The sequence below is a fragment of the Pinus tabuliformis genome, chromosome 5_1 (assembly GCF_031772625.1).
Source record: "Pinus tabuliformis cultivar Carrire ecotype Pingquan chromosome 5_1, CPIR1, whole genome shotgun sequence".
NCBI lineage: Eukaryota > Viridiplantae > Streptophyta > Pinopsida > Pinales > Pinaceae > Pinus > Pinus tabuliformis.
In genome coordinates this window covers 259,284,962-259,429,140 of record NC_142305.1, presented here as the reverse complement: position 1 = coordinate 259,429,140, position 144,179 = coordinate 259,284,962, and positions in this window count along the sequence as shown.

The following is a 144,179-nucleotide window of genomic DNA, read 5'->3' as shown; positions in this document are numbered from 1 at the left end:
GTGCACTAATGTACCCCTCATCCCCAGTTGAAACAACTAAGTTGACTTGGCTTGGAATGTGTGCTGACCGATCAAGAGAATGGCAGGGACTACATCTTTCACACAAGCTAGTGCAAAATGTTAGACTCGATTTCCACGGAACAAAATCCATACAGAGAGTTGGAGTTCTACCAGTGCATCGCCAATGTTGTAGTTGCTACAACCACCCTCCAAAATTTTGGCTCGCATGCAAATTTGAGAGCCTACGTTGGATCCTGCGATCAATCGTCCTTGGTAACTTGTTGGTAAGCTGATGATCTTAAACTTCCCCTCCTTGATCTTAAGAGTTATTCCTGCTCTCATCTTTATGCAACGTGTGTCATCTTTGGGCATAGAGATTGTTGTTTGTCATGTAAAGAGAATGTTGTTTTGCTTCAAGGGAAAACATGCACGCGTGAGTTGCTATCATCACATAGACATGTTTCAGACTCACTTTACGCACTCGTCACGAAGGTTGTTGCATCAAACAAAGTATGCTTTATACATTCTGGATGGTCTATGCTGCATCACTAAGTGTTTGTGTGCGATCACAATAAAGTCTTATCGATGTTTACATACATTTCACTGATCTCACACTTAGCCATTTTCCTGAGCAACCTAGCCTTATATAGCTTCCTAAAACTGGGCACTTTACTTCTACAACCCTCAAGCTTCCTCCCTTGCTTGCTGAAACCCCAAGTGCGTAGAGACCCCAACATCCCTTGTCATCCAAAATTGCGCAGTGACTTCATCCGATGTCCTTTCTCAGTTGGAACCCGCAACCATTAGAAACTGCGAAATATTGTCCCTTAGTGGCTCAGTGTGCCTTGCAACCCGAAACTGTGTAGATGTGTCCTCTCGGAACCCATCTCGTAGCAGTGCCTTGCATCTAGAAATTGCACAGTATTTCCTCCCAGCTGCCCAGCTGCACTGCACTCAGAAATTGCGTAGAGGTGTCCTCCCAGGACCCCCATCCCTCAATAGTGTCATGTGCCTCAAAAATGCGTAGTGTTGTCTAAGTTTCCTTGTCTATCTTGCATGCAGAAACTGCGCAGATTGGCCTCCTAGGGCCTCATTCCGGCAACAAGCACTACCTGCTGAAACAACACTGATCTATCTCTTAGTGACAACATGAAAAGGTGACACGCTGATATCACTACCATGGAGTTGAGGAGAAGGACCAAGAAGACTAAGTGATGGTAAAGGTCAGGACCACATGCAAACTCCATCAGATGCATGATCATCTCGAGGGTGAGTATTGTAAGTAAATAACACCTTTCGAAGTACACCTCTTAGTTGAGTTTGTAACACTGCTTGTGAGTGTCATATCATCATGCCTTCAGTAACATGCATGTGTGCAAACACAAAATTCATTTCATGTGTTTCCTCTACATGTCTTGCTTCCTTTTTTCTTGTTTGACCAATTATCATCTTCAACATGTTGACTGCTATGTCATGCTTACGACCTTGTTCTAGTGATGTTAAGGTTTGTGTATGTGTTTGGTTCGCTACGTAAACATCTATCGCATTCACACATGATGTTGTAAGCACTATCACGCAAGTGTCATCATGGTCATCTGAAGGTCTATCGGAAGTGTCACACTTGTCGCTTTCACTATTATATAGTCTCGTAGTGAGTCACACTGAGACATGTTGTTTTGTCGGTTTGAGGTGTCTTGTTGTTGAGTCATGTTGAGTGTGTTCGCAAGGTCATGTATACATGAGTTCACTCGCTCACACAATTAGCCATTATTCTAAAAATCTGTCAATCAGACCACCCTCCATAAGTCGAACCTCCATTGAGCTGCATTGTGCAGTCTCAGTCCTTAGTGATCAAGCACTATTGCGCAGCACTGCGCAGAGGTTGAGGTTGCCCTCTAGGCAGTCTGCACTGTGCAATTATGGAATCAACTCGACTGACTGTCATCCAAAACAAAGCAGAAGTTACCCAAGAAGCTATCTCAGTCTACTCTTCCTACAAGCCTATACATCAAGCCTCCTGCTGGTCAACCAGAGAATTTGAGTTGCGCAGTGACCTAGGGCTGCACTCCCAAAAATTGCGCATAAGCTGCTAGTCGACTTGCTTGCATTGCCTGAAGAAATTGCGCAGACAAGAGGGACATGCACCTGCTTCCTGTCACTGCACTATCTCTGGAAATTGTGTAGTTTTGTTAGTCAGTCCCCCTATTGGCTTGCCTGCCACTCCTCTAGAAAATTGCGTAGTTTTCTTGGACAATTTGCCTGCTGCCTGACACCCCGCTTAGCCTGGAAACTACACAGACATGTCTTGCATGAATGCCTCACAGATTTGCGCAGTTTTGGCTAGCCAGATCCCGCAGCGCACTCCTGTCCTCCTCTGGAAATTTGCATAGTTTTCACTGCTAGTACCTCCTGTTGCCTACACTGCCTTCCCTGGAAAAACTACACAATTCTGGCTCCTAGCTGAGCCAGATCTTGCAGATGTGACTGCTGTCCTAGACTTCTCAACCCAACCTCTCATTGACCTCTGCGTAGTTTTTTCCGATAGTGCCTCGGAGCCTTGCATCCCGGCTTGACATGTGCTCTGCGCTATTTCAGAGCCGTCCTCTCTCCTGGTCATCTGCACTTGGAAACAAAAGGAAATGCACCATGGTAGACTAGGGGATTTCTGGATTTGATATCGTCTCATCATGAGTGATTGCAGGGACTGGTACATCGATAAGACATGGTGCGATGACAAATGGGATGAACAAGGATCACATGATAGAAGGCTTGCTCGCGGTTGGACAAACACACGAAGCGTACTAAGTAACAAGCGAGGGAGACTCATGCATATACCTGAACCATCAAGCGAACACCAAGACCATTGAAGACTCCGCACACCTTGCCATGCAGAGGTGAAGCTATGGTACACCACCAACGCACTCATCACTCAACAACACAACAACTCGACACAAACAACACAACTAGCATGTGCATGCCAACAATGTCATGTCAAGTTGTGTCAGGAGTTGTTTTGGCCACATCACTATTTTGGGTCATCACTGTGTAATAAATGTAATGTAACGTGGAAGTGCAAGAGACCCATGGATGAACTCAAAGAGTCATGTAAGTCGAACACTGATGAGGGAAGTCAAACAATCACAAGGGTCAGTTTCACCCTTGGTGTAGGAATTTACAAGATAAGTTCCTCAGACAGAACACCAAAGGACACTGCTCACAAATAGATCGCAGATCAATACACCAGTACTTTTGACGTGGTTAAAACCCTCAAAGAGGGAAACAGTCCACGACCTGAGCCAACGCAGCCACTTCAGGCATTTTATTAATAAAAGAATGAAAATTTACATAAGCTTCTCTCATGCACGGTTAACCTACAAATGACCCTCCATGCTCTTTAAATAGAGATCATGGACCAATCGGGTGTCAAGCCATAGATCAAGTGTCGGTAATACCGAGGAGAGAATGAACCGTCAAATCACTACATATCGTGACCGTCGGATTGTAAGTTACAAAATGTACATAGTAAAGAAACACACTTTACCTAACTATATACCTAACTCTATACTAGACCAAGTTGTACTTAACTATTTCCTATGTGTCAGAATATCCTAACATCCTTGGGATAGGATTGAAGGATTTACAAATATGACACAATAGGAGAAGGAAGGAGGCACTAGAGCCTATCCCCCCTTAGTGAAAACTTCCTGAACTCCAACCATAAATCGAAGTTTAGTGAACTTCGCCTCTGTGAGAGCCTTTGTAAAGATGTCTGCAACTTGATCATCTGTTGAACAATATTGCACTTCAAGAACATGGTCGTGAATGAGTTTTCTGATGAAGTGCATGTTCAGTTCAATGTGTTTGCTGCGCTGATGTTGGACTGGATCTTTGCATAGCTGAATGGCACTTTGATTATCACACCAAGGTGTAGTCGGATGCTGCTGCTGAAATCCAAACTCTTATAGGATCTGACGAAGCCACAAGGCTTCCTTACTAGCTTCTATGGCACCACGATACTTTGCTTCTGCTGAAGAAAGAGAAATGGCACCTTGTTTCTTGCAAGCCTATGTAATAGGTCCTGAACCAAGAGTGAACACATAACCTGCAGTAGACATCCGATCATCAGGGTCACAAGCCCAATCGGAATCAGTGAAACCAACCGATAGAGGAGCTGCTTCGGCACTGTAATGAATCCCAAATTGAACTGTACCTCAAACATAACGAAGTATTCTTTTAGCTGCTTTCCAATGACTTTCATGTGGGTTTTTCATAAACCGAGCAACAAGGCCAACGACAAAGGAAAGGTCAGGACGAGTATGGGTTAGATACAAAAGTTTTCCTACAAGTTGACGGTACAAGGTAGCATCAACTTTAGGAGAAGTACAAGTGACTGAAAGTTTGACTCCAGACTGAAAGGGAGAAGGGGCTGGCTTACAGTCTTCCATGTGAAAATGGTGTAGAATATCACAGGCATACTTGGACTGAGAAAGGGAAATACCTTGGATTGCAAGAATTGAAGACCGAGAAAATAATGTAAGTGTCCTTAGTCTGTCATTTCAAACTTCCTTTTAAGGCTAGACTTCACATGGTTTATAAGGTTGGGATCACTACCAGTCAGGATAAGATCATCAACATAAAGAACAAGAATGATAAGAGACTTGCCCACTTTCTTGGCGTAGACAGTATTGTCAGAATGACACCTAGAGAAGCCAGATTCTAAAAGAAAGTTATCCATTTTGGCGTACCAAGCTTGAGGAGCTTGCTTGAGACCATAAAGGGATTTATTAAGTCGACATACAAGGCTAGAGTCTGTTTGTATAAATCCAATAGGTTGTTCCATATAGATTTCTTCATGCAAGTCCCCATGCAAGAAGGCTGATTTAACATCAATCTGACAGACTTCCCATTTGAAAGAGGCAGCAAGGGAAAGAACAAGGTGGATAGAGTTTATTTTGGCAACAGGGGAGAAGGTTTCAGTATAGTCAACACCTTCAACTTGTGAAAAACCCTTAGCAACAAGACAAGCTTTATGTTTATCAACTTTCCCATCTGGTCCATACTTGGTTCTGTAAACCCATTTGCATCTAACAAGTTTTCGTCCCATTGGTAGAGGAACAAGATCCCATGTATCATTTGCCAATAATGAATGATATTCTTCATTCATAGCTACTTCCCAATCTGGATGGCCTGAAGCTTCTGCAAAGGTGTCAGGATCATAATTCACTGAAGCTTGAGCCAGTAAAGAAGAGGCTCTCTAGAACTGAGAACGTGTACGTCGCTGATCTGTAGGATCATCGGCAAGATCACCTGCTGCATCCCCAGTAGCACAGACCCATTTTAGAAGCTGAGGAGCTGAAGGAGGATCCTGAGAAGGTGGGGGAGGATTTTCATCCTCGCTTTCATCATCTGAAGAAGAAATATTTTCAAAAGTAGAAGAGATAGGAAGAGGTGGCACATCCGCCGAACTAGGCTCGCAGGCCGATATATTTTCAGAAAAACTTTACATCTCTTCTAATGATAACATTTTTGGACTTAAGTGGAATAAGTCTATATCCTTTGACATCTTCAGAATATCCAACAAAAATACATTTTTCACTCTTAGGTTCTAAAGCTTTATGTTTCTCATTTCGAATATGGGCCCATGCTTCACTTCCAAAAACACGAAAGTGACTTACATCTAGTTTGATTGAGCTCCATGCTTCTTCTGGAGTGATATTCTTTAAAACCTTAGTAGGAGTGCGATTTATTATGTAATTTGCACAGTTAATTGCTTCTGCCCAATAATTAAGACTAAGTCCTTTAGATTGAAGCATACAATTAGCCATTTCCTTTAAGGTGTGATTCTTCCTTTCAGCTACACCATTTTGTTGTGGAGTATATGGAACAGTGTGTTGCATTTGAATTCCATTCTCAGTGCAAAAGTTGATGAATGTGTTTTTAACATATTCTCTGCCATTATCAGATCTTAGCTTAAGAATTTGATGTCTAGATTGTTTTTCAAAAAAGGCCTTAAAGGCCAAGAGCATGTTAAATAATTCACTCTTGAGTTTTAAGAAGTATACCCAAGTGCGTCTGGAGAAATCATCAATGAAAGTTAAGAAATACTTGTAGCCAGAGAATGAAGCAACTGGAAGTGGACCACATAAATCACTATGCATGAGCTGTAAAGGGGCTGAGGCATGCCAAGAGGCACGTTTTTCAAAACTGTCCCGATGATGTTTTCCGAGTACACATCCGGAATAAACACCATCTCTGCAAGATACCATTGGAAGACCTGTCACCATATTTTCTTTACATAGATTTTGAAGAGAGTGATAGTTTAAGTGACCAAATCGCTCATGCCAAAGTTTGCTCACTTCATCATTATGAGCAACAAATACCGAGGGAAGATTTGATGATCCAAAGTTGTGAAACTTATACAACCTTGTAGAATCATCAGCAATGCTAGTAGCTAAAATCTGTCTAGGATCTCTTAGGTCCTTAATTACAACATCGTGAGGTGAAAATTCAACGATTTTACCTTCACCTGAATGAGTTATCTGATATACAGGTAGAAGGTTGCAGGATAAGGTTGGAACACATAATACATCATTAAACTAACCATTGTCTAGATGAACAGTTCCAGTCCCTACAACACTAAGAGATCTATCATCACCAACATATATATTTTTGGTGTTACAATCATTTAAAGAAGAAAACATGGCTTTGTTTTTGGCCATGTGATAAGAAGCTCCAGAATCAATGAGCCACTCATGAGAATGAGAAGAAGAAGATACATTTAGTGCATAGCCAGACCGAGATGCTTGACAACCACATGCAGAAAGTGCCATTCCTGAAGATGAAGTTGAAGTTGAAGATTTCTCCAAATGGATGTTATGCTTCTTCATTGCTGCTTCCAAGGCTTCCATCTTCTTAAAGCATTTGGATTCTAAGTGGCCATCTCGATTACAAAAGTTTCAATGTCTATCAGTCTTCTTCCCTTTGTTTTTATTTGTCTTATCATTTTGTTGAAATGATTTTTCATTTTGAGGCTGAAATTGCTTAGGACCCTTGTTTGGTTTAGGACCATTCTTTTTAGGATACAAATTCTTAGGATTCTTTGGATTTGGTTGTTGCTGGGCGGCTAACACTTTCTTAGAAGAGTTTCCAAGATGAAGAAGACCAAGGTGTAAGAGTTTTTCTTGTTCTCTTATTAAAGAATCACGAAAGGAATCAAAGGAAGGGGACTTGTAGGTTTGTCCTTGAGAAATGAAGGCTTCTCTTGTAGAATGGAAGGTGGAAACAAACACAGAATACGCTGGTCCCAACTTAGTAAGAATGGAGTAGATAAGGCTACTATCTTCTTTCTTAAACTTAACACCTTCCAAGAGAAGTCTAAGGGTCTTGAACTTGGACAAAAAATCTTCAATGCAAGAAAAATTATTGGGGTCCAATGTAAGAAATTCATTTTCAAGTTGATGGGCTTTAAGTTCATTTTTAATTCCAAAGACTTTAGTAATCTGTTTCATTGCTTCATCAGGAGTATCAAGTTCTGCAATTTGGAATCTAAGATTTGGAGAAATAGACATCCCTATCAACCCACATGCTTGGTCTTGTCTATTTTCCCATTTAGCTGCCTTGTCTTCATCTTTCAGTTTGGTCTCTTGGCCTGTGGATATTCTGTAAAGACCTTTACTTCTAAGTAAATCCACAATGTAGGACCACCATTGGAAGTAGTTGGTGCTGTCAATAATAACTTGGCATGGAATTTCCATTTAAAAAAAACTGAAGCTATAGATGCTGAAACTAAGTGTTGCAATAGAAAGATCTCGAAAAACTACGCTGTTTCAAAAAAAACGGTTCTGAAAACGGCTTCTGGATGAAGAAGTTATGGCTTTTTGAAGAAAATTTGATGAATTCGCCGACGAAGTGCGGGAATGTGCGGAAATGAAAAATCCGCCCTCACAAAATGGAGACTTGAACTCAAGACCTCTACTCTCATAAATTAGCTTTGGACCAAGTGAACTATACAAAAAGTTTGAGAGAGAGAGAGAAGGGGGGTTGATGCTTTGGGTTGCGTGCGCGCGTGATGTTCTATCATCACATAGACATGTTTCACACTCACTTCACTCACTCTTGTCACGAAGTTTGTTGCATCAAACAAATTATGTTTTATACATTTTGCATCAAACAAAGTAGTGTTGTTCAAGTTTCTTTGTCTGTCTTGCGTGCATAAATTGCGTAGATGGGCCTCCTAGGGCCTCATTTCGGCAGTAGTCACTACCCGCTGAAACAACGCTGATTTATCTCTCAGTGACAACATGAAAAGGCGACACACTGATATCCCTGCCAAGGAGTTGAGGAGAAGGACCAAGAAGAATAAGTGATGGTAAAGGTGAGGACCACATGCAAACTCTGTAAGATGCATGATCATCTTGAGGGTAAGTATGGTAAGTAAAGAACACCTTTTGAAGTACACCTCTTAATTGAGTTTGTAGGATTGCTTGTTAGTGTCATATCATCAAGTCGTCTGAAGGTTTATTCGAAGTGTCACAATTGTCGCTTTCACGATTCGACAGTTCCGTAGTTAGTTGCACTTAGACAAGTTCTCTTGTTGGTTTGAGGTGTCTTGTTGTATAGTCATGTTGAGTGTGTGTTCACAAGGTCATGTATACACGAGTTCACACGCTCACACACTTGGCCATTTTTTTGAAATCTGTCAACTGAACCACCCTCTATCAGACGAACCTCCACTGAGATGCACTGCGTAGTCTCAATTCTTAGTGATCAAGCACTATTGCCCAGAACTGCGCAGAGCTTGAGGCTGCCCTCCAGGCAGTTTGCATTGTGCAATTCTGGAATCAACTCGACTACCTGTCACCCAGAACAATGAAAAAGTTGCCCAAGAAGCTATCTCAGTTTGCGCTTCCTACAAGCCTATCCATCAAGCCTCCCGCTGGTCAACCAGAGAATTTGACTTGGGCAATGACCCAGGGCTGCACTCCCAAAAATTGCATGGAAGTTGCCAGCTTGCCTACTTGCATTGCATGAAGAAATATCGCTGAAAAGAGGGACAAGCAACTGTTGCTTGTCACTGCATTGTCTCTAGAAATTGCATGGTTTTGTCACTGAACCCCCCTACCAGAGTGCCTGCCACTCCTGAAAATTGCACAATGTTCTTGGACAGTTTGCCTATTGCTGAACACCCCGCTCAGCCCAAAAACTATGCACACATGTCCTGCATGATTACCTCCCAGATATGCGCAGTTTTGACCAACAAGCCCTTGTACCCTACTCTCAGCTTCTTCTAGAAATCTGCATAGTTTTCACTGCCAGTACCTCCTGTTGCTTGCACTGCCTTACTCAGAAAAACTGTGCAATTTTGCCTCCAAGTTGAGCCAAATCCCGAAGATGTCACTACTGTCCCAGACTGCTCAACTCAGCCTCTTAGTGACCTTTGCGTAGTTTTTCTCGACAGTGCCCTGGAGCCTTGCATCCTAGCATGACATGTGCTCTACTCTGTTTCAGAGCCTTGTCCTCTCTCTCAGTTACCTGCACTCGGAAGAGAGGCAATGCACCATGGTAAACTAGGCGATTTTTGGATTTGATGTCATCTCGTTATGAGTGATTGGAGAAACATGTACATGGATAAGACATGATGCGACGACAAATGAGATGAACAAGGAGCACATGCTATAAGGCTTGCTCGTGGTTGGACAAATACATGAAGCATACCAAGTAGCAAGCGAAGGAGACAAATGCACATGCATGAACCATCAAATGGAAACTAAGACCATTGAAGACTCCACGCACCTTGCCATGCAGAGGTGAAGCTATGGTACACCATGAGCACACTCATCACTCAGCAGCACGTCAACTCGACACGAACAACACAACCAACATGTGCATACCAGTAGTGTTATGTTGAGTTGTGTCACGAGTCGCCTCGGCCACATCACTACTTTGGGTCATAACTGTGCAATCAGTGTAATGTAACGTGGAAGTCTAAGAGACCCACAAATGAAGTCAAAGTCATGTAATTCGAAAAATCACAAGGGTTAGTTTCACCCTTGGCTATATATACCCCTCATTTCTACATGCAAAGGACTTTTCAACTTAGCTCCTCCCACATAGCCTTGAGAGCTTGTAGTCCTTTTCTTTAAGGAGCGAGCAATTGCTCCAACGCCCCGCTATTGGGCTTAGTGATGTATGGTGTACGGATGTGTCTTGGAACTTTCACTTAATTCAGAATCCCATTAACAGGCCAACACGTTTTCACATGTGTTGTATTCGTTTGTAAGGCTATTTTTTGGACGCTTGTAATACATGTGTTTTAACCTGTACTAAGATAGTTGAACTATTTCGGTTGTTTTAGTGCAGACGGTGTTGGAAATGTGTTGTATCATTTGTTAATGTTGTCTTGCCCGTGTGGACTATCTCGTTGGACACTCGAAAAATTCATTCTTGTAAACTTGTTATAACAATCGTCGCACTCGTGTGGACTATTCCGCTGGTTGTTGTACGCGCTATCTGTTCACTTTGTGTTTGCGTATGCTGGATCCATGTGGACTACTCTGCAGGAAGCTGCACATGTCTTGTCATGTTGTGTGTCTCTAACAGAGTTGGGACTATTCCCTTTCGACTTGAGACTCACTCTCACCCTCTCCCTCTGTAGTGAAAGAACTTAGACATAAGTTACACTAAGAACTCACTAGGCATACAAGCCTCGTTGTTTGAAGACTAAGTATACCACTCTCATATGCTAACAAGCAAGAGATAAGGCATATCTTTAAGATAATGACAATTAGACCATCGTACCAAATGGGACTCCTGCACCAAACAGTGTGAGGTTTAGTTGGGATTTCATACCAGGGAGATCCCCTGAATGTTGGCGGGTCCAGTACTGTCAACATTTCTGACGTTAGGAGGCCCATATGACAAGATGAGTCCTCATAATCTGTTTTAAATCTTCACACATCTATCATAGAGTTTGTTTTAGTTCATCCTCTAAAATGTTTGTCCAACATACATATATTTGATGTCGAGAGGAGTTCTGGGATGACTTGTCAGAAATTACGTATGATGGTGAAGGTGAAGTGTCTTGGCTTGAGCACTTTGATGACTTCCATGCGCTCATGGAGAACGTGGAAGGTTTTAATGAAACAAAGGTCTATACACTTCTCGCACACACACTTCGCGACTACCCATTGCTATGGTGTAGCATATTGTCTCATAACTCCGTGCACTCATTCAAGCAGTTCAATGATATAATAGATCTATTTTTCACCTTTTTGATCTTGAAGCACTTGATAAGAAAATGTTAAAACAACAGAAGACCCCGCATGAATCTCTAGTGCAATTTTGGGGTCGCTTCCATCGTCTCTCTTTTGAAGCTTCGAAAATTCAAATGAAATTCCAATATCTTATTGAAAGATACAAGTATGTCTTTTACACATCACTTTGTCCAAAAATGAAGAAAAAGTTCAAACCTCGCTCAACATACTTCGGTGATGGAGCTGTGCAATCACAAGCAGATACAATTGTTGTCACAAGTGACTGTTTGCCTTCCCCTCATCAAACAACTCCACCCCCACAGAGTGATGTGGGAGAGCATGCACATAAGTCTGTTCAACTGTCACATCCTCCCACACTCACTACTCAATTTCTGCGTAGATTTGGTTGGGGAGCCCATGGGTTGTCATATGTACTTGTTACCTCAACCACTGTCCCCGCATTCTGCTGATTATCTTGATTGTACTGTCTTGTGTTCTTCCGTTCCAGAATCTACACTTGTTGTGAACGAGGATCAAGCTATTGACGGAGTTGATGTTGCACAACCAACCTGCATTATCATTTACGAAGAGTGTGACTGAGAATATGAGCATGAATCCGCGGTGAAGGATGACCTCCTCTTGTCCGCGTCTCCTCCATTTTTTCCTGACATCTTTGATGATTTTGTTATCTTTGATTTTCCTTGTGTAAATCCATCCACGGATGCATCTACTTCCGATCATTCACAGAACACACCTGATGTTAGTCCATAATTTGATAATGGAGAGGACAAATTTTTCATTGAGAATTGATTTGACTTTTCATCTACTTGTTCTGGACACGTAGAGGGTGAACATTCTTATTTCTCATCTACCCCTATGTACGATCCATCAAATCATGAGGATGCCAACAAACATCCTGAATTTTCTGATAATAGTTGCCGTGATCTTTGTACTTCATTTGATCACGATATTGATTCACTCCCTGTTAATCTTTCTAAGCCACAAGTCTCCGATGATCTATCTATTGACAAAGTGGAAATCCTGTAAGGTGTTGAGGCACTTCAGACTAAACTGATGGTTATGTGAGGCCCTCAGTGCCCTGAGGTTAGTTCCACTTCTGATCAGAATTTTTTAAACACCCAAGGCTCATCATGACTCTCTGCTTCACATTGAATATCAATATAAGACAAAGTTCACTTCCTCCACTCGAATCACATGATCTCATCACTCAGGCCTTGGGGAATCTTACACAACGAGCACGCTTGCAAAGCACAAGTTGTTTGTCTTTCTCATGTTCACTTGTATGTCATAGTCCAAAGAGTGTATGTTTACCGTCTACATGCAGTGCATCTCAATACCATGGTACGTCTGCAAAATGTTTGTTTTGTGTATTCACTCTTTTACTTTTTGTGGATGTTTATAACTCAGAGCGTGTTGGTCTTCATTGATCTATATTTCATGTTCATTGGTTTAGATGTATATATTTCTTGTTTATCATGCCTACGCCAACATTGGCCAACCAATGCGCTGGTGGTTGCATTGGAAATATCACTTCACGTGAGTAGGCCCAGGCACTATTTAGCATAGGAGTAGTAGTGTTTGCTTTCTTGCTTTGCGTTGCTATCTAATTTGCATGTTTGTTTGCCTGCTTACTTGGTTTGGTTTGCTTGCTTGCTTGTTTTTCTTATTTGTTCACTTTCTCTTTACTTTTGCTTTTTGTTGTTTGCTTTCTTGGCTTGCTTGTATTTGTAGGTTAGCCTTACATGAAACCGTGTTTGGATCTCGAGACAAGCCAGACAAATCTAAAAGGACTTGTACAACTATCAACATCTGGTTATCTGTTGTCCTCTCTCTTTATGAAGAGCTTGTTGTCTTCAGTTGTTGATGCCTTGATGGAAAATACATTATGTTTAGAGTGAGTCTTGGTGAAAACACAATGCTTGCACAATTAACTAGTATTGCCTACTTTAATCGATTCTTTTGGGTTAACCCTTGTTAGCTCAATGAAGTAGAGTAATGTGAGCGGGAAAACCTTAACAAGTATGGGTATATATAACATACTTATTTGAAGGAAAAATCTATTTTGCTCTCAATAAGTCAGGATCCCTCTTCTGCCTCTGAAATAAATAAGTGTCTATGCACAGTTCTTGAAAAAATGAGAAAATGAGAAAATGAAAATGAATAAGGTGAAAAAAGCGAAAGCCTTCTGCACAGAGAGGCGATGCAAGTAACTCTGTTGGGTACTAAACAGGTTCGTTGGCAACGAAGTGATGATTGTGTTTCTGCGTGACTTCGTCGGGGTACTGTTCAGGCCTATTGGGAGCAGAGCAACACCAGAGATGAAACTTAAACTCTGACATTTATATCATTTGTGCACTAATGTACCCCTCATCCCCAGTTGAAACAACTAAGTTGACTTGGCTTGGAATGTGTGCTGACTGATCAAGAGAATGGCAGGGACTACATCTTTCACACAAGCTAGTGCAGAATGTTAGACTCGATTTCCACGGAACAAAATCCATACAGAGAGTTGGAGTTCTACCAGTGCGCAATGTTGTAGTTGCTACAACCGCCCTCGAAAATTCTGGCTCGCATGCAAATTTGAGAGCCTACGTTGGATCCTGCGATTAATCATCCTTGGTCACTTGTTGGTAAGCTGATGATCTCAAACTTCCCCTCCTTGATCTTAAGAGTTATTCATGCTCTCATCTTTATGCAACGTGTGTCATCTTTGGTCATAGGGATTGTTGTTTGTCATGTAAAGAGAATGTTGTTTTGCTTCAAGGGAAAACATGCGTGCGCGAGTTGCTATCATCACATAGACATGTTTCACACTCACTTCATGCACTCGTCACGAAGTTTGTTTCATCAAACAAAGTATGCTTTGTACATTTTGGATGGTCTATGCTGCATCACTAAGTGTTTGTGTGCTATCACAATAAAGTCTTATCGATGTTTACATACATTTCACTGATCTCACACTTAGCCATTTTCCTAAGCAACCTAGCCTTATCTAGCTTCCTAAAACTGGGCACTTTACTTCTACAACCCTCAAGTTTCCTCCCTTGCCTGCTGAAACCCCAAGCGCGTAGAGACCCCAACATCCCTTGTCATCCAAAATTGCGCAGTGACTTCATCCAGTGTCCTTCCTCAGTTGGAACCCGCTGTGGAGTGATAAAAAGGTGTCTTTTGAACTCCTAATTACCTTCACATTAATTATCAACCCAGGGATGACTTTTTATTTCAAGAGTGTACTCAGTCTGAGGCGGCTATTTACTCAAGAGTAATGTTTTGCAGTATAGTGCTTAAAATACGAAAGTAAATGAAAGCTGGAAACAAAATCTAGTTGGAACAACAAGAAACTAAAATGTTCTAAACTAAATCATTCACTCAAACAACCATCAATCGAGGATACAGTAGCAATAACTCATTCCTCTAGAAATTGATGCAATTAAAATCAAACTGGAACAAGACAATCAATCTGGGAACGAGGAAGCAATAACCAATGTTCTCTACAGTTGACAGTCCTGGTTTAAAGCAATCAAAAGGAAATTGAACTTGAACTAAAGTTGTTATTGAAAGTAAACTAGGAAAACTCTTTAAAAGCAAACTAGTGCAATTAATCAATAGAAATGAACAACAAAGTAAATGGGTGCATGTCTACAACTTAACTACTTCAAAAGGCTAAATCACACCAAGCATTGTATCAGTCAAGGGTGCGGAAGCGATAACCCATCCCTCTAGAAACTGATGGAAAGGAAATTAGAGCATGGACCATAGGTCTGGGAGCTAGGCAGCGACTGCTGAGGCTCACTACAGCCTTAGACCTTCTCTCACACCAAAGCAGCAAATGCAAGTAAATGGAACGGCAGAAAGTAAAATGGAACAGCAACCAAATATGAATGTACAACAATCCAAATCAAGCACGCAACACACTTATCATTAAAAGGGACAGTAATCTGAGCTTCGATACAATATGCATGAATCACAGTTATAAAGTAACAGCAATCCCAAATAAACAACAGTCACAATTTAAGAATACATCATACAGTTGTACCGAATTAGGAACATACAACGCGGTTAATTTGTAATCGAATGTCAATCTGTAAGGAACAGCAATGTTATATCAATTATCAAATGGAATAGAAATGCGATACAAGGTTAAAATGATAACATAGCATTCCTGTTGAAAATAACAATAGTATCCAATCAAATATATATAACAACGTTGATATGTAAAACAGTAAAGTGCATCAGATTACTGAATAGAGTAAAAGAAAAGAGATCAAACCACACATGAAGCGTAAAGATATAATACAGCAGCAGCAGCGTACTCCACCAGAGGTTGGGCCCTTAGCCGCCAGCGGATGCTGCTGGGTTACTTCAGGATCAAAGATGAATTGGCAACTAGATTTATATTAAAATATCAAAGCAGAGTTACAGCGGATTACAAAAATAAATCTATCAATCTCTCAGCCATTATCCATTCTCTCTGCCATCCTCAATTCTGAATCTTTAATTCATCCTCAATTCCATCATTCGAATCCCTCTGAAATCACCCTGAAGTCCTCCCCATCTCTGATCTCTGTTTTCATTTAAATAGAGAGATCAGAGAGAAGTTACAATAAAGATAAGTACAACATGATTTATTTTACAAAATTGGATTGATTCTAACCAGTTGATCAACAAGAAAATATATTTCCTTTCATCTCTCAACAAAAAGCAAGACGAATTTGGCTTTGCAACTGAGATTTGGAGGACGACCGCAACAACAAATATGAGAAAATCGTGCTCAAAGAACCCTGCGTTTCTCTCAGTACAAGCCGAATTTGGGCAAACCATTCTTTGTTAAAGTTAATTGGGTCCGTTGTGGACAAAACCCATGTTCCGGATTTTCCAGATTCTTCTCCATTTGCTCAGAATCTCAACCGAAAAACTGTCACTCCTTATTCCAACACATTTCTGAGTTGGCGCTTTTAAAAATCAAATATTCAATCTGAAAATTATCTTGGAGGCTAAAAATGGTAAATAATGTTATAACCAACTTATTAAAACTATCATTGATAAAATAATTCATAATCATGAATTTATTAGAAATAAAGGAGAATAGATAATATTCATTCATAAGAGCATAAATCATTTATAAAATGGATTTAAATGATAAATTATAACAAATGATATGATGAAGAATAGTGGAAATGGGTGGGATAAGTGTTTAAAAGTGATAATAATAATGGCATATTAACGGCCCAACATACCCCCACACTCAATATGTTGCATGTCCTCATGCAACGAAAACTGAATATATTGCATGTCCTCATGCAACCCAAAGACAAAAACCCATGTGTTAACCAAGCAATAAAAAAATATGTTCATCTCAGCGCATGCAATGGATAGAACAAATGAATTCTTCCTCAATTAATGAATATTCAATTTTAGGAATCTTGATGAAGGCATAACAATTAAGTTGCATCAAAATATAATATAAATAACAACAACCTTTATTAACCATTTTCCCAAAAACTACAACCCAACTTTTGTTGAAATTTGGCAAGTAAATTTATAATATATGAATGCCTTTATGATCCAAAAATCGGACTGTTTTGATGCACGGATCATGAGATATAAACAAAATGGCTGTAGGTGAGAGTGCATGATTTACGAAATTTTTATGAACCAATTTTTCTTGAAATTGTGTGGGTTTGTATTAATGATACATATGTGTTTTCCAAAAATTACAAGAATTGAGTTCATAGTTTTAAAAATATGTGGAAATCAATTTCTACACTGAAATTGTATGCCTTAAATGAGAAAGAAAATAGAAAACATCCATCATGCGTAGCAATTCCTCCCCCTCTCTGAAAAATTAGCATGGCCTCATGCAATGATAGAAAACAAACAGAGGCGGTTGCTACCAGCTGTTGAATTCTATGCTTGGTGTAAAACAACATGGAAGAAGGGATGTGTTGAGAAGGAATAAGAATAGTAATGGATGATAAAGAATATGAATGACGTGGTTATAAGAAAGAAATGAATAAAAGCAACACTCCCCCAAACTGAAAGATGATATGTCGCTGAAAAATGGGAAGTGGTACAGATGTGGAGTGAAGGATGATAAATAATGCTCAAAATGGATTTTTATGAAATTCTCCTAAATTTGTAATAAATCAGAAAATTATGCGATTTTACCTCAAGTTTTACCTCCAAAAGAAAAATGTGGAATGACATATAGGTACTGGCATTTGTTGAAGCTGATGTAGGCAGAAAAGGTGGAATCTAGGCAAGCACATCATGTCTGAACAATTGTTCACGTTCGCGAGTTGCTCGAGCCTCTTCTGGTAGTTGCAATAGTGTGGTCATGCTGCGAATAGAATTCTCCATACTTGTTGTTTTCCTGTAAACAAAGCACTATTTTGCATACAATGTTCTTGAATCCATAGTGTTAGTTTTGAATAGAAATAGATAAGATGCATGCAAAACTTTCAATTAGAAAAACTTATGTATACATGCAATACTAATATGTTGTCAAATCAACAAGGTATGGCAAAGTGCAGTAATCATATTGCATGGAATCCCATAATGCATACATTCACCCCTCCAATTGGAAAATGAATTCCATGACCATAAAGCATATGAGAGGTGTTGTGCTGATGGCAAGGCAAGGGAATGAACAATACGGCAGTAGAGTACACATATCAATGATAGGACGGTGAAAGTTATGGTTATATTGAGAGCAAAGTGTGTAAAGATAGTTATGAATAAGAGATAGGATGCTTTGGATTGATGATAGTTTATGCAAAACGAAAAAGGACAACAATATGCTAAAAAGATGCTTTGCTGACGGTATTCAAGCTGAAAATGATGTGATTGGTCATAAAACAATTTCTCATGCATAAAGGTTCAAAACAGGGAAAAAGTTAAGGAAATAACTTCTCTGATAAAAAAACAATGTAAACTTTGAAACGGGAACTATAAACTCAAAACGGGAACTCTGGCCAAAAAACCCCAAAAAAACATCAAAAACAGTGCTAAAAACGAAAAGTGTGTATACTGGAACGATGTTTTTTTTTTAGGTGTCAATTTTGAACGTGTTTTAAAAATGGCAGTGACTATGAAATTTACTACGAAATTTTCGTGCAAAATATAGCTTCAAAACGAAAGTGATGATACTGGAATAATGATTTTTTTTTTTAGGGTCAATTTTCAAACTTTTTAAAGAATGCTAATAAAACCAATTTTTTATGTCTCAAACAAAGTTAATTTTTAAGGAAAAAACACATCAATCTTTCTGGTAGAGTATCATTTTTCTTTCCTAAGTATAAATTTAACATGTTTTCAACCACACCATGCTAGATACAAAAGAAATTGAAATTTTTTCAACTATAAAATTAAAAAACCATGACATTATGAACAAATTATATCACTGAATGAAATCAAAAGTCTTTATTTGTATACTGAATAAAACAAACATTATATCTCTAATTTGATATTGCATTGTAGATATTTAAACAATAAAATTTATCATACTTAAGACATAATCCAACAACATAAAAATGCTTCATAACTTCTCATTTAACAACATATGGAAAACATTAATTTTATTTGAAGATATGATGCATACATCAGTTATATAATCTGTCTTAAACAATTATTCAAAATCACTCATATTTTCTTGCACACCATCACAATTCGCATCTTCAGATGAGTGACTGGATGCTGACGAAGATGTTCCATATTCTTCTCTTTCATCAACTAGTGCCTCATCTGAGTCCACATGCATGCCCAACATTCCAGGTTTCAAAAGTCTTCTAGATCTACGACTGGTTTCAGCAGACTCCCATGTCAACACTATTCCTTCTAGTAACAACCTTTTCAGAATCTCTGTCGTCTTGAAGCGAAGAGTTCATCTCTTTGTTAAATTGAAGTCATAAACAAGTATGTCAACATCCTCCAATTGTAATATGTCTGTGCGGCGGCGATTTATATTTGTACCCTTTCTTTTTCTTTTTCCACCATTTTTTTTGTCAACTACCATCTCTGGCTTATACACACCATTGAATGGGTGTGTATTTGTGGCATACCAATGTACTTCAACACTTGTAACATCCTCATTTTCTGTAAAGACCTTTATAACTTTAGCAACCCAAAATGGATAGCCTTTGGGATCTCCATCTGCTAGCACTGCAATCATGCAAACCTCCTTAATATCATGTACTGAACCCCTATAAAGGTATTCCATGGCTTCACGTTGTGCACGAGATCTTCTGGAACCAATATACATCTCTCTTTCCATTGCCTGTGAAGAATTAATAATACCTTGAGTTTGTTGTTGTTCAACAATGTTTACTTCCTCTTGTTCATTCGACACATTTTGTGGCCAAATAAATGGATGTGGGAGAAAACCTATCTAGAATGTGAGGCCTATGCTTTGCCACTTTTCCTTTAGTTATGTGAATGTAAATACAAAGAAAGATACGCACACCATGGATTTTTCTTTGGCACCATGGTGTAAATAACAACTAAAGATTATTTTCCTCCTTTTTTATGCTCTCAAATACCATTTCTAGATGTTCTAGTCAACTATGGAAGGCTTAAAATGCTAAATAATGGAATCCCTTTCTTCCTATTGGCCCTATATTTAACATAGCTTAATAATATATTAAAATTAGGTTATTTGCATGCTTCACCCTCAACTTTGAAGTCCACACATGGCTAGCCATAAATGTGTGGCTAATGAGGCATAACACACCATCTAGTTACGTCATGGTTGTCAAAATGCTGGTGCTTTTTACATGGTTAGAAATGTCTTTATTTTCATAATAATGTTTAGGAGTTGTGAGCTATAATAAAAAAATATTAACCCAAAAAAGTGTTGGTTGATTGAAATGTCTAAATAACTATATAAAGTTCTAAACCCCAAATCTCACTCAAAATTTATAAATATAAATAAAAAATTATATAATAATTACTCCATTCCAAACCATACCATATACATATACAAAATAGTTAAAATTAATAAATATAAATAAAAAATATATATAATAATTACTCCATTCCAAACCATACCATATACATATACAAAATAGTTAATTTCATTGAAGGAATCTTTTTCATGGCTGGACATCCAATACAACTCATTTATAAACTTACCTCATGGTTTGGCTCCCTATTCTACTTCGATTTTTGTATATACTCTAATTGGACAGATAATTAATATTAGTTTTCTCACATACACCAGTGACATTTATTATTATTTACTTATCTTCAATAACTTTAATGATTAAGGCCTTTAAAGGAGGAGAAACACTTTACCGGATATTTTTTAGATTATATATTCTGTAATAAAGCATCCAATGAGAGGAAGCATATAATAGAGCATAGGAGAAAAGCACCATAATATCATAGTTTTGCAATAAGCTTTATGGATTTAGATTTTAACAATCCACCATTATTTTATCAAGAAAAAGGGCATGACACTGCATAAACTTACTTTATTTCCAACCAGGTGTTCTCCTTTGTCAATATCGTGTTTTCTTTTGACCTTATTGGTGCATTTCCAATCTTATATCATAGTAGCAGAACAATCTGTGGTGCGTGCTGCAGCTTTTTAAAAAAATTAAAAAGAGAAATTTCGCAATCAAGCATAACCTGAATATCTAGAAGTAGTTGATCAAGATTGTGCAGTTATATATCTAGGTTTATGACTAAGTATCAAGGCCTCGTCGAAGCTCATATCAAGATCAAGATATGATCGAATAGAAGGGCTGAGAAGTTGTCAGATTTCACAGTTAGTCCTTCGAGTTTTGATAGTTTGCTATGAAGGATTTGGGTGCCTCATTGAGAGCTTGAATCACGGTGTGTATATTTAGAAAACAAATCAGCAATGCACAGTTCTTTTGAGAGCAAGGATGTTAAAAATTCTAATCAGTTTACATGAAAGAATACTATTTTATATTATATTAAATTAAGGATAATTACTGCGTGGCAGCGCCACCCCCGGGCCGCCCCGCCCCGCCCGACCAGCGGCGGGTCGATTCCAACCTAATCGACCCGTTTTATAATTTAAATATGAATGAGGGATGTTTTCAACCTACTCCCCATTATCCATACGAGTGCAGTCAACGTTAATCACCATTTCTGTAGGTTACCTCATCTGGGACTACCGGAATGTCCAAACGTATGGCCCTCTTCACCCAAATCCCATTGCTGAAAGGCCTCTCGGCATTCCTCAGCTGCAAATTTTGTGGGTCATAAATATTTTTAAATTGCATTATATTGTGATATTTTTAAGTAAATGTATTTAATCTGTTCCATTTCTTTGAATTATAAGAAGTTCCACCCTTTTTCACCTATTAAATTATTATAATTTATAAATAGACGTGCTACATATATATTTATGAGTACGGTAATTTTTCATCCTTTCCCGGACGGTTTTACAAGCACCAGTGGTTACATTCAGACTTTATAAATTGAAGGGCACCATTTTCATGAGCTTCTTCATCTTCGTTTACGTTGTTTTTACTGTGGGATGTTCTAGAACGCCTTTCTGTCAGTTTTGCTCGATCGATTTCGGCATTTCTGTGATATGATTCAGCGATCCGTGGGTGGTTATGAATCATACGTTTGAGGGCCAAAAAAGAGAAAGAGAAGCTTGACCGCGTAAGGATAGAGTAGTTACGATGCCGCAGCATTTAGCATCCACCTGCAGATTCACTACCTCATGTTACTGAGACATTTTTATTAATAAGACGGTGCTAATCAGTAGGAAGTAACAAAGGAGATTTCGCTCTGCTAGATTTCCAAAGATCGATTGACCAGCAGATTCATAAGGATACAGTCTAGCCGATTTACAAGAGCGAGTTGGCAACTAGATTGGTAAAGTCAACCACGTTAGTTTTTAATAATTGTATTTTTTTGAAATATTATGGTCTGGCTTTTAACTGTCTATCCAATGGGAAGAAGAACATCCGACATAGTCCAAAGAGGTTGACTTACAATTAGATTGACCCAAATAAAATGACCTAAGTTGCTTTATTCATGGTTAAGACTTGGATTTCAAAAAATATTCATTTTCGTAGACCTTATGCTAACAAGAAGGAAATGCGGGTGCTAGCAAGTCTCAGTCATTTAGTTTGGGTCTTATTTACAACTTGCAAGTGTGACGCAGCTATTCTATCTTTCGATATCCAACGAGCTAGCACAAAGACACATCGGGAATGTGGTCGATGGCGCTTTAATTCCAGCCAACGATAATGTGCGTACCTAGAGCATCAATTAATCCAAGCCAACGAAACGCTGGTGACTTGGAAGATATGTATCAATGCCAATTTTATATAGTTTTTTAAAGTTCTAAATATATTTTTTAACAGTGGCCTGAAGCTTAGATTAATAGTTCTCAACAAGCTTCTTAATCAATAAAAAATTTATAATTTAAAAGGTTTATATATAAGGCATTTACATATACATTATTAATAACGTTAATTAACCTTATATAAAAATTTACCAAAAGACTAAAAAGAGTCTTATAATCTTCATTTACATTTACATGGGAAAAGAAATAAAATTTGCACATGGTGAAACTGTCAGTCCTAATTTCCCATATTTTTTTTTATGGAGGATTCAACTCAAATTGTGACATGGAGTTTGCAATATTTTCAACTTTGCAATTTGGGTATTTCAAAACTGTATAGTGACTTATTTTTTTTTTTACGAAAATGTGACCGAATTATTGTTTCATGGTCTACGTAGTTAATCTTTCCATCATATTTTTTGAATATATCTATATATATACTAAAACCTGCCCATCCTTTGAAAAGAAAAACAAGAATGTGGACACTCAAAACCGAGAACAAACTGAAAGTTGATGTTACTGCAATTCCAGAGCATGTCCACAACGTGGGACTATTAATAGTAAACTATATATCAAATTCATCTTTGTGTTATGAATGGGATTCCAGAGCAAGTAGTTAATCTTTCCATCATATTTTTTGAATATATCTATATATATACTAAAACCTCCCCATCCTTTGAAAAGAAAAACAAGAATGTGGACACTCAAAACCGAGAACAAACTGAAAGTTGATGTTACTGCAATTCCAGAGCATGTCCACAACGTGGGACTATTAATAGTAAACTATATATCAAATTCATCTTTGTGTTATGAATGGGATTCCAGAGCAAGTCGATTCCGGGAATCGACCTGCTCTGGAATTCATGAAAAGTAAACTATATATCAAATTCATCTTTGTGTTATGTTATGGTAAGTATTAATGTACTCGTTCATTAATGAATTATGGAACTAAACCTATGGCATTTCATTAATCCTCGTTTATCAATTATGGTTGTATCAATGCCAATTTTATATAGTTTTCTAAAGTTTTAAATATTTTTTTTAACAGTGGCCTGAAGCTTAGATTAATCAGTCTCAACAAGCTTCTTAATCAATAAAAAATATATAATTTAGAAGGTTTATATATAAGGCATTTACATATACATTATTAATAACTTTAATTAACCTTATATAAAAATTTACCAAAAGACTAATAATTGGAACCGGAAAAGAGTTTTATAATCTTAATTTACATTTACATGGGAAAAGAAATAAAATTTGCACATCGTGAAACTGTCAGTCCTAATTTCCCATATTTTTTTTTATGGAGGATTCAACTCAAATTGTGACATGGAGATTGCAATACTCTCAACTTTGCAATTTGGGTATTTCAAAACTGTATAGTGACTTTTTTTTTTTTTACGAAAATGTGACCGAATTATTGTTTCATGGTCTACCTAGTTAATCTTTCCATCATATTTTTTGAATATATCTATATATATACTAAAACCTCCTCATCCTTTGAAAAGAAAAACAAGAATGTGGAAACTCAAAACCGAGAACAAACTGAAAGTTGATGTTACTACAATTCCAGAGAATGTCCACAACGTGGGATTATTAATAGTAAACTATATATCAAATTCATCTTTGTGTTATGAATGGGATTCCAGAGCAGGTCGATTCCGGGAATCGACCTGCTCTGGAATTCATGAAAAGTAAACTATATATCAAATTCATCTTTGTGTTATGTTATGGTAAGTATTAATGTACTCGTTCATTAATGAATTATGGAACTAAACCTATAGCATTTCATTAATCCTCATTTACCAATTATGGTTGTATCAATGCCAATTTTATATAGTTTTTTAAAGTTTTAAATATTTTTTTTTAACAGTGGCCTGAAGCTTAGATTAATCAGTCTCAACAAGCTTCTTAATCAATAAAAAATTTATAATTTAAAAGGTTTATATATAAGGCATTTACATATACATTATTAATAACGTTAATTAACCTTATATAAAAATTTACCAAAAGACTAATAATTGGAACCGGAAAAGAGTCTTATAATCTTCATTTACATTTACATGGGAAAAGAAATAAAATTTGCACATGGTGAAACTGTCAGTCCTAATTTCCCATATTTCTTTTATGGAGGATTCAACTCAAATTGTGAAATGGAGATTGCAATATTTTCAACTTTGCAATTTGGGTATTTCAAAACTGTATAGTGACTTATTTTTTTTTTACGAAAATGTGACCGAATTATTGTTTCATGGTCTACTTAGTTAATCTTTCCATCATATTTTTTGAATATATATATATATATATATATATATATATATATATATATATATATATACTAAAACCTCCCCATCCTTTGAAAATAAAAACAAGAATGTGGACACTCAAAACCGAGAACAAACTGAAAGTTGATGTTACTGCAATTCCAGAGCATGTTAATAGTAAACTATATATCAAATTCATCTTTGTGTTATGAATGGGATTCCAGAGCAGGGAATCGACCTGCTCTGGAATTCATGAAAAGTAAACTATATATCAAATTCATCTTTGTGTTATGTTATGGTAAGTATTAATGTACTCGTTCATTAATGAATTATGGAACTAAACCTATGGCATTTCATTAATCCTCGTTTACCAATTATGGTTGTATCAATGCCAATTTTATATAGTTTTTTAAAGTTTTAAATATTTTTTTTTAACAGTGGCCTGAAGCTTAGATTAATCAGTGTCAACAAGCTTCTTAATCAATAAAAAAATTATAATTCAAAAGGTTTATATATAAGGCATTTACATATACATTATTAATAACGTTAATTAACCTTATATAAAAATTTACCAAAAGAATAATAATTGGAACCGGAAAAGAGTCTTATAATCTTCATTTACATTTACATGGGAAAAGAAATAAAATTTGCACATGGTGAAACTGTCAGTCCTAATTTCCTATATTTTTTTTTATGGAGGATTCAACTCAAATTGTGACATGGAGATTGCAATATTCTCAACTCTGGAATTTGGGTATTTCAAAACTGTATAGTGACTTATTTTATTTTTTACGAAAATGTGACCGAATTATTGTTTCATGGTCTACGTAGTTAATCTTTCCATCATATTTTTTGAATATATCTATATATATACTAAAACCTCCCCATCCTTTGAAAAGAAAAACAAGAATGTGGACACTCAAAACCAAGAACAAACTGAAAGTTGATGTTACTGCAATTCCAGAGCATGTCCACAACGTGGGATTATTAATAATAAACTATATATCAAATTCATCTTTGTTTTATGAATGGGATTCCAGAATCGACCTTCTCTGGAATTCATGAAAAGTAAACTATATATCAAATTCATCTTTGTGTTATGTTATGGTAAGTATTAATGTACTCGTTCATTAATGAATTATGGAACTAAACCTATAGCATTTCATTAATCCTCGTTTACCAATTATGGTTGTATCAATGCCAATTTTATATAGTTTTTTAAAGTTTTAAATATTTTTTTTAACAGTGGCTTGAAGCTTAGATTAATCAGTCTCAACAAGCTTCTTAATCAATAAAAAATTTATAATTTAAAAGGTTTATATATAAGGCATTTACATATACATTATTAATAACGTTAATTAACCTTATATAAAAATTTACCAAAAGACTAATAATTGGAACCCGAAAAGAGTTTCATAATTTTCATTTACTTTTACATGGGAAAATAAATAAAATTTGCACATGGTGAAACTGTCAGTCCTAATTTCCCATATTTTTTTTTATGGAGGATTCAAGTCAAATTGTGACATGGAGATTGCAATACTCTCAACTTTGCAATTTGGGTATTTCAAAACTGTATAGTGACTTATTTTTTTTTTACGAAAATGTGACCGAATTATTGTTTCATGGTCTACCTAGTTAATCTTTCCATCATATTTTTTGAATATATCTATATATATACTATAACCTCCCCATCCTTTGAAAAGAAAAACAAGAATGTGGACACTCAAAACCGATTGTGTTATGTTATGGTAAGTATTAATGTACTCGTTCATTAATGAATTATGGAACTAAACCTATAGCATTTCATTAATCCTCGTTTACCAATTATGGTTGTATCAATGCCAATTTTATATAGTTTTTTAAAGTTTTAAATAATTTTTTTAATAGTGGCCTGAAGCTTAGGTTAATCAGTCTCAACAAGCTTCATAATCAATAAAAAATTTATAATTTAAAAGGTTTATATATAAGGCATTTACATATACATTATTAATAACGTTAATTAACCTTATATAAAAATTTACCAAAAGACTAATAATTGGAACCGGAAAAGAGTCTTATAATCTTCATTTACATTTACATGCGAAAAGAAATAAAATTTGCACATGGTGAAACTGTCAGTCCTAATTTCCCATATTTTTTTATGGAGGATTCAACTCAAATTGTGACATGGAGATTGCAATATTCTCAACTTTGCAATTTGGGTATTTCAAAACTGTATAGTGACTTCTTTTTTTTTTACGAAAATGTGACCGAATTATTGTTTCATGGTCTACGTAGTTAATCTTTCCATCATATTTTTTGAATATATCTATATATATACTAAAACCTCCCCATCCTTTGAAAAGAAAAACAAGAATGTGGACACTCAAAACCGAGAACAAACTGAAAGTTGATGTTACTGCAATTCCAGAGCATGTCCACAACGTTGGATTATTAATAGTAAACTATATATCAAATTCATCTTTGTGTTATGAATGGGATTCCAGAGCAGATCGATTCCGGGAATCGACCTGCTCTGGAATTCATGAAAAGTAAACTATATATCAAATTCATCTTTGTGTTATGTTATGGTAACTATTAATGTACTCGTTCATTAATGAATTATGGAACTAAACCTGTAGCATTTCATTAATCTTCGTTTACCAATTATGGTTGTATCAATGCCAATTTTATATAGTTTTTTAAAGTTTTAAATATTTTTTTAACAGTGGCCTGAAGCTTAGATTAATCAGTCTCAACAAGCTTCTTAATCAATAAAAATTTTATAATTTAAAAGGTTTATATATAAGGCATTTACATATACATTATTAATAACGTTAATTAACCTTATATAAAAATTTACCAAAAGACTAATAATTGGAACCGGAAAAGAGTCTTATAATCTTCATTTACATTTACATGGGAAAAGAAATAAAATTTGCACATGGTGAAACTGTCAGTCCTAATTTCCCATATTTTTTTATGGAGGATTCAACTCAAATTGTGACATGGAGATTGCAATATTCTCAACTTTGCAATTTGGGTATTTCAAAACTGTATAGTGACTTATTTTTTTTTTACGAAAATGTGACCGAATTATTGTTTCATGGTCTACGTAGTTAATCTTTCCATCATATTTTTTGAATATATCTATATATATACTAAAACCTCCCCATCCTTTGAAAAGAAAAACAAGAATGTGGACACTCAAAACCGAGAACAAACTGAAAGTTGATGTTACTGCAATTCCAGAGCATGTCCACAAAGTGGGATTATTAATAGTAAACTATATATCAAATTCATCTTTGTGTTATGAATGGGATTCCAGAGCAGGTCGATTCCGTGAATCGACCTGCTCTGGAATTCATGAAAAGTAAACTATATATCAATTTCATCTTTGTGTTATGTTATGGTAAGTATTAATGTACTCGTTCATTAATGAATTATGGAACTAAACCTATAGCATTTCATTAATCCTCGTTTACCAATTATGGTTGTATCAATGCCAATTTTATATAGTTTTTTAAAGTTTTAAATATTTTTTTTAACAGTGGCCTGAAGCTTAGATTAATTAGTCTCAACAAGCTTCTTAATCAATAAAAAATTTATAATTTAAAAGGTTTATATATAAGACATTTACATATACATTATTAATAACGTAAATTAACCTTATATAAAAATTTACGAAAAGACTAATAATTGGAACCAGAAAAGAGTCTTATAATCTTCATTTACATTTTCATGGGAAAAGAAATAAAATTTGCACATGGTGAAACTGCCAGTCCTAATTTCCCATATTTTTTTATGGAGGATTCAACTCAAATTGTGACATGGAGATTGCAATATTCTCACCTTTGCAATTTGGGTATTTCAAAACTTTATAGTGACTTATTTTTTTTTTACCAGAATGTGACCGAATTATTGTTTCATGGTCTACGTAGTAAATCTTTCCATCATATTTTTTGAATATATCTATATATATACTAAAACCTCCCCATCCTTTGAAAATAAAAACAAGAATGTGGACACTTTTTCTGAATATATCTATATATATACTAAAACCTCCCCATCCTTTGAAAAGAAAAACAAGAATGTGGACACTCAAAACCGAGAACAAACTGAAAGTTGATGTTACTGCAATTCCAGAGCATGTCCACAACTTGGGATTATTAATAGTAAACTATATATCAAATTCATCTTTGTGTTATGAATGGGATTCCAGAACAGGTCGATTCCGGGAATCGACCTGCTCTGGAATTCATGAAAAGTAAACTATATATCAAATTCATCTTTGTGTTATGTTATGGTAAGTATTAATGTACTCGTTCATTAATGAATTATGGAACTAAACCTATAACATTTCATTAATCGTCGTTTACCAATTATGGTTGTTTTGGTTAGAGTGAGAGTCCTCGCATATGGCTGTGAGCATGGTGTAACGTGATAAAAGCAAAATAATTTGAGCATGGTATAACGTGATAAAAGAAAAATACTTTGCCCATTTGGTCCACCTAAAACGATGAAATGACTTGAATATAGTTGTTTGTTACGTCAATTTATAATGATGAATTGAATAGAATGTATTCACATGATAATTGTTTTTGGTTTTATATATGGGGGTCAATTTAATTAACAATATGTCATAATAGAAATAGTAGGTTTTGTAAAATTAACTACAGTTTTTTGGTTGTGAAATAATATTTAAAAATGTTTTTAATTAGTTATGAATTTGTCTTTTTGAAATATAAGGAAATAGGTTAATGTATAAAATAATTAATATATTTTTCAAATAGTTTGACATTTTTTTTGTTATTGTAATAATAAGAGATTTTTTTTGTTATTGTAATAATAAGAATTTTTGTGATGATTTGTATATTATTATTAATATTTTATTAGACAATTTGTCACAATAAATCTACTAAAATATATTAGAAAATCTGAAATCTACGCCATGATGGTTTGTTTCTCTTTAGATTTAGGAATATGTTAATTATTATTGATTGTATATGCATGGAAATTATAATTATGTGGAAAATAAATAATAGTAAAATTAAACTTGTATATCAAAAAATTAACAAAATATATACCTTGGGAATCATTTTCGAGAGAGAACCCAACTGGAAGGCGAGACCGCCATACACTCTTTCTTTGAATGGAAAAAGGATGAAAGTATGAAAAAGTGAGGCATGTGGCTCGTGGGCTACTATAGTGCACAAGTCCTCTATGTTTCCTTCCTTTTTATCCACTCTCAACTACTCTACTCATATATGGCACAAAATGCACTTGAATAGAATCAAACGTCTTTTCCTCCTAGTGATTCAGTTATAACACATCTTGATAGCCTACTAGTGGTTAAGTCTGACTCATTGAACTCTTCACTTTCAATGAGTAGGGTGTAGGGGGTGGGGGGGTAAGGGGGTAGGGCGCGGGTAGGGTGTAGGGGGGGGATGGGGGGGGTAAGGGTAATGGGGTAGGGCACGGGTAGGGTGTAGGGGGGGGGGTAGGGGCAGAAGGGGGTGGGTAGGGGGATTGGGTGGGTGGGGGGTGGGGGTAGGGGTAGGGGCAGAAGGTGGGGGGGTTGGGGTAGGGCGCGGGGATGGGGTAGGCCATGGGGGTAGGGGTGGTGAAGGCTAGGGGGGGCGCGCGGTGTGGGTAGCAGTGGGCGCAGTGGGGAGGGGTGGCCGCGGGGAGGGGTTGGGGGGGTAGGGTGTTTCGGGGGATGGGGGGGCGGGGGTTAGGGGGGGAGGGGGTTTTGGGGGCGGGGGGCGAGGGGGGATGGGGCGCGGGAGTGTGGAGGGACGATAGGGGGTAGGGTGAGGGAAGGGGAGGGGGGGCCGGGGAGGGGGTTGTGGGGGGCGCGTGGGTAGGGGCTCGCCCATACTTGCCTAAATGTCCACTTAGCCTCATTATCCCTCACCTGACCTCTCGCTCACCCATCGACCCGCCTGCCCGTTAGAGGTGGAAAAGACCCATTAGAAGAGGAAATTGCGCAAAAGGAAGTAGAAAATATTGTGGAAGATGACAATGATGAAACTCTAAAGGACGAAGAGTTTGGATTACGTGACATTGTTGATTAAATTTAAGTTATACCTGGAAATCAAGCTTTGCAATGTTTTGACTCTGACATTTCATGAAAAGAATAATCAATGAATTAAAGTTGTTATGTGTTCAATATTTGTAATTTGTGATTTTCGCATTGATTTTTAAGTTAATTAATATTTTTTGAAAAAAAAGTTGTTATTATTATTTTTTTGACATGAAATTCATAAAAAAAACTATTATTTGATCATTTTTAGTTAATATTTTTGTATAAAAATTGTGATTTTGACATGTTAATTCTAGCAAAAAATTATCAAAACGTTTAGTTTTTTTGTTATATTTATGTTAAAAATGGTTATTTTTATGTCCATTGTTAAAAAATGTTGTTTTTTAGAAACAATTATTTCATGTGGATTGAAAAATTAATTAAGGATGTATAAATATGCAGGTTATCTAAAATTCAAACTATCGACTTTCTAATTTAAAAACGCAAAACAACAAAAACCCCCCTAAAAAAAAATTAAAAATTAAGATAGAGAACAAGAAAATATGAATAAAATGACAACTTCAAAAACTGTCAAATTTAGAAAATAATTTTTTACATTTCACACTAGAAAATTAAAAGTCAAAAAATAGGTGTTTTAAAAAAAGGGTGTGATACAGAATACTCACTTTTTAAAATCAGCATGAAAATCACTACGATTCTAAAACTTGATTTCATCCTTGAACATGAAAAAAATTAAAGTTCCAAAAACCATGTTCTAAAAAAAACATGTGTATTCTGCGTCACCACTTTTGAAAATCGGGTCATTTTTTTGCTATCTCTACGAAACGGGTAACAGTATCAGTTCCCGTTTCAAAGTTTACATTGTTAAAAGAAAAAAAATAAGAAAAGGGTATTATAATAATAATTGATGATAAGATATAACTTCAATACCATAAGCAGAGCCGCTGCTGCCAGCAGGCGTCCATAGCCTTGGCAGGGTTGCTTTTTAACCCATATGAGCCAGGATCCTCAATTTATAAATGGAGAGTTACAGTGCTGTTCTATAGAAGAGATCAGTGTGCTGGCGTGGTAACCAGATAATCACACTGCCATTCGCTGGGATGTAGCAAAAGTGATCAGGCCGACTCGTGATGAGACCTCCTGTTCCAAGGATAATTTGGCTATCCAATGGATCATAACCCTGGTGTGGTGGCCATAATGGGAATGTCACTCTGTTATAGCCTTATGAACATGGTAGGCTGGCTCGTAATGAGACCACCTATCCTCCATCTGCGAACAATTTTTTTTTATTATTACACATTTTGATGATAAAAAGAGGGAGGCTCAATACTCCTTAAGAGTAGGGATGGTGGAAGAAGTTGAACATGTCAATAGAAAAAAAATATACCCATAATCTCATTTATTACAGACAGAGAAGATTATAACCAGGAAGGGTGGAACCAGCATGGTATTAAGATGATCAATCAATATCATGTTCAACAGAAAACAATGTAGTAAAGTGATATATAAATAATTGTGTCCCTTCTGAAAAGAATCTATCATCAAGGAGCTGTCTTGTTAAAGATTATAATGTGAATGATATTAACTTTGCTTCAAAAGAATCCATAATTCTTGTCCTCATAAAAGTAGTGTATTTCATGCCATAAAAGGGAATTAGTAAAATGTGGTCAGATGAATTATGAATAATATCACAAGAGGAAGAAAAGGGTTGCTCTCAAACATACTCCCAAAGTGTTGCTTTTTTGAATGAACAACAAAAACACTCAAAAAAAGTGTTATTCCTTGTAGGGAACAACAAAGGAAATGCACACCAAAAAGCAAAAATACACACAAAAAAAGTGTGAGAATGCGAATGCCGTTCCTTTGGAAAAAGGAACAACAAAAACTAAAAGTGTCGTTCCTTTAGAAAATGAACAACAAAAATGAAAAGTGTCGTTCCTTTGGAAAATGAACAACAAAAATCAAAAGTGTCGTTCCTTTGGAAAAGGAACAGCAAAAACGCAAGTGTCGTTCCTTTGGAAAAGGAACAGCAAAAATGAAAAGTGCAGAAGTGCTGTTCCATTAGAAAAGGAACAGCAAAACGTGAAAGTGCAGAAATGCTGTTCCATTCGGAAAGGAACAACAAAACGTGAAAGTGCAGAAGTGCTGTTCCATTCGAAAAGGAACAACAAAACGTGAGAGTGCAGAAGTGCTGTTCCATTCGGAAAGGAACAACAAAACGTGAGAGTGCAGAAGTGCTGTTCCATTTGGAAAGGAACAACAAAATGTGAAAGTGCAGAAGTGCTGTTCTATTTAGAAAGGAACAACAAAACGTGAAAGTGCAAAAGTGTTGTTCCATTCGGAAAGGAACAACAAAACGTGAAAGTGCAGAAGTGCTGTTCCATTCGAAAAGGAACAGCAAAATGAGTCGTGGAAAAGGAACGACAAAATGAACCATGAAAAAGGAACAGCAAAATGAATTGCTGACCAAAAAGGTGCTGTTCCTTTGGAAAAGGAACAGTAAAACGAAATTGCTGTCCCTTTGAAAAAGGAACAACAGAAATGACAAAAGTGCACACAAACGCTGTCCCTTCAGAAAAGGAACAGCAAAATGCACAAGCATGAAATGCAAGCACGCAAAGAATGAATTAGCTGTTCACTGTATTGAAGCTGAGGATGGGTCACAGTTTGAATGAAGCAACACCTGAAACACAAAATATAAAAGAAATTAGAAAAGAAACAACATTTTATTTAAAAACAATATGTAAATTAAGTTACAACAACTATGATATTATGTAAAAAAAAATGATCTTTTTGAAAATTGTTTGGCAGTAGTGACAAGACATGAATCTTCAAATCGAAATCAATTCTTCATTTCTTCTATTATGAATCCGTTGGGTAATGACTTGGATGAAATTCCTTTGTTTCATTAAAATTTCTTTCAAAAATCACTCGTCCATAAATTGACCTTCTTTATTTTCCCAAGACCTGCAAAAAACGAGTGTCTACCTGCAATAAAACATTAAATCATGGAGAAAGAGAGGTGATCGGGCTCCCCTAATCCAAGAATTATGCAAAAAAAATAACAAGTAGTTACTCTGTATAACAAATTCATTGAGAAAATAACAAAGTAAAATTTATTTGTCACCTGCGGGAGAGCAGTGGTCGACCATACTATCCAGCAGTGTTTTAATCACAACTTCTTTGTTTTTCATCGAAATTGAGTGATTCCAAAGCGAAATGAGAGCTAATTCAAAGGTTTATCTCTAGTAGCAACAGGTTTTAGAAATTCAATGATATGATATGTCAATTTTAGTTAGAACAACCTGCATAACAGAGTCATTTTTGATTACCCAACTCAGACCAACGATTGATATTTCAAGCATATATTCTTCGTTTGATGTCGGATTCAAATGATTCAAATTGGAAATGAAAGTAGATTCATTTATTTATCTCCAATAGAAACAGGTTTTGAAGACAAGAAGAATTGATAGGTAAAATATTGTAAGGAACAGTCGAAAAGACATAGTTTTAAGGGTGCTGATTTATGATAAGCAGTCAGTATTTTGAGCATAACTTCCCCATACGATATCGAAAATGAGTGATTCAAATTGAATTGTAAACTATATTCATAGGGGAATCTACCATAGAAACAGGTTTTAAAAATTCATTCATTTAAGCCTCCAAAAACTGACTGTCCCAACTCTGTTCCTAAGCTGCCTGCTAGACACCCTGTCAATGTTTCGGTTCTAACTTTTTCGTTTCAAATCCAAATTGAGTGATTCAAATTGGATTGGAAAGTAGACATCAAGGGATACTTAGGATAGAAACAGGTTTTAAAAATATTCACTTTTGGTCCCTCAAAACATGACTGTCCCGACTGTTTTTCCAGAAATTTCATCAAGCCCGCAAGCCAAAAAATGATATTCAAGCATTTTTTCAAATTGGTGATAAAAATGAAAATGAGTGTTTGTAGAACTTATTATTTCTATTATGATTCATCTACATACACAAATATATTGAAATATTTATCACCGATGTTGATTTCGATAGCATGTTGCAACAAAAGAAACAACTAGTTTTACAAAAAAAAAAAAAATGTGTTTGTTTTATTTCTTTATTTATTTTATTTTCTCCACTATCCTACTCTTTTTTGAGAATTGAATATGTTTATGTATAAGAGTATTTCCAGTGGAACCATGTTAGAAATAAGGCCTCATGTATGCACATACCCAAATTGGAAAAATGCATGTTGATAAAAATTAGGGTATGAGAAGCCAACTTCCCTTGAAAAGATGGTTTCAAAATTTTTTGAAGTATGGAGTGATGATGCAAACACGTGATGGAGTGAAACCAATCTTCAATATATCCGTTACTTTCTTGATTTCCCATCATACCATGAAGTTCTTGAGCTTTTAAAATGGTTTGTTGGTGCAACCTACAAGAAACCTCATTTTCTTCCATAGCTTCTACAATTTTTGAATTTAAAACATTCTGAATCTCATTGTAAATTTTCTTTGATAGCGCATGTGAGATAGAATGGGTGGGAAGGGTGGGTAAATTTGGCAGTTCAACACTGTAAGCATGTTGTACTGGTTTATTGCGGTGAAGGTGTGGAATTAGTTGAGCAGGAAATTCAAAAAATGTTGGGCAGTTTCTTACCATAACAGAAGATGTTCTTCATGTGTTCCTTCGAAGCTCCTCCTTCCAATGTTCCTGTCAATTAGTTAGTGAAATGGGTGGTGCTTACATCACCACTTGAGTGAAATTATGTGATTTATTTTCCAAGATTTCTATTTTTTTCCTAGTCATTCACACAAAAATTCAAACATCTATTTCTATACAAGAAAGCAACAACAAATCTGTTAGGAAAGCGGACAGTGGAGCAGGGCTTTTACATGCTCCGTACGCAGGTTCTTACCTTCCGTTTTTAAGATCCAACTCTTCCCTAACAGGCACTCATCAGATTCACACTACTCTTTAGAAATGGCTACACTCTCCCCGGCAACGGCGCCAAAATGTGGAGCGATAAAAAGGTGTCTTTTGAACTCCTAATTACCTTCACATTAATTATCAACCCAGGGACGACTTTTTATTTCAAGAGTGTACTCAGTCTGAGGCGGCTATTTACTCAAGAGTAATGTTTTGCAGTATAGTGCTTAAAATACGAAAGTAAATGAAAGCTGGAAACAAAATCTAATTGGAACAGCAAGAAACTGAAATGTTCTAAACTAAATCATTCACTCAAACAACCATCAATCGAGGATACAGTAGCAATAACTCATTCCTCTAGAAATTGATGCAATTAAAATCAAACTGGAACAAGACAATCAATCTGGGAACGAGGAAGCAATAACCAATGTTCTCTACAGTTGACAGTCCTGCTTTAAAGCAATCAAAAGGAAATTGAACTTGAACTAAAGTTGCCATTGAAAGTAAACTAGGAAAACTCTTTAAAAGCAAACTAGTGCAATTAATCAATAGAAATGAACAACAAAGTAAATGGGTGCATGTCTACAACTTAACTACTTCAAAAGGCTAAATCACACCAAGCATTGTATCAGTCAAGGGTGCGGAAGCGATAACCCATCCCTCTAGAAACTGATGGAAAGGAAATTAGAGCATGGACCATAGGTCTGGGAGCTAGGCAGCGACTGCTGAGACTCACTATAGCCTTAGAACTTCTCTCACACCAAAGCAACAAATGCAAGTAAATGGAACGACAGAAAGTAAAATGGAACAACAACCAAATATGAATGTACAACAATCCAAATCAAGCACGCAACACACTTATCATTAAAAGGGACAGTAATCTGAGCTTCGATACAATATGCATGAATCACAGTTATAAAGTAACAACAATTGTAACGGGACAACAATCCCAAATAAACAACAGTCACAATTTAAGAATACATCATACAGTTGTACCGAATTAGGAACATACAGCGCGGTTAATTTGTAATCGAATGTCAATCTGTAAGGAACAACAATGTTATATCAATTATTAAACAGAATAGAAATGCGATACAAGGTTAAAATGATAACATAACATTCCTGTTGAAAATAACAATAGTATCCAATCAAATATATATAACAACATTGATATGTAAAACAGTAAAGTGCATCAGATTACTGAATAGAGTAAAAGAAAAGAGATCAAACCACACATGAAGCGTAAAGATATAATACAGCAACAACAGCGTACTCCACTAGAGGCTGGGCCCTTAGCCGCCAGCGGATGCTGCTCGGTTACTTCAGGATCAAAGATGAATTGGCAACTAGATTTCGATTAAAATATCAAAGCAGAGTTACAGCGGATTACAAAAAGAAATCTCTCAATCTCTCAGCCATTATCCATTCTCTCTGCCATCCTCAATTCTGAATCTTTAATTCATCCTCAATTCCATCATTCGAATCCCTCTGAAATCACCCTGAAGTCACCCTGAAATCACCCTGAAGTCCCCCATCTCTGATCTCTGTTTTCATTTAAATAGAAAGATCAGAAAGAAGTTACAATAAAGATAAGTACAACATGATTTCTTTTACAAAATTGTATTGATTCTAACCAGTTGATCAACAAGAAAATATATTTCCTTTCATCTCTCAACAAAAAGCAAGACGAATTTGGCTTTGCAACTGAGATTTGGAGGACGGCCACAACAACAAATCTAAGAAAATCGTGCTCAAAGAACCCTGCGTTTCTCTCTGTTGGACACCTAATCCTAAAGGGTTAGCGTGGAAGTTGAATGGACAAAGCAGTCCAAGAGACCTTGGGATCTGAATCCCAAGAGTCACCTATTGTACTATAAATGTGTATCTTATGTTAATAAAAATATGAACTCACTGATTTATCTTTCAGAAATTGTTTGCTGTGCATGTGAGTTTAACATGGTATCAGAGCCATGATGTGTGGCCTGTGTAGTTTTGTGCAACTGGTCTGAGCACTAGCCTTTGTCATTCTGACTTGAGCACAGGTCCCAATTCCTAAAATAGATGTAACTCCTGCCTCTGCGAGCGCTCTGTCCTCTGCGTGATTCCCTGCACCTCATTGAATCTCTGCGCATCCGTTTTCTGTTGCCTCATAAAACCTCTGTCCATAACTGCGCCCTAACGTTTGTCTCAGGTCTGCGCCTTTCTGCATTAAGAAATTCACAACGTCTAAACGATTTTCTGAGATTGCTGCATGGAGAGCAGTTACGCCATATTTATTAGGAGCATTTATATCTGCACCATATTTTAACAAAGCCCGTAATAATTCAATATCTGATCTCTGTGCAGCCATGCACAGAAATCTGCCCTCGTCCGCTGCACAGAAATCTGCCCTCGTCTCCATTGTTCAGACGTGCCCCTTTATCGCATAGAACCTGAGCAATATCATCGCTCCTTCCGCGTATCGCTTCCCACAGCGGAACTCTTCCCTCTAGATCTCTGCTGTTCACGTTCGCTCCATGCTCCAATAATGTCTCTACACATTTAGTATAGCCCTCCGCTGCTGCGATGTGCAATGCAGTTCGACCGTTGTTATCTAGTTCATTTGGATTCCTTCCAGACTCAAGTAAATACTTCATGAGTTTCTCATTTCCCTTCACGGCAACATAAGGAAGAGTTGCATTTTTTTCATGGACAATGCAATTGATGGAATTGTGATCTGTCGCTGGCGTTGTGAAAGAGCATAGAAGCACCCATTGGAGACCAACGATTGTTCGAAGGCAGTCTTCGCACCTGATAGCTCGTATTGTTGCCGCAGGAACGCCTGTCGCCTATCTGACTGGTCATATGGTGGGTACCGCCTTTTTTTGTAGGTATTTGCAAATGTAATAGACTGTGGGTGTGGGTGTCGTGTCTTCCAACTGTATTCGAAGGATTTTGTTGGAAAGGTTAGGTATAACCTCGGCTCTAGTAAGTTAGATTTCTTGGAAATCATAAACACAGTCTGCAGCTTGTCTGCACTATTGTAAAGATTAGTGAGGCAATCAAGTCTCTTTGTTTGTTTCAACACTGAAAGCAATTTGAGAATAGAACCAGTTGGTAACGTGAGAACGCTGAAGAGAATATCGACAAAACGGTTGCGGCTCTTGCAATTTACCTGACCGCGTTATGTTTTTTCTATTGTCCTATGTCCAATGCACTAATTTTGACTGAATTTGAAGGTATCCTCACAGCTAGTTTTGCAAAGAGTTCGGTGAAACAGTACCGAAATTTAATGTTGAGACAACTTGCTATTCGAAACCTAAAGCTAATTCTTGGACCATTTCGTGCCCGAATGAGTTTGGAGTTTCATGCAGGGCCATTGCGGTTTGTTTTATCCATTTTGTGCCGAAGGATGCAATGATTCATCTCAACGTGGAGAGATCTCCGAGTCTGCGCCTTCTATCTTGCTGTTTCTGCCACTTTTCTGCATGGCCTGTTATTTTGCTATTGCAGTAGTCATTGTGGGTAGTGAAATGCTGTTTTAAGTATTGAATTTTAGTTGCATCGGAGTTCCTTCTGTTATTCTTTTTTGGATCAGAAAAAGGATTGCTGATGTTTGGCTGATCATCCGTATTTCTGAGCTGAATTATGGAGTTTATGGGTTTTGGTCTATAAGTGCCAGGAGATCCACTGGACAAGTCTGTTGTTTTGCGACCATTAGAGCTTGCACCTGTTCAGCATCTTGCACGTGAGTTCATGGTGAAAACCAGGCGCAGAAAGGGTATGAGTGAGGATGTGAGTATCAACAAATTTTTCGATGATCCTATGTTACTTGAGATGGCAAGGCAAGACGCCGATTTCCAGCAGATCTTGTAGGTTACTCTGCTGCAGAACTTGGGCAGAGTCTCTGTATTGGTAAACACATCCACTGTAGATCATCCATAATACTGATAAACTGCTGCTTTGATCATCTGTGATAAGTTTGCATGCGCAGCTCGGAGCATTGAAAGGAGACTTAACGAAACCAGCCATAGAAACGCCATTTCCAGAGAAAACAATAAAAACCACACTCCCATAATAGACATATGGTAAATCCTTTTTGAAGCCATCACTCATATGGATTAAGTTCCCTTAAAGACGGTGGTAGTCTATTAAAGTTTGTTGAAATGTTTTGAATGGTGGCATATAATGCTCATATAATGAGATTTTTGGATGGTGGTAAAAGAAAAAAAAAATAAAAAAAAAATCCATGTTCTATCTTAATGAAAAATTATCAATTCATTTTATGGACAGAATAGCATGTGGGGTTTTTGATATTTGAACTAATTTGGAGATTGGAGATTATTGAGAGCTTCTTTGTCTTAACATTGTATTAGAGTTTGGAGTGTGTTGAGATCTTCATTTTTTGAGGATGGCTCTAATTGGTGCAATATTAGAGTCATTAGACAATCTAATACTTTCTACTATGGATAATACAATCAAAATCAGCAAGGATTTTCTCACTGATATTCACAGTTGTTTACAAAATGCACAAGAGAAGATAGAATTTTTGCAGCTCGAAACTCAGCTACAGCAGGAAGAATTACAACAGTGGAGTCACCATTCTGAACCTGTTTTTGTTCAGAACATTGAGACAACCACCCATCAGCAGCATGTTAATAATGTTACCGTTCATTCAAACAAAGTAGCAATTGTACATGCAGATGCAGAAACTCAGTCTGCACTTCCCAAGCCCATCATCAGACCTTGGGAACAACTTGTCCACAACAAGCACAAAACTGGTCTTGGATATGACAAGGACTTGTCCTTTCATATTCCAGACTATGCCAAGCCCATTCAGTTTCAGAGTGCTGGATTCATTTATGACAGTTCACTTGCTCCTCATGACAGTTCAGCTTCAGCTGTCCCTCTTCTACAACAACAACAACAACAACAAAAACAACAGATCGTGAAATGCCAACACTGTGATCGAGTTGGCCATCTGAAAGATCACTGTTTTGATCTTCATCCATGTGAGCACTGTCATAAAACCAGCCATTCTTCACACAGATGCTTCAGAAACAAACGTCCTGCAAGAACAAAGATTCATCTTGGATGGATCGCTTCTTGGCAACGGGCATCAACAGCCAAGAAGATATTCCAAACACATGTCAGAACTTGTTCCAGAATATTGAAAAGTCTTGCAGTTGAGTTTTCTCCATCTTCTCACCTTGTATCTGACAGGGGGGGAAATGATGGTCATCTACAAGCTTCAAAGTCACATAAAGCGAGCCTGAGCCACAACCTGCCACACAAGTTTCAGAGTTGCAGCTAGAGACAAAGATGCCCATGAACAGATTGAGAACACTTCCTCTAGCAGAAGACTCCAGCTTCTTGCCAGTTTTGGAAGAGTTCCAGGAATTGCATTAAGCATTCCAGAGTTGTTGGTTATCCTTAAACCATCACAGGTTGAGACTTACCTTTTCAGGTTGAAGTTTTACCTTTTATGCGGGGTGAGACCTCCCTTTTATGGTTGAAGGTTTCCCTCTTTCAAACAATAGGATCACTTCCTCTAGCAGAAAACTTCAGTTTCTTGCTAGTTTTGGAAGAGTTCCAGGAACTGCACTAAGCGTTCCAGTGTTGGTGGTCATCCTTAAACCACCGCCCTTTATACCAACATTTCATAGAGCACATTCAGCCTAGTGCTGCCATGTATTTTTTGCACATGTTGTATTACAACTCTCTTCTTGGACTCATACATAACCCTTCGGATTAAGGGGGGGAATGTTGGACACCTAATCCTAAAGGGTTAGCGTGGAAGTTGAATGGACAAAGCAGTCCAAGAGACCTTGGGATCTGAATCCCAAGAGTCACCTATTGTACTATAAATGTGTATCTTATGTTAATAAAAATATGAACTCATTGATTTATCTTTCAGACATTGTTTGCTGTCCATGTCAGTTTAACACTCTCAGTACAAGCCGAATTTGGGCAAACTGTTCTTTTGTCAAAGTTAATTGGGTCCGTTGTGGACAAAACCCATGTTCCAGATTTTCCAGATTCTTCTCCATTTGCTCAGAATCTCAACTGCAAAACTGTCACTCCTTATTCCAGCGCATTTCTGAGTTGGCGCTTTTAAAAATCAAATCTTCAATCTGAAAATTATCTTGGAGGCTAAAAATGGTAAATAATGTTATAACCAACTTATTAAAACTATCATTGATAAAATAATTCATAATCATGAATTTATTAAAAATAAAGGAGAATAGATAATATTCATTCATAAGAGCATAAATCATTTATAAAATGGATTTAAATGATAAATTATAACAAATGATATGATGAAGAATAGTGGAAATGGGTGGGATAAGTGTTTAAAAGTGATAATAATAATGACATATTAATGGCCCAACACCTGCAACCATCAGAAACTGTGCAATATTGTCCCTTAGTGGCTCAATGTGCCTTGCAACCTGAAACTGCGTAGATGTATCCTCTCGGAACCCATCTCGCAGCAGTGCCTTGCATCTAGAAATTGCACAATATTTCCTCCCAGCTGCCCAGATGTACTGCACTCAGAAATTGCGTAGAGGTGTCCTCCCAGGATCCCCATCCCTCAACAGTGTCCTGTGCCTCAAAAATGCATAGTGTCGTCTAAGCTGCCTTGTCTATCTTGCATGCAGAAACTGTGCAGATTGGCCTCCTAGGGCCTCATTCCAACAACAAGCACTACCTGTTGAAACAACACTGATCTATCTCTCAGTGACAACATGAAAAGGTGACACGCTGATATCACTACCAAGGAGTTGAGGAGAAGGACCAAGAAGACTAAGTGATGGTAAAGGTCAGGACCACATGCAAACTCCATCAAATGCATGATCATCTTGAGGGTAAGTATGGTAAGTAAAGAACACCTTTTGATGTACACCTCTTAGTTGAGTTTGTAACACTGCTTGTGAGTGTCATATCATCATGCCTTCAGTAACATGCATGTGTGCAAACAAAAAAGTCATTTCATGTGTTTCCTCTACATGTCTTGCTTCCTTTTTGCTTGTTTCACCAATTATCGTCTTCAACATGTTGACTACTATGTCATGCTTATGACCTTGTTCTGGTGATGTTAAGGTTTGTGTATGTGTTGGGTTTGCTACGTAAACATCTATCGCATTCACACACGATGTTGTAAGCACTGTCACGCAAGTGTCGTCATGGTCATCTGAAGGTCTATTGGAAGTGTCACACTTGTCTCTTTCACTATTATATAGTCTCGTAGTGAGTCACACCGAGACATGTTGCTTTGTTTGTTTGAGGTGTCTTGTCATCGAGTCATGTTGAGTTTGTTTGCAACGTCATGTATACACAAGTTCACTCGCTCACACAATTAGCCATTGTTCTAAAAATCTGTCAATCGGACCACCCTCCATAAGTCGAACCTCCATTGAGCTGCATTGTGCAGTCTCAGTCCTTAGTGATCAAGCATTATTGCCCAGAACTGCGCAGAGGTTGAGGTTACCCTCCAGGCAGTCTGCACTGTGCAATTATGGAATCAACTCGGCTGACTGTCATCCAAAACAACGTAGAAGTTACCCAAGAAGCTATCTCAGTCTACTCTTCCTACAAGCCTATACATCAAGCCTCCTGTTGGTCAACCAGATAATTTGAGTTTCGCAGTGACCTAGGGTTGCACTCCCAAAAATTGTGCATATGCTGCTAGTCGGCTTGCTTGCATTTCCTGAAGAAATTGTGCAGACAAGAGGAACATGCACTTGCTTCCTGTCACTGCACTATCTCTAGAAATTACGCAGTTTTTTCAGTCAGTCCCCCTATTGGCCTGCTTGCCACTCCTCTAGAAAATTGCGTAGTTTTCTTGGACAATTTGCCTGCTGCCCGACACCCGGCTTAGCCTAGATACTCCACAGACATGTCTTGCATGAATGCCTCACAGATTTGCGTAGTTTTGGCTAGCCAGATCCTGCAGCCCGCTCCTGTCCTCCTCCGAAAATTTGCGTAGTTTTTACTGCTAGTACCTCCCGTTGCCTGCACTGCCTTCCCTGGAAAAACTGCACAATTCTGGCTCCTAGCTGAGCCAGATCTTGCAGATGTGACTACTGTCTTAGACTGCTCAACCCAACCTCTCATTGACCTCTGAATAATTTTTTTTGACAGTGCCTCGGAGCCTTGCATCCCAGCTTGACATGTGCTCTGCGCTGTTTCAGAGGCTTGTCCTCTCTCCTGGTCATCTGCAATTGGAAACAAAAGGAAATGCACCATGGTAGACTGGGGGATTTTTGGATTTGATATCGTCTCATCATGAGTGATTGCAAGGACTGGTACATCGATAAGACATGGTGCGATGACAAATGGGATGAACAAGGATCACATGCTAGAAGGCTTGATCATTTTTGGACAAACACACGAAGCGTACTAAGTAACAAGCAAGGGGGACACATGCACATACATGAACCATCAAGTGAACACCAAGACCATTGAAGACTTCGTGCACCTTGCCATGCGGAGGTGAAGCTATGGTACACCACCAACACACTCATCACTCAACAACACAACTCGACACGAACAACACAACTAGCATGTGCATGCCAACAATGTCATGTCAAGTTGTGTCAGGAGTTGTTTCGGCCACATCACTACTTTGGGTCATCACTGTGTAATCAATGTAATGTAACGTGGAAGTGCAAGAGACCCATGGATGAAGTCAAAGAGTCATGTAAGTCGAACAGTGATGAGGGAAGTCAAACAATCACAAGGGTCAGTTTCACCCTTGGCTATATATATCCATCATTTGTACATGCAAAGGAATTTTCACTTTGGCTCCTCCCACATAGCCTTGAGAGTCTATAGTCTTTTCTCTTGGAGGAGCGAGCAGTGGCTCTAACGCCCCGTTATTGAGGTTAGTGATGTATGGTGTACGAATGTGTCTTGGAAATTTCTCTTAATTCAAAATCCTGTTAACATGCCATCACATTTTCACACATGTATTGTGTTAAAGTCCTATAATAATAGGAATCATAATTTTGAATTGGCTATGGTTAGTCTTGTAATATTGTACATATTTTTGCTTTCTGCAAAATGTGTTCCATATTAAAAAATTTAAAAATGTAAAGAGGGTATGTCCTAAAAGAATAATCAAAGGACAAAACGAATAAGAAAAGATAAAAAAAAGTGAAAAATATGAACCCCAAACAAAAATAAAATAGACTATGAAAGTGTGCAAATTCAAGTGACACTACTTTTTACTTTGTAAAATAATGGTTATGTGCAGTTTGTCATAAATGTTATAGCCCATGATTGTCAAATAGCTTAATCTTGACTAAATTCATACTTTAAATTTCATGTTGATAAATAAAGAATAAAGATCTAGCCAAACTGTTTAACCTTGGCAGATCAGTAGTTAGGTAGAGAAATAAAAATGTGCTCATCAGCATAATCTGAGCCATTGGAAGTTATAAGGTTAGACTTAGATAGTTTTCTTGTCAAAAGAAAAGGAAAGAAAGGGTCTGCGACCTCAAATGCACCAAATAAAGTGAAGAACAATGTCAGGATAAATAAAGAATAGGTAGAAGAAAGGTTGCAGATATACAAGGTTGTTAAATCATAAGCACATTTATCATGCTTAATCCTATGTTTCAGTGTGCAGAAGCATTTATAAGAGTGAAAGGACGTTCGCAAGATTATTTGATTAACTTCCCCTCATTTCATTTCACACCCACATACACACTTACTAATTTCCCCATTATCCCTTCATTTCTTATTAAGTATTCTTTTACCCCTCATTTTGACCTTTACCCCTTGGTTTCACACTTTCCCCTAGTGATTACCCTCCGAAGGTCACCTTTCTACCAAAAAACCCCTTTTCCTTAGTGTGAAACCCATTCCCCTTTGCAAAAATCATTTCCCCTTTATTAATTTCTTTATTTTCCCTTCAAAACCAATAAAAAACCCATTTTCCTAAGTTTTACCTCCCCATATTATTTAATTAATTCTATGAATTCATATTTTCCCAAAAAACCCTTTTAACCTACCACCTTGGGTGCGGTTAAGAAAACCCTGCCACAATAAACCTGGTCCCACTCCATCAACCCACGCTTATATTTAATCCCCCCTTTGTTTGTTAATTAATTACAATTAGTTGTAATTAACCTCCCGGGCCCCGCAAATCCTAGTCCCAATCCCCTCTGTGTAGTTTGACCACGTGACAGCCATCTGATCTTCCACCCCAGATTCGATGGCACACATCCATATCGTGCTCATTCCCTCTCCGACCTTTACTAGCCCGAGAGCACGCAATATTCACGGTTTTTCTCGGGTCCTATTCTGCGACGTGGCAGCCCTAGGCGAGATCGCGTGCTCTCAACGAAATATCGCCTGCCAGCCAAAAGTGGTGCGATGGACGCTAAAACCGCCTCCCCGTCAAAATCCAAAACCATCCACTGTTCATTTATGGATTCTGTGCCAAATTCTAACCGTCGCCGGTTAAAAGGTCGAAGATTAGATCATCTTGAAATTATTCAATTGCAGTCCATTTTTATCATATTAGTGACGTCTAGATCAAAAATAATAAAGATCATTCTAAAAACTAGTAAAAATACATTTTTACTTCTTTTTAGTTGACACAAGTTAAAACCCTGTACCAGGATGATCCACAGGGAAGAGCCGGGATAACTCAGTTGGTAGGGCAGAGGAGTGAAAATCCTCGTGTTTGCACTGTGAATTCTGCTCAAGTCTTCCTGCACCACCCTGAGCCTCTGTGACCGAAATTCACCGCTGTCTATCGCCCGAAGAAGCTCTAGACACCCAATTTGAGCATCCAGTGCATAGCTAAAGCAACCGTACCCTCTAAAGTCACTATTAAAACCAGTTTGCAGCCTATACCACCAATTTCCAGGTATTTTTGAGAAAAAAGCAGAACGACCCTCTCAATTTGGAAACATACAGTCAATTTAAAGATTAATTAATTGAATTAGTTGATACAATTGCATAATTGAACAGTAGTTCACTTAAAAACCCAAAGCCTTTCTTTTGCAAAGTGTGAAAACCCTCTCACTATACCAGAATTCTCAAACCTCACTTCTACAACCTATACAAGCCTAATTCACACATTTCCTCCTAAAAATCGCTTCCCAGACCTCTCTGGATGTGAGACCTGTGTCAACCCCTTACCTGGACATCGACCATTTGGCACTAGCAAACTAGGATTTTTAGATAAATGATACTGCTACCGCAGCCTACCTTCTGAAGCTCCACTGCTGGAGTAATGACGTTTCCCTAACCATACCGATGACATCCACCTTTAGGAATCCAATTTACCCAAATATCTATTCCCAAAAGTTCACCCGTTCCCTGATATCTTACATTTTTGTCATGCCTGCTATATTTCTTTCCAAAGGGCTATTGTTGCCCCTAACCAGCTGTTGTTATTCACCATTACTCCAGAGTCCGTCAATCAAATTCTGCAAGTAAAATCTAGCCCTAATGATACCCCACTATCCATTGGAGTCCCATTGTACCTATATATCACACTAGACCTGGTTAAGATAAGACAAATCTTCTAGACTTTCATCATTGAAGACTGCCATATTCCTACAAATACTCCACCTTATGTTGCTACCATTTTTTCAGAGACATGCAGGCATATAATCACCATGCTCTCTTGCATCCTAGGATATACCACAAATGAGCATGTGGATGAGGTCATCCTGGCATTCTTGTCCATTTTTACCCCAGGAAAGCCTCCTGCTATCATGTACAATTATGCTTAGTTCATTGCAGACAGGATGCATGAACAATTCACAAGACTGTGCACTGAAAGAGTTTTCAAGTACTTTTAAGTGTTATTTCACATGTTTTTGTATTACTAGGTAGATAAGTTCCTTGTAAGCATCTATAAGTTGGATACCAAGGGAAAAGAGATATCAGTGGCCTACTGGACACCCTTGATTCATAGATTCATTTGTCTACTCAATCATGAACATGCTAACTAGTAACACTCAACCTAGAATCAACCTAGAAATCAAGAGGGTGTTACAGTTGGCTAAGAACAACAAGGTGGGAGACCGGTACCTGTAACAGAACCACACTGAAATAAGGGTTTATTGCTGCCAACTAGCCCCTTATAAGCTGCCTAAATACCTCCCTATGAGGATATGTGCACTTGAGTATTTTAGACAAATCATAAACTCTAATGAGGTCACCTTCCTATCCGCTAGGAAAAAGACCCATTTTAAAATGAAAATCCAATTTGGCCCATTCATTTGCAATAACAGAGAGGTTGGACCAAAGGTTGACAAGATACTACAATAGATGAAATTCAGCAACAACTTCATGTGGCAGTATGACCCTCATGGGGTCATAAACAAACTAAGACTCAAGGTCAAATTGGGACTTTTCATCCACCACCCAAGACCTGACATTGAACAGTTTGCCAACCAATCTGAGTGGTTGGAAAATACATTAATTGACATGGATAACACAGTTGTGGATGTTGAAAACACACTCATTGATCTAGGAAAGCGAATTGACCAGAGTTCTTTCCTACAGGTTGTAGAACTAGGGGAACCAATGAATATTCCTCCTGTATTACAGACCCCAACCAATGAGAAGAACATTCCAAAGAGGAACAGGGAAGAGGGTTCCAGTTTTGCCATGGATACTACAAATGAAATTTTTGAGCTTAGAAAAAGGCCCAAGTTGAATCCTGTGTCTGAACAGGAAGAAAACATTGAATCAGTGGAAATAACTGACACTGAAACAATGGGGTAGAGAAGCAAAGACACATTTGTTTCAGGTGAAACACATTAGCCATCAACCTCCAACACTCAAATGATTGAGAGACAACAAACTGTTGAGGTATCTTCCGTTGTCAAGCCAGCTGACAAAGACAGGTACAAGGAAATAAAAATGAGAAATGAGAAGTTGAAGGCAGAGACATATGCCCAATACTTCAAACATACACCAGCCAACTAGAGCAGGTTGATGTCAACCTTTGACATCAAAGCAGGGAAGATGCAAGTCTCATTTTCGCAGCCCACTGTTTAGCATCCAAAGATCTCAGCTGATTACAAGAACACTGATTTTGAGGTATTGGTCAGGGATGTTCATCCCATCGACCAGATAGAGTTTCATAAGTAGGCTGGAGAGATGATTTACTCCACCCTAACAGGAAAAGCCCTGGCTGAACACAGGCTGCATTGTTCACTCGATAATGTAACAACCCAGTATAAATTGGTGAAGGCCCCTTCATAGGTCAAAGACAACAGGATCAAGTCATTGGAGGACTTGGTCATTGAGTTGGGCCATGATCCAAGTGACATCAAGGCTGCTGAAAAGATGATCAAAAAGAAAAATGAGGATATAGTAGCTCTCAAGAAACAATTAAAGATGCCTCATTTAGAACACCCATAGACAAAAGAGGTCCTGGAGAGCCAAACCAATCATGAAGATATGATGGACCTAGTGCTGCAACTGAATGATCAATTAAAGGAGATGGACAAAGAATTGGATAGCTTGATACAGTTGAACAAGCTACTCTTGAGATTGCCACTGAAAATGTCATCCCAACAGTTACTACTGCAGTGCCTTCTACTTTGGTAGCATCCTTAGCTCCCATAACTCCGATGGCCACAACACTACCAACATCTACACCAACTACATCAGAAACAAGGTCAACAACAACAAGGTGTACATATGATGAGGCAAACAGGTTGGTCAACACAATGGAAGAAATGTCTATTCAGACTACTGAAATGAACAAACTCAAGGAGAAGGTGACTAGCCTGGAAACAGATTAGAAACTTGCCAAAATCATGCACAAAGAAGAACAACAAAAGTCTACAAGGATGAATGAAGGAATAAAAGGCCTGGAGAAGGAACTAACATTGAATGAACCCCTAGGTCAGGCTAAAGAACAACTGCGGACCAATATCATTGACTTTGTTAATGATATTTGGCCATCCATCCAGGTTATTTTTGAACAGATTGATTTAATAAAGCAGGTTACAGAAGCCATACAAAGAGTCAAAGCAGAACTTGGAGACATGCCAGAGGAAGCTGTAAGAATCATGCACTTCCTCAACTCCATGAACTAGTATGAGTTGCAGGAATTAGAGATACTTGTATAATTTTGGAAGTTAAAAGAGTCCTCACCAAGATGAATTTGATGTTGAACCTAGAGGATAAGTGCCAAACCATGCAACTGGCCATTGAAAAATTCATGGTTAAATTTGAAATTTTGAGGCAAAATGGTTTACCAAATCACTTGGTTATAAACGACAAGTTAATGACACAAGAGGACTATAATAAGAAGATCAGAGAAGTGGCCAGAGATCAGGTGAATACTTCATCCATGAAGGGCATACCTACTGGAAAAGTATTATATCAAAATTTTGAAAATTTGTTTTACCTCCAGCACGAGGTAAAACACCTTTTTGTCAATAAGCCTACTTTTTCCAAGTATACAGAGGCAAATGAGATATACAGAAATATGCTCAATATCTAATTACCAGACGTTGAGACATGGGAGAAACTAAATGATTTACTGTAGAAATACACAGTAAAAATATAAAATGTACAGTAAAAGTAAAAGGGCACAATAAAAGGATATTGACAGGTCAACCAGGTGAAAGTGTATCAAATGAAAGTGGATCAGATGAAAGGTCAGAGTAAATAGAGCATTCAGCGTGAAGACCAAACTTAAAGGGAAAAAGATCAAAGCTAGCAGAACCTAAATAATAGGGACATCAAACAACAGTTCAATAGTTGTCTCTATCTTCTTGCATGAAGATATTTCTTTCTCCTAGATTAGTTCCCAAGACAGTTTGGGATATTTTGTAAATTATTTTTGAATAAATACTTCACAATTCGAAGTATTGAGTGTGGATTGCTATACATTTTTAGAGTTATTTTGATCTTAAACGTAAGGGTTATTATACCAATTTCCAAGTCAACATACTGGAGCAAGTAATAAAAAGATTGCATTACAAGATTCATGAGATGAGCTATTGCAATGAAGTATTTTCTTTGTCTTATTTTGTTACTTTCTTATGTGTTTCATAAACTTAAATGTTATCTAAATTTGAATGAATTAACTAGAAATTTAACTCAAAATTTGTTTAAGTACACTCTATTTTGCACACTTAATCATTTCTATGTTTTCCTCTGATATCTAGATTTGAGAACCCTTAATTTCTCTCCATCCTGGTTGACCTCTTTCATTCTCTTCATAATCCAGCCTAAGGAACCCTTAATTGCTCCCTGGATCCGATTGGAAACCACTTCACCATCCAACTTTTGAAATCTATAGTAACTCATCTATCTTGCACTGTAGACACTATTTTTAGAACTTGATCCAATCTTGTTTGTCTAACATTTGACCCCATATCCCAATGGTAAAAGCAACCCTCCGTTAGTCTAAGTAAGTGATCCCACCACTCAAATCCAAATCAAAACCCAAGTGCAAAAATAACTAGCCTAAAATCAATTAACTAAAACAAAGTTAAATCATAAAGAGAGAGCCCTCTCTGAGCATTAGGAAGGATAGATCCTAATCTCCAAATTAGGTTTGTGGTTACCTCTGTCATTTCTTTCTTCAATAACTTCTAAAGAAATTTTGGAGTGATAACATATTGTATTCGTTTGTAAGACTATTCTTTGGACGCTTCTAATGCATGTTTCTTTAACTTGTACTAGGATAGTTGAACTATTTTGGTTGTTTTAGTGCATACGTTGTTGGAAATGTGTTGTATCAGTTGTTAACCCTGTCTCTCCCATGTGGACTATCCCGCAGGACACTCAATAGATTCATTCTTGTAAACTTGTTATAACAATTGTCGCACTCATGTGGACTATTTCATTGGGTGTTGTACATGCTATCTATTCACTTTGTGTTTGTGGCTACTGCATTCGTGTGGACTACTCCATTGGAAGTTGCACATGTCCTGCTGCGTTGTGTGTCTCTAACAAAGTTGGGACTATTCCCTTTCGACTTGAGACTCACTCTAACCCTCTCCCTTTGCAGTAAAAGAACTTAGACACAAGTTACATTGTTAGGTCCCTATAATACTAGTGATTACCCCATTACTATTGTAGTTGTATCCCTTATTAATATTTTTGTGCCCCTATTGTCCCCATATTGTTATTACTGTGCCCCATAGAATCCCTCTATTGTTATTTTTGTGACTTTATATTATTATTGTTAGGTCGGCTGAATTATATTGTGACTCCTTAGACTCCTATATATAGAAAGGAGGTTTTGTCATTTGAAGCATCCAAGAATTGTTCATTTATCTAATGTAAAGGAAGTTTCCCCCTCGAAGAGGCTGAATTCTAAGGTGTTGATCTATCCATTCTATCTTTTTTTGAGCTGGTTTCATAACATTTGGTATCAGAGGTTTGGATTCTAGGGTTTTGTTGCTCCAAATATGTGATCGTGGAATTTTCGCTCTAACGTTTTTTCTGTGATGTTTCAGAAGCTAAAAAAAAAACCCATTTGAGAAGAAATCGCACTGAACCTTGGTTCCGAATTTCAGAGCTTTTCACACTATATTTGCAGAGATATGATTTGAGGAAGTTGGTCTTTTTGCAGACTCTTGAATTACATTCCAAACAGGTGACCTAGGGAAAATAGTCATAACTTTCTCTCTGAGCATCGGATTGAAATTTCGTAAAAAGGTACAAAAATAGGATGGACTGTAGTTTTGTGTATATATTTTTCAGAGAAAAAGGTCGAAAAAATGACTCATGGAACATCGTATAAGTTTGCTCTACTGAACTAGTCTATAATCAGGTCACTGTGGGAGATTTGGCATAACTCTTCCTTGGAGAATCCAATTTGGATCAGACTGGTGGCATTGGAAAGAGGACACAGAGGACTACTGCAGGTCATAGTTTCAGCACTAGATAATTCGAAATTACAGAGATACATCAGAGGCAATATCGAGCTCCTACAAAGTGAAAAAAGGTGTGTAGATTCTTTTTTTAATTTTTCTTAAGCTTGGTTTGAAAAATTATTTTGAAGAATTCAAAGGGCATAGAAGAGAATTATTATCGGTAACTGATGCCCCGAGGAAATAAAATGCAAACACCTAGTAAGCAACTTGAAAGCCCTAGCATGACTCATGAAGAAGAAGAATAAATGCTACATGATATATCAAAATTACAAGACCAAGTGCAACAAATGTCACTCTCACAAAAGCTAATAAAAGTTAAGATAAATGGCGTGGAATCTAAGATAAAAGGCATGGAAGCTAAGATGAATGGCATGGAAGCTAAGATGGATGATTTGAAGACAGACATAGAATATTTGAAGACATGCATAGAATATTTGAAGACAGATTTGACAAAGTTTCTACAAGAAATGCTTACTAATGTTGAAAGGGTAGTAAAGGAAACTCATGATGAGAACAAAAGAAATGTTAATCATGATTTCATAGACTCTAATGTTGGACCGAAGACTCACCATATTCCAAAAATCGATATGAGGAAGTTTGAGGGCAAGGATCCTGCAACATGGATATTACAAATGGAGCAATTTTTCGATCTCAATAATGTGCAAAACACACAAAAGGTACGTATTGCAACTTTATATTTGGAACCAAATTAGTTTGTATGGTATCAATGGCTTTGCTCTCATAAACAAATTATCACTTGGGCAATTTTTATGGAAGAATTGACAGCACATTATGAGGATACAAAGAGCAACAATTTTTTTAGCCAATTGATAAGTCTCAAACAAAAGGGTTCAATAATGGAGCACATTGAGGAGTTCTTAAAATTGAACATAAGGGTAAAAAATATTCCAGAGGAGCATAGGATTGATGTGTTCATAGGGACTTTAAAGGATAATATCCAACATGATGTTTACCTTTGGGAACCTGATTCATTAGAGAAGGCATTCAGGTTAGCAAGAAAAATGGAAAGAAAAATTATGGCAACCAGGAAGCATACCACTCACAACTATAAAGATGGAAGTGTTGTTGCCACTAGTCTTCCACAACCTATAAGGTTGACACCACAACAATTGGAAGAAAAAAAGCAAAAGGGCTTTGTTACAGTTATGATAGCAAATACACTAAAGGTCATAAGTGTGCTGAGAAGAAATTATTCTACATTGATTGTGAAGAGGAAGAAGAAAAGGAGCAAGAAAGGTCAAAAGAAGAGGATATACTCCAGGAAAAAAGCCTAGATAAAGAAGAAATGAATCTAACCATATCTTGTAATGCATTGGCTGGAATTACCACTCGTCAAACCATCAAGATAGAATGACAAATCAAGAAGAAAAAGGTAATAGTGTTGATTGATTCAGGAAGTACCCACAATTTTATTCATTGTAAGATAGCAAAAGAATTGAATTGCTTCCTATATCTAGCACCAAAGTGTCAAGTGATGGTTGTAAATGGAGGAACAATAAATTGCTCTTGAAAGTGCCATAATATCAAGGTATCCATAGGAGAATATGTATTGAATAGCCCAATGCTTTCCATTCCAATGGGAGGTGCTGATGTTGTACTAGGAGTGCAATGGCTACAATCCTTGGGTACAATAGCTTTTAATTTTCAAGAACTTTTCATCAAATTTTCTATGGAAGGGAAGGAAGTTGAATTAAGGGGTATTGCAGGGAAACCGAGAAAGATAATTAGCTCTAACGGTATGACAAAGTTTCTAAGAAAGGAACAAAGAGGTGTAATTGCACAATTATGTTCGCTAGATGTTTCCACATTGGAATCATCTATTTCTCCAGATCTCAAAAGAGTCTTGGACAATCATTCCAAGGTATTTGAGACTCCCAAAGGTCTCCCACCTATTCGTGATCATGATCATGCTATCCATTTGATTCCAGGAAGTGTTTCTCCAAACATGAGGCCGTACAGATATTTCTATGCCCAAAAGAGTGAAATTGAACATATGGTTGCAGAAATGCTAGAGGCGGGTATAATTCAACCTAGTCAAAGTTCTTTCTCTGCTCCAGTAGTATTGGTGCAAAAGAAGGATGGATCATGGCTCATGTGTCTGGATTATAAGGAGCTCAACAAGCTCACTATTAAAGATAAGTTTCCCATTCCTGTCATTGATGAATTACTGGATGAATTGCATGGATCAATTTACTTCACCAAGTTGGATTTTCATTCAGGATATCATCAAATCAGAATGAAGACTGAAGTCATTCTGAAAACATCATTTAGAACTCATGAGGGTCATTATGAATTTTCGGTCATGCCTTTTGGTCTTACCAATGCACCTTCTACATTTCAAGGTTTGATGAATTCCATTTTTAAACCCTTCCTTAGAAAATTTGTGTTAGTATTTTTTGATGATACACTAATCTACAGCAAGTCTTGGAAAGATCATGTTGAACATGTTGACAAGGTGCTACAACTATTGGAGGAGAAACAATTATATGAAAAAAGATCCAAATGCTTCTTTGGAGTACAAGAGGTGGAATATCTGGGTCATATTGTATCTCATGAAGGAATTAAGGTAGACTCTAGCAAAATTAAAGCCATTAAGGAAGGGAAAATCCCTACATCCATAAAGCATCTGCGAGGATTTCTCGGGTTGACACGGTATTATCGGAAGTTTGTTAAGAATTATGGGAGAATAGCAGCACCTCCAACAACATTATTGAAGAAAGATGCATTTTCATGGAATCCAGAAGCAAAAAAGGCCTTCGAACATCCTAAAGAGGAAATGTGCCAAGCACCGGTCTTAGCTAAACCGGACTTCACAAAAACCTTTATTGTGGAATGTGACTATTCAGGAAATGGAATTGGTGCTATTTTAATGCAAGATGAAAGACCCATTGCTTTTGAAAGTTGTCCAATCAAGGGAAAGTTTTTACACAAAGCTATTTATGAGAAGGAAATGTTGGCAATACACCATGCACTTAAGAAATGGCGACCCTACCTAATGGGAAGACACTTCAAGGTAAAAAAAGATCATGATAGCCTTAAACACTTTTTAGAACAAAGATTATCCTCTGAAGAGAAACAAAAGTGGGTCACAAAGATGTTGGGTTATGAATTTGAAATCATCTAGAAAAAAGGGAAGCAAAATGTGGCGGTAAATGCACTCTCAAGAAAGGATGAGGATGTGGAAGCATTGTTGTACGCCATTTCTATTATCCAACCAGATTGGATAAATGAAGCAAGGAAGGAATGGAAGAATGATGAAGAAGTGTGGGCACTTATTCGAAAGTTACAACAAGATTCCAGTACATCTGATACATTTCACTGGCAAAATGATTCGTTATGGTACAAAGATTGCTTATACCTTTGTAAGAATTCCCAACTAAAAAAAAATATTCTTATGGAATTGCACACTTCTCCCTTAGGAGGGCACTCAGGATTTTTAAAAACTTACCATAGGGTTAAGAAGGAATTTTTTTGGGATGGCCTTTAATCGGATATTCAAAAGTTTGTGGTGGAATGTTTGGTTTGCCAACAAAATAAAGTTGAAACAATTAAGACACCAGGTTTATTACAAACTTTATCCATTCCAAGCCAATGTTGGGAGGAGGTTTCAATGGATTTTATCACAGGTTTACCCGAGTCTGAGGGAAAGAGTGTCATCATGGTGGTAGTTGACAGACTTACCAAGTATGCACACTTTTGTGCATTATCACATCCATTTAAAGCCAGTACAATTTCTACTACATTTATGGAAACAATTCAAAAGCTACATGGAAACTCAAAGATTATTGTAAGTGACAGAGATCCCATTTTCACTGGAAATTTTTGGACAGAGTTATTTTCTTGTCTTGGTACTCAGTTAGCTCATAGCTCATCTTATCATCCTCAATCTGATGGGCAAACTGAGATAGTAAACAAATGTTTGGAAGGATATCTTCTTTGCTTTGTATCTGATAAACAAACACAATGGGTCAAATGGTTGCCTCTGGCTGAATGGTGGTATAACACTTCCTTCCATACAGCAAAAAAAATGACCCCATTTATGGCAATTTATGGATATCAACCACCATCCATCACATCATATCTAAGAGAAAATTTGAAATTTCAAGCAGTGGAACATCACATCAAAGATCAAAAACAAGTCCTCCAACTCTTAAAGGATAACCTCGTGTTGGCACAGAATAGAATGAAACAACAGGAAGATCAACATCGCAGCGAAAGAAGTTTTGATGTAGGTGATTGGGTATTCCTACGGCTACAACCATATAAGCAAATTTCCCTCAAGCAAGCTAAGAAGGATAATAAATTATCAAAAAAGTATTATGGTCCGTACAAGGTGTTGCAAAAGATTGGTACTATGGCTTACAAATTGGAGCTTCCTGCAACTTCTTGATTGCACCCAGTTTTCCATGTTTCATGTTTAAAGAAGGTTATAGGTGACAAGCTCCTAGTTCAAACAATATTGCCAGAACTTGACGAGGAAGGAAAAATTATATTGGAACCGGAAGCAGTCATAGAAACAAGAACTCGACAGCTACGAAATCGATCAATTTCGGAGTATCTTATTAAGTGGAAGAACTTATCCATTGAAGATTCCACATGGGAGGATGAAAATTTTATACAAAAGCATCCATAACTACTCAAGCATTGAGGACAACACTTTTTTGAAGGAGAGGGGCATGTTAGGTCCCTATAATACTAGTGATTACCCCATTACTATTGTAGTTGTATCCCTTATTAATATTGTTGTGCCCATATTGTCCTCATATTGTTATTACTGTGCCCCATAGAATCCCTCTATTGTTATTTTGTGGCTTTATATATTATTGTTAGGTTGGCTGGGTTATATTGTGACTCCTTAGACTCCTATATACAGAAAGGAGGTTTTTTCATTTGAAGCATCCAAGAATTTTTCATTTATGTAATGTAAAGGAGGTTGCCCCCTCGAAGAGGCTGAATTCTAAGGCGTTGATCTATCCATTCTATCTTTTTTTGAGCTAGTTTCATAACATACACTAAGCACTCATCAGGCACACGAACCTCGCTATTTGAAGACGAAGTATACCACTCTCATGTGTTGACAAGCAAGAGCTAAGGCATATCTTTAAGATAATGGCAACTGGGCCATCGTTCCAGATGAGACTCCTACACCAAATGGTGTGAGGTCTAGTTGGGACTTCATACCAGGAAGATCTTCTGAATGTTGGCGGGTCCAGTGCCATCAACAAGATCTAAAACTTCTCTAAACCAACATCTAGCCCGACCTAAGGGGGTATAATGGGAAATAGTCTTAGAAGAGCAATATGTCAAGTAAGGATATCAATCCCTACTCTTTATCGAGTCTGCAAAGCCTCAAACACAATGCAAGAATGAGACCAATTTGAAGATCGTCTCAAGCCGAAAGGGTTGAGCTCCAAAATTTGAAAATATAAAACCCACCTAAAATTATTTATTCATACCAAAGTGCTCAAAAAAACTTCAAGCAATCTTAAACCGATCGTTGAGGGTATAATACGAGAAGCCTCTTTCCATCTAACTAGGGGAGACATGAACCATGATACATTGCAGATTTTTGGAAGCATGTTTCACACCATTTGAGGGAGACATTGTTAAAAGTATAATGAATAGCATTGTTTTTTCAAAAGTATAATTTGGATGGTCATATGGAGGAAGTAAATTTTTATTTGTGTGTTTTAAGTATTGAAGGGGACATCATAAAAGTGTAATGAATAACATTATTGGTCAAAAGAGTGTAGTTTGGATGGTCATATGGAAGAAGTAAGTTCTTTTTTATTTAACGACTTTAATTACATGGTTAAAAAATAAGATAATATATTGTAAATGATTAACTATCATTATTTACATGTTTTAATTATTTAAAAGAATAAAATGATATATCATAAATGTTTAACCATAATTACTGAAACAAAGTTATTTGATTTCTTTCTATGATATTTTGATTAGAAAAAATTATTATTATTCTATTAAATGACCATGACTCTGATTTTCAAATGGACTTTGTATTATTTAGTTAGAAGACTAATATTATTCTTTTGAGTAAGGCTTTGGATTACATAATTAGTAATAAGGTTGAGACACTACAAAGGCTTAGGTAGAAACATAGCCCTCAAAGCTACATCAAAGCTTGCATTCATCAGCTCTTTTAAGTTGCTGGAATCTCCAATAATGGCATTTATGCAAAATCTATCTTTAAAGATATGCATTGAATTCTTCTGAAGGTTCATAAGTGAAGCCTTGGAATTGCAACATAGGTATTAAGTCATGTTATATTTTTCTATATTAATTTTTCACGAATAAATATAATCTAATTACAACATGGGTATTAGGTCATGTTATACTTTTATATATTTTAGGGATAAAAATAATTTAAATGCAATATGGTTGTTAGGTCATGTTATATTTTTCTATATTAATTTTTCAAGAATAAAAACAATTTAGGCTAGTTAGGGATGAATTAGGGATGAACCACCCTTCTATTTACCAATGATTAAAGAATTTTGATTTTCTAGATTAAGACAAGTGATTGGGTTATAGATATAAACAAAGAAGGTGCTTTAAGTTTTTGGATCCATGGATTTTTTTTTGGATTGTTGGAATTTCTAATTATTATTATTATTTTTAATACTGATTTCTTCTTATTTTTCAAATTATTCTAAATAAAGTAATATCAGAAAATCTCTCTATATTAAAAAAATGATTCTTTGGATGGAGAATAATAATAAGTATAGATGAAGATGTTGCTGTATTCTTACCTCTATTGCAAATAACTTCAAAATGATTTATATTATAACTTTTCTTTAATCTAATTTATTTCATTTTTTTTAATGAAATCGATATGAAGATTTATATTAAAAAAGAGATTTGGGATCCGACTTGGGATCAATGTAATTAGTTGTAATGGAAAATCTTAATCGACACTGTTTTGTGACTTTTATTTGAGTTGATTTATTTAGCCATCCTAATGGGTAAGGTCTTGGACGATTCGGTGTCTCCAAACCCAAATTCTTAACTAAATATTCAAATATTAAATTTTCCTGTGATCCAATGTCAAACATTGTATCTATCTTTGTGTGCTTAGAAGTTATCCTTTTGTTAAATAATTCAACTCTTTTATCCTCATTCGAAGGATTTATGTTTGGTGAAGATGTAATAGTATTCAAACTTGAACTAGTGTAAGAAATTTTACCTGTTGAAAGTATGGTAGTTATCCTCCTTTCATCACCTGAATCAGAACCTAGATCTTGCTGGACTGCTGCAATTGCTTTCTTTTCATCCTTCTCTTTAAGGAACTTTTTGGGCTTAAGTTCTGGATGAAGTTTCCAACACAGATTCATCATGACTGATTCTCTGGCAATGAGAACAAGTTGGTCTTTCCTTCTGAGCTATCACTGATTTCTTTGTCTTCAAATTGTTCTTCCCTTTACTGTCATTGGAATATTTGATTTCCAACTCTTTGTATGCTTGCAGTGAAAACTTGAATGGTCTGCTACCTGATTCAATATGTATGGCTTGGATTCACACTTCATCAAAATCATTAGAATTAAACATCAATAATGTATTCAAAAAATATGAATGTAAACTACCGATTTGTTTTAATAAAGTTTCACGTGTATCCAATGAAATACCAAGTGCCAATACTTTCTTTCTGAACTCCCAAGTAAACTCCTGAACACTCTGCCCTTTACCTTGCCTCAAATGCTGCCAATCAATAACAACTTGCTGCATGTATCCTAAAGGATAATTGTTTCCTAAGAGCTTTTAAAAACTTATATCATGAAGAGATGAATTTTCGTTTTCTCTTTACATCTATTTGAGTTTTACTTTCCCACCAGATTAAAGATGTTCCCCCCATTCTAAGTGTAGCTAACTGAATTTTCGTTTTATCGGCAGAGATGTTTTGAATACAACAATACACTTCTAACTGCTTAATCTAGTTATATAACTTTTCAGGATTCATTTCACCATCATAAATAGGTAACTCAAATTTTACATCAAGTTTTAAAAGAGATGTTTTCTTAGGTTTCTTTTCTATTTCAGATTTTGCACTTGAAGAAGAAGAAGAAGAAGAAGAAGAAGAAGAAGAAGAAGAATAATAATAAGATGATGATGGAGATGATAGAGGTGAAGGTGGTTTATCAGCCTTGCCTTTACCTTTGTCCTTCTTTGATGTCTTTGAAGAAGAAGCTGCATCTCTCACCTTATTATCTTTGTAAAGTTCTCCCAACATCTGCTGCATAGTCAAGAATGCTTGCTAAAACTGTTCATCACTCATCTTAGTTTCAGGATTTTCAGATCCTATCATGGTTGATTTATGAACCACTCTTCACTTTCCAATCTCTGGATCAATCTGCTCGAGGATTACTTCTCCACGTTGCGACTTTGACCTGGTTAACATTCATTCACAAATTCTACAAACGCAACCTACTCCGAAATGATATGAAATGATCATATGTTAAAACTGAAGTAGAATTGATTATGCCAACAGTGAAATGAATGTTAACTTATAGTGCTGAAACCGTGAGAAATGCTTGAGAAGAAATACTTTATGATAGGTGAAAAAACATAAGCAAGATGCAAAACAAAATTGAAAACAACAAATACACAATGATACTAGACAACAAGATTGATTACAGAGGTCGTCCCTAATGGACTATGTCTCCAGGTCCGCTTTCAAGATGGGCGACTGCTTTATTAGGATTGAATCCGAGGAGGTCAATTACACAGAAAATTAACCAAACTGAATGTGCACACAAGAACTTCTAGTCACTGTCATAAGAAATCTCTTTGAACCATCTTTCCAACACTTGTCATGATTACCAATTCTGACTCCAGATGCTCCTATTACACTTAAAACAAAACAACCTATATTCTCCAGAACATGCACATAAAACTCAAAACCACTCCTCCCCTATTCATGAGTAAAAGGATGAATTTATAGGCTCAGTAGGTGTTATAGACATTTTTGTGCCTTACAGCATAGAGCATGAAATGTCAATAATATAAGGGATTCAAAGTCCCTAAACATGTTGTTCCTACCCCTAGAGGAACAAGGTCAGCAAACCACAGCACTTCAGATCAGTTCTCCACTGAAAAACACTCAAAAACAGGTCAATTTTGGATCAAAGCAGCTGCTCCACTAAGCATCTGCGCTGAATGTCAAAAGCTCTATGGTGTACCTGCGCTGCATAGCAAGTGCAACAAAGGCTACCTGCGCTGGGCGTACTTTGACATGTGGAGGAATCTTTTCTCAATGTGCCAGTGCCCAGGAAGCTTCCAAAATGACACTTGGATCAGAAGATTCGCCTAATGATGAGTTAAAGAGCTTCTAAAACTCCAAGTGGAAGGTAGAAACTCCGAGTGGACTCAAGGACTGAAGAACAACTGGAGTTGAAGAGGACAACAAGTCACACATCAAGCTGACTTATCTTCACTCCAAAAATCTATATAAGGATCTCATCCCATGGGATCTAGAGGCCGGAATTTAGTGCGAAGAATTGCTGTTGGTTTACAGTTGTGAGCATTGGGTGATTGCTTCAGGGAGGTGAAGAAGAGATTTCTCTCCGTCGGGAAGGTGATGCTGGATTGGACCTTTCATGGTTGTATCACCGTCTGAACCTTACTTCCATATATTAATAAAGCATTTGAGGTTCTTCTATTCGCATGTGTTTCAATGATGTATTGTCTTACTTGCGTATTTGATTTATGCTAATCCTTGAATCAGTTATGAATGCATGCTTCTTGTAGTTTCCTTTCTTTGTCTTGTTTGCAGGATCTCGTGTAGCTGGGCCCGTGAAAAGACTTGGAGCTGGGAGCAAGCGGCAAATAGAGGAGATTGGATCGACCATTTGCGCAAGACATCGGTAAGTGGATCTCTTCCTTTTATCTCTTGCATGTCATAAAGAAGTAACTTTAGATAGCTTTGCTTTCAGCTGTTGCTAAGGAACTGTCACCCTTAGAGTGGGTTAGGGTCATTCCGAGTTGGATACTTTCCCCCACAACAGACTGGCGACTCCGCTGGGGAGCGTGTCTTGTTGGTAGCTTGTGTTTCTTACTATTCATTTCTTAAACAAAGGGAGTACCGAATCGAACTGCATTCGAGTCCTTCGAATGCAAAGTAGAGGGTAGCTACTCTAGCCCAGTGCTGGGCATGTTTATGATTTGAAGAGCTGATCCACAAGGACTCTTTTTAGCTCTTTGAGATAGGGTCATCTTCCTTTAATCATCCTCTAGTGTATACTTGACTGATAGCCTCTGATTTGGCCAAAAACCATTGATTTTTGAGCAAACTGTGACCCGGAATCTGAGAGAGACGAGAGTTGTCTCTTCAGTGCAGCTGCAGCAAAGGCTACCTGCGCTGCATGTCAGATTGACAGTGCAGCACCTGCGCTGATCCAGTTTTTCCTTGTGCAACTGGGATTCCCCACTGTCTGTTGCCCAGTTTTCAGTATTGTTTTTGCAGCCTGTTGTCAACCTGTATACCCAGCTGAAACTACCTTTCTTTGCCTTCATTCTGCCTCAGTTGTATGAAGAAACCGTGATTGCTCTTATTGTATTTCTTGCTTTCATTCACAGTTTCCCGTAGCGAAAGTGAACTAGTCTTGCTATGACCTCTTGGATCTAGACCTATGAGAAAGTGTCGTTGTGATTCTAAGATCTAGTTTATTGCTGTTCATAGCTGCTTGAGCATTTGCTTTCGTTATATGGTTCGAATTTCAGTATTTCTTGTGTTGAAACGAGTGAATCTTAAGGTGTTCTTTTGATTATTGGACAAAAACTTGTTTGCCTTCGCTTGAAATTGAATTCGAAATTATACAACAGCTTTCTTTTTGTAATACATCAACATTAAGGAAGAAGAAAAGAAATACTTGCATTGTGCATGTGCATTTTGACAGCTTGCATGTTGATTTAGGGAAAGTGCATCAGTGTGTGCTCTATGATCTGTTTGAAAAGATGATGTCTTTCTTTTCCTTCAGTAGTTAAGATTTTCATAAGTCGAAAGAATTGAAAAAGCTTGCTTATCATTCTTAGACTGCATTTAGGAGTTGTATCATACATCACGTGGTGATCCATAAAGGCAAACTGCTAAGCAAGATCAACCTAAAAAGAACTGAATTTATCTAACAACGCTTTGAAACATAACGAAACACAGTAGAGGTCTAGGTAGAGATGTGAACTGGCGTCGTTAAACATAGTGACTGTCGATCTCTACGAAGGTGGGTGATTCCTCCCGAGGGACGATAGCACTAATACGGACTTGTGCCCCCGCGTACCGTCGCGTATATTGGGGGACCCCTATAGTAACAAAGCCTTTATCCCTAGGAAGCCGTGTCATCCACCCTACTGATCGCGATGCAGTGAACACAACATTCACGAAGATCAACCACTCGTACCGTAAAACGTATTCTATGGTTTCGCGAAAGGTTTGGCACACCCTCTACCTAGAACTCCAGAGTAGTTTCTTTTGGCCTTTTTCAAACTCTATAACTGAAAAAGTCCATTCGAGCATTTGTCACTTCGGGCTCGTTAATACATCGAAGGAGACTAGAGTCATCTTTAGCTTTTTCTCGACTCTTAAAAAGTGAAAAAGCAAGTTGTGTCTAAAAGCGTCGTCATATAAAATTCATTCTAAGCGGAACATAATCACCCCTTATTCCTACGTTGATCTTTAGGTTGAGAACATGGAACACACCAACCAAGGGATTCCACATGATGGGACCCCTAGCCCTTTCTCCTCTTGGGGAGAAGTTGGTGCGCCCCACATGGCCACATTGTCGCTTCCAGGACTGACAACTGGCCTGCCAGTTTGGCTATTCTCAACCGCTGTAGTTCAGACCACCACGGTTCCTTAACAGTCGAGTCAACAGTTAGACCAGTCTAGAGCTACCCTACAGCCTTCCACTTCTTATGAGCCTTCCTCCGATCCTTCTTCTTCGAAAGGTCAAGCCGCCAAAAGCGCAGCTCCCATAGAAAAGAAGAAGGAAAAGAAGAAGAAAGAAAAGAAGCAGAAGGAGCCAAAGGCGCCTGGGGGCAAGCAAAAGGTATCTAACGAAAATCCACACACAGCACGGACCGGGCCCAAATCGCCATGTGTCATATGTAGAGGAGACCACCTCCACCGTGATTGTCCCAGTATTCCCCGGATACTAAAGGACTAGTCCCCTCGTTTACACAGTTCGGAAGCGTCAACCTCTGACAACCAGGTTGAATGCTTACCGTCGACCAACGAAAGTGAAGGTTCTAGACGACGAAGGGGAATGAGATTCCCCTGCGAACTGTGTGAAGGCAATCACACCCTCCGCCGTTGTCCCTTTTTAGACGAATCAAAGAGAGTTTTGGAAGATCAACCGGTTGCACCGTTGCTACTTCCTCCTGGATATCAAAAACTCGCGCCAAGTCCTTCGTTGGTTGAAAATACAGCTGCCCCGCTCATAGGGCCAGCTGAAGTGTCAGTCATTGAAAGTGAACCTACTGAATCCGGACCGGACGAAAGTCCAAAGGTCGAAACGGCAGTTGACCCGGTTCTCCCTTAAGAAGTTTCATCTTCAAATACCACAGTCGCTGAGGATTCATCTTCAGCTGACACCCCTACCGAAGAGAGTAAGGATGACACCGTCCAGATTCTTTTCATCAACACCGATTCTGATGAACATCAGGGCAATGTGCCCACTCCTTTATCGCAGGAAGGAGCATCGTTAGGGTCATACCCGGCCGTATATTCGGTCCCACCACCAAGCAACCTGGTTGTGTCCTTTGATTGGAACCAACTAGGCAGACCCCGGTTACCAGCCAGTATACCATTTAGAATTATAGTCCAAATATACAAAATGGTGATGGATGGAACTATCATTGATGAAGGGGCATCTGTGAGTATCCTGTCCTCTATTGCTTGGAAAGCGCTGGGTTTCCCGGCGCTTTTGCCTGAGACAAGAAATCTCTCGGGTTTTGACAAAGGAACCAGTCGACCATTAGGGATTCTACCTAATGTGCCTATTACACTGAAAGGGAAGGCTGTCAAGATGAATTTCATGGTCGTCCAAGGACCCTTGGATTATAACCTACTCCTTGGACGAGACTACATATATTGCATGGAAGCAATAGTCTCCTCACTCTTTCGAATAATGTGTTTTCCATACGAAGGAAGAATGGTCAAGCTCGTAGACCAACTTTCATTTCCGGGATCACACATCGCAAATAGTCACATACCTATCCTGAATGGTCTATTTGATCAAGAAAGGTCTCTACCTCCGGTTCTTCTTCCTGATGAGTGCGAGTGATTCAGGAAAGTAGGGCCGGAACCCAGGGGGCATGCATCCTGGTCTGCTCTGGAGGCAGAAGAAACCTTGGGTGTAAAGTAGAATTTCCGCGGGAGAATATGACTAGTCCGTACCCCGTCCCCCCCTTCATCTTCGTAAAACAGAAGGGCCGGCAAGAGCTCTCATGCAGAAGAAGGGGCAGTTAGGAATGGGGTTGTTCTGGAAAAAGATTCTTTTGTTAAAGTTATGTGGGAGGACGGGGGCCCGTTACTCACCTTTGTCTAAATAAGTAGGCTCTGCCAAAGAAGGGGATCCGTTTGCGGCAGCAAGTAGTAACCATCTTTGGGTAAAAGGCAAGCCTCACCCATTAAAACAAATGTTTTAGAGGATAAGTAGGGGCAGCCTCCAAAGAAAGAGATTCTATTGCTGCAACAAATTGTAACCATCTTTGTGTAACCTAATGATAGACATCGCCGAAGAAAGTTTCTGTTTGAAAGGATTAGCAGAACAATCTTTGGGTAACCTGAAAGAGGTAAGCCTCACCTGTTGAAAACAAAGGTTTTTGACGGAAAAGTAGGGGCGACCTTGAAATTAGACTTACACCTGGGGGCATGCAAACCTCTTGGAATGCAAGCACGGGTGACTATTTTGTTTTTTAGTTTTTTAGGTCCTCCCTTTAAACCTGTAGGTCTAACCCGTTAAACTTGTAGGATTAGCCGATACCCAGCTTGCATGAAGAGAGGATATGGAGCAATACGTAGGGAGATGAAGCTCTTTAAAAAATAGCGATCTTCCATGAGACCTTCCTGCTTTATGACTGGTAATAACGAGCAGTTTTGGCAAAGTTCATGCTCGTTAAAAAATAAATGCAAGATCCGAGCAGTTTTAATGCGGAAATTCATGCTCGTTAAAAAATAAACATAAGCATGTGAGCAAGCTTTCCCCAGAGTTCAAGCTCATCCAGAAAAAATGAACCGGTAAATAACCATTTGAGACCGTAAATTCATTAGCCATAAAAGCCTTGGTCGTGTTTGTGCACCGTCACCTCCACTTTTCATTTGGCCGATCATTCACATCCACTTGATTGTTTACCTATTTTGAGGAATAGCTGCGAAGAGTGATCCCACCTAGCCATCCTTGTAATACTGTCGTGATTGGAAAATTCCAACCTGTACCTGGAATCTGCTGCTATCCTTGTTTATCACTCGTTCCTCAAAATACGAATCTTCTTTGAGCTCTTTTCACTGACTCGTAAAAAATGAAAAGTTTGCCGAGTTTTGGCCTTCCAGCTCGTTAAAAGGACCGGAAGAGCTATCACTCCTCTAGATTTTAATCTTTTTGGACCTGAGGGATTATTGCACAAAAAGATCGAGCGCTTGTCTAGTTCGGCTCGATAAAGCTATCGAACATTCATCCCTTCTGTATTGTTTTATACTTTTTTGGACTTAAGGGATTAGATGACGAAAAAGGACCCCTGCAGTCCACTTTATGTACCCTTTTCAGACTCTCTAAAAATGAAAAGGACCGAGTTGTCTTTGTCCCTGAGCTCGTTAAAAATATTAGATAGCGACAAACTTGTCTTTAGACGAGAACGAGTTTCCCTATCGCTAGGCTCGTTAAAACATAGCGATGGGTTTGCCCGAAGGGCAAGTTATAGAACAAGCATATGTTATCCTCCTCAAGCTTGACAAAAATAAAGAGGTACTGGTCAGAAATGACTGGGGAAAAATTGGGAGAACCTCAAAGCTTAATGGTAGCAAGTCGCTCTTGAACATGACACTTTTGCCTCCGTAAATATCGGGTTGGGTTATTATCATTCACCGGTCCCTTCACCATGGTCTCGCCATACCATCCATACATGGGGTAATGCTACCGATCCATCACATCAGTGTCGTTATATGTTCAAGAGATGTCATTCAGAAAGTGTCAACCGGGTCCCATCCACTACCGTACATCATCTTTCATCCTTCCATGACCGCCACCCTGAATCATATTTCACAGATCGTTTTCACCATCATCACTAGCTCCGTTCCGTGTCACTGATGTGGGATTCATTAAGGCCCTCCTTTGACGGATCACTTCTTGTCAACATCAGCTCATTATCCAAGAAGTTGGTCTAGGAACACCCCCTCAGTACTTTGAAGCTTGCATGCCTCAATGGCAAGTTTCTCACTCCCGGCGATAGGTATACGTTAATGACCTTCGACCAGGAGACTTTGCGTGGTGTTCGACGTCAGATCCTATATTCATGCCACGTGAATTGTGCTGTGGTACCTTGAGGGTCATCATCATTATCGGTGATTCCTCTTGCGCTTGTTAACAATTTACATTATTGACTAGTAATCAAGCGATGTCTTTCCATGTTCGACTTCAAGAAATTCTCACATGGATCGACTTGTACTAGAGTGAAGATCGGACAAGTTTGAAGACCCCGGATCTAGTTTCATCCATCCGGGCTGCGATATATATTCAGGAGATAAAAACATAGACATGTGCAGCAAATGATCATCCTACTAAAAGGATGATAATTAAAAGCAGAGAATTATCAGTCTATTATCAGACGATCGTCTGTTTATGTACAACAAATGTATTTATAAAGCTGAGCATGGTAAATGCCCGCATCAGCTAGATCATGAAAAGAAAGTATGAAAAGATAATGTATTGTATTGTATTTTGTTACAGGTCGCCTCCCGACGATTGAATGAACTTCGGATCCTCCTAATAAAGAATTTCACCCGATAAACGACCTCATACTTTAGGGGGCAATTGTTATAGACATTTTTGTGCCTTACAACATAGAGCATGAAATGTCAATAATCTAAGGGATCCAAAGTCCCTAAACATGTTGTTCCTACCCCTAGACGAACAAGGTCAGCAAACCACAGCACTTCAGATCAGTTCTCCACTGAAAAACACTCAAAAACAGGTCAATTTTGGATCAAAGCAGCTGCTCCACTAAGCATCTGCGCTGAATGTCAAAATCTCTATGGTGTACCTGCGCTGCATAGCAAGTGCAACAAAGGCTACCTGCGCTGGGCGTACTTTGACATGTGGAGGAATCTTTTCTCAATGTGCCAGTGCCCAGGAAGCTTCCAAAATGACACTTGGATCAGAAGATTCGCCTAATGATGAGTTAAAGAGCTTCTAAAACTCCAAGTGGAAGGTAGAAACTCTGAGTGGACTCAAGGACTGAAGAACAACTGTTGTTGAAGAGGACAACAAGTCACACATCAAGCTGACTTATCTTCACTCCAAAACTCTATATAAGGATCTCATCCCATGGGATCTAGAGGCCGGAATTTGGTGCGAAGAATTTCTGTTGGTTTACAATTGCGAGCATTGGGTGATTGCTTCAGGGAGGTGAAGAAGAGATTTCTCTCCGTCGGGAAGGTGATGCTGGATTGGACCTTTCATGGTTGTATCACCGCCTGAACCTTACTTCCTTATATTAATAAAGCATTTGAGGTTCTTCTATTCGCATGTGTTTCAATGATGTATTGTCTTACTTGCGTATTTGATTTATGCTAATCCTTGAATCAGTTATGAATGCATGCTTCTTGTAGTTTCCTTTCTTTGTCTTGTTTGCAGGATCTCGTGTAGCTGGACCTGTGAAAAGACTTGGAGCTAGGAGCAAGCGGTAAATAGAGGAGATTGGATCGACCATTTGCGCAAGACATCGGTAAGTGGATCTCTTCCTTTTATCTCTTGCATGTCATAAAGAAGTAACTTTAGATAGCTTTGCTTTCAGCTGTTGCTAAGGAACTGTCACCCTTAGAGTGGGTTAGGGTCATTCCGAGTTGGATACTTTCCCCCACAACAGTAGGTTTATTCGAACTCCTTTTGACTAAAATTGGTAAGAATGGCTAGAAAAAGGGTTCATGAGTCTCAGTCATATCATGGTTTGACACCTAGGGATTAGGTTCCATGGTAGTTTAATTAAATATCCCAAAACTCCCACAAAAAACCCAAAATAAACCTTAGGATAAGAGAAAACCGTAGGTGGTTTGCTGACTGGGCGGAGGAGGAAGGCTGTTACATGTGACCATCCGTGGTCTAACTGCAGGTTGCCACACGATGCTAGTTTCCGATGGTTTTTGCTAATGGTCAGCGACCATTTTAACATGTGACCTGACTAACCGGTAGTCTCGGCTGACGGTGTGACTTACCCCCAATGGTTGTGGTCAACTCTGACTGTTGCATTAACACTGCTCACATGCCAACTTCAACTTGGCGGTTATAGTTAGCTGGATTCCCATTGCGGTTTTAGGACTAAGAGTTATGTAAACCCCGATGGCTAAACCTTTATTCGGTCACATGCATCAAGTTCCGACGCGGTCTAAAACCCCACAGTTAGGGACTGATATTTGTATTTTGCAATGTTTCTAATACATGGTTTTGTTTGTAATACAATAGCCTGAGAGGGTTTTAGTCATAGATTTATATGTCTAGGTGTTTGTAACTTAGGTTTTTTAACATGGTTTGGAAATGTATCATGGTCCAAGAGGGTATATAATTTAGGGAATAGTATTTAAATGTATGGTTTGAGGTTTTAGATGTAGATTTAGGGTTTTAGATCTTAAGTTAGGGTTTTGTCATTTCAATACATGAATTTTGTTTACAAGTGCCCATGTACACCTCTTCGTCGCAAAGCGACATTGTCAATGTCGTATGACGAGAAACCCATGTCGACGACTAGACCCTGACGAAACTGATGAAAATCACATGTTAACACCTAGGTATCAAAACATATCACCATGAAAACCATATACATTACCAGACAACCTGAACCATAAACATCATTGTCGAAGCTGACGACACCGGACACTCAATGCTGACGATGAAGCTAAACCTGTGTAACTGATCTGACGAGATGCTCCTGGATCAGGGAGAAACAAGTTGGTCTAGTTCCTTTGTTCAATGAAACAAGCTATGAATTTTGGAAAGGTAGAATGGAAGCCTATTTGGGAGCTCTTGGATATGATGTATGGTGTTCAATTATATATGGAAATATATCTACCAATGAGTCAAAGAGGTACAATACAAAAGCAATGAATGTCATTCTAAGTGCTTTACTAGACTCTATGAGATCCAATGTAGGTCAATGCTCATCAACTAAATAACTTTGGGAGAAGCTTCAAAATATTTACTTAAAAAACTATGCAAGTAAAGATGAAGATGATGATGATACTCAAATAAAAGATACTAGTGACAATTAAAAGAACACAAAAGTGGACATGGAGATAGAATTGACCAATGCCTTAAGTGATCTTAACAAAACAAGGAAGAAAAATCAAATACTTGAAACTAAAGTTATTCAAAAACAAAAGGAACTTGATGAAACTCTAGCATAAATAAACATGATTATAAAGGAAAATGAATGGCAGAAGGAACAAATGAAGGATTTTGATAAAGCAACAAAAGAAGTTTCCCTCCTAAGACTTCAAATTGAGGAAGCAAAAAAGACAGACAAAATATTAACAAGCAAGTTAAAGGAAACTGTTTTGAAGTATGAAGTGTAAGTTACTCAAAAGAAAGATGAGCTTATTTTGAAAATTCAAGATGTTGAAAAGAGGAATTGTGTCATTAATAAAAAGGATCAATAAATTGCTTGCTTAAAGATGACGACAAAAGAAGCACGTGAAGCTCCATGCAATGAAGGCACAAGTTCCAAGCCCCCATAAAGCAAGATAAAAGAAAATATTGAAAGCAAAATCCTTCAAAGGCCAAATCGAAGTGAAGAATAGAAGAAGATTGAAAGTGTTGCTGCTCCAAGAAGTAATCCACCTCCAAGAAAGAATGTATTCAGAAGATCATCAAGGCAAGAAATTTCAACTAGGTACACTCATATATTTTATGGGTATTGGTTTCATGTACTAACTTTGGACATAAGGCTAGGTATTGCAAAGCTTATGATAGGGATGGATCAAGGTTATTATCAAAACCTTAGAAGCAAGTTTGTAGGAACATAAGACATATATCCAAATTGCATCATGAATAGAGAATATACGTTAGTTGTTTCTTCATCTAGGTACCACATTGAATGCTTCAATTTCCATAACTATAGACATATATCTTGTGATTGCAGATACATGATGGGATCTTACATGAAGGACAACTCTAATATTAGGTACAAGAAAATTTGGAGAAGAAAACAAAAGCAAGAAGGTTAGATGAATGGAGAAATCTTAGAAGTCATGTTCTCATGATTTGTAAAGTCACAAGACCATGATGAATCTACAAGAACAAAGGAAGATTTCAAGGCTCAAAGTGATCTTGCAATAAACCAAGTTCATATATCATTTTAAACAATCCGACTTGGAGACTCCCAGTCCCGTGAATATTGAATAGGGGGAGTGTTATAGACATTTTTGTGCCTTACAACATGAAGCATAAAATGTCAATAATCTAAGGGATCCAAAGTCCCTAAACATGTTGTTCCTACCCCTAGAGGAACAAGGTCATCAAACCACAGCACTGAATATCAGTTCTCCACCTGAAAACACTCAAAAACAAGCTAATTCTGGATCATGTCAACTGCTCCACTGAGCATCTGCACTGAATGTCAACTGCTCCACTGTGTACCTGCGCTGAATGTCAACTGCAAAGAAGGCTACCTGCGCTGGGTGAGTTTGGCCAAGTGGCACAGTCATTCCTCAAGGTGTCAATGCCCAGGAAGCTTCCAAAATGACACTTGGATCAAGGAATTCGACTGGTGATGAGTAAGGGGGTCTAGATCTCCAAGTGGAAGAAAGAACCTCCAAGTGGACTCAAGAACTGAAGAATAACTGAAGTGGGAGAGGAAAATAGTCAACTTCATGCCAGCTACAAGCTGACTCATCCTTTCTCCAAAACTCCTATATATAGAGCTCTCTCATGAGGTCTAGAGGGGCTGGAATCTTGTGAATGTAAGGAAGTGCTGTTGGTTTGAGTATAGAACTATTGGGTGATTTTCTTGAAGGAGGTGAAGAGGAGATTTCTTTCTGCTGGGAGGTGATGCTGGATTGGGCCTTTTATGGTTGTATCACTTCCTGAACTTTACTTCTTCCATTAATAAAGCATTTGAGGTTCTTCTATATGCATGTGTCTCAATGGTGTATTGTTATACTTGTGTATTTGATTTATTCTAATCCTTGAATCAATTATGAATGTATGCTTCTTTTAGTTTCTGTTATCACAAAATCAAGCACTGAAGGCTGCCAATCAGCAAGATTCTGTGTAACTATTTCAAACCAAGCTTTGGACTAAGGCTTAGCCTCCTTAGTCTGAGAGGGCTCTCTCACAGGTTATGAATATTGACTAAAGACAAGATGACTAACTCTTATAAGACACATGAAAAATATGCTGGCTGGACAACATTGAATTTAGTCCCATTAGGCTTATGGAGTCTCTTATATCTCAGTAAACAATAACACTATCTTTTCATAGAAATCAGGAAACTTAACATCTAAATGTTCAAACATAACTTTGAAACCACAGTTTGCCAAGGCATACAGGAAGTCAGAGCATGATCCATGAGTTCTGAGTGATTATGCATTAACAAAACTGTAAAAGAACCTTAAAGAAAGAATACCATCACACATTTGAACAAGAAAATCCATTGTGAATCCTGAGAAGAAAACACAGTCATTTGCATTACTGAAATTTGTTTATACATAAACCAAAACAGTCTTCTCCAAAAAATCCAACCCTCATTACATCAAAGTTTGATCTATATATAGAGGTACACCCTTAACTAATTTGAGCTTCCTCCTCCAGCATGAGGGGATCTCGATGACTACTACTAATTACCCCTATCTACCATTTAACTAACTCATTAAATACATTAAGTGCTGAGCTGTAATTACAAAGAGTCCTAACTAAACTAAAACTCTGATTTTATTCTCCTCGTAGCATGATTCTTTCTTGATCCTTGACACCTGTCTCCTTAAAGTTTGGCCGAGATAGCTGAGAGAAGGATGCAATGAACAAGCTAGCTTTGGATACTGAATGCGCTGATGGTTCATTAATCATAAGGATAAAACCCCTGTTTTTCCGGTCTTTGTCTCCCATCATTCTTCAAAAATTAAGCAGCATGTTTCCAGCTCTTTGATACCCCAAAAATAACGAGCATCATCATATTCCCAAATGTGCTAGAAGCTTTGTTGATTGAACAGGTGTACCAACCAACTTCTCGTATGCAGCTCCCTCAAAACCCTAATCACCGAGAATAAAGTGGCTTTATAACCAAAAATCTTAAACTTAAGTTAAAAGATTTCACCTTTTGTTAAAGGTACACCTGGCATATGTTGAATGGCTGTAGCAGCTTCCTTTGATCCCTTTCATGTTACTGAGGTGTTCCCTTTGCAAATTTCTGATTCTTCTTTCAAACTGTTTGCCTGCGTTTTCAAAACAACACCTACAGCAGTTTCGCAATTTCGTAGCGCGCTACGAAACTGCGAAACTGTTTTAAACAATTTCCATTTTCCTTGAGATTTTTACTGCTCTGCCACCTGATTGCAAAACTCTTTTTTACCTTGGATATGTACAACAGGGTTTACATGCCTTCAAAATAATGGAACTTAAACAAAATTTGACAAAATTTAGAACATGACTTTTCTCACCATCAATGAGCAGCCAGTTAACCTAGCTGTGCTTTTAAATCTGCAACTTTTCTCCTTAAAGCTTTGTTTTCAGCTCTTAAACTCATGTTCATTTTTCTGATGAGTTTAGCTTGCTTAAGAGCTGGAACTGTCCATGTATATACATCAGCCACTGAATCTACTTGACCCACTAGGTTTTTACTACCTTTTAACACAGCTCTTCGATAGTTGGCATACCTGACTGCACGCTCCCTAGTGACATTCTTTGCTTTGGCAATTTCATCTTTTGCTCCTCCATCTGGTTCTTTATGGCTATGATATTACCCCCTTGGGAAATAATGACTGTTCTGTTCTTGCCTTTTTGCTTGATTTGTTTTGCCTCCTCTGTTCTAGACAGCTCTTCAACTACCTCTGTTATGGGCATCTTTAAAACTTTCTCTCCTTTATGTAGCTTCTCAGCTTCTCTGACTTGTTTCCTTGTGACCGGCCTTCGTGGTTTGAAAATAAATTCCTCACCATGTTCATCAAATTTTAGTCTCTTTGAAGCTTTGGACTTTTTAGTGTTCTCCGGTGATGATTGAGTTAAATCAATGTGCATTGGTTCAATGTGCACTGGTTCAACCTGCTCAAACTCAATTGCCTCAAGCAAATCACTCAAACTGGCCTTAGATATTGGACTTTCCTCAATAGCTACTGATTTGCCCTTCTCTTTGCTTAATTGACTCCTTGTCTTAACTCTTGATATTTTTTCTGACCCACTTGATCCAGGTACATCTTTCTTGTGCTTGACCTCTTCTTTTGATGATGGCTGAGGTGGCTCTTTAATAACCAAGGGCTTCACTGATTTTTTTAATTTAGTCTTGGTCTTCTTTTTATCCTTTACCTCCCTTCTAAGCTCAGCTATTGTGGGTTCCTCAACTGATTCTTCTCTTTCTTTAACCGGCTGTGGAGTAAGGCCTGTTTTACTCTGAAAACCAGCCATAAAGATGAAAGAGTTCCAATCCCTACCAATTTTCTGAAGACCATCCAGCACTAACAGTTTCACTAAACCATGATGAAATAATGATGTCTCACAGTCATCCTTCCTTAATTGCACTTTATCACACATTTTGCTGAGACTACGAAACAGGTAAAATGGAATATCTATGGATGCTTTACCAGTAAAGTGCAACAACAACTTAAAGTGATAGGAGTAAACCTTGTTATATCTACCCTCACAGGTTAAATACTTTTGAATTCATGTAAGAAGCAGAGCATAATGCTCCTTAACATAGCTTCTAGGGACAGCCTTTGTTAAATCCTCATTTACATATGCCTCTTTAAGAAATTCTTTGCAGGGGTTCAAATCAAATTTAAAGTTTTTAAACCACTCCTGCCCCCCTCTTGGAATCTCAGTTACATTAGCAATTGCCTCTGGAGATACTTGAAATTCTAACATAGATACTTTAGAACTTAAACCTGTAAAGTTCAAGGCAAACTCCTTTGTTACCTGAGCATGGCCACCCTGCAGCTTCTCACAGAAATTCCAACAGCCAGCATCCTTGAAAGCTTTCCTGACACCTTCGTCTCTCAATGCAAGGTCCAATCCTTCAGGCTCCATTCTCTGACATCTTCCAGACCTATGCTCCTTTCTCTCCATTCCGCTTTCGAAATTTTTGCACAGAGAATGACCTCCAGCCTCAGCTCAAATGGCAAATTCAAATTTTTAGAACGCAGGCTCACTTGAAAAAGAAACTCGGGCTCATTTGCAATTCAGATATCTTATCACACAAGCTGGCCACTTTATGCATCATTTACAAACATCATAAAACATCCATGCATGATAAAACCATTAGAATGATTTTTATGTACATGCCTATGAATCTATTGGTGGAGTGATGGCTCATAAGTGTTTGGGAGGTACGCCAACTGACAATAACCGGACGGAGACAATGACTCATCCCCAGATGTGACCCTTTAGGAATCTGCGCTGCAAAATGCCCGAAACTGCGATTTCGTAGCGCAGATAGTTATAAATTAGCAAAATGCGCTGCAAAATGGCTGGATGCTGACGCGCTGCGAAAAGGCTAAAACATCATTGCGCTGCAAAATCAACCAATAAGACTGCGCTGCGAAAATACGGAAAGGACCAGTGACATGTACAAGATAAGACATGGCTTATGCAATCATGATGGAGGATGACCAATAGTATTAGATAATGATTCACATCAAGACCCTTTAGAAACATGACCCCTAAGTAAGAAACATAGGACAAAAACCCATTTGACACCAATTTTTTGACAGTGAACTTTGGACAAAAATTATATACATGTGACTGTAGTTCTAGGTGATAACAGTGGCTCCACTTGGGATAGTGTGCTCCTGTAGTACACTAAGAACTCATAGAACCAGTGCCTTGTCCATTTTATAAAACATACACACAACTGACAAGCATTCCTTTCTAGCTTTGTGGGCCTTCTCCTCGGGCTAAAGCTTTTCTGTTCAGCTTGTCATTTATTTTCAACAAGAAAAATTCACAAAACGGTTATATACAATGCTCATGAGATACTTGGCAGACTTTCACTGATTGTAATGCTTTAAGAACCTGCCATTAACAGGTCCTCCAGCATATGGTGTTCCATCAACTTCTTGCAGAATATAGGTGTTATTTCCATGGAAAGCAGAAATCTGATATGGCCCCTTCCATAAATTTTCAAATTTGCCATGTTTACCTTTCTCTTCAATTCTAGCTTCCCATTTCAGGACTTTGTCATTAATCTGAAATGTAACCTCTTTGATCTTCTTGTCAAATGCTCTCTTGACCCGATTCTGATTTTGTTGATGACCTTCAAACACTTCATTCCTTTTCTCCTGCAAAGCTATCAACTGATTAATCCTTCGCTGTATGGCATTTGGTTCCTCTTCTAATCCCTGAATTAGCTTCATAACTGGTACCCCAAGAGATGTTGGGAAAATAGCCTCTGCTCCATACACAAGTTCATATGGTGATGTTCCAATGGACCTCTTTGTGCAAATTCGATCAGCCCACAAGGCATACTTCAGCTTTAAGTGCCAAGCCTTTTTATTTTCCTGCAGCAGCTTCTTGATAATCCTCACAAGACTCTTGTTTGAACTTTCAGCTAAGCCATTTCCCTGTGGATAGTAAGCAGTGGAATGACCAAGGGAAATATGGTACTGATGACAAAAATTTATCATTCTTTTGGACTTAAAAGCCTGGGCATTGTCTGTGATAATCTTGAGTGGACAACCAAACCTTGATAAGATGTTATTTTCTAAAAAGGAAATTATCACTGAATCATTTGCTTGCCTGGTAGGTATTGCCTCTATCCACTTTGTAAAATAATCAGTGGCTGTGAGAATCCAGCGATGCTGCCCTGATGAAGGAGGATGGATTTCCCCTATAAAATCTAATCCCCACTGCTGGAAGGGTGCTTCAACATAAATAGGAACCAATGGCATAGGCATGAGCTTTCTCTTTCCTTCAAATACTTGACATTCATGGCATGATGCTATCTTTTTATAAATGTCTCTGAACATAGTTGGCCAAAAATATCCAGCTCTTAAAACTTTGTTTGCAGTGGCTTTCCAATAGTGATGGCCTCCACAATCTCCCTTATGAAATTCATCAATGACCTTATCAGCTTCTTCTTCAATGAGACAATTTAGCAAAATTCCTCCTGCATCCTTCCAAAATAAATTTTGCTCATATACAAAATATCTGAGGGACTTCAACTTGGTGAACCGAGCTTTAGATTTGGAAAGGCTATCAGGGGCTCTATTGTACTGCAAGACAAATGCCACATCCTTATACCATTCTGATGTCAAAAACTTTTCATTGATTTGGATCAATTCTTCTTCATTCTCAGAAATTTCTGATATTTCTGTGCTAAAATTGATACCAATGCAGTCCAGATTTGACTGAGTCAGCAATTTTGCTAAGCCCTGACCCTTTACCAACTTGGTGGGCCTGATCTCAATGTCATATTCCAACATCTTGGCTATCCATTTTCCTCTTTTTCCATCCGGGTCTGCTTGTGTAAGAATATCTTTAATCACAGCACTTGGCACGTATGCAACAATATGAGAGTGCAACACATAAATTCTGAAATCCTTAATTACTTTCACCAATGCATATGCCTGCTTCTCTAAGATATTATATTTCAATTCAGCATTAGCCAATGTCTTGCTAAAGAAAGAAATGGGCTGTTCAGTACCTTGACTTCCTTTCTGCAGTAAAACTCCAGCAATTGTGTCTTTAGAAGCAAATGTGAAGATCAGGAACTCCTTGGTAAAATCCGGGCTGATGAGGACTGGTGCTTGAGTAAGTGCATTCTTGATCTCTTCAAATGACTTCTTTGCTTCAGCTGTCCACTTAAACTCTGCTCCTTTCCTTAGCATCTTTGTTATATGTTTGACTACTTCAGCAAAGTTAGGAATGAATCTTCTAACAAAATTAACCTTACCAAGAAAAGATTGAACCTCTTTCTTGCTCCTTGGCAAATCTAACCTTTGAATAGCACTGACTCTATTAGGATCAATCCTAATTCCCTCTTCAGAAATAATATGTCCAAGCAATTTGCCAGAAGTTAAAGCAAAGATACTTTTGGTTGGGTTTAAAGAAATACCAAACCTCCTACACTTTAGTAAGATCCTTTCAAGGTGCTTTAAGTGATCTTCTTCCCTTTTTGAAAAGACTGTGATATCATCAAGATATACCACCACTGATTTATCTTTTTCTTCAGCAAAAGCAATGTCCATAGCCCTCTGGAAAGTCGCTCCTGCATTCATGAGGCCAAAAGGCATCTTTGCATACATAAATGTGCCCCATGGTGTAGTGAAAGCTGTCTTCTCCTGATCATCTGGATGAACAAGGATCTGATTATACCCTGAGAAGCCATCCAACATAGACATTCTTTGGGAACCAACAATATTCTGCAAAATGAGATCCATTTAGGAAGAGGGTAATTATCTTTCAGTGAAGCCTTGTTTAAGTTCCTGAAGTCTATGCAAATTCTAATCTCCCCATTCTTTTTCCTGACTGGTACCAAGTTAGCAAGCCAATTTGAGAATCTGATTGGAACAATAATTTTTGCATCAAAAAGCTTTTTCACTTCCTTTTCAATTAGTGGCATCAGAAGGGGATTGATCCTCCTTAATTTCTGCTTAAAAGGCTTCTCATTTTGCTTAATTGGGATGGTATGTTGTATGATTGAAGAATCATACTGCTTCAGATCAGCATATCTCCATGCGAAAACATCAATAAACTTCTTCATCATTTCAACATATTTGACCTTCATTTCAGCTGATAAGAACTTTGAAATCTTGACTAATTTAGGCACAACTGAGTCACCTAAATTACAGCTTTCTATTTCCTCTTCATTAGCTTGCAATCTTGGTGCTTTAAACACATCATTTTGATCAAATAACTTTTCAAGTGGAATTAGGCCTTTAGGAATTAGGTTGCATTGTAGCTGCAACACTTCAGACTTTTCCCTTGTCTCTGTTAACATATTCTGCTGATCTATTTGATTATGCTCAAATTCCTCTTTCAATTCAAGAAAATTTCTTACCTGCTGATCATCTTCAAAGACTTGCCAATTTATGATATTGTCTGGGATGACTGGTCTATGGCGAACCTTCACTTCATAGCTATCAGAAGAATGTTTAGGAATAATAAAAAGACTAGCTGCAACAGCAAGAGAATCTGCAACAGAATTTTGATCTCTGGTTTTTATACTGAAGGTATAGGATTGAAATTTTTCCAACAATTCCAACACTAAATTTCTGTAGGCTCTCATCCTTGCATCCTTTGTTTGATATGCACCTTGAACTTGCTTTATAATTAATTCAGAATCTCCACAAACAGCAATGTTCTTTGCCTTCAACTCTATCAAGGTTTCTAAGCCTAATACCAGAGATTCATACTCAGCCATGTTATTGGTACAATCAAAGTTAAGTTTGTATGACAGAAACTTACTTTCTTCAGTTGGACTAGTGATCCAAATCCCAGCTCCTGCGCCTTCTTTTCCTACTGCTCCATCAAAGTATAGGGACCAGCAACCAGTGATGTCTCTTTCATTTCTTTGCTGTACGTCCTGACACTGATTTTCTGCATGTTCATCTTGTGATTCTTTTCCAACTGATTCATTGAAAAGAATAGCTGATCCAAGGCCTGTATCGCAAGAGTAAATAGGAAAATTCTGAATCTTGTCCTTGCTGCTTACCATATATGCCATCCTTGTTTCACGATACAACCTCCTTTGTTCACCAAACACTGGAATGGTAGCATATGTCAGATCCATTTGCATGGTACCCTTGATTTTTGCTGCCCATGACCTTGAAAGAAGCATCCCAAACTTAGGTGGAATGTCTGCAACAACAATGTCCATGACAGTTGTTTTTGCTGGGATTTGTGTGAGTGCCACAACAACATCTTTTATCAACCCAATACAATGAACTCTCTTTGAATCAAAAGAAAATAAGTCCTTGTATGGTCTAGTTACTTCTAATCCCAGTCTTTCCATGATTACCTTAGGCATGAGATTATGTGATGCCCCTGAATCCAGCATAGCATTATGTAGAGTCATATCATGGATATTAATGCTTATATAAAAAGGAGGAAACTCATCATTTTGTTCATCCTCAAGTCTTGGACCTAAACAGATAATAGGATTATCCTCTTGCACATTTAGAATATCAGCTCCTCCTGGTGGAGAATTAAGCATTTCCACAATCTTGCTTCTATATTTGTCTACTTTCAGGATTTCATTGAATGGGACTGATATTTTAATTTTTGCAATCTCATTTTCTATATTAAAAACAGAAGTAGACTTTTCAACTTCCTTAGGAGGAGCAGGGGTTTGAATATCCTTCCTATCAAGAGGGGAATCACCTTTACCATCAATCTGCTTTGACTTTTCCTTTTTATCTTCAACTGCCTTTGAAATATTCTTCTTGGGCTGTGCTTTATTTGCTGTAATAGGGACATCTCGGTTTCTGAGATTGTACTGCTTCTGAATCTCAAATATGGCATGCTGATAACCCTTTAAGAAATCTGAAGGCTCCTCTTCTGCTTTTAACTGGCTGGACTCATCATGTTCCTCCTTTGTTAAGAAAATTTCTGAATCTTCTTCACCAAAACAATGAATAGATTCCTCAGGTACTTCAGGTTCTTCTTCTTCATCCACCATGTTTTGTTGGAAAGGAGGTCTCACTGGAGGATCTGCCTGTTGATTTCTACTGTCTCTTGGCCTTTGCTGATTTTGAGGCCTTCTAAATTGAGGGTTCCTAAATCGAGGCTCTTGTTGTGCTTGGGGAGCAGCAGTATTCCCAAGTGCTAATTGGTCCATCAATTTCTCCATGGTTTTCATCATGGTTTCAAATTTATCTTCTTGAGCAGAAGTAGAAGGCTTCTCTTCTTCCTTTATCTTAGTCTTTGCCATCTTCGACTTCTTAGCAGCAAGCATATTCACATCTACCTTGATTGCATCATTTTGCATTTCAGCCAGAGTAGCAGACTCTCTTTCTCTGAGTAAAAGAGAGAAATCTGAGTCAAAGGACTCAGCATATCTTAACTGTGCCAAAGCTCCAGGAGGTTTCAAATGTGCTGGAATGGAATTATATACTTTATTAAACCTCTTAGAAAAGTTTTGAACAGTTTCATCTGGAGCTCTTCTCAGATTATTATATTCAGTGAGAGCTTGAACAGGATTAGTTCTATTTCCCCATTTCCTCAGAAAACTATCTTCAAACTCAGCCCAACTATGAATACTACCAGCTCCCAGGGCTTTAAACCATTTTCGGACTTCCCCAATAAAAGTTTGAGCAAATAGTCTTAATTTTACATCTTCATCATCCACTTCTTCCCTGTCAATAAAATCATTGAATCTATCCACATGTTCTTTAGCTGTAATGTCTTCATCTCCTCCCCATGTTGGAATTCTAGCAACATATTTACTAGGGAGATCATGCAAAACAGCAGGGAGAGCTAGAGGAGCATACCTAGCAGGTACATCCATAATGAATGGAGGAACAGTGACAACAAGTATTGTATGACCAGAAGGACCAGAACTAGTATGAGATGTTGTCTGAGGACTATTTGGACTAGCAGAGGCAGAAGATAAAGTATGAGTAAGGAAAGGGCTATTGGGACTTTGTAAACCACTGAAAAAAGAACTCTAATTTGGGAGAGGTAAACTAGTTTTAGACTTAAGCAAAACTTCAAAAGGGTCAAGCTCCTTGAGCTGTTTCAAGTCCTCCTCCTCTAATAACAATTCAGAAGTAACAATTTCCCAAAACTCTTCTTTATCTTTTTGTGACACTAAAGATGAAGTATCAATGCCTCTCTTTTGTAAATCCAAAATGATACCAATAAGTTCTTCTTCGTTTTCAGACCTCAACAAAACTTCTTGAACTTTATCATCAACAATTTTATCTTCAGGACTTCTAGAAAACTCAGGAAACAAAGACTTTGAAATATTTGAAGTACCTGGTATATCAGAAAATCTTTGTCTACTCCTTGAAATGATATTAGGATTCTCCACAGGACTAGGTGGGTTTAGGTCAGGATTACTCCTCATATATCTTCCTCTCGAAGCCACCTTTTAAACTTTAAGAATTAATGGAGTCACCAAGGTAGAATGCAGCCTCAAAAACCTTTTTGAGCTCCTGCTACCTTCAGAAGTTCAATCTTAAAATTTCGGGAATGAGTAATCTTCAGTCTCCCGGCAGACGCACCAAAATGTTATCACAAAATCAAGCACTGAAGGCTGCCAATCAGCAAGATTCTGTGTAACTATTTCAAACCAAGCTTTGGACTAAGGCTTAGCCTCCTTAGTCTGAGAGGGCTCTCTCACAGGTTATGAATATTGACTAAAGACAAGATGACTAACTCTTATAAGACACATGAAAAATATGCTGGCTGGACAACATTGAATTTAGTCCCATTGGGCTTATGGAGTCTCTTATATCTCAGTAAACAATAACACTATCTTTTCATAGAAATCAGGGCACTTAACATCTAAATGTTCAAACATAACTTTGAAACCACAGTTTGCCAAGGCATACAGGAAGTCAGAGCATGATCCATGAGTTCTGAGTGATTATGCATTAACAAAACTATAAAAGAACCTTAAAGAAAGAATACCATCACACATTTGAACAAGAAAATCCATTGTGAATCCTGAGAAGAAAACATAGTCATTTGCATTACTGAAATTTGTTTATACATAAACCAAAACAGTCTTCTCCAAAACATCCAACCCTCATTACATCAAAGTTTGATCTATATATAGAGGTACACCCTTAACTAATTTGAGCTTCCTCCTCCAGCATGAGGGGAGCTCGATGACTGCTACTAATTACCCCTATCTACCATTTAACTAACTCATTAAATACATTAAGTGCTGAGCTGTAATTACAAAGAGTCCTAACTAAACTAAAACTCTGATTTTATTCTCCTCGTAGCATGATTATTTCTTGATCCTTGACACCTGTCTCCTTAAAGTTTGGCCGAGATAGCTGAGAGAAGGATGCAATGAACAAGCTAGCTTTGGATACTGAATGCGCTGATGGTTCATTAATCATAAGGATAAAACCCCTGTTTTTCCGGTCTTTGTCTCCCATCATTCTTCAAAAATTAAGCAACATGTTTCCAGCTCTTTAATACCCCAAAAATAACGAGCATCATCATATTCCCAAATGTGCTGGAAGCTTTGTTGATTGAACAGGTGTACCAACCAACTTCTTGTATGCAGCTCCCTCAAAACCCTAATCACCGAGAATAAAGTGGCTTTATAACCAAAAATCTTAAACTTAAGTTAAAAGATTTCACCTTTTGTTAAAGGTACACCTGGCATATGTGGAATGGCTGTAGTAGCTTCCTTTGATCCCTTTCATGTTATTGAGGTGTTCCCTTTGCAAATTTCTGATTCTTCTTTCAAACTGTTTTCTTGCGTTTTTAAAAACAACACCTACAACAGTTTCGCAATTTCGTAGCGCGCTACGAAACTGTGAAACTGTTTTAAACAATTTCCATTTTCCTTGAGATTTTTATTGCTCTGCCACCTGATTGCAAAACTCTTTTTTACCTTGGATATGTACAACAGGGTTTACATGCCTTCAAAATAATGGAACTTAAACAAAATTTGACAAAATTTAGAACATGACCTTTCTCACCATCAATGAGCAGCCAGTTAACCTAGCTGTGCTTTTAAATCTGCAACTTTTCTCCTTAAAGCTTTGTTTTCAGCTCTTAAACTCATGTTCATTTTTCTGATGAGTTTAGCTTGCTTAAGAGCTGGAATTGTCCATGTATATACATCAGCCACTGAATCTACTTGACCCACTAGGTTTTTACTACCTTTTAACACAGCTCTTCGATAGTTGGCATACCTGACTGCACACTCCCTAGTGACATTCTTTGCTTTGGCAATTTCATCTTTTGCTGCCTCCATCTGGTTCTTTATGGCTATGATATTACCCCCTTGGGAAATAATGACTGTTCTGTTCTTGCCTTTTTGCTTGATTTGTTTTGCCTCCTCTGTTCTAGACAGCTCTTCAACTACCTCTGTTCTGGGCATCTTTAAAACTTTCTCTCCTTTATGCAGCTTCTCAGCTTCTCTGACTTGTTTCCTTGTGACCGGCCTTCGTGGTTTGAAAATAAATTCCTCACCAGGTTCATCAAATTTTAGTCTCTTTGAAGCTTTGGACTTTTTAGTGTTCTCCGGTGATGATTGAGTTAAATCAATGTGCATTGGTTCAATGTGCACTGGTTCAACCTGCTCAAACTCAATTGCCTCAAGCAAATCACTCAAACTGGCCTTAGATATTGGACTTTCCTCAACAGCTATTGATTTGCCCTTCTCTTTGCTTAATTGACTCCTTGTCTTAACTCTTGATATTTTTTCTGACCCACTTGATCCAGGTACATCTTTCTTGTGCTTGACCTCTTCTTTTGATGATGGCTGAGGTGGCTCTTTAATAACCAAGGGCTTCACTGATTTTTTTAATTTAGTCTTGGTCTTCTTTTTATCCTTTACCTCCCTTCTAAGCTCAGCTATTGTGGGTTCCTCAACTGATTCTTCTCTTTCTTTAACCGGCTGTGGAGTAAGGCCTGTTTTACTCTGAAAACTAGCCATAAAGATGAAAGAGTTCCAATCCCTACCAATTTTCTGAAGACTATCCAGCACTAACAATTTCACTAAACCATGATGAAATAATGATGTCTCACAGTCATCCTTCCTTAATTGCACTTTATCACACATTTTGCTGAGACTACGAAACAGGTAAAATGGAATATCTATGGATGCTTTACCAGTAAAGTGCAACAACAACTTAAAGTGATAGGAGTAAACCTTGTTATATCTACCCTCACAGGTTAAATACTTTTGAATGCATGTAAGAAGCAGAGCATAGTGCTCCTTAACATAGCTTCTAGGGATAGCCTTTGTTAAATCCTCATTTACATATGCCTCTTTAAGAAATTCTTTGCAGGGGTTCAAATCAAATTTAAAGTTTTAAAACCACTCCTGCCCCCCTCTTGGAATCTCAGTTACATTAGCAATTGCCTCTGGAGATACTTGAAATTCTAACATAGATACTTTAGAACTTAAACCTGTAAAGTTCAAGGCAAACTCCTTTGTTACCTGAGCATGGCCACCCTGCAGCTTCTCACAGAAATTCCAACAGCCAGCATCCTTGAAAGCTTTCCTGACACCTTCGTCTCTCAATGCAAGGTCCAATCCTTCAGGCTCCGTTCTCTGACATCTTCCAGACCTATGCTCCTTTCTCTCCATTCCGCTTTCGAAATTTTTGCACAGAGAATGACCTCCAGCCTCAGCTCAAATGGCAAATTCAAATTTTTAGAACGCAGGCTCGCTTGAAAAAGAAACTCGGGCTCATTTGCAATTCGGATATCTTATCACACAAGCTGGCCACTTTATGCATCATTTACAAACATCATAAAACATCCATGCATGATAAAACCGTTAGAATGATTTTTATGTACATGCCTATGAATCTATTGGTGGAGTGATGGCTCATAAGTGTTTGGGAGGTACGCCAACTGACAATAACCGGACGGAGACAATGACTCATCCCCAGATGTGACCCTTTAGGAATCTGCGCTGCAAAATGCCCGAAACTGCGATTTCGTAGCGCAGATAATTATAAATTAGCAAAATGCACTGCAAAATGGCTGGATGCTGACGCGCTGCGAAAAGGCTAAAACATCATTGCGCTGCAAAATCAACTAATAAGACTGCGCTGCGAAAATACGGAAAGGACCAGTGACATGTACAAGATAAGACATGGCTTATGCAATCATGATAATGGATGACCAATAATATTAGATAATGATTCACATCAAGACCCTTTAGAAACATGACCCCTAAGTAAGAAACATAGGACAAAAACCCATTTGACACCAATTTTTTGACAGTGAACTTTGGACAAAAATTATATACATGTGACTGTAGTTCTAGGTGATAACAGTTTCCTTCTCTTGTTATTTTGCAGGATCTTGGTGTAGCTGAGCCAGTAAAAGAGCAAGGAGCTGGGAGCAAGCAGCAAAGAGAGAAGATTGGATCAATCATTAGCGGAAGACATCGGTTAGTGGATCTCTTTCTCTCCTATTTTACTTTCATAAAGAAGTAATCTCGAATAGCTTTGCTTTGATTGTTGCTGAGGTACTATCACCCTTAGAGTGGGATAGGGTCATTCCGTATTGGATACTTTTCCCAACAACAAATTGGCGACTCCACTGGGGATCGTATCTTGTTGGTTGTTTGTGTTTTTGCTTTTCATTTCATAAACACAGGGAGTACCGAATCGAACTGCATTTGGATTTTTCAAATGCAAATTAGAGGGAAGCTACTCTAGCTCAGTTTCTGGGCATGTTTATGATTTGAAGAGCTGATCCACAAGGAATCTGAATAGCTCTTAGTGATAGCTTTTCATCCTCCCTTTCATCCCTTAGTGTGTACTTGATTGATAGCTTCTGATTTGGCCAAAAACTGTGAATTTTTTAGCAATCTGTGACCCGGAAACTGAGAAAAACGAAAGTTTATCTCTTCAGTGCAGGCACTGTGAAGGCAGTCTGCATTTCAGCGCAGATCCCGAAGGGGCTACCTGCACTAAATGTCAAACTGACAGCGTACCACCTGCGCTGAACCAGTTTTGCCTTGTGCTACTGGGGTTCCCTGCTGTTCATTGCCCTGTTTTCATCCTTGTTTTTGCAGCCTGTTATCAGTCAATGTACCTATCTGAAGCCAACTTTCCTTGCCACTATTCCACCTCGGTTGTATAAAGAAACTGTATTTGTTCTTTGTGTATTTCTTATATCATTTGCAGTTTCCCATAATGAAAAGTGAACTAGTCTTGCTGTGGCCTCTTAGATCTAGACCTGTGATAAGTGTCGTTTTGATCTTAAGAGTTAGTTTATTTGCTGTTCATAGCTGATTGAGCTTTTGATTCCGTCATATGGTTTGAATTTATATATTTCTAGTGTCGAAACAAGTAAATCTTAAGGTGTCTTTTGATTTTGGACAAGCTTGTTTGCTTTCACTTGAAATCGAATTCAAAGTTATACAACAGCTTTCTTTTTGTATTACATCAACATTAAGAAAGAGAAAAGAAATACCTGCATTGTGCATTTTGCATTTGATAAGTTTGTATGTTGATTTAGGGAAAAGTGCATTAGTGTATGCTCTTTGATCTGTGTGAAAAGATGATGTCTTTCTTTTCCCTCAGTAGTTAAGATTTTCATAAGTCGAAAAGATTGAAAAAGCTTGCTTCTCATCTTAGACTGCATTTAGGAATTTGTATCAAACATCTCGTGGTGAACCTTGAAAGGCAAACTTTAAAAAGATCAACTTAAAATATATTGAATGAACCTAACAACGCTTTGAAACATAACACAAACACATAGAGGTCTAAGCTAGAGACGTGTTCCGGCGTCGTTAAACGTAGTGACTGTCGATCTCGAAGAAGGTGGGTGATTCCTCCTGAGAGTCGGTGGCACTAATACGGACTTGTGCTCCCATGTACCGTCACGTATATATTGGGAGACCCCTATAGGCATATATCTTTTATCCTTAGGAAGCCGTGTTGGCCGCCCTACTGATCGCAATGCAGTGAACACAACATTCACGAAGATCGACCACTCGTACCGTAAAACATATTCTGTGGTTTTGCGAAAGGTTTGGCACACCCTCTGCCTAGATCTCCAGAGCAGTTTCTTTTGGCCTTTTTCAAACTCTATAACTGAAAAAGTCCATCCGAGCATTTGTCACTTCGGGCTCGTTAAAACATCGAAGGAGACTAGAGTCATCTTTAGATTTTTCTCGACTCTTAAAAAGTGAAAAAGCAAGTTGTGTCTAAAAGCGTCTAATAAAATTCATTCAATTCGGAAACACAAATTTCCCCTTTTAATATTTTGGTTGATTGAGTAATCCGCAATCGTGGAAGAAAGTCAATTGAAACCCCGTCGTTCGCGGAGGCTTACGAGTCAACCGTCTTTGTCTCCGGAATCGAAAACAGTACGGACAAAGTGAACTCGTTTAACCGATTCAAAATCTCCTATAAAAGTTAGAACAAGTGTTCCAACTACATCTGAGGTTCCGGTTACTCCAAACATTTCTGGAAACCCTGCCTCTATAGAAGAAGTTCAACAGCCACAGAAGGACAGTAATACTGATCCTAGTCTGGGGGCAAATACTTGTGTAACTGAACCAGTTCCATCTGTAACCGGTCCAGAGAGTTTTGTTCCTCAAACAACTGTCGATGTCGAAACAACCACTTCTTCGGCACCAGAAATATTTTACGGACCTGACGGTCTTCCTCTTCCACCAGGCTTGATTGCGATAGAGGAAATTGCAGAGGATCCGCAAGCAAGTACTCCAACTCATTTTGGAGTCGGGGTCACTCTATTTCCTTCATCAGAAGTTAATCCACCACAAGTGGAAGTTCCTGTAGAATTGCTAGGCAATCTATTGGATAGACTTAAGATGTCTGAACAACCGTCATCATCTAGGACTGTGTCAAATGACACAGCGACAGCAGAAGCCCCTGCCGTCACTCCGACAATGTTTGCCGACATACCAGCTGTCCCAACTAGCTCTCAATAGCTAGAAGGAGTCCACAAAGGGACTATTTCGACAGTATGGTCTGTTCCAGTTTGTTCATCAGGAGTAATACCTGGCAACTCTTATGTTGAGACTCGCCAAATTGATCCATTTGGAGGTCAATTTGGGCAATCCAGTCCTCAAGGACTAACAATCCCTATGAGTTCCGGATTGCTACCGTATGGGGGGCAGTATGCCCTTTCATTACCTCCTCCAGGAGGATATCCATATGGCAGTTCTCAACAGTATTCAGGTTATACTGGAATTACATCAAGTAGTTGGGTACCTATGCTACCTCAACAACCAAGGCTTGTATATTCTATGCAACAGTGTGTACCTATGACGAACATCCCAACCACACCGGCTATTGTAACTGTGTCACAAGTTCAAGCGATACCTGTTACATGTCAACCTCAGATTTCTCAGGTTGTAATGCAACAACCTCTTGAACATGGGTCACAACCACAATCGCTAACTGGTGGGGCGACACAGGTCCAAACGGGTACAATTACCCCACACCTCGGTCCAACGGTTAGCATAGCACAACAGAACATGGCTTCACAACCATGGTTAGTGCAATACCAACAACCACAATTCCAGCAAGTGTACCAAGGTTCTGAGCAGCAGATCTTTGCGAACAGTGGACAACCGTATATCCAAAACGGTCAAAACTAACCACTTTATAGTGGTCAAGTCCACCAACCGTATCAGTCATACCAACATCAATTAGATTATGCTGGTATGCAAAGACCCACTTCTCAGACGATTCCATCGTACCCTGGTTACGCTTCGCCTAACCTGAATCAACAGTTACCATTCGTGGCAACTTTAGAGTTACCGGATTTACACCGGCTAACCAACGATCCGATTGCTTATGCCCCTTGGTGGCCAGCGATTCCTCATAAACTTCCATCTGACATTCCTAAATTCAATGGAAATCCAGGTGAAGACCCATCGAATCACGTGATGACTTTTCATCTGTGGTGTTCGTCGAACACCCTAAACGACGATTCGATAAGGCTTCGCCTTTTTCAGAGGACATTGACAGGTCCAGCGGCTAAATGGTATATTGAATTGCCAAGAGCCTCATTCGACAATTTTAGTTCCCTAGCCACGACTTTCTTAACCCATTTTCAATTACCGATAAGGTATGAAACGGGAATAGAAATATTAACCAACTTCAAACAGACAACTGCCACCCATATATCTGATCATATACATGAGTGGCGTCGTCGTCGTAGGATGGTGAAAACATATGTTCCCGATCAGCTGTTAGCTGAATGGTTTATAAAGTCGTTACTTCCTGCTATAATGGAAGATGTGGCAAAAGGGGGAGTCGTAACAGAGGAGCAAGTTATCGCTCGTGCACAGTATTTGGACTTAGTTTATACTCAGTCCGGCACGCTCTACGACAAAATACCTGACGCCCCTAGACCGGAATTTTGAATTCCTCCTCCTCCTAAATCAAATAGTGACTCTCACACCGGTGATGGTGTGATTGGCACGGCAAATGCGAAATCGATAAAGGCTTCGTCAAAGAAAGCCCGTAAGAATTCGGATCAAAATGCAAAAGAAGAAATTCTTGCTTTGGAAGTAAATTCCGTATCAGCAGATAAGGGCAAAGAAACCAATCAACCAGGAAGCAAGAAGAATCAAAACAGAGGGAAGAAGAAAGAACAAAGAGAATCATCTCCTAAAAGATCTTCTTCAAACTCTCCTAGGAAAGGAAAACCAAAAAGTCCATGTTTTATATGTGACGAGGATCATTGGACAGCAGACTGTCCATACAAAGCTGAGCTAAAAAGATTCTTAAAGAATTCACAAACCCTAGCTGTGTTAACTGATCCGTTTCCGAATCCAGGTCAAAATCTGGTTGATAGTGGAAATACTTCCCCGTGCCAGGTGCTAATGTTGTCGACCTCCAAGCAACAGAATGATGCTTTGATTTCGACAAGGAACAAAGATTACGGCAATCCAAAGTTGTCGAACAGCAAAGGAAAAGATCAACCAAGCAGTTCGATGACAACTTCGACAGAAGTTGTGCCACCATTTATTACGGGAAGCATTCCAATGATCCACGGAAGGAATCATTCTCTCCAAAATATCGGAGTAATTTTCCTAAAAGACCCCACTTTAATGGGTACTTTGGCCCTACCGCCTCCGAGTAATCTAGCGGAAATGGCCACAGTGGAATATGAAACCTTCTATTTCTAATGGATCTAAAGCTTCGAGGATAGTTCCTATCTCAGGTCAACCTCGTTAAAAAATGAAATAAAGAGTCAAGAGGATAGTTCTTTACTGTGTCAACCTCATTAAAAAATGAAACGACCCCCTGAAGTCTAGGGGGCATGCACCTCGTTTGCATTATTATGCTGGGGGCATGCAGGATAAATCGAGCAGTTTTACCGCGGAATTTATGCTCGTTAAAAAATAGAAAAGCGAGATTCGAGCAGTTTTAGCACATAGTTCATGCTCGTTAAAAAATAAACATAAGATTGAGCAGGGTTTTGGCGCATTCAAGCTCGTTAAAAAATGAACCTATCCCGGTAAATAACCACTGTGATCGTAAATTTATTAGCCATAAAAAGCCTTGGTCGTGTTTTGCACCTGCCACCTCCATTCCATTTGGCCGATCGTTCTCCTCCATATGATTGTTTACCCATTTTGAGGAACAGCTGCGAAGAGTGATTTCACCTAGCCATCCTTGTGACACTGCCGTGATTGGAAAATTCCAACCTGTACCTGGAATCTGCTGCTATCCCTGTTTATCACTCGTTCCTCAAAAGACGAGTCTTCTTTGAGCTCTTTTCTCTTGACTCATAAAATATGAAAAGTTTACCGAGTTTTGGCCTTCCAGCTCGTTAAAGTGACCAGAAGAGCTATCCCTCCTCTAGATTTTAATCTTTTTGGACCTGAGGGATAATTACACAAAAAGGTCGAGCGCTTGTTTTATTCGGCTCGTTAAAGTTATCGAAAATTCATCCCTTCTGTATTGTTTTATACTTTTTTGGACTTAAGGGATTAGATGACGAAAAAGGAATTTTGGAGTTAACTTTATGTACCTTTTCAGACTCTCTAAAAATGAAAAGGACCGAGTTTTCCTTGTCGTTAGACTCGTTAAAATGATTAAATAGCGACAAACTTGTCTTTAGACGAGAATGAGTTTCCCTATCGCTAAGCTCGTTAAAACATAGCGATGGGCTTGCCCGAAGGGCAGGTTATAGAACAAGCATATGTTATCCTCCTCAAGCTTGACAAAAATAAAGAGGTACTGGTCAGAAATGACTGGGGAAAAATTGGGAGAACCTCAAAGCTTTAATGGTAGCAAGTCGCTCTTGAACATGACACTTTTCCTCCGTATCACATCGGGTTGGGTTGTTTCATTCACCGGTCTCATCACCATGGTCTCGCCAAACCATCCACATTTGGGGTAATGCTACCGATCCATCGCATCAGTGTCATTATATGTTCAAGAGATGTTGTTCAGAAAGAGTCAACCGTGTCCCATCCACTGCCATACATTATCCTTCATCCACCCATGATCGCCACCCTGAATCATATGTCACAGATTGTTTTCACCTCCACTAAAATCATTAGCTCCGTTCCGTGTCACTGATGTGGGATTCATTAAGGCCCTCCTTTGACGGATCACTCCTTGTCGACATCAGCTCATTATCTAAGGAGTTGATCTAGGAACACCCCCCTCAGTACTTTGAAGCTTGCATACCTCAATGGCAAGTTTCTCACTTCCGACGACAGGTATACATCAATGACCTTCGACCAGAAGATTTTGCGTGGTGTTCGACGCCAAGTCCTATATTCACACCACGTGAATTGTACTGCAGTACCTTGAGGGTCATTATCATTATCGGTGATTCCTCTCGCGCTTGTTAACGGTTTACATTATTGACCAATAATCAAGCGATGTCTTTCCATGTTTGACTTCAGCACAATTCTCACATGGATCGACTTGTACTTAGAGTGAAGATCGAACGAGTTTGAAGACCCCGAATCTAGTTTCATCCATCCGGGCTGCGATATATATTCAGGAAATATAAAGACATTTGATATGTACATCATTGTAGCAGATGATCATCTTACTCAAAGGATGATAATTTCAGCAGAGAATTATCAGTCTACCATCAGACGATCGTCTGTTATATGTACCAAAATGAATTTATAAAGCTGAGCATGGGAATGCCCGCCTCAGCTAGATCATGAAAGCAGAATGAAAAATAATGTATTGTATTGTATTTTATTACAGGTCACCTCTCAGCGATTGAATGAACTTCAGATCCTCCTGATAAAGCATTTCACCCGATAAACGACCTCACACTTTAGGGGGCAACTGTTATAGACATTTTTGTGCCTTACAGCATGAAGCATGAAATGTCAATAATCTAAGGGATCCAAAGTCCCTAAACATGTTTTTCCTACCCCTAGAGGAAAAAGGTCAGCAAACCACAGCACTGAATATCAGTTCTCCACCTGAAAACACTCAAAAACAAGCTAATTCTGGATCATGTCAACTGCTCCACTGAGCATCTGCGCTGAATGTCAACTACTCCACTGTGTACCTGCGCTGAATGTCAACTGCAAAGAAGGCTACCTGCGCTGGGCGAGTTTGGCCAAGTGGCACAGTCATTCCTCAAGGTGTCAATGCCCAGGAAGCTTCCAAAATGACACTTGGATCAAGGAATTCGACTGGTGATGAGTAAGAGGGTCTAGATCTCCAAGTGGAAGCAAGAACCTCCAAGTGGACTCAAGAACTGAAGAATAACTGAAGTGGGAGAGGACACTAGTCAGCTTCATGCCAACTACAAGCTGACTCATCCTTTCTCCAAAACTCCTATATATAGAGCTCTCTCATGAGGTCTAGAGGGGCTGGAATCTTGTGAATGTAAGGAAGTGCTGTTGGTTTGAGTATAGAACTATTGGGTGATTTGCTTGAAGGAGGTGAAGAAGAGATTTCTTTCTGCTGGGAGGTGATGCTGGATTGGGCCTTTTATGGTTGTATCACTTCCTGAACTTTACTTCTTCCATTAATAAAACATTTGAGGTTCTTCTATATGCATGTGTCTCAATGGTGTATTGTTATAATTGTGTATTTGATTTATTCTAATCCTTGAATCAATTATGAATGTATGCTTCTTGTAGTTTCCTTCTCTTGTTATTTTGCAGGATCTTGGTGTAGCTGAGCCAGTAAAAGAGCAAGGAGCTGGGAGCAAGCAGCAAAGAGAGAAGATTGGATCAATCATTAGCGGAAGACATCGGTAGTGGATATATTTCTCTCCTATTTTACTTTCATAAATAAGTAATCTCGAATAGCTTTGCTTTGATTGTTGCTGAGGTACTATCACCCTTAGAGTGGGATAGGGTCATTCCGTATTGGATACTTTTCCCAACAACAGGGAGTCTCTATAAAAACAATTCCAAATTTGAAGATCTATTAGGAAGTTTGTTTTGGAAAGGAAATATCACGTTGTTTGGATGATGGTTTATGGAATATCTCGTGTCACATTGATTGATTACTTTAAGGTGGAAACAAAATGACAAGTTGTGTGAGGCATAAAAAGACATAGGGAGATAAAATATCCGAGAGAAAGAAAAATTGCAGGAAGACAAAGGGAGATACTTCATCAAGGTAAGTTAACCTTTGTCATTGATGTCAAAGGGGAGAGGAATTAGGAGAGGAATATTGGAAGCATGGAGACAGAGGGAGAAATAATCGCAAGGACAAAGGGGGAGTTTACTTAATGGTGCTGTCATTGGTTCCAACATCAATATTTGAATGCTCTTAGTATACACCAATGGATTGCATTAATTGGAAGTTCTAATGGAAAAGAAACCATTTAAGGAGGAGAAGGAACACCACTAGTTTAAAAACCCCATGCGTTGTGATCATGATGTCCCACATTTGATGAGGTGTTTGAATGATAAGATCAATGAAATCACAAGTAAGACCACCATCATTATATTCCTAGTCATTCCAATTCCAAAGGTAGGTGACACGCCACATAACTCCTCACAGTTGAGGAGATATGTTCCTTCAAAGATGATGCCCCAAATGTGTGGCGAGGAATCCCAAAATCAATGATAACATACAATCTTATAATTGGGTAAAAATGAACATTTATATTTAAGAAATTTTTATTAACTTGAGTGGGTATTTGGTTGATTAATCAACCCTAAAATTGAGGAATATTCTTTGTCAAATTGACTTCCAAAGGAGGATTTAGTCACCCCCTAAAAATAATTTTAATTGTGGAAATTATTCTAACTTGGATATAAGGTTGGTTCAATCAAAAAATGATTTTAGTTAGGCATGAATTAAGGTCAGCTCCATGACTTCTAGGGTTAGTCAACCCCCCTTCTAGACCCCTCCTTCCTCTCTATATGAGGGCATTTATCTCCCTTCAAGATGTATCAATCAATGATGAATTATCTAATGTATTTACACTAAAATTTGTTTTGAGGTCTAGGAAATCACGAAGATATGTTGGAGCTCAAGTTTCTATGGGTTAAGGGCTTCATAGTTTTATCTTTCTTATGACGATTTTTCAATGGACAAAGATCATTATCTGAAGCAAAGTTTTTTGTTGTATCAATTGTATTATTGGTTGCCTTAGAAGATGAGCTTTGGCCCCCGTCTTGAGGCTATACTCCTGAGACAAAGGTTTGATTTTCTAAGTCAACTTTTCTTTCACCTTTTCGACCAATTTCTATGTGAGCATTTCAAAATTTGAAGGAAAATCAGGGGCTACTTCAAAGTCACAACTGAGGCATAATTTTGATTTTGTTGGAGGCTTATCAAGGTCATAATTAGGGTTGAATTTTGGAGTTCTCTCAAGATCCTTTTTTATCCCTCCCCATGGCATAACATCGGTGCATGACATTGTTCCTCTTGAAGATTAAACTAAGCCTTGTTTGAGGTTCAAGGAAATTTCAAAGGCTAATTCAAATTTGCAATCTAAATAGCGATTGAATTTAAAAGAAACAAAGGAAGTATGATAAGAAGAAGTCCAAGGTAGAATGTTAATTGAAGGGATTAAGGAATACACAATCATGATAGAGGTTAAGGGTTGACAAGGGGCATCTCCAAGGAAAGAACACTTGAAAAAGTCTGAAGCAATCAATGGTAGAAAGAAGCACACCTCTCATTAACAAACTTAATTGAGGTATGAGACAAGAGTTTGTAAATTGTTCAATTTGTGTTTGAACTAAATGTTGAAGCAAGATTTGGTTAAAATATTTGTAGGAAGACCTTCGATAATGTACACGAAGCACATTTGAAGTTGATTTACATTACATCATTGCAAACCTGACATACATCAACAAATACAACAATAAGGGTTATTTGGACATCATTGTAAGTGGGTCATTATCCCTAGTATGAGAGCCTATATTTACTTTTATATATTTTATCTTCATGGTGGTTAGGTGGTGCATGAAGGAGACTGAAGACTCCTTCAGGTTGGAGTCCGAGAACATCTTCAATCTTCAGGGTTGTAGGGTGGTGCAGGGTGGACATTGAAGTCTACCTCAGGTTGGAGCCTGAAAAATACTTCAGGGTGACATGGTGGTGCTAAGGCAAGTTGGAGCTTATAGGGGGTTGGATCTTCCTTCTAGTTGGAGTTGGTAAATCAGGGTGTCGGAGCATCCTTTCAATTGGAGATGATAAAACTAGGATAATTACAGCACAAGAATAATTGAGATGATGCTGGTAGTCACTTCTCCTATGGAAATAATTTAATATTTTAATGCAAGTGACAGCACTTTAGTTAAGTCAATGGAGAGCTAGAGTGGAAGCTAAATCAAAGAATTAGAGCAAAGCCACTTAGAAAAATGAATGCATTAAGCGAAAATTCAAGACAAACGAAAATTTTTCAAGGATCACATATAATTGTAGGTCTTACTGTTCCAAGATTTTTGGTATCCATTGATCATGAAAACAACAAACTCAATTTATTAGTTCTATAACTCACCCTCATAGGTATTATAAATAGGATATAAAGCTACATTTTTGCAAGCTGAATCAAATAAAATCAAACATTAAAGATATGATTGTATGATGTAGGAAAACTAGAGAGATGGTTTTGATAAAATTGATTCAATCAATGGTTAATGTAAAGAAGTTGGAAACTTTGTTCAATAAATTGGATACTTGATTGAAGCATGAAAAAATAATTAATAGATCTAGAACAACCAAGATTGATGCAACACGTAGCATAAGGAGTGTTAAAGTTTGTTGGACTCCAAAGGTACTGAGATAAATATTTTGAAACCTAAATCGAAGATCCCTTAAATTGAGCTTGTTGAACCAAATGAGATAATCAGTGCTTGTGAGGAAGATGTTGTTTTAACATTGGAAAATGGTAGCTTGAGAGATCAAAACTCTCAATTTTCAAATGAATCAATGAATTGATGCAAGAAGGAAGCTTACTAATGAACATATGCTTGAGTAACAAAATTTGAGTAGGAGCTTGTTGAAAAAGCTTCTTAGAACATGCCACTATCATAAATATTTTAAATAACTAAAGTCCTAAATGAAAATGAGAGAATTATGAACATATCCAAAAATGAAGACAATGTTGATGTCATAATTGAGAAGTAGAATCATACAATGTTAATTTTAGGTATGTTCTATGCTAGAGAAAATTGTTTCAATTTTCATAGTTAGCTCATTATCGTTTCCAGATTAGCAATCACATCAGCATTAAAGTAAACTGTAGAGAGAACACAAATATAAATCGCAGAAGACAAGCCAAGACAAGAGGATACAAGATGTGGCGCTAGCCAGGGACAAACCCCACAATGTGGGGAAACCATTGATCAATTCTTCTTTTATGTTCTTCAAAGTTCAACAGAGAAAGAGAGAGAGAGAGATAATACATTTACAATAGAAGTCCATACTTTACTTTTGATATCGCATGAGATCAGTTGAAGACATATTGCTTCAACTGATTCTCTAAGGTGACTCCTTCACCTATCTTAGTGCTGCATCTCGTCCATTTGTTGCACATAACCATGTGTCACCATTCTGTACTGTCACATGTGTTGAACCTTGATGACTGAGATGCTGCTCATCATGTTGCATCTTCCATGGTCTTATTCATCATCAAGCTGCCCATGCTCATGATCTCATTCATCATCATGCTGCCCATGCTCAAATCATCATGCATCATTATGTTTCTCATGATATCGTTTATCATCATGATCTCATTTTAATGCCGTTGTAGGATTTCGTAGATCCTCTTGCCGTAGGAATATGTTGATGATACATGTGCCAAATATTTCCTCATCGAATCCTTATCTCATCATTGAGTCATAGCAAGACAGTAATATGAACTTGACTGTGACTCCATTTTATTTGCTTGATTGTTGTTTCATGTCTTTGCTGTGGCTCCATTACTAGGAATGCGGCTTTGACAACCTTTACTGCGGCTCCACTACTATGACTGCGGCTTTGACAACCTTGCCTGTAGCTTCATTATTATGACTGCGGCTTTGACAACCTAGCCTGCAACTTCATTCCCTTGACTGTGTGATCATCATAGTGGACAAACTTCCGACATTCATCTTGTAACTGCTCACTGTAATTTTCCTTGAGATTTCAGAGGCATCTGATATCCTAAACCTCATTGCAAATATGTCTGGACTGTATGCATATAAATGTCTTTATTACCAACGTATAAGTGTCTCTACGACCTGTGCATAAGAGTCTCCATGAACTACGTATAACTGCGTATAGGGTCTCCATTGCTGCGTATGACTTGCGTATTAATAACAATGTGTAGAGTCTTCGTTTTGGATCATTCTTCATGACCGCGTTGGTTCATGACTGCGTTTGATCAGTCTTTATGACTGCGTTTTGATGTTTCCATGGCTACATAGATCATCATGAACAACGTATAAATCCTAGCGTATAAGGTCTCCATGGACTGGTATACGTGCCTCCTTTGCTGCATAAGAACCTTTGTTGGTTGTGGCCTAGGGCACCCTTAAATGCAGTGGTTAGGTCTCTCCTTTAGGACTGCGTATGGAGCCTTCACCTTCACTGTGTTTAGGGCATCATCCAATGTATATTTTAAGTGTCCCTCCTTCTCCGAAAACCCAAGATGTGGAGAGGAGGACAACACATGAAGAAGATGTGTGTTATAAATGATTTCAAGTCCTCTATATTTATACTAAAACATAGATGATGAATAGACACGACTATTGGGCTTCTGAGCCTACTCAAATTGCTGGTCAGTTTGATAATAATTCCATAATCAAAATTAATTCATATCTCCATAAATACTTATCGGAATCGGATGATCTTTAGATCAATCCTACACCTCTCGATGAGAGGGGTCCGATAAGAATATTAGCTACCATAAATAAGCTGATCCACATGGAGTTTGGTCCTAGTTTCCAATTTTATCACTCCCTCTCAACTAGGGAGAACTCCATTCGCTGATCCATATGTCCGACTGTACTGTCTCTGCCATCAGTGCCCTGCACTGCTCTGCTTGGCTCTGCTCAACTCTTCTCAGCTTAGCTCAGCTCTGCTAGCTCTTCTTAGCTCTGCTGTCTCTGCTATGCTCTACTTAGCTCTATTAGCTCTACTTAGCTCTGTTGGCTCTGCTCAACTCTGCTGGCTCTGCTTTGCTCTGCTCAGCTCTGTTGGCTATGCTTAGCTTTGCTAGCTTTGCTCTACTATGCTGAACCATGAAGAAGAAGAATTAACCGAGAATGTGTCATACCATTCTCCACTGACCCGAAGTCAGTCTCAGAGTGCGTAACACTGGTCCAAGACTAGTCTCAACTGACCCAATGTCAGCGTCATAGTGGGTACCACTCCTACCACTGGTTCCAGACTAGTATCATCAGTCTCAGAGTGTGTACCACTGGTCCTTGACCAGTCTCAACCGACCCGAAGTCAGCATCATAGTATGTACCACTCTCACTAGTCCCAGACCAGTCCTTCACTGACCCGAAGTCAGTCTCAGAGTATGTACAATTGGTCCTAGACCAGTCCTCAATCGACCTGAAATCAGTGTCATAGTAGGTAAAACTCCTATCACTGGTCCTAGACCAGTACTCTACTGACTCGAAGTCAGTCTTAGAGTATGTACCAATGGTCCCAGATCAGTCCTCAACCGACCCAAAGTCAGTGCCATAGTGGGTACAACTCCTACCACTGGTACCAGACCAATATCATTGATCCCAGATCAATGAAGGTCATCCTAGCATAGGAAGTACGGTGGATACAACGATGTGTCCATCGGTACTACTATGGTCCCTATCCTCATTTCCCTCCTCATTGATTAGATGAGAGGTAGTTCCCATGAGTCCCAGACTGCATGGGTAGGATGCCTCGACAGGAGACCTTAATCAATCCTGTCCTCATAGGAGAACTTATCATCCTGCTACACAATCGCCATGGAGAACACATCATCTAGGCCTCACAGGAGAGCTAATCATCCTACTACATAATCGTCATCGAGAACATATCATCCAAACCTCACGGGAGAACTAATCATCCTGCTACATAATCATCATGGAGAACACATCATCCAGACCTCACAGGAGAACTAATCATCCTGCTACATAATCGTCATGGAGAACACATCATCCAGACCTCACAGGAGAACTAATCATCCTGCTACATAATCGTCATGGAGAACACATCATCCATACCTCACAGGAGAACTAATCATCCTACTACATAATCATCATGGAGAACACATCATCCAGACCTCATAGTAGAACTAATCATCCAACTACATAATCGTATCCAAATAGCTCACTTAAGAGCTTTCGTAACCAGATTGCCTCTCAGGTAGTCATGCTAGCAGCAATATACTCTGCCTCAACGGTGATCAAAGCCACCGACTTCTGCTTCCTACTCGTCCAGGATATCTAAGTAGATCCCAAGGAGAACTAGCACTGAGAAGTGCTCTAGTGATCCTCCACACTGCCTACCCACTCAGCATTTGAAATATTTTGGCAGTGTTTCTCAATCCATGAGAGATTGTGCCTAGAAGATATCTCAGAAGATTCTAGGCACCAATCCAGTGAAGCTCAACCAAATATGAGCTCACCCTACTAACTACAAAACATATGTCCGGACGGAGGTTCACCAAGAACATCAATGCGAATGAGTTTATGAAACTCAGAGGCATTTCCCAAATCTAGTCCGACATCACTACCATATAACTTCTGAAAGTTAAGATCCTCGAGGTAGCCATAGGCTTTCAATTTATCTTTCGACATTCAGAATCCAACTCCCTTTGTCTTCTACAAATGAGAGGGTCTGCACCTGTCAGACATAGGTGTCGGTATGAGAGGTCTATCATCCACAACCTTCGAGTAATGGTTTGGATCGGTTCCACTCCTCAAGAATCTCAGCTTCATCAGACATCTATCAATCCTCTCATATTACGCCTGAGGTGTTTTACTTTAAGCCATAGAGAGATTTCTTCCACTTTCATACATGAGATTCCCGATCATGAATCTCAAACTCCACAGGTTTTTCCAAACCTGTGGACCTGCTGCATGAGGGGAATGGTCCCCCTCATAAGAGTTTCCTGTGGTACATTTCAGACATGTGCCTTCATGCTCTTTTTGAATTCAGGCATCCCTTTCCATCGATTAGTGCCACCTTGTAACCTTTGACTTCCATTGCTAAAATGGACACTAGGTTCTTCTTGTGATCAGGTACATAAAAGAAATTTTGTAAATGAATTGAGTTACCCCCATTTAGTTGAGGGATAACATTCCCAACATCCTTTCCGGGATAGGTGGCATCGGCTCCAAGTATAATACCATGGTTGTTTCCATCTCTACCAAATTAGAGAGTGCACCCTTCTATCCGATGAAGTGCCTTGAAGCACTACAATCAATAAGCCAAATTTCCAAAGAATATGGGGTTCCTTGCTTTCTTTGAAGAGTCGACCGTTTCCTTGATGACCTGCATCTCTGCCATTTAGACAGTCCTTCGCATAAGGGCAAAACTTATAACCAAGGCATCTGCCTTTCCTTCCACCCTTAGATCCGAACTAACGACTATACTTTAGGTAGGCCATCAGAAATTCCACTGCGCCATTCTGATAATATTCTCTGCTTCGACTTCACCCTTAGTGAATTAGAATAGGGATAAGGAACCCATTGATCCTTTTCTCCTATCCCAACTGTCTTTGGTGATTTCTCTTTCACTCTTTCTTGGGCATTGTCTTCACCTCAGCTCTGATACCATGTTAATTTTAGGTATGTTCTATGCTAGAGCAATTTATTTCAATTTTCACAGTTAGCTCATTATCTTTTCCAGATTAGCAATCACATCAACATTAAAGTAAACTGTGGATAGAACATAAATATAAATCGTAGAAGACAAGCCAAGACAAGTGGACACAAGATGTGGCGCTAGCGAGGGACAAACCCCACAATGTGGGGAAACCCTTGATCAATTCTTCTTTTATGTTCTTCAAAGTTCAGTAGAGAAAGAGATAGAGAGAGATAATACATTTACAATAGAAGTCCATACTTGACTTTTAATATCACATGAGATTAGTTGAAGACATATTGCTTCAACTGATTCTCTAAGGTGACTCCTTCACCTATCTTAGTGCTGCATCTTGTCCATTTGCTGCACATAACTGTGTGACACCATGCTGTACTATCACATGCGTTGAACCTTGATGAATGAGCTGTTGCTCATCATGCTGCATCTTCCATGGTCTTATTCATCATCATGCTACCCATGCTCATGATCTCATTCATCATCATGCTGCCCATGCTTATCATCATGCATCATTATGCTGCTCATGATCTCGTTTATCATCATCATCTCATTTTAATGCTGCTATAGGATTTCGTAGATCCTCTTGCCACAGGAATATGTTGATGATACATGTGCCAAGGATTTCCTCATCGAATCCTTATCTCATCATTGAGTCATAGCAAGACAGTAATATGAACTTGACTGTGACTCCATTTGATTTGCTTGATTTCTGTTTCATGTCTTTGCTAAGGCTCCATTACTAGGACTACGGCTTTGAAAATCTTGACTGTGGCTCCACTACTGTGACTGTGGCTTTGACAACCTTGCTTGCAACTTCATTATTATGACCACAGCTTTGACAACCTAGCTTGCAACTTCATTCCCTTGATTGTGTGATCATCATAGTGGATAGACTTCCAAAATTCATCCTGTAATTGCTCACTATAATTTTCCTTGAGATTTCAGAGGCATCTGAGATCCTAAACCTCATTGCAAATATGTCTGAATTGTATGCGTATAAATGTCTTTATTACCAACGTATAAGTGTCTCTACGACCTGTGCATAAGAGTCTCCATGAACTGCATATAACTGCGTATAGGGTGACTACGTATAGGGTCTCCATTGCTGCGTATGACTTGCGTTTTCATAACAACGTGTAGAGTATTCATTGTTGGATTAGTCTTCATGACTGCGTTGGTTCATGACTGCGTTTCAATGTTTCCATGGCTGCATATAGATCATCATGAACATCGTATAAATCCCATCGTATAAGGTCTCCATGGACTGTGTATATGTGCCTCCTTTGCTGCATAAGAACCTTTTTTGGTTGTGGCCTAGGGCACCCTTAAATGCGGTGGTTAGGTCTCTCCTTTAGGACTGCATATGGAGCCTTCACCTTCACTGCATTTAGGGCATCATCCAACGTATATTTTAGGTGTCCCTCCTCCAAAAACCCAAGACGTGGAGAGGAGGAGAACATATGAAGAGGATGTGTGTTACAAATGATTTCAAGTCCTCTATATTTATACTAAAATGTAGATGATGAATAGACACGAATATTGGGCTTCTGAGCCTACTCAAATTGCTGGTTCGCTTGATAATAATTCCATAATAAAAATTAATTCATATCTCCACAAATACTTATCGGAATCGGATGAACTTTATATCAATCCTACACCTCTCGATGAGAGGGATCCAATAAAAATATCAACTACCATAAATAAGCTGACCCACATGGAGTTTGGCCCTAGTTTCCAATTTTAACATACAATACTTAGGTCTATGAGTTATCTAATAAGATTGAAAATATAAAGCTTTAAAATAAAGAGAAATTGGCTTACTTGAATGATGTGCTAATTATTATTATTATTATTTAGAAACTGTAGTCATAGGTTATCCAAAAAGATACAAATAGTGAATCATTGTTAAAGGCCTAGGAAAACCCGAAGTATTTTTATAAGTCACTCTTGATCATTCTCCATACAACATTTAATTGATTTGAAGCGAAGGATTTGAGACAAAATCATCAATCAAATGAACAAGTTTAAGCCATTCTTTGAGATTAATGGTTGAAGAAGGAGGACAAATTGTTTAGTTTATTTTTTTTTTTCATAAGAATCATTGGAAGCTATATGAATGAAAGATTGAACTACTTTGATTATTGACATAGAAAATGTAAATGATAAAAAGGAATCGATTCTTACAATTTAGGATAAGATAACAAAGGTGAAGAAGGTGGAAAGGGGATTCAATAGCCAATTTTATCCAATTTCAAATTTATTTTACCTTATCCATGGACAACTGAAATTCGGAGTGGTAAAAATATTATCATGGGGTTTGGGACACATGACCAATAACTAGGAAAAAATGCATGGCCTATTGCAAGGTTTAGTTCTGGTCAAAACCATACGAGTGACCACGATTAACATCTTGGGGAATTTTCTCATTACTATTCAACATTTACATAAAGGAACTTGGTTAAGAGACAAACACTTGGAGAATATTCTAAAGAGAATAATACAACTTATGGATGAATTTTCTCATTTTTTTCCACATCCTAAGAAGCCAAAATATAGAAGCTAACCAGAGTGCCAACCACATATGCCCTGGGTAATTAGAAACCAATTAAGAATTGGGGTGGTGGAACTCGACATAACCCAAAAGTCTGTATGAAACTAAGTAAAGCTCCATGGCCTATGTCCAAAAACTAATATTCATTACCAAGGGGTATACCAAAATTAGATCATAATGTTTACAAGGAACATTAAGAAAAATAAGGATGGGGCCCCAACTGCTATCGTGGCATCTCAATGTATTTGAAGCATGAAAATGAGGCAACCCCAAATCTATTGGAATGAAAGAGTACATTCCAGTGGGCATAGTACAATTGTAGAGAAGGATGCCCGCTTCAAGTGATGATTACATACTGTAGACATGATTTTATGAAGAGAGATGCAACCATTACTCTCCTTGCATGTGGGATAGAGAGGTGGGGTCATAAATCTATCAAGCAATAAGCTCACAGGAAGAGAGGACTTTCCAATTTGATCTTTTGTTTGGTGATAAAATGTCAAAGGTTGTGGAAAATTATGTTGAATTATGATAATGCACGTGACTGTTACATAATTGGATGGCATTCGAGTAGTTCCTAATTTATGATCCTTTGGCAAGATGAGGAGGGATTTATTCCAATTGGGCCTAGGATTGACCTCTAGAACGATGAACTGGGGAAAAATTCAAAGAAAACGACATTGGTAATGTCATAGATAGGCTAAATTAGGTGGCGTTGAATGCAATTGCACACTTTTGTTCACTAGATCCTATGACTCAACCACTTGCAAATCAACATGACCTTGTAACTAACTTGACAAGACTTTGTGTCCATGGGACGAACTTTCATCAATCAATGAGGAGAAAAAGAACCCGTTCCTTCAGGGAGTCGAAGCTTACAATTCATGTTGTTTCTCACATCAATAGGGAGAAAGGACACAGTAGAGGGTCATAATTGTATGATGCTAAGAGGAGGGAAGAAATCATAATGTGGAGAGGCCAAGAATGATTAGTACTTTAGAGGACTTTCAAGGTATAAAATGTTCCTCTTGAAGAAAATAATAAAAAAAATAGTAAAAATTCTAAGATAAGAGTAAGGAAAAGAAAGAAGACTACTTTTTTATTATATTTTCGACTTATATCCTTATAGGATTACTTAAATTTCAAGTGTGGGCACTTCTTGGGCACGTAATTTAGTTACGTATCCATTAGATTGTTAATTTGGTAGCTCATAGATAAATTGCCTCATTTGGACAATCTTCCTCATCATGAAAGACCCCTCCTAACCCTTGGAAGAATTTAATTTGGTTAAGGAAAAATGTATTTTTAATATGGAAACCCACATGTGCACAAAAGGGAAAGTCGGCCCTAATGAGAAATTGGACACCCTTGGAATCCTATTAATACAAGTCAAGTGAACCTCATTTGGACATGATAATCAAACATCTTCTTCTTATCCCTTTTTTGGATTGGATCACACAGGTCTGAGGTTGTTTTGTGGAATTGGTTCATACATGTTCAAAATTGCAGGGTATGAGCTCACATGTGTGAAGTATGGTTTTTGGTTTGTAGCTGCACAGTTGGAACATGGAATTTTTGGTTTCAAGCACTTGCCTACAATATGCTCCTTGTGGCTGGAGCATTCTAGCCACACTGATGATCAGTAGCCCCTTGCGATTGTGACCTAAGGTTTTGATAATAGTTAACTGTAGACTGGAAAACTATGATATGAAGCATATATGTCTATTGGGATCTTCTCTTAGATATTATTTGGTTGGTTTTACTAGATACTATTGTGATTGTTGAACTGGAATATTGTACTCTCTCTTTACTGAACATTTTATGACAATCTAATAAGAAGAATAATTTTAAATGGTTTCCCCCTTGTGGGGTTTTTCCGTGTCAAGGATGGACCCTTCACCAGATGGATGTAAATACGTTATTTCTTCATGTCATGCTACAATAATAAGTGTATGTTGAGAAACCTCATGGATTTGAAGTACAAGACAAGAATACTCATGTTTGCAGATTGAAGAAGGCATTATATAGTTTGAAGCAAGCCCCCAGGGCTTCCTATTCACACATTAATGGTTACCTGGTGAAGCTTGGAGTCACAAGAAGCAGTGCTGACTCCAACCTCTACTTCAAGGTGGTCAAGGGTATGCGTTTTATTTTAGTTTTATATGTTGATGATCTAGTCTTAACAGGTAGTGAGCCTTTGATTATCGAGTGTGAGAGAGATCTAGCCTCGGGTTTTGATATGAAGGATATTGACATGATGTATTACTTTATGGGATTATAAGTTTGGTAGAGACTCAGATAAATCTTCATTTCTTAAGTAAAATATATAGTAAAGTTATTGGTGAGATTTTGAATGACTAAATGCAAGTCCTTAGCCACCTCGATGGAAAATAATTTCAAGAAGTTATATGGAGATGCTGTTGGACCTGACTTGGCTAACCCTTCTAAGTATCATCTTGATTGGAGCATTGATGTTCCTTGTGAACACATGTTTAGATATATTCTTTCTAGTGAAAATTTTGAGTCAATCCATGACTGAGCCCCTTCATGCACATTGGGTTGCTGCCAAACACAGTGTGAGTTATTTGCATGGGACAATCAATCTTGGTTTGAGATAGACTTCCAAATATGTGAGACTACATGGATACACTGATGCTGACTGGTATGGAAATGTTATTGACAGGAAAACACATTTGGGTGCTACTTTAGCTTGGGATCTGTGATGGTATCTTGGATGAGCAAGAAATAGAAGTCCGTAGCTTTAAGCACAACCGAGGTAGAGTACATTGTTGCTAACATAGCTAGCTATGAGGCAGTTTTCTTAAGGAAGTTCTTTGGAGAGCTATTTGAGAAGGTTATTGATATTAAAATGATATATTGTGACAACAAGAGTGGGATCCCATTGGAAAATAATCTCATATCTAGCTGGAACAAAGATATCTTCATTTATTAAGACAATGTTGTTGTATGAGACAAGAGTAGGCTTGTGGTTGATGCTTCCGTGAGAGGGAGAAAGGATGAATATTGTATCCTTTTATGACATGTATTTGTTCCAAAATAATATTTATTTCATGTCTTGTATGAATAAGAAAATAGGGGATTGATGCTCAAAATTACTGCATAAAGCAATGTGAATAAACCCTTCAGTGAATTGTTTGACTCAGTACTAAAAATGACCACTTTGATATGTTTCTGATCTTTAGAGAGAAACATGGATTGATGGATGTGATCTGACTAGGCAAGGGTTTGGAATAATCGAGGACATTGAGCTATGCTCTTCACCCCTGTTTGAGCTTCCAAGGTGAGGAATTGAGCCTTAGAGCTCTTGGGGTTGAAGGACCTCCGGATTTGACAAAGTATAACCTAGTTGGCATTCGTCTTTTCCACCCATTTGGCTGATGGGTGTTGGCTTCTTGTGTTAGGCACAATCCTTACCATTTATAGGATGGGCATGATCCTTAACATTTATAGGATGGGTGTTGGCTTCTTGCGTTAGGTGCAATCCTTACTCTTGAGGGTCAAGTTGGGAATATCAATAAATGATAGGATGGGCATGATCTTTACCATTTTTGGTAAGTGTTATAACTCCTATTATCACCATCATGTGGGATGTGAACAACCATTACCTCATAAGGTAAGTGGAATCCCTCCTATTTTCTGTTGATTCCTGTGTTATAGAATCGACTCATCGATGGCAAATGGCTCTCGGGTTGTAGCTTTGGCTCCCCACTGGAAGATGATTCCCATAATGTAGCATTGACTCCATGCTGAGAGATGATTCTTGAGTTGTAGAATTGGCTCCTCGCTGGAAGATAATTCATGGGTTGTAGAATTGGCTGCTATTGGAAAATGATTCCCGGGTTGTAGCATTGGCTCCCTGGTAGATGATTCCCTCGTTGTAGCGTCAAATTCCCATTGGCAGATGATTCCTAGAATGTAGCATTGGCTCCCCACTAGCAAATGATTCCCATGTTATAGCATCAACTCCCTATTGGCAGATGATTCCAAGGTTATAACATCATCTCCCTGTTGGCAGATGGTTCCTGGGTTGTAGCATTAGCTCCTCACTGATAGTGATTCCGGGTAGTAGCAGTGTCTCTATGTGGTAGCTTGAGCTCCCACATGATGTCAAATTCTTGTTCTTTTAGATTCGAGAGTGTTCAAAGCATGATTCCAGTTCCACTTTCAAGATGGGCAACTGCTTTATTAGGATCAAATCCGAGGAGGTCAATTATGCAGAAAATTGAACAAACTGAAAGTGCACGTAGGCACTTTTGGCCACTGTCATAAGAAATCTCTCTGAACCAGCTTTTCAATGCCTGTCATGGTTCCCAATTCTGACTCCAGTTGTTCCTATTACAATAAAACAAAACAACCTATATCCTCCAGAACCTGCACATAAAACTCAAAACCACTCCTCCCCTCTTCATGAGTAAAAGAATGAATTTATAGGCTCAGTAGGTTCATTCCAACTCCTTTTGACTAAACTTGGCATGAATGGCTATCAAAAGGGTTCATGAGTCTTGGTCATATCATGGTTTGACACCTAGGGATTAGGTTCCATGGTAGTTTAATTAAATATCCCAAAACTCCAACAAAAAACCCAAAATAGACCTCAGGATAAGAGAAAACTGTAGGTGGTTTTCTGACCGGGTGGAGGAGGAAGGCCGTTACATGTGACCAACTGTGGTCTAACCACAGGTTTCCACCTGGTGTTAGTTTTCGATGGTTCCAGCTAACAGTCAACGACCATGTCAACATGTGACCTGACTTCCTGATGGTCTTGGCTGACGGTGCGGCTTACCCCTAATGGTTGTGGTCAACTCCGACTGTTGTGTTAACCTTGTTGACATGCCGACTGCGACCTGGCGGTTATGGTTAGGTGGATTCCTGCTCTGGTTCTAGGACTGAGTGTTATGTAAATTTCGATGGCTAAACCTTTATCCAATCACATGCATACGGTTCCGACGCGGTCTAAAACCTCGCGGTTAGGGACTGATATTTGTATTTTGCAATGTTTTTAATACATGGTTTTCTTTATAATACAATAGCCCGAGAGGGTTTTAGTCATAGATTTATATGTCTAGGTGTTTGTAACTTAGGTTTTTTAACATGGTTTGGAAATGTATCATGGTCCAAGAGGGTATATAGTTTAGGGAATAGTATTTTAATGTATGGTTTGAGGTTTTAGATGTAGATTTAGGGTTTTAGATCTTAGGTTAGGGTTTTGTCATTTCAATACATGAATTTTGTTGACAAGTACCCATGTACACCTCTTTGTCACAAAGCAACATTGTCAACGTCGCATGACGAAAAACCCATGTCGACGACCAGACCCTGGCGAAATTGATGACAATCACATGTCGACACCTAGGTATCAAACCATATCACCATGAGAACCATATACGTTACCAGACAACCTGAACCATAAACATCATTGTCGAAGATGATGACATCAGACACTGAATGCTGAAGACGAAACTAAACCTGTGTAACTGATCTTAAAAAATCCTCCTGGATCAATCCTCTCCACTTGAAAGCTTTTGGACCACAAAAGTTTGACTTAAACAGATAGTCGATGAGGGTAGAGCTCCCTCACTCTCCACCTTGCCCTGATGATGTACCAATACATTCGATCAACCACCTGAAAGTGATGACCCTGATGATGCTGACCATGGCACATGTTGAATCTATGAACTGTTCCACCCATCTGCAGTATACACAACTTGCGAAGATGGTCAAACAACCTATTATGAACATGGGAATTGACTTATTTCCACGAAATACCATGAGTTAGTGACTCATAATCATCTTTGAAAATAATCTCTACAAGATATTGTTCAATACTATTGACATGTATTAACAATCTATATTGCAGAATGATAGAGACAATCAAAGACATTCTTGACATCAAACCAGCTACTTGACTTGATATACTTTCCTGATTCCTAATTACTAAGTGAACTTGCTGCAATAAACTCATCAAACTGTAAGGTGAAAACTGCTGCAACTTAGCTTGATTTTGAAAGTATTGAAATGGCTGTTGATTTGTTTGAATCACTGTTTCTTTATTCATTAAATGATGTTTCCATTGATTAGCACTTTCCCCTGATGCATAAGTTTCCCTTAGATGTATTGGATACTTTGATACTGCTTTAGAAAAGGCTTTGATATGAAAACAACTAGGCTTCCTCTCCACTTGAAAAGAGGCTTCCAAACTATTTGAAACATGAAATGGTGACACAATACAAGAGAAATTTAACACTGACTTTCCCCAATACTGACCTACATCCCTGTAACTTATAACTTCCAAACTTGGATTGAAATAATTCATTCTGACATTAGGAAGAGGAGCTTTAGGCATCAACTATAATTCATGTTGTATTCCCTGCTTATGAGTAAGATGTTTGGTTTCTTTAAATAGAACTGGAAAAGTTCCTACCTCTTCGACCAAACTATCTTTAAGCTGAGACTCATAACTTGAACAAACATCATGTTGATTCTTATGTTGTTCCTTTACACGCATGATTACAAATCTCTTATTTTAACTAATTAATCGCTTCATCTGATTAGAAACAACTAAATTCAAGTGATTTTTACTTTGATGTGCCCTGACAATAAATTCAACCTCATCTTTATTAAGGTGATATTTATGCTCTCTTCTATAAAATATTGCATCACGATCATAAAGATAAGGACTTCCTAAGACAACTCGACATATGTCTACTGGAACCACATCTAATTCCACTCCATCAATGTAATTAGTTGTATTGGAAAATCTTAATCAACACTGTTTTGTGACTTTTATCTGAGTTGATTTATTTAGCCATCCTAATGGGTAAGGTCTTGGATGATTCCGTGTCTCCAAACCCAAATTCTTAACTAAATATTCAAATTAAATTTGCGTGTGATCCACTGTCAAACATTGTATTTATCTTTGTGTTCTTAGAAGTTATCATTATGTTAAATAATTCAACTTTTTTATCCTCATTCGAAGGATTTATGTTTGATGAAGATGCAAAAGTATTCGAACTTGAACTAGTGTCAGAAATTTTACCTATTGAAACTATGGCAGTTATCCTCCTTTCATCACCTAAATTGAAACCTAGATCTTGCTGGACTACTGCAATTGCTTTCTTTTCATCCTTCTCTTTAAGGAAATTTTCGGGCTTAAGTTCTGGATGAAGTTTCCAACACTTAGATTCATCATGACTGATTCTCTGGCAATGAGAACAAGTAGGCCTTTCCTTCTGAGATGTCGCTTATTTATTTCTCTTCGAATTGTTCTTCCCTTTAATGTCATTGGAATATTTTATTTCAAACTCTTTGGATGCTTGCGGTGAAACTTGAATGGTCTGCCACCTAATTCAATATGTATGGCTTGAACACGCACTTCATCAAAATCATTATGATTGGACATCAATAATGTATGCTGCAAATATGAATGTAAACTATCGATGTATTTTAATAAAGTTTCACCTGTATCCAATGAAATACCAAGCGCCAATGCTTTCTTTCTGAACTCCCGAGTAAAATCCTGAACAATCTGCCCTTTACCTTGCCTCAAATGCTGCAAATCAATAACAGCTTGCTGCATGTATCCTAAAGGATAGAATTGTTTCCTAAGAGCTTTTAAAAACTTAGACGATGAATAGATGACTTTTCATTTTCGCTTTACATCTATTTGAGTTTTAATTTCCCACCAGATTAAAGCTATTCCCCCCATTGTAAGTGTAGCTAACTGAATTTTCATTTTATCATCAGAGATGTTCTAAATATGACAATACACTTCTAACTTCTTAATCCAGTTATCTAACTTTTTAGGATTCATTTCACTATCATAAATAGGTAACTCAAAATTTACATCATGTTTTAAAAGAGATGTTTTCTTAGGTTTCTTTTCTATTTCATATTCTGCACTGGAAGAAGAAGAAGAAGAAGAAGAAGAAGAAGAAGAAGAAGATGTAGTTCGAGAAGAGGACTTAAAAGAATGTAGAACTTACTTTAAATGCAAGCTTATTCTATAATGCAAGCAAAAAGAAACTAATTTTAATCCTATCTCAATTGGGCAGATATAGATCTAACCCAACCAAGAGCAATATATTTAAAGTATTGGGATTTAAATATGTCTTGTTTATAATGAATATCAAATTAATGAAGTAGTTTAATTAACTGACATTATGGATACCAAAACACATCCTATTGGGACCTATTAACTGAAATAATCAATCAACAACACTCAGGAAGAAATTCACAAAAATGATATTGATTGTCAAATTAGTAAATCCAATAATTAAATAATAATATGCAGAAATAGTTCACAACATATTACTATTTATTAAATCAGATTTCTGAGTAAGTAGTTACTTAGAAATCAAAATTTAATCCATAAGAACAAAGATACATAATAACAACATTGAGACAAATTACCCATATTGACAAAAGTGCACAAACATGAATAAAATGACACATTCTTGTTATCATAAAAATGAAACTAGCATTTGAAATACCAATTTATTGCATCCATTTCTCTGACCTTGGTCTCTAACAGTCCTTTACATTGCTTGAACTTCTGCTTTCAAAACTAGAGCCACAATAGTGAAAACTTTGCCCCTCATACATAATTCAAGATACAAAAGAAAAATCCTCAATAATCCTCAGATCTGGGATTTTCTCTCCTCTCTCCTACAACTCTAAATTCGTATTACATAAATGCTTTAGAAGTTCAAAATTGCAGAGGAGAGCAACTCCTTATTACATTCTGCAATCTGCTGTTTATAATATTTGCAAAGAAATTCTTGAGATGAAAGTTTGTTGAAGAGAAATCTGCCCAATCCAATTTTACTTGCTCAAAACTCCAATATTTAATTGCTGGAGCATTCTCATTGATTGAGATCATTTTCTCCATATATCTTCTACTATTTTCCTATAAAAGGAAACAAAAAATGAATTAAGATGCAATTATAAAATCAGAATATCATTTCTGGCATTAAAACAAATCCAATCAAATGCAATTAATTAAATAATTGAAAATAAAATATAAGTTTTCTATTGATGCCTGGGCTGATTTAATTGGCCAAGGATATTATTGACGAATGGATTTGCATTGAGAAGAGGCTTGGACAAATGAAAATGCAGAAAATAAAATTCAGAAAATTGATTTTGTTTTAGAAATTCTTAGCTTGATCTTCTGCCTGATTTTTGACCCAATAAAGGACCAAATCTATTAGTAAAACCCCCTCAGAAATGTTTTCCTTGATTTTATCTTTCCAATTAGCCATCCTAGGCCTCATTTGTCCAAGTAAAACTCAATCTATGAGCTTCCAAAGTTGATGAGTCAAATGTGACATAATTATAGAATTTTATGTTGCTGGGCTAAAAAATCATAATTTTAATTAAAAATTTAATTCTAAATTAGAATTCTAATTATCTAATAATTATTTCTAATTTATAATTAACTAAACTAATTATTTAATAAACTATTATTAATTAATCTTAATCTAACATATTAAATATTTAACTATTTATAAACTAATTAATCTAAATAATAATTAAATTTTAATTTAATTAAAATAATTAAATTTTACATATTAATTAATATAAAATATTAATATTAATACTAAAGGTTAAATATAATATTATATTAACACTACCATACCATACTTCATTTGCTCCACTCACATATGAGTGAGTTTTAGAACCCAAACGAATGGATTATTAAACTTTGGTTAATGACCTTTGACTATGATCGAGAGATTGGAATCAGGGAGTATGTATTTTCGGGAGATCGAGGATTTTAAGGTATTCAGGGTTTTTTTTAAAAGTTCTCATCAAAAGCCCCGATGCAATTAAATTGTTTTTTCGTTATTTTTTATTTTTTTATATTATATATATTTTATGTATTAAATTTTAATTTAATTAAATTGATTATATTTTATATATCAATTAATCTAATTAATTTAAAATTTAATATTTAATATTATTTTTTATTTTGGTTTTATTTTCATGAAATTTAGTTTCTAAACTATAGCCATTTCGATGTTTTGGGTTTTTAAGATTAGTAATTGATTTGGAAATTGGATTAAATTTCTAAAATCCCAATGTTTCATGATTTGGCTGTATAAGTAAAAGAATGAAAAATGTTAGTAATAACTAACTATGGGTTAATACTTTAAAAAAAATATATTATTGAACTAATTTAATTACAAAATGCAATATTGTACATTTATGCATTTTTAACCAAGGCTAGATAAATGATGAGACTTCAAAGGAGTACCATTTTCAAACCAGTTGACCAAATGAGGCGAAACAAATGTTAATGGAAAGCCTATAAAAAATCAATTTCAACAAAGCAATCAAAACATTAATCCAAAGAAAATGAAAAATTAACAAAAGCGTAGGATAATCAACTAATTAAAATTCTAAAAGGTGTTTAGTTGAATTTTTTTATAGAAAGGGTCCCCATTACTTGAAGTGAACAAGTAAAAAATGGGGGGGTTGTGTTTTACCTCAACAATGGTGACACACGGGAGAAGAACCAATTATCTCTGTTTAAGATGAATGAGGTTTCCCAAAAAATCAAGTAAAAATAATTAAAGAAGAGAAAATTATTCTTTGGAATGCTTGATTAGGTTCATTAATCTGAATAAAAACAAGAATCATCTAACTATAATTTTTCTTAAAATTCCTCATAAATTAAAATATTTCAAAACTCTATATCAGTCCTTAATTAGTTGTAGAGATAAAGCAGGGGTCACTTTACAGCTTAGTTTTTAAAATATACTCATTTGTCACAGGTAGAGCCACTGCTACTAGCAAACATCTATAGTCTCGACAAGGTTACCTTTTAATAATCAATGATTCAAAATCCCATCTCTTTAAGAATTATTGACCTAGAGATAAATCCATTTATATATATATATATATATATATATATATATATATATATAGTTCTTAAAAGTCATTGTCCTAGTTTGGTGGCCATATAGTTGACAATGCCATTCACTGGTTATAATTGGACTGAACAAGCTGGCTCGTGATGAGACCCCTTGTGTTATAATTGTTTGCAATCATAAGCCATTACCCTGGTTTGTTTAGCAGTGTTGGTAATGTTAGCCTATTTTTCCTCTATGATCATGGTAAGCAGGCTTATGATGAGACCTCTTATCTTTTAAGTTTAAATATATCTCTGGATTATACTCTAGAAAAAATAAGACCTTTTGGGACAGGGAGAATCATTGACTCCTTAAGAGTTAAGAATGACAATTTCAGAGTTAAAGGTGCTTTGCTGTAAAGTGTCTTTACTAGGTTAAAAATAATTTTTTTGACTGATAATAAAATTTTGAAAGATCTTAATAAAATATTGAAATTTCAAAATGATTACAGTTTTGATGAAAAAGAAATTTCTCCAGATTTTATGATACTTTACCAACTTTCTTGTTTTATAATCTCTTCCTTAAGTATGTCTACCTTTATAATAAGAAAAACAAATTTTATTAAGAGATTTAAGAAAAAGCTAATAGGTGACTATTAACAATTTTTCCTTATGTATGTCGACCATTGTTAGGTAACAAGAAGGCCTTCCATATAAATCATGGCAAAGTCACCAAAATTAAAACTGAAGTCAAAGGAAAATAATTCTTAAGCCAAAGTGAGAAAAGAAATCAGCAAACAAAAATAAAAATGAAGAAATTTGAAAACTGAAAGGAAAATCCAAGTTTCGTAAGATAAAATCAAATAAGAATGTTTATACCAATGTCTCAACAATATGAAGAAAAGAGAAAATAATCACGTAACCATTCCTTCTTATGTCGACATTTAAAAAAATCATACCTTGCAGGGTTGTAAGTGTTTTAGGCTTTTTGGATAGTGGTGACGATAAAATTCAGCCACGATAAAAAATTTCTGTCTGATTCCAATCTTCTTGTTTCAAAGCATCATCTTAATCATTTTCTAATAAAAGGAATGCTTAAATAAATAAACTAAAGGTTTAGAAACTTCCTGGTGTAGCTGTTTCAATGAAGATTATCGTTGCTTATTGAAATAAAACCAGGAGAAGAGTATAGGATTTCCAAAATACGATCTAGCAGAGGATTGAAAGCTTTTATGAAGAGCTACAAAATAGATTTTTTGTATCAGCATACTTTAAAAACAAAACTAAAGTAATGAAATGGAAATTAATGAAAGTGGGTACATGGATCTTACCATTGGACGATTGCATTTGATCTTACCTGAAAGGTATTGATTTTTCCAATACTAGCTAACTTTTTATTTTAGTTAAAATTAAAACATGAAGAAGGAAAACTAACCAAAATCCTATAACCAAATTCATTATTTATTTTATTTAAATTAAAGCATGCAGTAAAATGTAAAAATGGAATGCTTAATGTTCAAGGGAATCGAAATTAAAATAAATGCATCAGAAATGAGAATGAGAATTTGCAGTAATGAATGCTTTTCAAAATATTATAAGTTTCATATAAACTCCATGATTTTTATAAATTGTCCAGAATCAAGACCAAATCTAAGATAATAAAATTTCAATATGAAGATAGAGAGGTCTTGAATTCCATATTTAATTATGGAGTTATATATTTGAAACTGAAATATATGAGAAATCGAAATGATTTAAATGTGCTACAAATTGGTCATTAACTACTTTCTCACCATAGTGGTTACCCAAGCTCGCTTTTAAAATAATACATCGCCATATTGAAGGATTTGCATTGCATGTAGAGGCATGCATTGGAGTTTATCGCATCGGAGGTTACAACAGTAAATTGTCGATGAGAACATGTGCAATGAAATGAAGTGATCACATCATTAAAGAAATATTATATTGGGGATCAGGTAATATTTACATTGTACTTCCCACATTGCACATCGCACATCGCAGATTCGGAGATGTGATGTGAGCATAAATAAAAAAGCGATGAAGTGATTGCGATATCTACGATTGACGAACTTTTGGTACCCGATGTAACACAATATGATTCTTGCAATGCCGATATGCGATGAATGATTTGGCTAATTAGCGATCGCGATTGGAAATCTTAAGCACATGATGTAACAATTATTGATACGCTGATATGCGATGAAGAGTGGACCCGATAATTTTATGTTGAAAATTTAATAACATATCGGATCCGAGACATCGGTCCTTTAAAATTATGCCCCTACTTTTATTGTGATTGAATGGACGCGATATTTTATAAACTTGATTTGAATTTCATATCGGGTCTGGAATTATGTGGTCATCGCAATATCGGTAAAGTCGTTTATCGGAGATCGACGATTCATGATAATGGAAGTATATTCAACTGCAAACCTCCGATATGTGAAATGCGATATGACATATGAGCGAGGTAATACATCGGAGATCTTTTATGAACAATTTGTTATCAAAAATGCTAAAAGCTACTTCCAATGAAATATTTCGCTACAAATGGTTGTGAAGTGGATGATGTGATATTGGAATGAAATTATTGACGAAGATGAGTGGGATGGTAGTATTGCGAATATGTATTCACTGTAGTATCAACAATATGAAAATCAAATTGAAATGATGAATGAAAAAAATTTAAAAAATGCTCAAATTCTAATGAATCACAAATAAAATTTCCCTGAACCTGTTGCAAATTTGAAATGGGTTTGCTGCTTACTTCAAGTTTTTGAAAACAAATGAAAACCTGTAAATAAAACAAAACAAAAATAAAAAAATAAACTAAGGAAAAGAGAAACTAATAATAGATGAGAATGAACTTGTGAATGCGTACCTGGAAGGAAATTCTCTGTAGTTTTTACCTCATGAATCTTCAAATTCTTCCTTCGATTTATCAAAATTGCCTTTGTTCAAAATCATCTCATTATTTATTCTAAATCGGAGTGAGCAATCAACCTTAATAAAATCTGCTTATTCATGTTTAGGAAATATAAAATTTACCAGAAATAAATATAAAAATAGTCTTCCCTTTTGAATTGAAACAACAATTTATTACCTCTGCTTATTCCAAATAACTTGAGAAGAATCTGTGTTGTTATAGTGACTGTTCAATAATGCCTTTAGTAAATGAATATGATGTGTATTACAGCATCAGATAATAAACTAAAGATCTGAATGGGATAAAGCCACTAATTGTGGAAGAATGTCAACACAGATTTAAATGTGTGCTAGGTGCATACTCAATTAAATTCTGTTAATACGTTATTTGAAATAGGCATAGATGTATTCATGGGTAGAGGTATTGCTGCAAGAAATTTTTAAAAAGGAAAACAAGAAAAAAAGGAAAACAAGAATTAAAACTTTCTGATAGAAAGAAAATGTTTCATTGAACATGTATGAGAAGGGCTGATGGCTTTGTTTTATTTTTTAATCTGCAAAATTGTTGAAATAAAAATAAATAAACTAAATTAATTCTATTGCTATTCTAACCATTCTCTCATTTTAATTCTTGCATATATGTTTAGTTCAAATGTTATTAATAAAAATACAAATCTAATTAAACTAAGAAAATTAAATATGAAATCAGAATGTACAATTATTGTTAGCAGCTTAATTAAAATCTCATTCTCTTGAAATTTCCTTTCGAGTTCAATACCAATTGGATCATAGAAATTTGGATGGATTTCCATTAATGGTTGCGAAATGTTCAAAAGAGGAGAATTTTATATTGCTGGGCTAAATTTTTTATGTTGGCGGGCTTAAAAATTTAATCCTAAATTAGAATTCTAATTATCTAATAATTAATTCAAATTTATTATTAACTAAACTAATTATTTAATAAACTATTATTAATTAATCTTAATCTAACATATTAAATATTTAACTATTTATAAACTAATTAATCTAAATAATAATTAATTTTTAATTTAATTAACTTAGTTAAATTTTACATATTAATTAAATTAATTAATATAAAATTTATTATTATAAAATATTAATATTAATATTAATATTAAATATAATATTATATTAACACTACCCTACCATACTTCATTTTCTCCACTCACATATGACTGAATTTTAGAACCCAAACGAATGGATTGTTAAACTTTGGTTAATGCCCTTTGACTATGATAAGGAGATCGGCGTCTGGGAGTATGTCTTTTCGCAATCAGGAGATCTAGGATTTTAAGGTCTTCGTGGTTTTTTTTAGAAGTTTTGATCAAAAGCCCTGATGCGATCAAATTGTTTTTTTTGTTATTTTATTTTATTTTATATACATTTTATGTATTAAATTTTAATTTAATTAAATTGATTATATTTTATATATCAATTAATTTAATTAATTTAAAATTTAATATTAAACATTATTTTTTATTTTGGTTTTATTTTCATGAAATTTAGTTTCTAATCTACAACCACTTCGATGTTTTGGGTTTTTAAGATTAGTAATTGATTTGGAAATTGGAGTAAATTTCTAAAATCCCGATGCTTCATGATTTGGCTTTATAAGTAAAAGAATGAAAAATGTTAGTAATAACTAACTAGGGGTTAATATTTAAAACAAATGCATTATTGAACTAATTTAATTACAAAATGCAATATTGTACATTTTATGCATTTTTAACCGAGGCTAGATAAATTATGAGACTTCAAAGGAGTACCATTTTCAAACCAGTTGACCAAATGAGGCAAAACAAATGTCAATAGGAAGCTTATAAAAATCGATTTCAACAAAGCAATCAAAACATTAATCCAAAGAAAATGAAAAATTAACAAAAGCATAGGATAATCAACTAATTAAAATCCTAAAAGGTGTTTAGCCAATTTTTTTTATAGAAAGGGTCCCCACTATTTGAAGTGAACAAGTCGAAAATGGGGGGGGGGGGTTGTGTTCTACCTCAATAGGTCCAAGAGGGTATATAGTTTAGGGAATAATATTTTAATGTAGGGTTTGAGGTTTTAGATGTAGATTTAGGGTTTTATATCTTAGGTTAGGGTTTTTCCATTTTAATACATGAATTTTGTTGACAAGTACCCATGTACACCTCTTCATCACAAAGCGACATTTTCAATGTCGCATGGCAAAAAACCCATGTCGATGACGAGACCCTGATGAAATTGATGACAATCACATGTCGACACCTAGGTATCAAACCATATCAGCATGAAAACCATATACATTACCAGACAACCTGAACCATAAAAATCATTGTCGAAGCTGACGACACTGGACACTGAATGCTGACGATGAAACTGAACCAGTGTAACTGATCTGACGAGATCCTCCTGGATCAAAGAGAAACAAGTTGGTCCAGTTCCTTTGTTCAATAAAACAAGCTATGAATTTTGGAAAGGTAGAACGGAAACCTATTTGGGAGCTATTGGATATGATGTATGGTGTTCAATTATTTATGGAAACATATCTACCAATGAGTCAAGGAGGTACAATACAAAAGCAATGAATGTCATTCTAAGTGCTATACCAGACTCTATGAGATCTAATGTAGGTCAATGCTCATCAACTAAATAACTTTGGGAGAAGCTTCAAAATATTTACTTAAAAAAGCATGCAAGTAAAGATGAAGATGATGATGATACTCAAAGAAAAGATCCTAGTGATAATTAAGAAAAATAAGAAGTGGACATGGAGATAGAATTGATCAATGCCTTAAGTGATCTTAACAAAACAAGGAAGAAAAATAAAATACTTGAAGCTAAAGTTATTCAAAAGCAAAAAGAACTTGATGAAACTCTAGCAAAAATAAACATGATTAGAAAGGAAAATGAATGGCAGAAGGAACAAATGAAGAATTTTGACAAAGCAACAAAAGAAGTTTCCGTCATAAGACTCAAATCGAGGAAGCAGAAAAGACAGACAAAATATTAACAAGCAAGTTGAAGGAAACTATTTTGAAGTATGAAGTGTAAGTTTCTCAAAAGAAACATGAGCTTATTTTGAAAATGCAAGATGTTGAAAAAATGAATTGTGTCATTAATAAAAAGGATAATTAAATTGCTTGCTTAAATATGAAAACAAAAGAAGCAGGTGAAGCTCCATGCAATGAAGGCACAAGTTCCAAGCCCCATAAAGCAAGATTAAAGAAAAGATTGAAAACAAAATTCTTCAAAGGCCAAATTGAAGTGAAGCATAGAAGAAGACTAAAAGTGTTGCTGCTCCAAGAAGTAATCCACCTCCAAGAAAGAATGTATTCAGAAGATCATCAAGGCAGGAAAGTTCAACTAGGTACACTCATATATTTTATGGGTATTGGTTTCATGTACTAACTTTGGACATAAGGCTAGGTATTGCAAAGCTTATGATAGGGATGTACAAGGTTATTATCAAAACCTTAGAAGCAATTTTGTAGGAACATAAGACATATATCCAAATTGCATCACAATAGAGAATATACCTTAGTTTTTTTGTCATCCAGGTACCACATTGAATGCTTTAATTTCCATAACTATGGACATATAGCTTGTGATTACAGATACATGATGGGATGTTCCATGAAGGACAAATCGAATATTAGGTACAAGAAAATTTGGAGAAGAAAATAAAAGCAAGAAGATTAAATGAATGGAGAAATCTTAGAAGTCATGCTCTCATGATTTGTAAAGTAATAAGACCATGATGAATCTATAGGAACAAAGGAAGATTTCAATGCTCAAAGTGATCTTGCAATAAAGAAAGTTCGTATATAATTTTAAACAATCTGACTTGGAGAATCCCAGTACTGTGAATGTTGAATAGGGGAGTCTCTATAAGAACAATTCCAAATTTGAAGATCTATGAGGAAGTTTGTTTTCGAAAGGAAATATCACATTGATTGGATGATAGTTTATGGAATATCTCATGTCACACTGATTGATTTCTTCAAGGTGGAATCAAAATGATAAGTTGTGTGAGGCACAAAAAGACATAGGGAGATAAACTATCAGAGAGAAAGAAAAATTGCAGGAAGACATAGGGAGATACTTCATCAGGGTAAGTTACCCCTTGTCATTGATGTCAAAGGGGAGAGAAATTAGGAGAGGAATATTAGAAGCATGGAGACAAGGGGAGAAATAATCGCATGGAGAGTAAGTGTGTTGCCATCAATGACAAAGGAGGAGATTACTTAATGGTACTGTCATTGATTCCAACATCAATATTTGAACGCTCTTAATATACACCAATGGATTGCATTAATTGGAAGTTCTAATGGAAAATAATCCCTTGAAGGAGGTGATAGAACCCCACTAGTTTAAAAGCCCCATGCGTTGTGATCATGATGTCCCACATTTGATGAGGTGTTTGAATGATAAGATCAATGAAATCGCAAGTAAGACCACCATCACTGTATTCCTAGTCATGCCAATTCCAATGGTAGGTGACACACCACATAACTCCTCACGGTTGAGGAGAATGTTCCTTCAAAGACGATGCCCCAAATGTGTGGTGAGGAAGCCCAAAATCAATGATAACATACAATCTTATAATTGGGTAAAAATGAGAATTTATATTAAGAAATTTTTATTAACTTGAGTGGGTCTTTGGTTGATTAATCAACCCTAAAATTGAGGAATATTCTTTGTCAAATCGACTTCCAAAGGAGGATTTAGTCATCCCCTAAAAATAATTTTAATTGTGGAAATTATTCTAACTTGGAAATAAGGTTGGCTCAATCAAAAAATGATTTTAATTGGGCATGAATTAAGGCCAACTCCATGAATTCTAGGGCTAGTCGACCCACCTTCTAGACCCCTCCTTCCTCTCTATATGAGGGCATTTAGCTCCCTTCAGGATGTATCAATCAATCATGAATTATCTAATGTATTTACACTAAAATTTGTTTTGAGGCCTAGGAAATCACGAAGATATGTTGGAGCTCAAGTTTCTATGGGTTAAGGGCTTCATAGTTTTATCTTCCTTATGACGGTTTTTCACTTGACATAGATCATTGGTCTGAAGCAAAGTTTTTCACTGTATCAATTGTATTATTGGCTGCCTTAGAATCAGAACTTAGAACCCCCTCTTTAGGCTATACTCCTGAGACAAAGGTTTGATTTTCTAAGTCATCTTTTTTGTCACCTTTTCGACCAATTTCTTTGTGAGCATTTAAAATTTTTAAGGAGAATCTGCGGCTACTTCAAAGTCACAACTGAGGCATAATTCTAGTTCTGTTGGAGGCTTATCAAGTTCATAATTATGGTTGAGTTTTGGAGTTCTTTCAATATCTTTTTTTATCCCTCCCCATGGCATAACATCGGTGCATGACATTGGTCCTCTTGAAGATTAAACTAAGCCTTATTTGAGGTTCAATGTTAGGCCCCTATACTACTAGTGTAACCCATTATTGTTATTATTACAGCCCCCTTATTATATTGTTGTACCCATGTAGTCCACGTATTGTTACTATTGTGTCCCATAGAAGCCCACTATTGCTATTATTGTGCCCTTACATTATTATTGTTATGTCGACTCTGATTATATTATGGCTCCTTAGACTCCTATATATAGAAAGGAGGTCTTGTAATTTGTATCATCCAAGAATTGTTCATTTGTGTAATGTAAAGGAGGTTTCCCCCTTGAAGAGGCTGAATTCTAAGGCATTCAACTATATTTTCTATCTTTTTGTGAGCTGGTTTCATAACATTTGGTATCAGAGCTTTGGATTCTAGGGTTTCACTGCTCCAAATAGGTCATCGTGGCATTTTTGCTATAACTTTTTTGTTTGCGAGGTTTCAGAAGTGAAAAAAAACCCATTTGAGAAGAAATCACATTGAACCTTGGGTCTGAATTTCAGAGCTTTTTGCACTATATTTGCGGAGATATGATCTGAGGAAGTTGGTCATTTTGCACACTCCTGAATTACATTCCAAATAGGTGACCTGGGGAAAATCGTCATAACTTTCTCTCTGTGCATCAGATTGAAATTTTGTAAGAAGGTATAGAAATAGGACAGACTATAGTTTCCTGTATATAGTTTTTAGAGCCAAAGGTCAAAACAGTGACTTGTGGCACTTCATACAAGTTAAATCTACTGAACTAGTCTATAATCAGGTCATTGTGGGAGATTTAGCATAACTCTTCCTTGGAGAATCCAATTTGGATCAGACTAGTGGCATTGGAAAGAGGACACAAATGGCTACTGCAGGTCAAAATTTGAGAATTGGAAGAACCGTAATTACAGAGCTATATTCGTTTCAAGATCGAGCTCCTAAGATCAAGAAAATGCAATATGAGAAAGTTTGATGGCAAGGATCTGATAAATTGGATACTTTAGATGGAGCAATATTTTGATCTACATGGTGTACCACTGTTACAAAAGGTATTTATTGCATCTTCATATTTAGAATCGGATCAATTTTTATGGTATAAAGGGCTTTGTTCTCGTAAACAACTAGTTACGTGGTCAATTTTCACGGAAGAAATGATAGCACATTATGAGGATACACAGAGCAACACATTCTTTAGAGCAACACCATAACAATTAGAAAGAGTAAAAGATATTTGTTACATAGTGGAAAGTAAAATTATGGCAACAAGGAAGTCTACCCCTCACAACTATAATAATGGAAGTGTTGTTTCTCCTAGCGTTCCACAATCTACAAGGGTTACACCACAACAATTGGAAGAGTAAAGAGGAAAAGGGCTTTGTTACAATTGTGATAGCAAATTCAATAAAGGTCATAAGTGTGTTGAGAAGAAATTATTTTACAGAGATTATGAAGAGGAGGAAGAAAAAGATCAAGAAACATCAAAAGAAGAGTATATACACCAGGAACCAACCACAAAGAAAGAAGAAATGAATCTGACCATATCTTGTAAAGGATTGGCAAGAATTACCACTACTAAAACTCTCAAGATAGAAGAACATATCAAGAAGAAAAAGGTTCAAGAAGTGAAAGATCACATCGAGAAAGAAGAAATGAATCCAACCGTATCTTGTAATGCATTGGCCAGAATTACCACTCCTCAAATTATTAAGATAGAAGGACATATCAAGAAGAAAAATGTTCAAGAAGTGAAAGATCATATCGAGCATCAAGAAATGAATATGACCATATCTTGTAAACCATTGGAAGAAATTACTGTTATAGACAATTTTGTGCCTGGCAGCATCGGGCATGAATTGTCAATAATCCAAGGGATCCAAAGTCCCTAAACATGATGTTCCTACCCCTAGAGGAACAAGGTCAGCAAACCAACAACTCTCAGATCAGTTCTCCACCTGAAAAACACTCAAAAACAAGCAATCCTGAAATCAAAGCAGGTGCTCCACTAGGCTTCTGCGTTGAAACTCAACTCCTCCATGGTGTACCTGCGTTGCAAAGTAGGTAGAACAAAGACCACCTGCACTGAGCGAGATGGGACAAGTGGCACACTGAGTCATTGCTCTGGAATCTTCCAAAAATGACACTTGGATCAGGGATTTCGCCTTGTGATGAGTCAGAGGCTCTGTTTCTCCAAGTGGAAGCAAGGTTCTCCAAGTGGACTCAAGAACTGAAGATCAACTGAAGAGAGAGAGGACACAAGGCAGCTACACACCAGTTGCAAGCTGACTCATCCTTTCTCAATTCATCTATATATTGATCTCTCTCCTATGAGCTCAGGAGGCTGGAATCTTGTGCAAAGTAATGATATGCTGTTGGTTTCACTATAGAACTATTGGGTGATTGCTTGAAGGAGGTGAAGAGGAGAAATTCTTTCTGCTGGGAGGTGTTGCTGGATTGGGGCCTTCAACGGTTGTAACACTCTCAGAACTTTACTTCTTCCATTAATAAAAGCTATTGAGGTTCTTCTATATGCACTTGTTTCAATGATGTATTGTGATAATTGTTATTTGATTTATGCTAATCCTTGAATCAGTTATGATTGCATGCTTCTTGTAGTTTCCTTCTTTGTTATTTTGCAGGATCTCATCGTAGCTGGGCCAGCAAAAAAGCAAGGAGCTGGGAGCAAGCAGCAAAGAGAAGAGTTTGGATTCGACATTAAGCGCAAGGCAACGGTTAGTGCATTTCTTCATTCTCTCTTGCTTTCGTAAAGAAGTAAACCTTAAGTAGTTTTCTTTACAGTTGTTGCTGAGGTACTATCACCCTTAGAGTGGGATAGGGTCATCCGAGTCGGATACTTTTCCCTACAACAAACTGGCGACTCCACTGGGGATGACAAGGAAGATGAAAAGCTATCACTAAGAGCTTACAAGGATCCTTGTAGATCAGCTCTTCAAATCATGAACATGCTCAGAAATGAGCTAGAGTAGCTGCCCTCTACTTCGCTTTTGATATAGTCAAAAGCTTTTCGATTTGGTACTCTTTTGTTCAGGAAATGAATAGCAAAATACTACAAACAATCAAACAGATGGGTTAGTGTAGCGCAACAACCCATGGTATCGCAACCGTGGATAGTGCAATACCAACAGCCACAATTCCAACAAGTGTACCAAGGTTCTGAACAGCAAATCTTTGCGAATACTGGACAACCATATATCCAAAATGGCCAAAATCAACCACTTTATAGTGGTCAAGTCCATCAACCGTATCAATCATACCAACATCAACTCCATTATGCTGGTATGCAAAGACCAACTGTTCAGGCAATTCCATCTTACCCTGGTTACGCTTCCCCTAACTTGAATCAACAGTTACCATTCGTGGTGACTTTAGAGTTGCCTGATTTACATCGGTTAACCAATGATCCAATTGCTTATGCCCCATGGTGGCCAGTGATCCCGCACAAACTTCCATCCGACATTCCTAAATTCAATGGAAATCCAGGTGAAGACCCGTCGAATCATGTGATGACATTTCATCTATGGTGTTCGTCGAACACTTTAAATGATGATTCGATAAGGCTTCACCTCTTTCAGAGGACATTGACAGGTCCAGCGGCGAAATGGTATATAGAATTGCCAAGAGCTTCGTTCGACAATTTTAGCTCCCTTGCCACGACATTCTTAACCCACTTTCAATTACCAATAAGGTATGAAACGGGAACAGAGATATTGACCAACTTCAAGCAGACAACCGCCACTCATATATCAGATCATATACATGAGTGGCGACGTCGACGAAGAATGGTTAAAACATACGTTCCTGATCAGCTTTTAGCTGAGTGGTTTATAAAGTCGTTACTTCCGGCCATAACGGAAGATGTGGCAAAGGGGGGAGTCGTAACAGAAGAGCAGGTTATTGCTCGTGCGCAATATTTGGACTTAGTATATACTCAGTCCGGCACGCTCTATGACAAAATACTAGACGCCCCTAGACCAGAGTTTTCAATCCCTCCTCCTCCTAAATCAAATAGTGACTCTCATGCCGGCGATGGCGTGATTGGCACGGCAAACACAAATCCAAAAAGGGCCAATCAAAAGAAGGCCCGTAAGGATTCGAATCAAAATGCGCATGAGGAAATTCTTGCTTCGGAAGTAAATGCCGTATCGACAGATAAAGGCAAAGAAACCAATCAACCAGGAAGCAAGAAGAAGCAAAACAAAGGGAAGAAGAATAAACAAGGTAAGTCATCCCCTAAGAAAAATTCTTCGAACCCTCCTGGGAATAGGAAACCGAATCCATGTCAAATATGCGATGACAAGGATCATAACACTAAGAATTGCCCATTCAAAGCTGAGCTAAAGAGGTTCTTTAAGAGTCCGCATACCTCAGCTGTGTCAAGTGATCCATTTCCTAACCCAGGTCAAAATCTGGTTGATAGTGGAAACGCTTCCCCGTCTCAAGTACTTATGTTGTCGATTTCGAAACAGCAAAATGATGCTTTGATTTCGACAAGGAACAAAGATTACGGGAATCCACAGGTGTCGAACGATAAAGGTAAAGATCAACCTAGCAGTTCGACAACAACTTCGGCAGAAGTTGTACCCCCCATCACGCATGAATTAACGATAAAACCGCCAAAGGGAGTAGTACACAAGTCGACATTTAATCCTCGTGCTAGAGCGGCACAACATTATAACATATTGGAAGATTTGGCGCAATCGCCATCTGCTATGTCGACTCTTGAGGTACTACAACATTGCCCATCCCAAAGGCAGGCATTGTTATCAGCAATTGGTGGGGTGGATCCTAAAGATTCCAATCTGGTATCCTTTGATCACAAAGGGTATGATCCTCAGTTACCAGCTCAACTAGCTTTCCTCGTCCAAGTGAAAGCCCTCAACAAAACAGTTCATCGAACGATTATTGATGAGGGAGCATCGACATGTATTATGTCGATGAGTTGCTGGAAAACTTTAGGATCTCCAACCTTGTCGCGATCATCGACAACATTAAAAGCATTCGACGGAAGGATATATACCCCTTACGGTATCCTTAGTAACCTGAAAGTTGAACTAGGGGGAAAAACAGTAGAAATAGATGATGAAGTCATCGATGGCAATCTTGACTATAACATCCTACTGGGAAGGCCATGGATTTATGCCATGCAAGCTGTTGTGTCGACTTATTTTAGGAAGATCGCATTCCCCTTTGAAGGAGGGATTACGGTCGTTGATCAACAAAACTTCCTCCCTAATGGTTCACAAGTTACAGGAAGCGTTCCTATGATCCATGGCAGTGACCGATCGATTCAGGATATTGGAGTAGGTCTGTTGAAAGATCCCACCATGATGGGAACTTTCGCGCTACCACCTCCTATTTGCATAGGAAATGTACCGTTTGTAGCAACATGCAATATGGTATCCACCTTGAAAGTCACAGAAAGCAGAGCCGCTATGGATCATGCAATGGTTTTGCCACCAAGCCCCATTGAAATATTGTAGCAATCAATGTTTCAAGCTTGGGAGGCGAACCCAAATCAACGCTCGTCGAGCGTTTGGGTAGATAGGTCTAGAGAATATGGTACCTCATTAGATCCTTGGTCGAAAGTGCATGAGACTGACGAAGGAATCTTACAATCAATGTTGATTGAGGGGGCACCATGGAATGATCACCACCATCGTTCCCTTCTTCCGGAATATGAAGGAGATACTCGACACGACTTGTACCACCCTTCAGTATTTGAATTCCTAACAAATACTGTAAATACGGTGGATTCCGAGCGAAACCTATCCAATACTGAAGAGACTATAGCCATAAATATCTCGACAAAACCTGATGTTGTAGAGAATATTCATGTCGGCAAAAGTTTTTCCCCTTCAGAACTGGAAATATATGACGCTCTCTTTCGCGAATTTAGAGATGTCTTTGCTTGGTCGTATGATGAAATGCCAGGCATCGACTCGAGTATCGTTGAACATGAAATTAAAATGTATCCTGATGTCAAACCAGTAAGACAACGGCTTCGACAGGTTCATCCTAAGAAAGCCGCTGCCATTAAGGCAGAGGTTGAGAAACTTCTCCATGCTGGATTCATCTACCTGGTTCCTCTAACCGATTGGGTATCGAATATTGTCCCTGTTATGAAAAAACAAGGGACGATAAGAGTGTGCGTCGATTATAGGGATGTAAACCAAGCTTGTCCGAAGGACAACTACCCTACGCCCTTCATCGACCAGATAATTGATGAATGCGCCGGATGTGAAATCTTTTCCTTTATGGATGGATTTTCCGGGTATAATCAAATAAATATCCGCCCACAGGACCAGTCAAAGACTGCATTTATTTGTCCGTGGGGCACATTCGCTTATCGGAAATTACCCTTTGGTTTAAAGAATGCAGGGGCGACGTTTCAGAGGGCAATGAATTATGCCTTCCATGACATCAAGAACATCATTCAACCATATCTCGATGACCTTCCGGCTCATTCGCGAAAGCGGACTGATCATCCGCAGCATTTGAGAGCAATATTTCTACGTTGCCGACACTACAAGATAAGACTCAATCCACACAAATGTGTGTTTTGTGTCGGTTCTGGTCGTTTACTTGGCTTTGTAGTCTCTAAAGATGGGATTCGTCTCGACCCCTGTAAGGTTCAGGCAATCTTCAATTTGCCTCCACCTTCGAATTTGCTTCAGATTCAGAAACTCCAAGGGAAAGCAAACTTTCTGAGAAGGTTCATTCCAAATTACGCAGAACTTGCTAAAGGTTATACACGTCTTTTGAAAAAATATGTACCCTTCGACTGGGACAAGGTTGCGCAATCTTCCTTTGATGCTTTGAAAGAGTCTCTAGTAAAAGCATCATTAATGTATGCCCCAGATTATCTTAGGGATTTTAACCTGTATCTAGCTGCAGCAGATACAACCATTGCGATGGTTTTAGTTCAAGAAGTCGATGGAGTTGAACATCCTGTATATTATTTAAGTAAAAACTTAAATGATACAGAAAGTAAATATTCTTACGTTGAAAAGCTAGCGCTTGCTGCTATTCAAGCGGTACAGAGATTTCGACATTATATCCTCTTTAGGAAAACTACCATTCTGTCAGATTGCAACCCCATGACTTATATACTGTCGCGACAGTCGCTGGGGGGCAAGTATTCCAAATGGATAGCGATCCTTCAAGAGTTTGATCTGGAATTTGTGAAATCCAAGTCAAAGAAAGCTCTGGTATTCGCAGAATTATTATACGATCTCCCATCGTCGTCCAACGACGAAACTTCCAGGGAATCAATCGTGGACGAGACTTTATTTCTGATATCTGCAAGCGATGAATGGTATGGAGATATAATTATCTATCTCCAAACCCAAAAGTTTCGGCTAGACACCTCACACTCCGAACAGAAACGAATACGATACCAAGCAAAAGACTACGTGATCGTCGGTGATACCCTTTACCGTCGTGGTATCGATACAGTTCTGAGGAGGTGTCTCACCCATGAAGAGGCTGAAAAAGCCTTGAATGAGTGTCATTCAGGCGCGTGTGGAGGGCATCAATCCGGTTTCGCTACAGCCCAAAAGATATTAAGAGCAGGATATTTCTGGCCAACCATGTTTAAAGATTGCATAATCGCAGTCCGAAGTTGTCATTCCTGCCAAATCTTTGATAGCAAAACCAGAAGACCACTCGCACCGCTGCAACCAATAGTTGCGGTTGGGCCTTTCGCCAAATGGGGCATCGATTTCATGCAATGTAACCCCACCTCGACCGGGGGGCATGGGTATATTATAGTCGCAGTTGACTATTTTACCAAATGGGCCGAGGCGATGCCTACATTGGACAATACTGGTGAAACAGCTGCCCTATCCTTTTTCAATCATGTAGTCGCCAGGTTCGGCGTACCCCAGGCTATAGTTACAGATCATGGATCGCATTTCCGCAATCACATGATGGTCGAATTAGCTGCCAAACTAGGGCTATCTCACGACAGCTCTACTCCGTATTATCCACAAGCCAACGGACAAGTTGAAGCAATCAACAAGGTCCTGAAGCGTATGTTGCAGAGGATGATCGGAGTTCATAAAAGAAGATGGCACCTAATCCTATATGCAGCCTTGTGGGCCTACCGAACTTCGGTAAGAAACGCAACCGGATTCACACCTTTCCAATTGGTGTACGGTCTAGAAGCAGTCTTACCGATCCAGTGTGAAATTTCGTCGCTTAAACTCGCAATTGATCTCCTCCCCGGAACTTCGGAAGAAGAGGCTCGTTTCTTGGAATTAATCCACTTGGATGAAACCCGTCGTGATGCCGCTTTGGCTAACGAAGCCCGTAAGAAACGAGTCAAGGCTCAGTTCGACAAAAATGTCAAACCCCGTGTCTTCTCAGAAGGTGATTTGGTCTTGCTTTATGACCAAGAATCCGATAAATTAGGAGCAGGTAAATTCAATTCCTTATGGATGGGCCCCTATATTGTTAAAAGAGTGTTAGCGAAAGGAGCCTACGAGTTAATAGATTACGACGGAATTCCACTGGCGCAGCCCCGGAACGGGCTGTACCTCAAGCGTTACTATGCTTAAATAGTAACCTGCAAGCTTTTGTTGTATTTTTTTTTCGCCAAAGTTCTTGTTATGGTTGAGTGATTCCCCTTTTTCATTAGTTGCAGATGTCAAACCTTATGGAGACATGTGTCGGATATGCCGACGGAGCGAGTCGTAGTTTGCGGAACCTATCCTCCGCAGCCTGGGCCATTTTTGATCCAAGCGGCGAGTTAGTAAGTTTCAGAGGTGTATGTATTGGGCAATCAACGAATAACATCGATGAGTATAGCGCGTTGATAGAACTACTCTCTGATGCCATCACACGTGGCATATGCCGACTAATTGTCAGGCTAGACTCACAGCTCGTAATACGACAACTCAATGGTATATATTATGTTCGCAATCCAGCTATTTATCGCATGTTCCTAAGAGTAAAAATCTTGGAAAGACGATTTGATTCAATTCAATATCAACATATTTCAAGAAATTTAAACACATTAACTGACTCATTAGCAAACTATGTGTTAGATAGACATTTGCAACATTTATAAAAAGGACACATCATAAAAGAGTGTACATATGAATCATCCAAATCAACCAGAATGAAACTCGAAAATCAAAATATATATATAAGCTGTTTGTAAAGTTCATACATAATGTTCTGTAACCAAGACAAAAATTGGTCATGTGACCTAAAAAACTCAAAAATGCTAGGGGGCACCCTAGCCTAGTGATGCTCCTGATAGTAGGCCACAGTCTGTGCTATCATGCGCAGAAGACGGGTCCATCGTCTAGGTACACCGATAGTATGTTGCTGCATCGGTAAAGGTAACTCGTCAATTTGTACATCCGGAAGACCACGGGTAAGGTTCTCGACCTGCCCCTGCACAGCTGTAAGGGTCTCAGTATCGCCAAGATCACGAATAATAGCTCTCCTAGCAGGCTCCTCTGCCGGAGCAGCAACAGGTGGTCTCAGACGAACTGCCGGACGAACAGGACCGACATCTGCAAGCACACATGAGTTCAATTAAAGTCTTGATAGAATAAAGCACAAGAACATTATAAATGAAAACAATGAACAGTAATATGGTTGAAATTCTTACCAGTAGCATCCCACTGAGCACCGTCTGGCAGTACCATATCCGGATCACCCCGGAAATCCATACCGACATATGGGTACTCGGAAAAAGCCATCTCCTGGCGATTGAACCACCTGAAGAAAGCAGTATTGAAAGAAATCTGGGATTGACCAGCATGTCTAGACATGTGACCGACCCATCGCTGCATACGTGGCTCGGTAGGAGAAGGCACTCCGAGATCAATATACTGAGGTTGCATCAGAGGGATCTTCTCCAAGGCGAAGGCAGTCAGAATCGAACCAAAACCAAAGTTCTTCAGCTTCCCGTCCTTCACCTTGTTCAATTGATTTTTCATCTGAGTAAGCACCGCATCACTCCAGTTGAAGATCTTCAATTGGAGACATTCCAAGGCGTGCTGCATATGAGACCTGTTGGCAACATGTAAAGATGCGCTACCGGCCATCCTACCAAGAGTATACAGAATGGACCTGAGAGGCCTGCTAGTAACATCACGGATAACCACCTTGCCGTCTCTGCTCGGCTGGGACCCCTCCCTGCAGTACTGGCGGACATAATCTCTCACGGAATCATTCCCCCGAACTGTACCTGATAAAGAAATGGGGGCACCCCGCCTTGACACGGCAGTCAAGAAATAAATATCTGTCACGGTCAATGGAATAGGTTTGTTCCTGATCTGGAATACTTGGTTAACAGGATCCCAAGCATCAAGCATATACTGCAGTAGAGAAATCTGTGCTCTTATGCTAGAGATACGGAAAAACTTCAGCAAACCACAGTCTCGTAATGCGCCCACCGTAACAGGATCATGAAGGGCAATCATATCTTCTTCTTCATGTTCTCGTTCTCGCCATGTTAGGGCCATCTTGATCAAGAATCCCTGCAAAACAAACAAGAGAATGAGTCAGCTCCTGAAATTGATGAAAAACTGGCGAAAATTTCATCAAAATCTGTGAAAAATTGTTGTTTTTATGCCCCAACGCAGGTGCCCAGTGTACTACCTGCGTTGGGGGACAAGCTGCCTTCAAACAGCTTGAATCCCAACGCAGTTTTCGAATGGGGAACCTGCGCTGATCAGAGGGCGCCCTGACAAAACCCCAGAGGCTCAATAGAACAGCAAAACAGGCATAAAACAGGAAAATGAAACCATGAAAATGAAGAGCTAAGGTTTAGCTCCTACCTGGTCCAAACGGCGCCGAAAATCATCCGCAGAATCTCCCGGAATCAGCTGGTGAAAATCAATGGGAAAGAGGCTCCTCCAAAGCTCCAACAAGCAAAATTCAAATGAAATGGTAAAGTGAGAGGTAAAAACCCTTTTTATTTTCTTTTTTACGTAGTTCAAGGTAAATATTAATGTGTTAATCTCATTTTCAAGTAAATATTACTCATTTCTAACTAGTTTGTTGCAGCAATTTGAAAATGCAGTGCTATCAGTGAAAAAGAGAAGCTAGTTATGGTAAAGAATCAAAAGTAAACCATATAATCGAGCAGTTTTAGAAATGTTCATGCTCGTTAAAAAATAAACGCAAGATTCGAGTAGTTTTAGCACACAGTTCATGCTCGTTAAAAAATAAACGCAAGATCCGAGCAGTTTTAGCACATAGTTCATGCTCGTTAAAAAATAAACATAAGTTGTGAGCAATCTTCCCCTAGAGTTCAAGCTCACCCAGAAAAAATGAACCGGTAAATAACCTTGGTAAATGTAACCTTTGACAGCCATATTAAAGCCCTTGGTCGTGTTCTTGCAGTCTCACCTCCATCTGTTCATTTGGCCAATCGTTCATCTCCATATGTTTGTTTACCCATTTTGAGGAACAGCTGCGAAGAGTGATTTCACTTAGCCATCCTTGTGACACTGCCGTGATTGGAAAATTCCAACCTGTACCTGGAATCTGCTGCTATCCCTGTTTATCACTCGTTCCTCAAAAGACGAGTCTTCTTTGAGCTCTTTTCTCCTGACTCGTAAAATATGAAAAGTTTGCCGAGTTTTGGCCTTCCAGCTCGTTAAATGACCGGAAGAGCTATCCCTCCTCTAGATTTTAATCTTTTTGGACCTGAGGGATTATTGCACAAAAAGATCGAGCGCTTGTTTTGTTCGGCTCGTTAAAGCAATCGAAAATTCATCCCTTCTGTATTGTTTTATACTTTTTCGGACTTAAGGGATTAGATGACGAAAAAGGAATTCTGGAGTTGACTTTATGTACCTTTTCAGACTCTCTAAAAATGAAAAGGACCGAGTTATCCTTGTCGTTAGACTCGTTAAATTCATTAAATAGCGACAAACTTGTCTTTAGACGAGAACGAGTTTCCCTATCGCTAGGCTCGTTAAAACATAGCGATGGGCTTGCCCGAAGGGCAGGTTATAGAACAAGCATATGTTATCCTCCTCAAGCTTGATAAAAATAAAGAGGTACTGGTCAGCAATGACTGGGGAAAAATTGGGAGAACCTCACAGCTTTAATGGTAGCAAGTCGCTCTTGAACATGACACTTTGTCCTCCGTATCACATCGGGTTGGGTTGTTTCATTCACCGGTCTCATCACCATGGTCCTCGCCACACCATCCACATTTGGGGTAATGCTACCAATCCATCACATCAGTGTCGTTATATGTTCAAGAGATGTTGTTCTGCAAAGAGTCAACCGTGTCCCATCCACTGCCATACATTGTCCTTCATCCATTTCATGACCGCCACCCTGAATCATACATCACAGTTTGTTTTCACCTCATCACAATCACTAGCTCTGTTCCGTGTCACTGATGTGGGATTCATTAAGGCCCTCCTTTGACGGATCGCTCCTTGTCGACATCAGCTCATTATCCAAGGAGTTGATCTAGGAACAACCCCTTCAGTACTTTGAAGCTTGCATGCCTCAATGGCAAGTTTCTCACTTCCAGCGACAGGTATACATCAATGACCTTCGACCAGAAGATTTTGCATGGTGGTCGACGCCAAGTCCTTTATTCCCACCATGTGAATTGTACTGCCGTACCTTGAGGGTCATCATCCTTATCGGTGATTCCTCTCGCGCTTGTTAACGGTTTACATCATTGACCGGTAATCAAGCGATGTCTTTCCATGTTCGACTTCAAGAAATTCTCACATGGATCGACTCGTACATCGAGTGAAGATCGGAAGAGATTGAAGACCCCGGATCTAGTTTCATCCATCCGGGCTGTGATATATATTCAGGATATAAAGACATTTGATATGTACATCATTGCAGCAGATGATCATCCTTCTCAAAGGATGATAATTTCAGCAGAGAATTATCAGTCTATCTTCAGACGATCGTCTGTGCTATGTACCAAAATGAATTTATAAAGCTGAGCATGGGAATGCCCGCCTCAGCTAGATCATGAAAAAGAATGAAAAATAATGTATTGTATTGTATCTTATTACAGGACACTTCTCAGCAGATTGAATGAACTTCGGATCCTCCTAATAAAGCATTTCACCCGATAAACGACCTCATACTTTAGGGGGCATCTGTTATAGACAATTTTGTGCCTGGCAGCATCGGGCATGAATTGTCAATAATCCAAGGGATCCAAAGTCCCTAAACATGATGTTCCTACCCCTAGAGGAACAAGGTCAGCAAACCAACAGCTCTCAGATCAGTTCTCCACCTGAAAAACACTCAAAAACAAGCAATCCTGAAATCAAAGCAGGTGCTCCACTAGGCTTCTGCGCTGAAACTCAACTCCTCCATGGTGTACCTGCGTTGCAAAGCAGGTAGAACAAAGACCACCTGCGCTGAGCGAGATGGGACAAGTGGCACACTGAGTCATTGCTCTGGAATCTTCCAAAAATGACACTTGGATCAGGGATTTCGCCTTGTGATGAGTCAGAGGCTCTGTTTCTCCAAGTGGAAGCAAGGTTCTCCAAGTGGACTCAAGAACTGAAGATCAACTGAAGAGAGAGAGGACACAAGGTAGCTACACACCAGTTGCAAGCTGACTCATCCTTTCTCAATTCATCTATATATTGAGCTCTCTCCTATGAGCTCAGGAGGCTGGAATCTTGTGCAAAGTAATGATATGCTGTTGGTTTCACTATAGAACTATTGGGTGATTGCTTGAAGGAGGTGAAGAGGAGAAATTCTTTCTGCTGGGAGATGTTGCTGGATTGGGGCCTTCAACGGTTGTAACATTCTCAGAACTTTACTTCTTCCATTAATAAAAGCTATTGAGGTTCTTATATATGCACTTGTTTCAATGATGTATTGTGATAATTGTATATTTGATTTATGCTAATCCTTGAATCAGTTATGATTGCATGCTTCTTGTAGTTCCCTTCTTTGTTATTTTGCAGGATCTCATCGTAGCTGGGCCAGCAAAAAAGCAAGGAGCTGGGAGCAAGCAGCAAAGAGAAGAGTTTGGATTCGACATTAAGCGCAAGGCAACGGTTAGTGCATTTCTTCATTCTCTCTTGCTTTCGTAAAGAAGTAAACCTTAAGTAGTTTTCTTTACAGTTGTTGCTGAGGTACTATCACCCTTAGAGTGGGATAGGGTCATCCGAGTCAGATACTTTTCCCTACAACAATTACCACTCCTCAAACTCTCAAGATAGAAGGACATATCAGGAAGAAAAAGGTTCAAGCAGTGAAACATCACATCGAGTATCAACAACAAGTTCTCCAAATTTTAAAGGATAACGCCACTTTGGTGCAAAATCGAATGAAACAACAGGTAGATCAACATTGTAGTGAAAAATGTTTTGATGTAGGTGATTGGGTATTTTTACTGCTACATCTCAAGCAAGCTATTTATGAGAAGGAAATGTTGGAAATACTACATGCACTTACGAAATGACGACCTTACTGAATGGGAAGACACTTCAAGGTAAAAATGGATCATGATAGTCTTAAATACTTTTTAGAACAAATATTATCTATAGAAGAATAGAAAAAATGGGTCACAAATATATTGGGTTATGAATTTGACATAATCTATAGAAAAGGGAAGCAAAATTTTGTTGCAGATGCACTCTCAAGAAATGATGAGGATGTGGAAGCATTGTTTTGTGCTATTTCTATTATCCAACTGGATTGGATAAATGAAGCAAGGGATGAATGGAAGAAGGATGAAGAATTGTGGCCACTCATTCAAAAGCTGCAAAAGATCCCAATTCAAACAATATTGCTAGAACTTGAAGAGGAAGGAAAAATCATATTGGAACCTGGAGCAATCACAGAAACAAGAACCCGACAACTATGAAATTGATCAATCTCAGAGTATCTCATCAAGTGGAAGAACTTACCTGCTAAATATTCCACATGGGAGGACAAGAATATTCTACAGAAGCATCAAGAACTACTCAAGCATTGAGGACAACACTTTTTGAAGGAGAGGGGCATGTTAGGCCCCTATACTACTAGTTAACCCCTTATTGTTATTATTACAGCCCCCTTATTATATTGTTGTACCCATGTAGTCCCCGTATTGTTACTATTGAGCCCCATAGAAGCCCACTATTGTTATTATTGTGCCCTTACATTATTATTGTTATGTCAGCTCTGATTATATTATGACTCCTTAGACTCCTATATATAGAAAGGAGGTCTTGTCATTTGTATCATCCAAGAATTGTTCATTTGTATAATGTAAAGGAGGTTGCCCCCTCGAAGAGGCTGAATTCTAAGGCGTTCAACTATATTTTCTATCTTTTTGTGAGCTGGTTTCATAACATTCAAGGAAATTTTAAAGGTTGATTCAAATTTGCAATCTAAATAGTGGTTGAATTTAAAAGAAACAAAGGAAGTATGATAAGAAGAAGTCCAAGGTAGAATCTTAATTGAAGGGATTAAGGAAGACACAATCATGGTAGAGGTTAAGGGTTTACAAGGGGCATCTCCAAGGAAAGAACACTTGAAAAAGTCTGAAGCAATCAATGGTAGAAAGAAGCACACCTCTCATCAACAAACTTAATTGAGGTATGAGACACGATTTTGTAAATTATTCAATTTGTGTTTGAATTGAATGTTGAAGCAAGATTTGGTTAAAATTTTTGTAGGAAGACCTTTGAAAATGTACACGAAGCAATTTTGAAGTTGATTTACATTACATCATTGCATACTTGACATACATCAACAAAGACAACAATAAGGGTTATTTGGATATCATTGTAAGTGGGTAATTGTCCCTAGTATGAGAGCCTATATTTACTTTTATATATTTTATATTCATGGTGGTTAGGTGGTGCATGAAGGAGACCAAAGTCTCCTTAAGGTTGGAGTCTGAGAACATCTTCAATCTTCAGGGTGGTAGGGGGTGCAAGGTGGACAGTGAAGTCTACCTCAAGTTGGAGCATGAAAAATACTTCAGGGTGGCATGGTGGTGCTAAGGAAAGTTGGAGCTTATAGGGGGTTGGAGATTCCTTCTAGTTGGAGTTGGTAAATCAGGGTTTTGGAGCATCCTTTCAATTGGAGATGATAAAACTAGGAGAATTACAACACAATAATAACTGAGATGATGCTGGTAGTCACTTCTCCTATGGAAATAATTCAATATCTGAATGCAAGTGACAAGACTTTAATTAAGTCAATTGAGAGCTAGAGTGGAAGATCAATCAAAGAATTAGAGCAAAGCCACTTAGACAAATGAATGCATTAAGTGAAAATTCAAGACAAATGGAAAATTTTCAAGGATCACATATAATTATAGGTCGTACTGTTCCAAGATTTTTGGTATCCATGGATCATGAAAACAACAAACTCAATTTATTAGTTCTATAACTCAACCTCATAGGTATTATAAATAGGATATAAAGCTACATTTTTTCAAGTTGAATCAAATAAAATCAAACATTGTAGATATGATTGTATGATGTAGGAAAACTAGAGAGATGGTTTTGAGAAAATTGCTTCAATCAATGGTAAATGTCAAGAAGTTGGAAACTTTGTTCAATAAATTGGATATTTGATTGAAGCATGAAAATATAATTAATAGATCTAGGACAACCAAGATTGATGCAACACTTAGCATAAGGAGTGTTAAGTTTGTTGGACTCCAAAGGTACTGAGATAAATATTTGAAACTCTTTATTGTCAAATGAATCAATGAATTGATGCAAGAAAGAAGCTTATAAATGAACACATGCTTGAGTTACAAAATTTGAGTAGGAGCTTGTTTAAAAAGTTTCTTAGAACATGTCACTATCATAAATATTTTAAAGAAGTCGCATCATAAATATTTTTGATGTCATAATTGAGAAGTAGCATCATACAATACTTAGGCCTATGAGTTATTTAATAATAATCAAAATATAAAGATATAAAATAAAGAGAAATTGGCTTACTTGAATGATGTGTTAATTATTATTATTGTTATTATTATTATTATTTAGAAACAATAGTCATAGGTTATCCAAAAAGATACAAATAGTGAATCATTGTTAAAGTCCTAGGAAAACCTTGAAGTATTTTTATAAGTCACTCTTGATCATTCTCCATACAACATTTAATTGATTTGAAGTGAAGGATTTGAGACAAAATCATTAATCAAATGAACAAGTTTAAGCCATTCTTTGAGATTAACAGTTGAAGAAGCAGGACAAATTGTTTAGTTTAAAAAAAAATTGTCATAAGAATCATTGGAAGCTATATGAATGAAAGATTGAACTACTTTGATTATTGACATAGAAAAGGTAAATGATAAAAAGGAATTGATTCTTACAATTTAGGATAAGATAACAAAGGTGAAGAAGGTGGAAAGGGGATTCAATAGCTAATTTTATCCAATTGCAAATTTAGTTTACATTATCCATGGACAACTGAAATTCGGAGTGGTAAAAAGATTTTCATGGGGTTTGGGACACATGACCAATAACCAGGAAGAAATGCATGGCCTGTTGCAAGGTTTAGTTCTGGTTAAAACCATACGAGTGACCAATATTAACATCTTGGGGGATTTTCTCATTACTATTCAACATTTACATAAAGGAACTTGGTTAGTAGAAAAACTCTTGGAGAATCTTCTAAAGAGAATAATACAACTTATGGATGAATTTTCTCATTTTTTTCCACATCCTAAGAATCCAAAATATAGAAGCTAACCAGAGTGCCAACCACATGTTCCCTGGGTAATTAGAAACCAATGAAGAATTGGGTTGGTGGAACTTGACATAACCCCAAAGTCTGTATGAAACTAAGTAAGGTTGCATGGCCTATGTCCAAAAACTAATATTCATTACCAAGGGATATACCAAAATTAGATCATAATGTTTACATGGAACATTAAGAAAAATAAGGATGGGGCCCCAATTGCTATCGTGGCATCTCAATGCATTTGAAGCATGCAAATGAGGCAACCCAAAATCTATTGGAATGAAAGAGTACATTCCAGTGGCCATAGTACAGTTGTAGAGAAGGATTCCCACTTCAAGTGATGATTAAATAATGTAGACATGATTTTATGAAGATATATGCAACCATTACTCTCCTTGCATGTGGGATAAAGAGGTGGGGTCATAAATCTATTGAGCAATAAGCTCACAAGAAGAGAAGAATTTCTAATTTGATTTTTTGTTTGGTGATAAAACATCAAAGGTTGTAGAAAATTATGTGGAATCCATGTCAATTCCATGTAGGTGACTCACTGCTTGTAATTTAGAGTCCCCCTTTCACAGTTAATTATATCTTATAGATCGAGTTGAATTATGACAACGCACCTGACTGTTGCATAATTTGATGGCATTTGAGTAGTTCCTAATTTATGATCCTTTGGCAAGATGAGGATGGATTTATTCCAATTTGGCCTAGGATTGACCTCTAGAACGATGAACTAGGGAAAAATTCAAATAAAACAACATTGGTAATGTCATGGATAGGCTAAATTGGGTGGCGTTGGATGCAAGTGCACACTTCTGTTCACTAGATCCTATGACTCAACCACTTGAAAATCAACACGACCTTTTAACTAACTTGACAAGACTTTGTGTCCATGGGACGAACTTTCATCAATCAATGAGGAGAAAAAGAAACTGTTCCTTCAGGCACTCGAGGCTTACAATTCATGTTGTTGCTCACATCAACAGGAAGAAAGGACACAATAGAGGGTCATAATTGTATGATGCTAAGAGGAAGGAAGAAATCATAATGTGGAGAGACAAATAATGATTAGTACTTTAGAGGATTTTCAAGGTATAAAAATGCGCCTCTTGAAGAAAATAATAAAAAAATAGTAAAAATTCTAAAATAAGAGTAAGGAAAAGAAAGAAGACTACATTTTTATTATATTTTCGACTTATATCCTTATAGGCTTACTTAAATTTCAAGTGTGGGCATTTCTTGGGCACATAATTTAGTTATGTATCCATTTGATTGTTAATTTGGTAGCTCACAGATAAATTCCATCCTTTGGACAATCTTCCTCATCATGAAAGACCCCTCCTAGCCCTTGGAAGAATTTAATTTGGTTAAGGAAAAATGTATTTTTAATATGGAAACCCACATGTGCACAAAAGGGCAAGTCAGCCCTAATGAGAAATTGGACACCCTTGTAATCCTATAAATATGAGTCAAGTGAACCACATTTGGACATGATCATCAAACATCTTCTTCTTCTCCCTTCTTTGGATTGGATCACATAGGTCTGAGGTTGTTTTGCAGAATTGGTTCATACATGTTTGAAATTATAGGGTATGAGCTCACATGTGTGAAGTATAGTTTTTGGTTTGTAGCTGTAGGGTTGGAACATAGAAATTTTAGTTTCAAGCACTTTCCTACTGTATGTTCCTTGTGGCTGGAGCATTCCAGCCACACTGATGATCACTAGCCCCTTGCGACTGTGACCTAATGTTTTGATAATAGTTAACCATAGACTGGAAAACTATGATATGA